Source organism: Lepidothrix coronata, unplaced genomic scaffold (assembly GCF_001604755.1).
Source record: "Lepidothrix coronata isolate B3197 unplaced genomic scaffold, Lepidothrix_coronata-1.0 Scaffold215, whole genome shotgun sequence".
In the NCBI taxonomy this organism is placed as follows: Eukaryota; Metazoa; Chordata; class Aves; order Passeriformes; family Pipridae; genus Lepidothrix; species Lepidothrix coronata.
This window is the reverse complement of record NW_016690395.1, coordinates 832345-976523: the sequence shown is the minus strand read 5'-3', so window position 1 is coordinate 976523 and position 144179 is coordinate 832345. Positions and strand designations below refer to the sequence as shown.

Here is a 144179-nt window from a genome sequence, read left to right as displayed (position 1 = left end):
AAGGCTGTGTTGTATACATGATGACAAGAACAAGATAAGCAAGCTTTCCACTTGCTGCAATGTTGTCGGTTTAATTACCCTCCACTGTCTATCTGTTTTAGCCCCTTGGGAAGTCAGCACTGAGGATACAGGTTTAAGTCAGACTCTGCTAGTTATTAAGTAATTGCCCGTTTTGGCAGAAAAAAATTGGACCTGGCTTAAAAGGGGTAAAAAATATTATAGCAGTAAAACTCAAAAGAAACATCTCTCTTTAAAGCAGTTTCCAAACCTATGATCAGCAAAATTCCCAAACAAAAATACCCCTTTGCAAAGTGAATCAAAGCTACTTAAGCATTAAACAATACTGTGTCATTTGCATAATAGACAACTAACAACTGTGCTTTTTGATACCTCCTTTAATACATATAAACATAGTGAAAGGAATCTATAGTAGGGTTTGAAGATTATAAATTTCTATTAACATAATTTGTTTGATGTCATGTGGATTGAGGCAGGTTCTATAACATTTTGATGATTTTTCTTTTTTCCAATGATGAAGTCATATGAGGAAGTACTATCTATCTGGTAAAGTGGTTATGATTTGCTACTCTTCGACATGAAGAAATTGATCTTGTTATACAAGGAAAAAAAAGTCCAATTGCTCTACTACTAAACTGGAGAGATTTACCCTTGAGGGTGACATTATATCCATGTTAATAATACATAATTGTTTTCTCTCTGCCTTTGAAAAATACTCCTGATATTTCTTTCAGTTTGAATGTCCAAATTTTTCACTATTTGAAAATACCTTTTAATCACACTCTACTTTTAATGTTTTAATTATTATTGATTTTTTGTAATTATCGTATTTGAATTTCTCATTTCATTATATTTTTCTAATAGTGTAACTGTATGAGTGCATTGTTAACAGCTGTGACTTTGTATATAGTTAACAGCAGAGGACGACCTCTTTCGTCCATGATATGATGTAACTTTATGCCATGCTCTTCTGATTTGCTGTCAGAGAAACAAGTCTTTGGGGACTGGACTCAAGCTGTTTATTTTGTTTTGTTTTGTTTTATTTTGTTTTTACATGACTCCTAATACAGTAGGGCCATGTTCTCAGCAGCTCTTCCAGGCAGTGTTGTAATATAAATACATAATGACATTAACTCTCTTTGACAACACATTCTTCTTCCAGTTGACTGGTGGTGTTATCAATTGTTTTTTCTCCACCTCTACTGAGGTAGCTTCCATCCTCCTCCCCCTTCCATATTAATTTTGTCATTTACAACCCTGATAGATGTTTTGTAAATGATTTTTCTGAACTTCATCAAGTTCAGAATATGCCTCAGATCAACATAATATTCCATTTTTGTTGTTGTTTTTGTTAGCAAATAAAAAGCTAAATAGATTACTAAATACTAAATTACGATATAAGATATTCTTAACCGTAGTGATATTTAATGTGGTTGTGTTTTTTATTTTTCTTCTCCTTCCTTGAAAACTTCCAATTCACGAATAGAGACTTGCTTAAAATGTCATTTAGGTTGGTGGTTATTTCCCTGAAAGTAACCCTACTCTTTTAAAATGGAAGAAGCTACATCAAATACAGGTCTGTGAAGTCTGTACCATGTAAGTAATACAGGACAAAATTTTCCTTGGCATAGTCACAGAGCAAACTACTTGCATTAGTCAACAGGGTCAGCGAGTCTTCATTATTTGCTATAAACCATAATGTGACATGAAAATACTGCCTCTGAATTCTCTGAAGCTGAGGAATATTAGCAGCTGAAAGCATCCTGTGGAACAGTGTCCCCAGCTGCTTCCTGGGTTCTTGTACTGTTTCCTTGTCATGTGTCTGACCACTTTTGGAGACAGGGGCTTAATGGACTGTTGATGTGACCCCTTATGGCTGCTCTTACATTCTACCAGTGTCATAAATCTGCCACATCTGCCTATCTGTGTAAAGGAGGGAGAGAAGGAGATTAAGAGATAGTATAGGCAAGTTTCCCAAAAGTATGTTTTTCTTAGTTTGCACAAATGTTCACGAGAAACAAAGGGACAAAAATGAGAATGAAATAAAAATAAGGATATAGAGGCACCCATAATGAAATGGACCTCCATGGGCTGCCAGGGCATGGCTGCCTCACCTTGGTCTGCACCACAGGCTACAGGGGAATCTGTTCCAGCGCCTGGAGCACCACCTTCCCTTTCTTCTGCACTGACTTTGTCTGCAGGGCTGTTGCCCTCATGTATTCTGACTCCTCTCTTCTCTGGCCACAATTACTTCTGTGAAATAACTTTTTTCCCCTTCTTATTAAATACATTATCCCAGAGGTGCTACCACCATCACTGATTGGCTCAGCCTTGGCCAGCAGTGGGGCTGCCTTGGAGCCGGCTGGCATTGGCTCTGTCAGACACCTGAGAAGCTTCTGGCAGCTCTCACAGAAGCCACCCCTGTACTCCTATACCTCTCTATACCCTCCGTTACCAAAACCTTGCCATGCAAACCCAATACAGCATTTCAAAGGAAAGGATAATTTGAAGGTAAGTGGAGTATGGAATTATGTACAAAATGGGTGTACCAAATGTAGGTCACAGCCAACTAACCTGATAGAGTTTTTTCAAAAAATTATAATAGCTGATCTTCCTGAAGTCAAATGCTGAAATTAAGTAGTCATCAGACGGAGTTGAATCAGCTCCAGAGCTTGTTTGGCGGTAATAATGCAATTCTTTCTGTTTGTCATTAACAAAAATAAAGTTGTGAGGACAGTTTGCTCTTTTGCTGCTATTGCTTTCACTAGCTTTTGAGTGTTATGCTAATAAAACCTTTTGTCGGCAGATGCAAATTAGACCTCATTTAGTAACAGCAAACTTTTTGACAACACTTTTTTTTCCATCCAGATTTACATTTTGAGTGCTGAACGGAAACCACATGAAGAAGGCAGACGTAGAGTTCTTAATGCAAATCTACAATGCTGTTTTTTGATGACTTTTTTTCCCCCTCCTGCTTTTATGTCCAGCCAGGTATGTCCTATTAATTTAAGACTACCCTTCCGCAGATTCTTAGAAAACTCAGAAGGTGTCTGAGAAATAAAAACTGACTAAGGTCAGTTGGAAAGAAAACGCAAATGAATCTAAACAGAATATGGGAACTTCCTGCACTAAAGGTCCAAACTTAGTTGCTTAGGTCCTTATCAAATGCTCTGAGACAGGCTTGGAATATTACTTTTTTTTGAATAGTAAGAAAACAAACAAAACTTTCTTCCTTTATATGAGAAATGAAATCTAGTTTATCATGTTCATAAAGGCACAACATTACTGATATTTGAGACTGAAATTCTGTTGAACAGGAGGGAATTATGGCTGGGTTTGGATACAACCATGTAGCTGTCACAGACTGCCTGGGATTCTCCATTAGCTGGAATAATAAAGGCTTGTGCTTTAAGGAAAAAAGTCTTATTACTATTTCATGATGAATTTCTTAGTCATAACTCGTTTATTACAATAAATATGTTTATCAATATGGGTTCAGTATAACATGTAAAAAACTCTCATAAATGGTCTGTTCTGTAAATCTCGGCACGATTTAAAGAATAATTCTCCCTGAATGTCAGAAGCTGAGCTGACAAGAAGAAACATATACAAAATGAAGAGATGGATTCCAGTAATTCTTTCTTTTTGTCCAGGCAGGAATAAAAGACAACCATCATATCTCTCATTTGATTAACTTTGTAATCTGCTGCATGCTGCAAGCACTGAGTGTATTTTTGGGAGACCACCAGAATTATGTAAATGTATTTCTTTTAACTGAGTAAGAACTTAAAAGGTAACAGGCTCAAAAGAGAACATTAGAGAAGCTGAAAAGTTGCAAGCATTCCTGCTAATCCTGTTTGAATGCACTGACATCCTAACACAACTCAGGCCATAGGCTGGAAAAAAAATTATGCCAATGCTTATGATGCAAACCACTAACATTTTCTGTGTCATGTTGGTAAATCTGCCCAGTCTGGAGACTAAAAAAATGATCTAGAAAATAGGAATGTCTTTGTTAAACCCCAGATAAATTATCATTCCTTAATTAGGATGTTCTTTAGTTGGTACATGTTTAATCAGAAATGAGACCTCTATTCTTATTTTCTTTGCTCTCTTGATGTCAGATATCAGGATGTTAAATAAAATTTAAAAGCAAATTCTGCAGTAGGAGAAGCCATTTGTGTCCCTTAAGATTCTTATGTTTTCAGTACCTACAGGGAATGCTTTTCATTAGCTGAAGAATGAAAGAAGCAAATGCTATTCTGCATGCCTATGTTTGTCATTTGTTGATAAGCAGTCAAAAAGTCAATGTGACCCATATGTCCAAACAATATGCTGCTGAATGTGTTTTTCCTAATGCACAGCAAATGAGATCATGCATTGTATCACTGGCATATGCATTAATTCTCTTATGTTTTTCTCTGAAGAAAATTAAAAAATAATATTCTGCAGAGTAATGTAATAGCTTTTTTTCTTTATTAGTCCTTTGCATCAAGGGCAGAGGTAATGTGATTGGTCCTCTTCCTGCCAGCTATTGTCAGAAAGATGGATGAGAAATGATCATTGTGAATTATTATTATCTTGGTTCATGTTCTAGACCACCTGTGAAAATGGAAGCAAATGGTGAATAGCAGAAGAGATGTTCTAAGTGTGGTTGAATCTGTGGTGTCACACAATACATAAGTCCTCAGAACTGGTGAGGCTGCACCTTGAATAAGGTGTCCAGTTTTGAGCCCCTCACTGCAAGAAGGACTTGAAGAGGCTGGAGAATTTCCAGAGACAGACAAAGAAACTGGTGAAGAATCTGGAATCTTATGAGGAGCGGCTGAGGGAGCTGGGGGTGTTTAGCCTGGAGAAAAGGAGGCTCAGGGGAGACCTTATTACTCTCTACAACTGCCCGAAAGGAGGTTGCAGTCACGGAGGGGTCGGTCTGTTCTCCCAGGTAAAAAGCAATAGGACAAGAGGAAATGGCTCCAAGCTGCACCAGAGAAGGTATAGATCGATTATTAGGAATAAATTCTTCACTGACAGGGTGACCAAACATTGGAATAGGCTGTCCAGGAAAGTGGTAGAGTCACCATCTCTGGAGGTTTTTAAAAAACATGTAGGTGTGGCGCTCAGGGAGATGGTTTAGTGGTGGACTTGGCAGTGTTGGGTTTACAGTTGGACTTTATGACCTTAATAGTCTTTTCCAAACTAAATGATTCTATACTCATATATAGGCATCTGATTAAGAGGCTTAATTTTAACTTAATTTAATTTTACTCAGTGGATTTGAAAATTGAACCTTTTAATTAGGTGCCTTAACATGGATTAGAACAAATGCCTCATTTCATTCCTGAACAAAGTTTGATGGCATTGTTGAACTTTGCCTTCTGGCATTTTGTATTATTACACAAATATGTATAAATGTTTGCCTATACATCAATGTATATAAGCTTTCCCCAGTGTAATCACTTACAGTTTTGCAAGAGTTGAACATGAAATTCCCTCATCAGTGGCAGGGATGAGGATGATTGGAGGTCATTCACGTAGTCAGCAGCTTTCAAATTCACACTGAGAAAAGCTTAGAGGAGGATGGAGAGGACAGTGGCTAGAAATACTCTATAATATGCTAAAACTGGCCAGAAGTGTTGATGCATCTCTTAGCTGTGTTCTACATTGGACTAGGAATGAACAAACACTACTTTCAGTTTTACTTCTGTTTTTATGAACAGTTCTGAAAAATTTAGAGAAAACATGGATGCCAAAAGTGGATTAGGTGCTCCCTTGTGCTTTGTTCCATGCAGAGGTGAGATCCTGTCTTGTTTCCCCTTTTCATTCCATTCTTTACACATCTGAAAGGCATGACAATCTCTTATGTTGCAATGTACCTATGAGAAGCTGGTTTTCGTTAATTCCCTTTGCTCCTGATTGTTGGTCCTCATTTTGTAGGTGTGGCCTGCAAGTCATATTCCCAAATGCATAATTTCATATTTCCCATAATTGAAACTAATATCCACTGAAAGGATGCAGGTTACTAGGGAAGTCAGATCTGTCTTGAAAACCTGTCATCCTTGTTATTGCTGTGTTTTACTATATCTACTGTCATCGTCATTAGGCTCTTCTGGAGTGTATAGACTGCTTGTTTCAGTGAGACTTAATACCGTGGAACCCCGCAAGAGTTATGTAATTTGATGCTTTTTGTAATACTGATCACAACATTTTGGTTTTAAGCCTTCTAAGGTTTATTTCCGTTGTTCAGGATTTAAACTGAATGTGATGTGCAATGAAGTCAGAGATCTTGTAGAAGTCTGTATCTGTTTCATCCATCAGTTACTTTTTCTGTAATAACCCTTGAGAAGGAATTCTGGGTCTTTGATAAGAGTATTGCTTTCTAAATCACTGTCAACTAGCATTTGTTACCTTGGCAAGTTCAGCAGATGTCATCTGTACACAAGTTATTAGGACAATCCGTAAAAGGGGACTAAGAAGAAAAAAGCACTTTTTCAGATGTCTTAGATTCACTACAAGGATTCTGAGATTCATTGTAAAAAAATATATGGATATGAAAATTAGAAAAGGCAGAGGATTCTGTATTAAGTTAATCCATATAAGTTTTTCTTTAATGCCCTGGAGTGCTATCAAGCTATCTGGCCTTCTGATATCTTGTCTTCTGTATACTACACAGTGAATGAAGCCTTTGGGGATTTTTTTTGGCACTTATCAAGATTAATTAAAAAAAAAAATATAATTTTAGTATCTGCTAAATGACTCATTAGAAGTCTGGTTTTCTTTTTAATTCTTAAATGTTGCCTCACAGTATCCTCGCTTTCTGAAGTACTGGATGATAAAAAGACAACAGTCTAAACTACTGAAAATTTGATTCCATCCATCTCTTAAACACCTTACTCTTTCATTTTCTTCTTTGCCTGTAGCAACAAAATATCCTTTACAGTTTAAACTCTGCTTCCAAAAAACCCCAGCTGTGATATGTTGATTCAATAGTTTCACGTGCAATACTATTTTGATAGTATATTATCAACTGTATTTGTCTTCTCTTTGTATGCTCTTTGCTTTCAACTCTCAGTTGAAGTTGTTTGGTTTTCCTTTCTTGCTTCTAGTTTCCTGTTTTGATATTTTATAACTTTGTAAGTAGAGCAAAATATTGGGAAATATTAGTAGATACTCTCAAAACATATTATTTTGATTTTCTGCATGTTAAATTGCTTGGTTTGTTCTTTTCTAAATAAATGTCCCAATTTTTTGTTAGGTTAAAATGCCAAAATATGAACACGAGATTTAACTGAGAAGTCAAGAATCTCCATATTTAATTGAACCGAATGATAAGTTTTCAACTATTCAACAGCGTCTGAATAGTCATTAAAAGCATCACCCTTGTCAAATTTGCCCATTATGCCAGTGAAATAAGATCAGGTGTTAGTAGATTTGGTTTGTTTTCTCTTTTTCCCTTGCCAGGTCTTTCTCTCTTTCTTACTGTGTCATTATATTGCTTCCTACCTCTTTATTTTCTGCCCTTACACTATCAGAAAACTATCTTCTCGGATTCACACTCTTGGTTGTGCACTTTCCAATCTCTTTTGTGTTTGTACTCAGCCTTTTAGTTGCTGAGGTTTGGACTGATGGAAGCTGCTGAAAATAGAATGTTCCCGTATTAAGGAAGACATAGCAGATACAATGTGCAGCCCAGGAAGAAGGGATTAACATGGCAAAAATATAACTGTAAGGGAGAGACAGAGGGAGAACAAGAAAGGTGAGAAAGACAAGGCAGCCTTTCTCCAGGTGTGCCTTCATTAGGTCTGGCTAGAACTCTGTTTGGCATAAAACTTGAGGCTTTTGAAACCTGTGGTCATTTAGCATTGGGAAAAAGATAGAAGCATGGATGAAATAACAACTATAAAATGTGACATGTTAGAGAAGAGATACATAGGCCTTCTTCTGCAATGGTGGGCTTTGCTGTCCCATACCTTACACACTTTGGACCTCCCAGAGGTGCTTGGCACTCTTGGTTACAGTGTTGACTATATATTATTGCTTTGTATTTGCCTCAAAAAAATGTGGCTCTAGAAGATGAGATGAACTCCATAATGTAGGTCCTTAATTTAATTCACAAACAAAAAGGGTGCCATGAGCTATTCTTTGAGCTGTGAAACAGCATTCTTACAATGAATGGTAGGGAAAAGAAAAAGCTTCTGTTCTGACATTTTTTCATTGCTTGGTATTTAGTCTGTTTGTAGCAGGTATGTAAATAGTGGTAGCACTATGGTAGTGCTATTTGCTTTAAGTAAATATAGCATTATTTGCTAGAAGTAAATATAAGTCACAGTGGCACTATGACTTTTCTTAGTTCAAATCCCACATGAAGTTATTAAAGAAGCACTGACTTTGTTGCAGTTGTTCTAAACATTGTAGGTTTATTATTGGAATATACTGGTTAAACAGAGTGCAGCATTCTTTGTGGCCATCTGCTTTTTAAATATTCGCTCTGGACATATTAATATAAATAAAAAGTAGTATCCTTGCTAACTAAATATAAAACCCAAATTCAAATGCCAAAAATGGTTTTCATTTACTGTTTTCTTCCTGAGAGTGAGTCTGTTATGTGTCTTATAACACAGAGAGATAGACTTCTTGTTTCTGTATCATTATATTGCAGATAAATACTTGATTATGCAGCCGCAATGCAGTCTTTGACAGGTTGTTACAATCTAGTCATGGAAAAATTCATTGCATCCTACCTCATGAATAATTCCCACTTAGGAATTTGAATGGAAAGGTTGCACCTTAAAAAGAAAAATCACGATATCTCAGATTAGTTGCAGTTGCATTGTCTTCTCTACTAGTTTTACTTCTGGAAGGGCTGAGTGTAAAGGCTTTTGATTTCTCAAAGTGACTAGTAATTTTGAATGCCTTGCTAAGAGTGTGCAAGTTTCCAATGTGAGACACATAGAAGAAACTGAATTTTCTCCTAATTTTCAAACAATCAAGTACACATAATTTCTCTTACAGACTGCAAACACAGTGAAGAAATCAAAACTGAAAAGAGTTTTTCACTGCATTTTGCATATTGTGAAAGGAAAAGGAGTTTCTTAGGATTTTGTTTTTCTTCTTTTTTTTTAACAAAATTACATATTGTGAAAAAACTGTTTGTGCTAATGAGCTTTTCCCAGAAAAGATGGATAGGGAGAAATCTTCGGGTGAATAAGTTCTCGTATGAACTACAATATTCTGAAACAATCACAAATGAATTCCTGCATCTATCTCTGTCAGCAACTTTGACTGTGAATTTTATTTTTTTTTTTTTAAGCTTTCTGCCAGGTGTCTCTTAGAAATCACTAGTAGGCCACTGTTTGTTCCTTCTCAGTTTCTGACTAGTTGAGCAGGACACTGCATTCAACGAAAGGGAAAAGAAGAGCTGAGTTTCAGTGCTAGTGATTTTATGTTTTAAATTAGACACAGACCATATAGAATGCATAACTAATTCAAATGGTGCATATTAATTTGTATCTATAAATAACCTTGAAAAATAGATGTGTTTCCTATTTTATTTGGATATTCTTCCAAAACATTTGGCTTGTGAATATGTGAAAGAACATGTCTTCATTTTGTTATGGAGCCTTAAGTTTCTTAATTATAAAAATACTCTGATGTGTAGAGAATGAGGGAGGTTTTCTGTATGTTATCCATAACAACATTGGAAGGAGATCTATTCTTATTAAAACTGTCTCAGGCAAAACAGTTTATTAAAACCACGAAAGTACTGTTGGTCCACCAGTTGTAAGGAATGAAATTTTAGAGACGTGTCCTGGCTATTTTCACCAGCTACAGAGTTCAAGAAGAGGCTAATGTAATACTTTGATTTATTTTGGAAGAGCAGGAAAAAATGAGGGTAAGATTTATTATTATTGTTATTGTTATGTTTACCATTGACCTTATGAGATATTGAGAAAAAGTTATGCTAAGCCTATAAATTGCTGAATTTTGCTTTCAAGAGGATGAATTGCAACAAGTTGTCATTTTTTAGATGCTGTTAATGGATAGCTCTGTGAGATAATGCAAGCATCTTCAAATATCTGTTTTTATTATTGTATATTTAATATTGCTGAAAAATGAATGCATTTTGAAAGGAAGTGTTTGTGAAATCTGCATGAAGTTAATGTGAGGTAACGATAACTGCATTACATTTCTGTTCACAGTAAGATTCAGTCTTCTATTTGTTTATTTTTTATGGTCCAGTGAATTTTTTGGGGTCTAAACCAGTCTCACTTGCTTTCAGTCCACTTTTACTATACGTGCAACACCTCAAGGTCAAACCAATCACTACCACAAATTTCAGTGAGAGTTAAATGAATTTTTATGTCTGCAGTTATGACATTCTATCCCACAACCTGCTTCCACTTTCTGTAACAATAGCCTCCACGTCTGATCCAACAAGCTAACATATAAAAATATGTCAAATTTAAATTACAAAGGCGTGTCTACCTCACTTTTTATAAGGGCTTTTTAAGACCCATTCAGAGCCTTTTGCATTTACTTACTGTAAAAATATTCTCTTCAGCTATGGTTAATTTTATCATATTAATTGGAAATAGAAAGAGACTAACAAACTCCAGACTGGTAACACTTTAAATGAGCCAGCAGTGAGCAATTAGAACAAGATCACAGGAAAAATGAGTAACTTTGTAGCTCAAGCTATTACAGTCTTAATAAAAACAGATTTATGTAATTCTTGGTCAGTGTAAATTGATGCTTCTACTTTGAAGTCAACAGATCCAAACCATTTAACTTAATACAGGAGTATGAAATCATTGCTTTCTACATATGAAGTGTCATTTTTAAAAAAGTAAACTAACATCAACCCACCAAAGACACAAAAAGCCCTGTCACAAAAGAACTCGCTCCCATCGCTCTTTAAATAGCTGGTTTACTTCTGAAGTGTTCTTCAGGCCCATGTCATGTATTGGCTGTTCTCTACAGGCTGGCACTGTGAGAACAAGCTTATGGGTGGTCTCTGATCTAGACATATGTGCATGGCTCCCAGCCTTGCTGCCCACATCTCTCCAAAAGCTGCCCAATCAGCAGCCAGGAACAGGACAAACAGGACAAAACCACCTCTGCTGGTTCCAGGTGTACCTTGCTCCCACATGCAAGAAAGATGATGATGACGGGACAATTTCAGTGCTTTTGGTGGTGACCAGCCTACCATGCTTTAAGTTCCTAACCGTCTGAAATCCTTTTTATTTCCCTGGGCCTTATTCTCCAAAGCCAAGGTAAAAGGTTTGTCGTTAGTAGGTGAAAGACAAGGTAATTGGCACAGTGAGTTAGTTAATAGCTATACTCCCTTCCAGGATCTTGTTCTGGTTTTGAGAAAAGAGTAACTCGACTGTTCAGTTGTGCTTTCCCTATACCAGATCAGGCTTTCCTGGGATCTGTGTCCTACTTACCGATCACATTTTTCTTTGTGTTTATGTGTGTAACATTCCTTGCTGAACCTGTGTAGTATCATTCCACACATGTCAACCAGAATGTTGTACTCAGTGTGGGGAAATAGTGGGAAATGGAAAGATTGCTGTTGGAATTTTGGAGTTAACGTTTATAGCTGAGAAACCTGAGGTAAATATTATGTTACTACTTGGCTAGGAGGTCACTCCGTTTACATCAAACTGCTGTTTGCAACGTGATATGAGCCATTGTTGGGCTCTTGGGACAGACAGGCAGTTTAAAGATAAGGCTGTCATTCACCTTCTATCCCGTAATGCAGTGTGTGTTGGAGAGAAAAATGCACATAATGGAAAGATTTCTGATCATAAACAAGAGAAAGCATATTTCAGTGTAATTAGAGTTCATCCATTCTGACAAAACTGTGTAGACCCTTGAACTAAAGTGCCATCTGTGTTCTCTGAATTGTACTTTATGTTGTATTTCATGGGTATCCATAACTATAAGTAACAAAGTTTGTTTAATTTATACTGGCAACGCTGAGTCTTTTAGAAATAACACAGTGGTGATGAATGTATCTCAAAATATACAGAGGTTTGTTCTATCTTGGATAGTAGTAAAAAGTACAGATGATGATCTGAACATATTGCATCTCTGAAAACAGACTGGGGACCCCAGTAGAGAAGAATTTTGGCCACTGTGAGAATTAATTTTGAACTGGATCGAGCAGTGCCCAAGGCAGCTGAAACCAAATGGTAGCAATCAGCAGCAAATACAGTGAAAGAGAAATGCAAAAGGTACACAAGTAATGTAGCCAGTTTCATTTCAATTTAACTCTGGCATGTTTTTTCTTATTGGCTCCGAAATCTCTTGGCATGGAGATCAAGATATCCAAGCGGTTTGAGCAGAGATTTACTCTTCATCTCTTTGAAAATGCATTACGCCTGCAGTTAAGGAAGTTCAGCAGAAACCTGTGTCTTCAAACTGAGTCCAGTATCAAATTCTGGTCTGTTCCCATCCATACTAGTTCCACCAGAGCAGGTTGCCTCCAGACATCATGCTCCCTTCAATATCTGAAGGAACCAAAGGAGAGTAATCTGCTGTCTAGTGGAGAACTCAGACCCTGGGGTAGGGAGTTGTCTGTATAACAAAGAGAGTTGACATAAAGTTTGAAACAGAAGAACAGTGAAGTTACAGGATGACAGATAAGGAGCTTAACTACAAATTTCCTGTTTTTTTGATGTGTATTTTAAAGAACAATGTATGCCTAGCGTTAATTCTGTTTTACCAAAGCATTTTTGTTACAAAACGCTTTCGTTTTTACTAAAAGGCCACTTAGGCACTAAAATGGAAAAAAATGAGATGTAGTGAGACCTCAGCTGCATCAGAAGTTCACCTGAGGTTGACAAGCCTCTAAGAAGGCTGTCAAGAGCCTGCAAATTCAGTGAGCATGCCCCATGCCTCATTAGTGAACCTTTTAAATTCTTGGCAAACCTTGGTCTCAAAAAAAAAGACTAAAATAGATTTCCTCTGGGATACCTAAAGCAACCACACATCGAAGAAACTCTTTTTGATTCTATGATACTCAAGGAAATCAGTGTTATTTACATATGGTAGTTTTTCTATAATGAAAATTAGGACCAGAGGTCCTAATCTGATTTGTCAGTATTTATCCTGAATAGCTCCACTGGCAAAATTCTTTGGCCTAAAAATTCTGCTGTTAATCCCTGTGTGAAATAGATTTATTTTTAAGTGTCAAGTAAATTGATCAACCCTTTCTTGTTTTTATTATGGAACTTTAAAAATTGCCAGATGCTGCTGGTGAGTGGTGGTTTATGAGGATGCTTGTCAATAGCCTGACTTAGCATAAGAATGCAAGGTCAGGGAGGTTAGTTATTGAATGTGCAATGTGATATTCTGTGTTTCACATTTATTTTAAGGTAGGCAATGGACTGTGTGGGGGCATTTTAAATGCCCAAGTTTTTCTCCTAATGGTTTTAGGTTGTTCTGTTTAGATGAAAAAATATTTGGTGATTTTTTTATTTTTTTTAAAAAATGAGTGATGATTGTCATTAGTCCTCTTCAGCACTACAGAGCATGTGACACTGGAGGAGGAAAACTGGTCTATAGGGGAGCAGTATTACTTCTGGGTGCCTGTAGTTTAAGAAAATATTCTCTCTATCAGACCTTCCTAGCTGGCAGAGGCATTGAAGTTGTTGGCAGGGTTTGTTGATGCTCACTGGAAAAGAAGAGTTTGTGTCTTTGGGTACAGATCTTTCTGATCACATCCACTGTGAATCAATGAATACTAAACACGTGGTAACTGTCCTGCAAGTCTGAGAAAAAACTACAGAACTTGGCCTAATTTCTTAGACTTCATGCAATAAACTTGGTTTTGGTCTCTTGAACCATCTATGATTCTTGGGGAGAAAAAAATCAGTCACAGGTGTACAAGTTGAGCTGCTCGTTATATGCCATAATTTACTTCCATAATGGAAAGCTAACAGATCACCTGCCTGAAGTTAGGCCCCTAAATAAAAAAGCAAAAGTATTTTTTTCAAAGAAGCTGAATATCCAGATTGTTCCCATGATTTAAGTGATGCAGGAGTTGCCCTGCAGCTCTACTGACAAAATGCACTACTGTTTTTGTATGCAAACATGTTCTTGAATATAAAACACAAGCATGAAGAATTTACACAAGGCAGGGTAAAGACTGTAATTTTTGTCAGTTATGTCAGGGAAACTCTTGAACCCTGTGCTAATCATTGCACCTATATTCAAGTTATTATTTTTGGTGGAAATAGCTCTTTATGCCCATTGAGGACTTGTTTGCTTGGGGGGGGGGAGAAAGAAGAAAGAGAGTGGTTATAGTTTTCAAACATCAGCCCCCAACTCCAAACTTTCAGATTTTTCAGTGTCTCATAATTAAAAATTTGTTTGTCTGATTGTTTTGTGATAAATGTCATCCTCTGGATATAGTCTAGACAGAGACACTTTAAATGGCAAGGTGCCTTTCCTTCTGTCTCTAGTAGGAATCCAGTGTTGGTGTTACGGTTTAAAGGAAACTCTTACCTTTTGACTATGGAATTACTGGCATGGCCTCATTACAATGTGTTGGAAAGGGGTTTTACAGTTGTTACATTCAGGGACTTTTCTGGTCCCTCCACTTCAGGGGAGGAAGCGAGGTTGCTCAGGTGACTTGATGACTGTAGTGGAGAAGCTGGTGGGGAGAGTCCTGACCCAGTTGTTCTGGCACATGCATAAGCAGTGAAGGATGCAAATGAGACATTCCAAGAAGAAGTGATAAATTTGGCAGCACTCATGTGGCTAGGTCTCAGTGAAGGGAAACAGACATCAAGAAGCCAGAACAACTTAGTTTAGTCATGATGAATCTTGAATAAGAATCTTCTCGTTCCATAAATTTAAATGCATTAATATGATGTCTCTCATATATGTACCCTTTTGCAATGTAAAGCCAACACCTACATTTTAGCTACTTAATCAGTTTATATATTTAACTGAGTGGTACTACATATAGAAAAAATCATCTGTGTTACATTAAAAAGGAGAAAATTTTTTCTCACCTCATTCTTTATGGTGTAAACTGGCACAGTTTAATGAGGGCAAAGGAAGTTATCCGAGGAATGAAATTTGGCTCTACATACAAAAACCAGAGAGGCAGAGCTGTAACACGAATTTCAAAGTTATGCTTGAGAACATATACACCTGCATGAAAAAGAATTTTTATTTCCAAGTGGCTGGTTTTATGCCCACTAGCTGTTCATAGTGTTTGTCCACTTGACTGTGTACTCCTGCTGGGAGATGGTATGAAATTTCCTCTGAAGCTGTTGGTTACTTCCAGAAAGCTGATCTATATTTCTGAAAATATGAGACAGACCCTGCCACCCTTGAAGGAACATGATTTTATTACTGCCAGTAAAGTAAAAGATACCATATCTTGCTTAGGAAATAGCACTGGTGGTTTTTTTTTTCTCTTCACAGCTACCTGCACTTATATAATTGTGGTTAATTTGCCTTTATTGCAATGTGGCTGTGCTTTGCCTATATACTGTACATCCAAAGTACATCTTAATTTAAAGCTGAATACTATGCTTTTTTTTTGTCTGAGGTTTGATGTTCTTGATTTTATCTGGGATTTGAAAGGGAGGACAAATGCTAGTTTATGAGAAGGTCTGGTCTCTTGTCTCCCTAGGCTGTAGACTGAGAGCTCATTTCTTTCTCTTTAAGTTCTGGTAACTATGTGACAACTTCAAATTAAACATCGATTCAAATCCAGGTCACTGGAACAAACAGCTACATTTCAGTAAAAATGTAATAACTATTTATGTCTAGATAACCCAGCCACAATTTAAGATCTTTTTTTAAAAAAAAAAAAAATTTAATTTCTCCTGTTCGGTAGCAAGCTTTGAAAATTTTTGTTTAGTGTTTCACACAGCTGTAGTGTGGAACTGCAGCTTTCTGTACTTTCATCACTTTAAACAATCTGGGGTCGCTAGAGTCAGAGAAGGTCTGAACCATAGAGATTTTTACTGTTATATAATCTCTTTTTACTTTATATTTAGGAGAGGAATATGCCCAATGGTAGCTCTTGAAGACAAAACAAAAGGCTGATACTAAAAATTGTGTTTGTCCAGTAAACATGTCTGTGACCAGAAGGGAAAGGTAAGACTAGTTGCAAGTAGCTGTCTTAATTGAATTGTAACAGGCTTTTGGTCAAAATCCCATGTATTCATGTGCAATCGTATTTTGTCTTCTATGAACCTGAGGCCTTAATATACCTGAGTTAAGGGAAATGGGATTTCTGTCCCACCCACATTATTCTTGGCCATTGCCACCCACAGCATGCTGCTGCAAAAATAAGGTCAAAAGAGGAATCCCCCAGCATTTTGGTGAGTCCATTTAATAAATCATGTACAAAAACCCAAAAGTCCCTTAAGCCAAAGGGAAGTGATAGAATGGACTGTGTGGGTTCATCTGGTCAGAGTCATGTAAAGCTGTGTTTACTCTTCATTTTACATACACTCTATGTGTTGATATGACATCATTCCCTATAATGTTAGGAATACTGTACACACATAACCATGAGATTGTATGAGATGCAGCGAACATCCCATGAGAGAGGGAACATGACATAATAAGAAGTTGGAACCTGGAGTGATTTATGGCGATCATTGTCTTACTGATTCAGATACTTTCCATATGTTGTTGTAGAAACTTCATTTTGTATTGTATGTATAAAACATGTGTAGTAAATTAGTTTCAATACAACTTTCTTTCCTTAAAATGTTTTGGTTTTAAAATGTTGATGTGTGTTTTATCTCTAGTCTGTGATATCCCACTATATTTTTATTGAAAGAACGTTTTAAAGAAAAAGATTTTGAGGTGCCTGCTAAAGCTTGGTGTGGTGGATAATAAACCTGGAACTGCTTTTGATGCTAAAACATCCTATTGCACTGGATTTATAGCTTGACTTCTGTATCATGCTTAGCTGATATAGAGTATGCCCTCTATCATGCTTGAAGCCCTGAAGGTACTGTCCTAATTTGGGAGGAATAGAGGAATTTTTCTCTTACCAGCTGTAGCCCATTATAATTCTATCTCATTTTATTTTGGAAATTTTTTGAAGATGGATCTAGTTACAATAAAATTATGTGATGGGAACATGATTTCTAAAAATACATTACTGCTTGAGGCATTAAAAGACTCAGTTTAATTTACTATAATATATAAAATACTTTTATTGAGGGGAGACTTTATTTCAGTGGTTGCTTAGTAAGTGAATGGACATTTATTAATCAAATAAATCAACACCACCCATGACAACTTGCCCCAGAAGTACCTGCTGAGGAGAGAAGGATGAACAAAGCATGAAGAAAAGATTATCTGGTTTGTGCTGTGTCTTTCTGCTTGCAATTTTCTAGAATTTACTCATTATTCAGCATTATTCACTGAACAGTGTCTGCAGAGTAGTTTGCCTTGTAGCTTGTTCAGAAGCAATTTGTAGTGAGTATTCAACATAGACTTCAAACAAAGATTATTTGTCATTAATAGGAGGGTTAAGTTTTGCTCTTTGTGTATGCTCCCTCACTCAAAAAAGTTCATAGATCATAAATGAGGCTCCTAAGTGTTACTGTGATGCAATTTAATAATACCATGAATTATGATAATCCTTTAGCTTGGTTTTAGACCCTTCATAATGATCTCCATAGAATTCAGTAGTATTCAGACCAAACTTTAAAATAAATTTTTCAGTACTGACATTTGGGACTGACACTTTAAAATGCATTAAGTATGCTTTCTGTATTAATTTTTTAGAAATCTTTTGGTGGCTTTGTCTGTCATTAAAGTTTTCACTAAAGTACCCATAGAAAGTAAATTGTAGAGAAGATGCAAATCCACCTGAAACAAACCACTCAAATATCATCAAAAATTGTGAACTTTCTTTTCCTGCAACTGCAAACCAGGGACTATGGTCTTAGACCTCCTCCCACCTATCTATCTTGTAAAGCTCTAAAATGTGAAGTTGCATAAGAGAGCACAAACTGCACTCATCAGTACCAGAAGCTCACTTTGTAACTGTTTAAAAGTCTTTTTCAGAAACATAAAATACCATCAATGCTGAAAAGCAGTAATGGCAATTCAGTTCCTTAATTAAATGAATAAAAAATAAGCATGCAACTGGAACAAAAACTGCATTTCTTTGGTTTGTTTCTTTTCTTGCTGTGCAGCTGCGAAGCTGCTGAGGATGCAGGAGGCTGAGCTGAGCATGCGGGTGAATAGCACAGTAGAAATCATTTGGACATCCTTTATTGTATCCTTTGCACTCTTAATATATCAGTCCCCTGTTATTCTCCAGAATTCCACGCTGTGTGAGCTTGCTGCTGGGAGGGTAGAACAAATGTGGCTGTAAAGCTTTAACATCTGCTGTAGCGATGATGGTTTGCTGGATGAGCCCTCCAGCGCGTAGGACAGCCTATTCCTTGGCTCTGATATCATTAGCCAGAGCCACTTCTGCTCACCCTCGAGGATTGCTAATATATCTTCTGGGGCTAGTCAGACAAATAGGTATTTTCCTCAGAGCCTAAGGGGAAGGACAAACAACTCTTTATTAGGTAATTTGAAGGCAGCTTCTACATACATAGGATATCAGGTAAACTTGCTAGGCAGTATGAAATTTGTCCATGGGCAGGGTACAAGATTGATGGGATTTTTCCACTCTCAGAAGAGGATCTGTGGTGAAAACATGAAGTGAGGGGACAGAATACTGACTCTTTGGGTAGGAATTGTTTTTGCAATTGTCATCTCTTATTGTATTACTCTTGCCTACAGGGAAGCAGTCATGACTCAGTGCTCATGCTCAGCCCTGCTGACCACAGATTAAAGAATTATGAGAACATCCGTTGGCAAATTCAAAATGAGTCTATGGTTGTCTCTTCCAGGTTTATCTTGGTAGTTAAAACAATTTATCATCAACTGCTTTCTTCTGCTTGTAGAACCGCTGGAAATCCCATCCCAGTCTACCTTTTATTCTAGCTAATGTCAATCAGTTTCACTTCTTTTCTCTTCCTGGATGATATGGCTAATTAGAGAAATGGGAACCTGCACATTACAACCCTGGGAGAGCTTCTTCCAAGCAGAGTCCTCCCCAGGCAAGGACTGCTCCTCTTGTTGTCGCTAGTTTGAACTCACCTTCTGCCTAGTGCTTCTCTGTTTCAAAGCTCTGTGTAACTTCTCTCTTTTTCATTGAGTCACATGGGCATCAGTTTTTCTGACTCTGGAATGGATCTTCTTCATTGGATTCGTTCAGGTTCTCAGCTGAAATGCAAGTGGAAGCCAAATGCATCTGCAGCATGGAGTAATTTCAATTGTCTCAGCTGAAAAGATTGGTCATTTATTTTTCTTGAAGGTGCTCTGTTCGTTCATGATATTGGTGGTCATTCTTTGAATAGCTTTGCCTTGACACTCTGTTCCTGGAATGAAAAAATAATTTGAGTTGGACAGGCCCGCAGAAGGTTATCTTTTCCAACTCCATGCCCATATGGACGTTCCTACATCCAGAGAGAGAAAATTCACCTCTGACGAGGGGCGCCGGGGCGCGCGTTGCCCCGCTGCCGCAGCAGGTGGCGCCCGAGTCCCTGGAATTCGCTCTTTTCCCAGCGCTAACGCGGTTTTACTCCACAGGCTCTGCCACTGCCTTCTAATGCAAGTGGTTTAAAGGCGGAGTGATAGTCCACGAAACAGGAGAGGCAAACATGTTTACAAGATTTGATTCGTGTGGTACTTCTGGTCTGTGTCTTCTGCGTTGGAGACACACAACTACATTTTTGTATCTAACTTCGCAGTACTTGCCCCCTGTGTATTCTCTCATGACTCGGAATGGAGGCAGCCTGGTACTATGATATAGGACACTCTACTTGAAGGGATATGATCTCCTGGATCTCAATTTTCTGGCTGCAGTGTTGGCCAAATACATGTTAATGAACTTGCCAGTCCATTAAAAACAAAATATTGCTTATCGTTCTCCTTTTAGAGGAAAAAGAATAACTTCCACTTTTCCTTTTCTGTATTCCAGAGAACAGGCTTAATACCTTTACCTGGCCTTCCTTCATTGGTAAATACCATGCTTGATTCTCCCCTACTTTCCATTCACTTATAGATCTTAGATTTTCCTGAGAAGCTGAATTATATTACCATGTCAGAAACAGTGGTATTTAAGATCTATTTGTCAAAAAAAAAAAAAAGAGATGATTCCTTATCTATTAGCTTTGCTCAAAGCTTGTGCTCAAAAAAGACTTTGCCCAGAGCCATAATATTGAATTAATGGTATAAATATAATTACAAAAGATACAACCCTCAAAACTAGGTTCAAACAAATAAATGACATTGTACATGTTCTATTAATGAAAGGATACAGAGTAAAAAAAAAAAATCCCCAAACGCAAAAATCCGTACCTGTTGTTCATTATCAGTGGACATTGCCTGTCAAGAATGGCTTCAGCATACAGAAGGTTCTAAGAATAAGTGTTAATAAATTTCAACTTAAACATCAAGTCTGTACCAAGGAAAAAATAGTATGCTATGGTGCACAGTTGAAACTTTGAGCTTACCACAAATCCCAGAAGCTCACATTCCCAAAACAAACGCTTTCCAGCAGATACCAAACAAAAATAACTTTTCAACAGAAGTTGTCTCTGGAGTGTAGAAAAATACCATCTCTCTTAGGACAGTCATGCAGGAGAAAGTTAGTAAATAGTCATCATAAACTCCAGCTCCTTCTGTGGACTCAGCCAATAACCATCATGCCTGGGTGGTGGCGAGAACAACAATTTTCATTTTCTCTATGTGACAAATTCCTCTGTTCTCCAGATTAAATGAAATAAAGCCCTCCACTGCATCTGGTGTCATAAAATTATTCTATTACCCCCTTCTAGTCCAGATGAGGCAATCAGAAATGAACACTTTTCCCTTACAGCTGCTGCTGCTGCTTCTTTTGATCAAAATTGCTCTGTGTTCTTAGTGACTGTAAATCTGAAGGAGGAAGTGTTTTTAGGAGACAGAATAGACGTGCATCCTTCTCTTTGGTAAGCATTCAAGGCTTTCTGTACTCTGGGGATTGCAAAAAAGGCCCTTTGCATATTTCTGGGTCTCAGATGTTATTCTTTATTAATGGGGTTTTCCACATCAAAATCTCCAAGTGTATCATGGATATTATTCAGCCCAAATGAATTCATAATTAAGAGTTCAAACAATGCAAACTCCAGGATATTTTTGGAGAATCTTAATAGATCTCACATTACGAAGCTGTTACCAGCCCAATCCAGAAAGGAATGAATAATGCTTAAACCATTAAGCCATTAGGGTTTTTGAGGAAATGGAAAGCATCCATCCTATCTAAGAAATCAATTCCACAGAAATTGTTCCATTGTCAAACACTCTGGGAAAGCAAGTCCATTAGTTTGTTGTGGTTTTTTAAGTTAGCAGAACTTCATCAAGACAGCTTCTTTTTTTAACTGTGCAGTATTATGCACGTTATTTCACAGAAGTTGACCTAGAACATTCAGAGAGGGTGTACGCATGGCAAGCACCGGCACGTAGGCTGCATTCCCAAATTAGTCCGTTCTTATTTCTAAACTATTGGTGGCCATGACTCTTTCTTCTTACCACCTGCTGCAGTAACACCTCAAGCTATTTATCTGGCTCTCTGCCACCTCAGAGTATCCAACAAGGATACTGGGAACATGCTGTGTCTGAATGGAAGTAGGATCACAATTTGGCAGGAACCAGGAAAGATGAAGATAAGGAGAATTATTGCTCAATATACCCTCATAGATTCATAGTGGGTACCTTGGATTTCATGAAGTCCCAGCTTAGAGGGAAATTTTAAATATTTTTGTCATATCTCTGGTTTATTACAGGAGATAAACTTCACCCAAATATCCCTTGATTCTGTACGTTTCAGGTTGAGCTTCTCAGAAAGCAGCCCTTGCTGGTGGAATATTTGAGTTTTCACAGCTGATATTTTTTCTCAAAGTAATTTGAACACATCGTGTACGTTCAGTCTCCTCTCTATTCTCTCTCAGCAAGGAAATTGTCTCTAACTTATTCAGGAGGCAGTTTTGAAATTCCTCCTGTTAAACACAGTCCCACTCTTTGGAGGTGTGAGTGCCATTTTGCAGGCTCTACATTTCTTACTGTGCATGACTGGCCTGCATAACATTCTCTTGCCATGATTTTCCTTTTGCTTCTTTGAAGTGGTTTCACCTAGATGCAATATTATAATCAGACACTTAGATGTTGAAGGCTTTGGGAAGACCAGCACCCAATATTTTTTCTGAAACAGAAAGTGAGACTAGAGATGTACCTAAGAGAATTCCTTGTTCACTCAGGCAACCAGTTTATTTTATCCAGTGTCTTGTCTCTGGCAGTATTCCACATCTGGTGCTTTTGAAGAAGATAAAAAAAGACCCCTATGCTATGGAATATCTGGCCAAATATATGTATGATTGTATCACTGTGTAGCTTAGGATAGGGAAGTTACAAGCTCACTGAAGGTCATAAGAAGAGAACGCTGTGCAGTGCTCCCCAAGGATGGGAATTTAGAGTCAGAAGGTGAGATAGAGGTTCCAGGAGAAATATGAGTTTGAGAAGCCTCAAACTTAAAAGGAAGGTCTAATGCCTCTCAGTGGAATGTTCTGTTTGGACCACTGCAATCTTTGTCATCTGGGAGACAGTGCTTTTCATCTTTTAATAGAACTTTTAAGGAAGTTAGGTAAAATAATTGGAAGTCTCATTAATAGGAGCCTTTCAAGTGTTATCTTCCCAATAGTTTTCTTTGGAACTTCAAGACCTTGAACCTCTGTGTTTCAGATGGGAACAGGCTTTCTAATTTTAAGGTAAAAAATACCAGTCAATTCACTTATGGCTTTCGGAGTTAGAGGTTTTAGGCTTGAGATTCAAACAACTACAAAAAGACAATTTCATTCCAAATTTTACTCCTTTTTTAAATTCTGCCTGATTTCAGTTGTCTTGTGGCTCTGGATGCTTTTGCACTAAGAGATAATATTACAAGAGGAATAAAACAGCAGATTTCATATGAAAGCTATCTTTTTGATCCAATTCTACTGTATCTAACTTGCTGTAACACACTTTAGCTCAGAATAATGGAATAACATGATTATTTTATTTATTAAAAAGATCAAGTCTAAGTAAAGGCACAGTTAGCAACAAATGCACTTAAATATATACACATAAATTCTTCCTTGTGTTCAGTATCACAAGCTTAATTAGATATAAGGAAAGGCTGTACAAGAAGAGGCTAGACTAGAAATAGCACATCAATGTATTTAAGTCACTCACGATACTTTTCTATTTTTTTCATCCCTTTCTCCCAGTCTATGTCCATTTAAAACTATTATATAGAAATCTTTAATGATATAGATGTAGAGTATATAATCCCTTTTACGAGTTTTATATCACAACTCATGTGCCTAAGGTAAAATATATGCACATCAGCTTTGCAGGAACACAGGACTTTATGACCAGCTTTGATCCTTTGAACACTCCAGTAGTTCCTATAGAAATAATGTGTTTACCTGGCAAAGCCAGGTAAAAGACATAGTTTTGTGCATGCAAAATGAGGAAAGCTGACCTAAAATTATAATTGACAATAATTTTCAGGGTTTTCAGGTCATTTAAATACGATAGTCAATTCGTCGTAATATTTTTTCTCCCTGGCCTTGAAAATGAACTTGCTCACAAGAAGGCACAACAAGTAATAATATAATGTTTATGATTTTTGTCACATCACTGCAAAGTTACATCTTACATTTCCAGCTTATTTGTTGAAGGAATAGCTTTAATGCAAAATTATGTCCGTTTCCTCCTGTGACTATCAATAATGTTATCTTCTTTTTTGAATTACATTGATGATATTTGAAGTGCACGTCAGTACTTTCATATTTTTGTATACAAAGCCCCCAGCTAATTATTTGTAATTGGATCTGTTCCAGATTCACTGTCAAAAAATAGCCATATTCCGTAATTGTTGTCTCATATTCTATAACAATCCCCCAGCCCCTCAAGCAATAAAACCCCTTAAGAATTGTTTAGCTATGAATTTTGTTTTAATATGTCATCTATCTCATACTATCAGTCTGAAAATCATCCTGTAGTTTTTTTACCCCTGTGGTTTTACAGTTAACCTCTAGTGATTAGATCTATTTCATAATGAGTCTTATGTCTAAAATGCCAAGAAGTTTCCTCCCTTTTCTATGTCGAGGAGTGATTCATACCTATACTTTCCAGGGAGAAGAGTTAAGGCTGTACCTTCCTTTTCCTGCTGTTTGAGAAACTAGAAAATTTCTACTTGTTTCTACTCCAACATTGTTCAGGGTTAGATATTATTAAAAACAAGTATGATGGAAACGGTTCACAAATTATGGAATAGTTTTATGGATATTGGTACCATAAAAGGGAAATATTTAATCCATACTCACTTTTCACTGTTGTTTGTTAGGGTCTTCTGTAGAGCAGAAGAGGAAAAACCCATGTTGAAAATGACAGTATAATTACAAGAAAGAAAAGCTGATCTGAAGACTTGTAGCAGGTAAACCAGTAACTAAGTTTATCTTGTTCAAAACGTTTACTAGATGTTAGAATTATGGTGTGTATGTGTTAATTGTGACTATAAATATGGTAAACAGAAAGTGAATTGAGGTGTGGATATTTGGGTTGTTGCATCTGATATGAATGTGGCTTATGTGGCATGTGAATGTTTATTTATAGAGATGTGTACTGATTATGGAAAGAAGGAATAATACAGCTGCTGTCCTGTATGAAATGTAAACCTTGGATATTGAAGGAACGAGACAAAAATGATTAAATTGTCTATATGTTACATGGACTGTACTGTAAGACAAAGTCTCTGTATCAAAAAAGCATAGACATCTATAGCTGAGAAAGTTTTACATTTGCTATGTTAGTTGTAAAGAGTGCAAAATAAACGTCTTAAACAATTTAGATTAAATTAATTAAAAAAAAAGTAAAAAAAAACAAGTTTTTTCATTACAACATGATAAAGATTTCAGGAAAAAAAATGTACAACTGGCTGCAATATCAAATTATAAAAGAATAAAATGTCATGCAAAATGCATTATCAAAAGTCTGTTATGAGATGGCATAACGTTATGTGAATGCTACTTAATTTTCCTCCTCCAGATAGAGCAGAGCTAATACAAAATATCCCTTTGTGTGGTTCAGGAAAAATCTCATTGAAAAGATGGAAAGCCCAAAGTCAGCTCAGCTCAGCTCAAATTTTATGCACCTATGGTGTCCTATATTAATATTAATGATCTGAGTTAAATTTGCATCCTGGTAAACTGGGCTAGAAGGACACTTATTATTAACTGTAATGTCTGCACAAAAAATGGTTTTGGGGAAATCATTAAGAATGACAGATGACATTGGAAATATAGAAAGAAGACAACGACTCCTTTCTTTGAGAGCAGTAGCATATCTATGAGAACCTAACTTGTCCTCCCTGCTTAATATGAGAGTATTGCTCAAGTGTTTGTGTGTTTGGAAAAAAATATTATTGTTTTCCAGAAACAACAGTTATGGAAGTATGTGCCCTGTTTTACTGCTACAGTGTTTCAACTGAATGAATTTACAATTTCAGTGTGATCTGGAAGCAAAGTCACCCTCACTGTTAAGTGAGATTCAACAAATGGAATTTTTTTGTTAGAAGGCCCTTCAGGGATGTTTGTTGCTTGCAAATAGTCATAGAAAACTGAATATATAGGCTGATGCAAGAAAGTTTAGTCTGTGACAAGAGAGAGTAACTTTCCCACTGCACTGCAGGTGATGTTTCAGTGGTCTAATCTAAGCATCATTACTGCATGAGGAGAAAAACTTGACCTCATAGAATCATAGAATCAGCCAGGTTGGAAGGGGCCTCTGAGATCAAGTCCAACCCTTGATCCAGCACCACTGTGGTTACCAGACCATGGCACTAAGTGCCACATCTGGTCTCATCTTAAAAACCTCCAGGAACAGAGAATCCGCCATTTCCCCGGGCAGCCCATTCCAATGGCTGATTACCCTCTCTGTAAAAAATTTCTTCCTAGTATCTAACCTAAACCTCCCCTGGCAGAGCTTAAGACCATGCCCTCTTGTCTTACTGATAGCTGCCTGGGAGAAGAGATCAACCCCCACTTGGCTACAACCTCCTTTCAGGGAGTTGTAGAGAGTGATGAGGTCTCCCCAGAGCCTCCTCTTCTCCAGGCTAAACAACCCCAGCTCCCTCAGCCTCTCCTCATAGGACTTGTGCTCGAGTCCCTTCACCAGCCTTGTTGCTCTTCTCTGGACCTGCTCCAGCACTTCAATATCCTTCCTGAACTGAGGGGCCCAGAACTGGACACAGTACTCGAGGTGTGGCCTCACCAGCGCTGAGTACAGGGGGGGGAAAAAAAAAAGATAAATTTACACAGGGCAGAATCAAACTTCAAATGTATTTTAACTTCAGCAGACAAGCCCTTTCCAATGCCTCGGTTAGTCCTGTTTACTGGCACATCTGCCCTCTAACATCTTTCAAGCATCTTTAGTTTTAATTTCTTCCTTTCTTTTTGCATTGCTTTGTATTTATGCAAACTTGTTAATAATCTCTTCCTTTACTCTAGAACATCTGGTTGAGTCTGAAGATGCTCCTACAGTGACAGGTAGTCAGAGACATACATCAGGGAGAAGTTTTCCCCTTTAATTTTGTGATGCAGCAAATAATGAAGGAGGCAGTGGTTTATGTGAGGACAATACTGCCAAAGGCAGCAGGTGGAAGCAAAGTGCAATAAAAATCCTGTTGTACTTTAGTCTCCAGCCCAGAGGCACCCCTGACCTGTTTGCTGCAGGCATATTTCTGAATGCTTTGTACAAGAAAATTGCAGCTTGTCCCAGTGGCCTAGGCAAATCAGAAGACTAGAATTGAAGCTTTTTTCTTGGCTAAAGACAAAGGATGGCCTCAGGATTGGCATGAGGTACCTGCTGTCTACACATGCCTGTCAGAAGTACATACAGTGACTATGCTGACAGCAAGAGATGGCTGGGGTAGTAAAAAGTTCATGTCACATCTATCTTCCTTCCTGTGACTTGACTGTGGAAGGACAAGCTGGCTGCTGGACATGTGGAAGAATTTCAGGGGCATTGGCAGTTACTGGGAACATTACTGGAACACACAATCCTGAACATGAAAACTAGGAAAGTGTAGGCTAATCTGTGCAATACTTGTATTTAGAAGATGTTATCTTCTATCAAAACATGTATCTGAAAATGCCTTGAAAATGCCTTTAGATTTTGCCCATATATTGCAGGTGAAAGAAAATAGCTTTGGAGCAATTCAAGGATACTTTTTTTTATTATTATTTTGGTCAGAACATCTGAAAAGCAAAGGAAATAGAGGGTTTCTCGGACTAGCCAGAGAAAGAGTTGTCATCATTCTCCTTTTGCCAAATAGCTCACAGGGTAAGGAATGCTTTGAAGATACTGTCTCCTGAAAATGTAATGTAACCAGCAAGCTGAAGGAGTCTGACCAGATTACAAACAAACATCTCTGAGAAACTGTCAAGGTTTCTAGAGTGTAGAAGTGGTGTGATACCTCCTAGCAGGTAGTACTGGAGAAATTACACTCTTGCACCAACCTACTTAACCACTCTGCACAATCTTCTGCCTCTGTTGGGAACAAATAACTCCCAAAACTTGTAGGTTTGGGTTAGGAAGATGGGGAAAACTGGGAAATGCTCTAGTCTGAACATACAAAGAATGTCTAAAATGTTTACAGGACAGCAACTGATGCCTTGAGAGGCACCTTTTGGGTCAGGCTGGATAGGTTTCAGCTGGGCATGGGTATTTCCCATCTTCTGTCAAGACTTTCAGCCACTGTAGCAGTACAGTGTGAGAGGCTGAGCTGTGAGGAGAAACTTTACGTGTATGTCAGGAGAGGTCTGTTGGTTTTTACTTTTGCTTTCATTTACTTCCCCTGTGGTTTCTGTGGGGTGATAGAAAGGTGTTTGTTTCTCTTTGTACCATGGAACTGAACTAAGAAGCTGTCCTTAAGACTTGCTGCAGCAGGACAATACAAAAAGAGGCTCAAGTTTGGCCTAAAGCTGGGTTTTGCTATATATTTCTGAAGTTCATGTTTTGTCCTCTTATATCTGTGTAAGTTTTTTGGGCATTTTCAGTGTTTGGATATAACAGAGGGGAAGTTAGCCAGACATTACACTTTATTTCCTTTCTCACCCCATCTTTTGACATTTTTAAAGTGATTGACTGGAAGGAGTTTAAAGAGGATGCATTAATATTTAACTGTGCTGCAACAAATAATTGATGTTTTTAAAGGTTTCCTTCATTCAGACTGGTTTGGAGCTCTCTAGCCTAGTTTATTTTTGATTGTAGAAATTCATTTCAGTTAAATCATTTTTTTATCAGCAGGATCTGCCCACATTTGGTTAGACTAAATAGCTCTAGAAACCAGAGTGTTTTTTCCAATTGCTTTGAATCAACGTTGCATTAACAAAAAAACTTTTGCTGGGATTGGGCTGGATCTTATTAATGAAGAAAAATTGTATTATGGAGTCTTTAATACGTAGCTGTGATGCTGTGCTGAAGTCACAGCTTCATCTCAGTTTTGAGAAAAGACTTCTGATTCTCTAGTTTTCCCCCTTACAGTCTTGTTCATGCTCATTAACTGGAAACTTCTACCTGTCCTTTCCTTTTGTTACTCTCTTGATCAGCAGTGCCCATTAGTTTTTTTTGGTGTTTTACAAAGCCAGATCTTTCGGCAGGTAAAACTAACAGGTCAGAAATTAGAAAAATCTGTCTTATTTTTCAAACAGCTGTATTTATGTTGTTGATACATCTGCTTTTACTGAATAGCTTCATACTGCTACACAAGACATGTTACATTCATTTTATGAATCTTTCATGGGACTTGTCTGATCTTGTAATTGTATATGCCATCAAACACTGAGAGGGACATGAGGAGAAGGGGGATATTGCAGACTTGTAAAATTGGGGTGGCCTTTGGGTTTTTTGATGCTGTGATATTTTGCAAATTACTCCAACGGTAGAAAGGGAGGTGTAAGTTGATTTCAAGGTCGTTTTCTGCGCAGCTTTTCAAGAGAGAACTGGTAAAAGATCTCAGAGCCAGTGAGAAGGACCTCTAGTGACACTAAAAAGGCTTTTAAATGTATCCATAACACTGCAGTCCAGTATATAATTCTGATATGCAAAAAGGTGATAAAAGCATGGTGTGGATTTACAAGGCTATTTTTCAATGCCAGGTCATATTTTGAATCCCTTTGCTCTTGCCAGCAGTTGCATTCAAGTATTGTGATGGATTTACAGGACTGCATCTCTTCTTTTGAGAACAACAGCCTGTTATCATGTCAGAGCATCCCCATGATCGTGTATTTATTAGTTTATTTTCTTCTAAAGTGTTTTTTTGGTTCTTGGTAAAGAAGTGTATTGTCTATGTTCTGATCTTCACAAAACTCACCTTTTTATTTGTGTATCTGATTAGTTCTTGTGTAAGAATGTATTCCTAACTTGTATTCCATGTGTTCCTCCTGCTGGAGGCCCTAATTTTGGAAATGTAGAAATTTTTACTGTTTTGTGTTACTGCCAATCATATACTGTATCTATTGAAATGATTCCTCCCCCTTATTTTGTGACACTGGTTCCTGCTTTAATTGACTGAAGTACTCAATTAATATACTGTACCAATTTAAAAAATTTATTCCAGGTGAAAAACAAATTACATTTAATCTCTTTGAGGCAGTATCTTTAGTGTATTAGTGTATCAGTAGATTGAATTCAGGATCTTGTAATTAAAAAATTATTTATAAAGTATTTCAAGTTGTCTTATCTTCATGGACTTCTGCTTCAGCATAAATAATCCTTGTCTGAAGTTGATGAGAGAGAGACATATCAGATGGAAAGTATTTAAAATCACTTGCTTTTAAAATATGTATTATATTCTATATTGCTAAGTACAGTCCTCTGGTTTCTGGTTACTCCTTTTAATGTAGGTTTCAGGTTGGGAAAAGGAATAAGAATCATCATGCTCTACACTTCATGCTGACATGTTATGTTCTGCAGGCACTGGCTCTGTCTTAGGTTAGGAGTGTAATGTGGCCCATTACTCTGGAGATTAATTCTGTCCTCTTCCAAAACAGTCCTATATCATGTTGGCAAATGTATTATTGCCTAAGAAATACATCAAGTGAAGTTTCTCTGTAACAGTCATAGCATTTCTAAGAGGTGATCCATTTGGATGCAGGAAGCAGAAATCCCTGTGTTCAAGGAAATTGACTGGGGTATGGGAATGTTTCTTGTGTCCCCATCACATAAAGCATGTGTTGTGATTTTACTGGGAGTTGATTGAAACAGCAGCTTTTCACAGGTGAGCTGGATCTGAGTCATTACGGGAAGACACATGGCAGGTGTAGAGCATTGCTCTTGAGTTTTCTCCTTTTTAAAAACGATCCAAATGAATATTCCTTAGTTTTAATGTAAATATACCTCTGTTTTCTTTGCTTTTTCTCACAAGTTCATGTTAATTTCAGAAACTCTATCCATGTTGCTGCACACCAGGACTCTGAATTCACCTTTCCTGCATCCACTTCCCCATATGAAGCATCTGCATCCAAATTTGTATCTGAAACTCCATAGATCAGAGTAATGAATTCAAACCCTAAATCCATATGTATGCGTATATAAAAATATATGTCTCTATATAAACACATGTGTGTTTGTGTTCATATGAGTGTATGGAATTCTATACAGGTGCATGCAGTACTTAGAACTCTTGGAGGAAAAAACTCAAACTACATCTTCAGCTAGAGCTGAGTATGCCCTGCTGTCAGCAGAGAAACTATTACAGCTCATGACACGCCTGAACTGTCCAGTTCATACATGCAGAGCAGCAGGTCTGCAGCAGAGCAAACTTTAGCTACTGAGTATATGCTGGGGCTTTGTCAGCCTGCTGTACTACTGGGCTTTGCCATGCTAGCGAGGACAGAGCTAGCTGCTTCAGGTACATCTAAAACACATCTATCAGAGCACAGTATTGACATGTTGCTTTGAAGTTTCTGTGTTATAAACCCTTAATGTTGTATTAATCCTTACAACACTGAAGACTAGACTTAGCTTTGAAACTGAGTATTTTAAACGTGGACTCAGCATTTAGATTGAGTGTTTTGAACATGTCAGCCCATTGTCTGTGTATGTGTGTCCCCAAATAATTTCATCTGCCTTCCAGATGTTTGTTCCTTCTCTGTCTCATGAATATCTGTTACTATGTGATCCACCTTTGAGATACAAGCTCTCACCCCTGAGGTACTGACCCTCTCCTTCAGCTCTCTCCATCACCCAGTCCTTTAGTGCCAGCCCATATGTCATCAGTTTCCTATGCATCCACCATATGGAAATCACCTGAAGTTGTTAGGACTAAGTGCTTCAAACAAAAAGGATAAATTTCTTTGTTTGATATTGTTTGTTGATCCTCATAACCAATGATCTCTTATCTATGAAAATATTCTTATAAGATAGTTTTGAATGTGTTCTAATTATGGAGTTAGCTGGGAAAAAACTGATGATCTATTAGAACATCTTTCTTCCTTACATTTTTTTATCTCGATTCCCAAATATAACTCATCAAGATTTAAACATGCTCAAAGGGGTAGAAGAACATTAATAAGGAAAGATAAAAGGACCTAACATGGGAACGTTGGTCAAACAATATCCAAGGCAAGCGATTATGGCTTTGTATTTGTTACATGGAAATTCTAGGGAGGGTGAAGAAGTTAACCATAAAAGGGAACAATAAACGGGAAAAGTGAAACTGAAATATTGTAACCAAAACATTTTTTGGGGAAAAAAAAAAAGAGTCCTAGTGATGAGGAAAAAAGAGTCCTAGTGGTGACATATATTATACTGTGGAATAGTTTCTCCTGATAAAATCCTGTAATTTGAGGTTTTACTTTTTAAATAACAGTTTTAAAAAACATAACATGTATGGAAGAAATCTTGTATGATTGGGGATATATTGACCTGAGTTCCAACCTTGTTCTGAAATTTTATGTTTCAAAAATCATCAATTAATTTGACTGTTATTTTGTAGATTTTTGGGGGCTCCAGATTTCAAGTCTGCTTACTGCTTAACCTCAGCCAACCTCTTCCGCAAGAGATGTGACTTATGCAGAGATGCCTGAATTGCGTCTGAAAAAAGTGCTTTATATCTGAAATGCTGTATCTGCACACACACTGCTGCCAGGCTCACACAGCCTGCCTCCCAGGGTGTCCCAGTTAACTTTATCAGTCCTGGGCTTCTGTAGGTATACTGATGGGGATTCATTTGAGTGAATTGGTGGCCACAGATGATGCTCTGAGTTATGCCCACTGGTCATGAGTGCATGTTAACATGATCTGGTTTGATAAACTGAATTAAACAAGTAGAAAGAAAATGTCTCAGGTCTGATACAAAAGAGTGCCACTCCCCCCACCACCCTCGACTATAAACAGGTATTTGTTCCCCAAAAGTGACCACCTGAAATACTTTAACATCCTTTTCCTTATGCCACATACTGTTTTTTTTCAAGTACCTGAAGGTGTAGTTTGACATTCGAATATGAATTTTTCCTCCTTTATTTTAGTCTGTCAAGGTTTAAAAACTAAAAAACAACCCCATATATTATTTTGAGTCTCAAAGAGAATGCTTAAAATAATAAGAAGCAGTTTTATTTTCCTGACATTTGTTGGATACTATTCTCTTTTTTTTGTCACGCGATGAGATGTATAGATGTTATTTGTCATGGAAAGAAGCTTGGTCCAATTTGCTTGCCATCATTCTCACAGTGAGTATGCAGTTATTTATACATATAAGACCTTTGTAAATCTAATTCATGAGAGTTCACTGATTGTGTGTGTTCAGTGGTTAAAACAGGCTATGTTAATTTTCTCAACATTAGCACCAATGCTAGGAACAATTTTTCAATACCTGCTTTAATGTTATTGGGAAAGGTGAGCCTAACTCATGGTAAGCAGTAATACTCTAATGTAGTCTCTACAAAGGACTTCTGTTCTTACTATCTGACTTGCCTTTTCTGAGGAGCTCTGCACCTCAGAGGGATTATCTAGATGCTGAAGTGAGTAGTAGTTTCTGCATTTTAACAAGAAAACTTTATTTTCATTTAAAAAAAAATAGAAGTTTCCCGCAGTTAAAACAGCAGTAGTATAATCTTTCTGAAGACTTGGTTCAGGAAAACAAAAGAAAAAATAATAGCTGTCATGGCAATAATATGATTGACTTTTATAGTAAGGAAAAAACAGTTTCTGTGTCCACATTCTGTGGGCTATATTTTTCTTTTTCCACTCACACTCATGACTCTCATGCTACATACTGTAAGCAGTCCAAACTCACCAATAAACCGCATTTTGGGATTGATCTAGAGTTTCTCCTTCAATGTCATGTACAACAGGGGCAGAGGAATAAAGCACACCAGTATCCAGCTGAATTTGGCATCTCTTCCTCAAAAATCCTTTTATTTTCCTTTGGACCCCCATGAAAGTCAAGTTTATATAATAATTAACTCCAGAAAGGAGCTGGAGCTCATTTACTATTTGAATAGTAGAAAACCTTTCATAATAAGTTTACATTATTCAGTGTGCAGAGAAACAGAACTGGTGTAAAACTGCTTTTTGTTTTGTTTTGTTTTTTATAAACACTTCAGTTATTTGTTACCACAAGAAGAAGAGATTAATTTACAAATTGTTCATCTTTCCTATTCTCAATTCCAGAACTTTTTGTCCACTTGTCTCTTGCTACTGTGTGCAATTACTCTGTAGGCTGCCAGGAAGAGAGACATAATGAAATAGTGTGTCCTTCAATTAACAATGGCAGGTTGAATGGAAAGTATTACTAAGAGAACATTTCCCAACCATTCTTCTGCAGAACACACAAGTGTGATTAGGGACAAAAACAGAGACATCCATTCTGCTGCCTGTTTAGGGCATAGTTCCTTGAAACAACCTGCTTAGGGTAAGAAATAATCCCTACAAAATATAGGCCACTTACGAAATGCAGAGCAGCCAGCCTGGCACTCTTGAATTCACCATGCTTTAATAATTAACACACAGTGTTTAATGTATGTCTTGCCTTTAGTGTGTTAGCCTTCAGAGCGTGTCTAGAGATAATAAGGTGCTATTTTTGATACTTAACCCAATTAAGAAGGGAAGAGGCGCAGAGAGGTCACGAGTGACTTGGATAGCAGGGAGTGGGACCAAAGCAATTCCAAGGGTAATAGCTCCGAAACATGCCAGTTTCACTCCTTGGCTGTCTTCTCTTTCTCCCTGTAGAAGAAAGTGATGGCACATGTGACATGGGGACTTGGGGTACCCTAAGCTTAGCAAAAATTACAGATTTGTGTGATCCATAACTAACTAGAAAAATGAACCTGCAGCATATGGAATACTGGGCTTTTTTATTCTGGGATGGCATAACCTTGTGAAAGGGTAGGAGTGTTGGGCAGAGAATAGATAGAGGGCAGTCCTGAGGAGATGGACTTGTGTGTGTTGGTTGATGAGAAGATCAGCATGACCCCGGAAATGTGCACTTGCAGCCCAAAAAGCCAACCACATCCTGGGCTGCATCGAAAGAAGCGTGGCCAGCAGGTCAAGGGAGGTGATTCTTGGGGCAGTTCTATATGCCTACAAACAAATCCTGTGGGCAGAAAAGGTAATTGAGAATATTTGGGTAGATAAAAATTTATATCTAAATACCCATGTGCAACATAAAATGGTATGGAAAATGAAATAAGAACAGTATCTGTGTGAGGTTTTATAATAAGATCTTACCAGAGTGTTGTCTCCTATGGTTTGATTAAATCACTGTTTAAAAAAGATGAAATAGTATTACATCACTTCATGAAACAAGAAGAATCAATTTGCTTTCTTAAGAAACCATTTTAATCTGTAGTACAGGTCATTAGGTTTACATCCTTTTAGTTAAAAAAAGTGATCTGTTCATAATTTTCTTGTTCTAAGACTTCCTGTATTAAATGACCTAAATTACTCAAGTGCTTAGATCCACAACTACCTCTAATTATTTATTTTATTCCTTTGGCTAATTTGTGTTATGTTGGATTAACTGATGTTCCTGTTTGATTGAATAACACCCCAAATGTGTGGAAATGGCAACATTCCAGTTTTTTTGGAAACAATCTCTTAGCATCACCTTTATTCCTTGAATGATTTTATTACTTTATGGCAAACAGCTTACACAAGGAGTATACCTTGGGTATGTCTTAAAATGTCCGGTCCCTGATGTACAATTATAGATCCACTTTGCTGTTCAAACTACACAATTGCCAGTCACAGTGATAAAAATTAAACTAGCAATGATTCAGCAAAATTTTTTTAGCAAAATAAAGACAGTGCAATGGCTTACCTCCAAAAATTTTCACTGTTTTTGCAGCTGTTGTTTTACTCTATTTCCTTTTTTTCAAAGAATATCGTATCTGCAAATATGACACTTGAAGATTCGGTAAGAAGTAACACCTCACTTATTAAGAATGTCTGTGCTTTTCCATTAATAAGTGGTATATTATCTTCAGAACAAAATCTGCTTGGATAAGTCCACATCAGAGGATATAAGTTACAAAAATCAAGAAGAAATGTGGATGCTTCCCTGAGTGAAGGGAATGAGTCTCACACCCTTATCTGATGTTTTCTTTTTCTTTATCTCCTGGGGCCTGAATATTATTGTTCTCAAATCTGTGTTCTTATCTTTGGTTATTGCTACAGTAATTGTTCAGCAATTGAACTGGGGATTGCTTGTCTTGTGCGTGGCTGAGTTGTTTATGATTACTTCAGGGAGACTTGATGAAAATGTTGTGGGTTTTTTATTCTTGTCGTGATTCTGGGACTACTCCTGTGAATGGGCTCAAGATGCCAAGGACTTCATCTAGACCTCTTCAGTGGAGCAGGATTGCTCCTTGGGTGCCAGGCTCTTCACAGAAGAGCCTTACTGGGTAGGAAGGCTTGACCGCTGATAGTAGTACCACTTCCTTCTAGTAGTCTTGCAGGTATTGAAGTATGACATGTTTGGGGAAAACACGAAGTGGTGGTGACAGAGAATTACCAAGTTCAGGCAAGATTTTAGGAGCCTCTTCCACCAGATTGACATTCATTATGTTTAAGAAACATGCATAAGTTCTATGATCTTTGGTGTCTTCAAGTGGGTAGCGCACTGTTTTGGTAAATTGCACAGTTAAAGAGCAGTTCATGCTGTGTTAAGTATAAAATGGGTGACCAGCTGAAAGATCCATAAGGACTTGATCAGGCTTAAAAATTGTAGAAGGAGGAAGAATGTGTCTTAAGTGTACAAAGTGTTCAGGACAGCTTTCCCAACTATGTGAAGTGCATATTAAATATCACAAGGCAGCAGTGGATTTTGCTCCTCCTGTCAGGTGCTGTCACCACTCCTCCTGAAAGCACTCGAGTGATGGTGTTGGACACCAATTCTGATGTGCTGGAGATTTTTCTTTTTATTCTGACAGAGAAAGACCCCTTAAAGGCTTTCAGAAATAATTCGGGCTGTTACTTCACTTTTGGAGATCCTTGGTGGTTTGATGGTAGTTTGAGGGAAATGTGTGTATGTTCTGGTGTGGTTTGTTTTTCTTGCTTGATTTTTCATGCATGCTTTAAGTATGTCAGAGTAAACACTTTTCAATAATTTGTCATCTTTGAAAATTTTGTCTTAAAATAGTATTTTTAATGGATTGATTCTGTTGTTACACTAAAATATAGGGTTATGTTTACACTAGCCAAGCAATGTAAGTAGAATAGTTTTGAACCCTGAGTAATGTTCATTAAAAAAAAATGTAGCTCAGTAATATCACAGGGCTGTTATTTCTTAAAAGAAGTATAATATCTATTTAGAGCTAAAACACCAGAGACAAATTAATTAGATGAGCTCTCTTTGCTAGCATCTGGGTTCCTTGAGAATTTGTTCACAAAGGTCTGTATTGCAGCATCTTTCTTAGAGGAGATTCTCCCTCTTATTCAGGCAAATCTGGCCCTGAAGTCAGTGGGAATTTTACCTCAGGGAGAAAATAAAGAGTTACATACGTATATGCATGGCATTTGGAAATTTTCAAGCCTTGGTTTCTCCTCGATAGCTCATGCTGTCACATTCTTTGTATTGCATTAAAAAGCATGTCTCTTAGGGAATATTTTTTTATGTTCTAATAAAGCTCCACGACTTCTTTCTGTTATTTTTAGTGTGTGAAGTTACTACTATGTTTTATAATAGGAAAAATAGTGACAGTATGATGTGCTTTATGGATTGCTAATTTCTGTTGAAACATCCATATTTTAGAGAAGTTTTCTAAGGGTAAAAACCCCTGAGTTTCTCTACAAGAGAAGTCTTGACAGTCATTTAATTTCAGGATGTCTGAACATTTTGCAACAAATAATTTTTTAGAGATGGATCTGAAAATAAAAATCTTGTGCATATTCCTAAGTGTTAGGGAAACTATAAACTGATATCTGGCTTTTGCTGCTTAGGCACACATCTGGTCAAATATATTGGAAAAAATTCTTATAAAACTAAACTTTATGATTCATTCAGATTTATGTTTTGAAATAAATGGCCTTATTTTGGAAAGTTCCAGTCCTGTACCAGTAACATTTCCTTGAAAATAAAGCAGCTTAGTCTCCATTCATAGGGAACAACAGGAGGAGAAACAAGGAAGCAACCAGTTGGGGTGGTGGAGAAGAAATAAGACATGGCACAAGAAGCAGGAGTCACAGGACGTTGCAAGTCTGGTTGGGTGAGCTCCAGGAAAGAGGAGAAAATTGAGACTTTACTGATATTTCGATATTTATGGTAGATTAATAAAATGGAACATAGGACCAAAGTATCAGCATTCTAACTAGTAAACCTAAACCTGTTGTCTTGTCTAATTATGGTTTTAGACTAGTCTAAATTGTAATTGAGTAGCTCAGGTAAAATAGAGCGTGGTCTTGCACCCTGTTTAAGCATTAATATAACTGAGTGCATTCTCTTCAACTTATCTTCTTGGGCACCTTACCCTTGTTTTTCTTACATTTACATTTTCCAGTAGTTTCATTTATTAATTTGTGTTCTACGTATCTGTATGTCAGATGACTGACTACTTCACATGGAAAACAACCCAAGCAGAATGTGGTTTTAGCAATCCACCCAAATAATGTGTTTCTAAAAGTTTTCATTGTTAGTCTTATTCTGTATCATTGACTTTTTTAGAATCCAAAACAGCACCTGTACTGTTCTGAAGGGTAGCTGCTTGACGATTTCATTTTACTAATCTCAATGACATGTATGGATCTGTAAATTCCACCAGCTGACTATATACTTTTCTTTTACGCATCATTTCCATAAATTTTCAGAGAGCTACAATTCCAACAAGTCAGAAATGCATTAGGCACTTCATCCTTCACAAAGAGCTTAGAAAATTCTCATGTATGAGACCTGTTCTAAATATATAGAATTAGGGGGCACTGTCTTGACTGTGGTATAGTTGCAAATAAAAAGTGTATTTCTGGTTTTGAGATAATGTTAAATTAGTATGCATGGTTATAGAAGTGATCTCTAAAGGTTGCTCTATAAAGTTTTTGTTCCAGCCAGAATTGGTACATCTTCTGATAAAGTTCTGGCTCCTGCCAATGGGGATTTTGTGAGAGCTGGTGTTAGCAGCCAAAGTGAGACATAAAGATCCCTCACTTTCTTCTAAGCTTTTCCTCAAACATTTTTAAAACTAGCTGTTGCAATAATGCACACACAGTTATTTCACAGTTATCAAATTCAGCCTAGAACTCTCATTGTTCACCACCTATGAACAGAAGAGGGAATACACTTTAGGCATCATATTGATATTGGTAAAAGGCATTTATTGCATGGTGCTCCATTACTCTGAAGGGTAGACTTGGCACTAGTTACTTCTGATTTGTTTTTTGTGAACTACAGGAATATTTTACAAATCCTAGATAACAGATCTGAACCTCTTTTCCAAAGAGTTTTGTCAGGTAATAGCAGCTGAAGAACAAGTGGTCTTCCCTGTTTGTACTGGATTTCACATCATTCATCATTTTCCATTGCACGTGTGAGTGTGTTTTTCCCGTATCTTTGAACATGCAAGTTCAGCTGAATGTGCTTTACACAATTTATTAGCCTGATTCTTTGTTTAGTTGCCCTGTGGAAGAGGGTCAGCAAACACAATGGTAATGGCTCCCGAGGAATTTCTTTGACAACTGAATAGCTCCCTAGTGGCACAAACCATTCTTTCATCCCTCGAGTGCTCCTGGTTTGTGTGTTTCCAGTGCACAAGGAACACAGTTCTATTACTTCTGTGATTCAACTATTCTGTTTTCTGGAGCAACTTTATTCCATAGCAGATTTCTGCTTTTAATTAGACATTTGTAGCCTACACATAGAAGAGGATTATTTGACTGCCCTTCTCTTTCCATTTACACTTCCTAATGAATTTATATTCAGTATAATAACCTGATAGTATGTTTTTCCAATTGAATTTGATGACAGACACCAACAGGCAGAGTGTAGTGATACCATATAGAGAGGAAAAAATTAATTTCTGAAGAGATGAAGAAAAATAAAACATGCAAGAAATTTAGACATGAATGGATTATTTAATGAATCTGAGCAAATACTGTTTCCTGTTCTCCAGAGAATTATAACATGGTGTAGCTGCATTCAATACATGTATTGATAGCTTGTGCTGGTTAGTCTAGGGACATCAAGATGTCACTATAGGCAGTTTAGTATGCAACTCTGTTTTAAAATGTAAGCTGTCTGCTAGAATGTATAAGGGCAAAATATCATATGGAAAATATTAAAGGCCTTTATAGAAACCTACTATGCTCTATCATTTAGAATAATTCTTTGTGCTAGTTATCTTGTGGAAAAAATTACTCATTCAAGTAAATGAAATTAAAATGGAAAGGCTACAATTGTTTCCTTAGACAAGAGGGGAAACATTGCCATAAAACAGTAAAAAAGGTTTCAGAGAGAGTAGTGCAACAAGGGCACATTCATGAAAATTCAAGGAAGAAAATTCAAAACTGATGAAAAGAAATAGTGACAGAAAGCGTGGTTAGACTGGGAATTCCACCACAATAGGTCAAGAAAAGGAGGAATTGAGTGAGAGTCAAAAAAGGAATGGAATGTCTTATATAGATGAAAAATGAATTTTCTGAACTGGTTTTAGTAACTGTAAAAGTTCTGTTCCCTGTTGAAGAGATAATTTGCAATTTTGTATGAAGGAGTAAATGGACAAAAAAATCCAGGAAGCATGAACCTGGCCTGGGACACAGCACTGCTATCTATATACACAGCTATTGTGTTTATTGAGGTTGTTTGATTTTGTTGTGTTCTGGTGTTGCTGTTGTTGGTTTGGTTTGGTTTTGTATGCCAACCTTCTGGATGTGTTCTTTACTAGACAGAGGTCCAGGTTAAAAGGGTGGCCAGATGGCACTTTTTCTCCCATTGGCTTCCAACTTAGACCTTAATGACACTTCGCTGGGGGGTGGGAAGTATAAGTCTGAATCCTGGCAGTCTAATGAGTGGATTTAAGAAAGGTTTTCCTGCTCATTTGCTATTTTCTTTAACTTTTTTTCTTTTACAGTAGGCAGAAAGCCCTCCTCTTCTCTAGAAAATATATTAAATCTTTTAAATTCTCTGAAACAATATCTTTTGCAGTAGGAGTGGACTTCAGGTTTTATGCATTAAAGGCCTCTCTAATCTTGGTTCAGATAACTGAGTGCAAGACAGGAAGAAAAAAATTTCAGGTGTAAACAGCTCCTAAGTTTAGATTCTGTCTTAGGGATGAGCCAAAGGAGCAGATGCTGGAGTACACTGCCTGCGGGTGTTCAGACCTGTTATCTGAGCTGGTCCATCTCATGGGCAGACAGTTATCCCATATATACTTTGCTCAGGATTTTGGGCTAATCTGCTCTATCAGGTGCTGGTGACTGTAAATATTAGGACACTGATCTGCTGGATTTTGGGACCAATCCTCCATTTCGAAGTCACCTGCTAAGTATATACTGCAATAAAACTGAATTAAGAATTTTGCTGTTCATATAATATGACAATAAACCATATATGAAACAGTCACAAAACAGTTGTTTACTCTTAATCAAAATCAAAATAAGGTGAAGTCCTTGATATGGGATCTGATCCAACTTTCAACATACTTACTGGCAGTCTTTCATTGATTTCAGAGACTCTTGTAGGACCTAAAGATATAAGAGGAAATAACAGGAATAAGAGAAAATAAAATCATATTTTCCAAAATAAAAATAAAATCAAATGCGTATTTTAACATTTAACAATTGCTTGTTAAGCTTCCTGAAGCACAGACAAGGCAGTAGAGAAAAGAACAGAATCTCAATTCACTTTATCTTATTTTCCTAGAACATTTTTTTTAAAGTTAGCTTTAAACTATGAAAATTATAGCTACTAGCTATAAAATGCTTTCAATCAAACACTTCAGTTTACAACAGTGATGTCTTTTATGTAATCACCTTCTTCCCTGAGCTAATTGTTTTCTCATATTACAATGTTCCTTAGTGGCCAGGGTTGTACTTTATGCACAAATACTAGAGAGAGAGAACAAAAGGAACCAAATATCAAATTAATCAAACAGCAATGTGATTAAAATAAAAGCTCCATTTGGGAGTTTGCACATTTCTTCAGCCTCAGAGTTGCCGTTTACGTTTTTGTCAACACTATTTATGTGAAAATAGCACTGACATAGTGTAACTGCTATAGCATTGTAGGAGTCACACAGTTGGGCACGATTACATAATGTTAGGGCCCTATTCCTGTGAAAAAATGAAATAGAAATCTTAAGATATTTTATTTGGATGATCCTGTTACACGTTATACACCAATTTTTTTCATGTAGACTTGGGTGTTTATCTGTGATCACCCAAGATTGCCCATTATGTTTTGAGCCTCTGCCTGGTAAAGAGCACATTGTAGGTTCATCAAGAGCAGTGTGGGTGAGCAGATGTCCGAGATTTGTAGTCAGATTTCAGAGTTTCTAATTGTTCATCAGCTCAGCAGGAAATCAAGTAGGGAAAAAAAAGCCTATGCCAAAATTTTACTCTTTGGTATGGAATATTCAGAAAGTAATGTTTTCTTTATGGTGAACTTATTGTCCAGTTGATTTTGGCTTTGTTTTGCAAATTTAAATATTAGTGAAGAAAGTGTCATGTCAGATTTGGTTTTTTTCTCTATATTGTAGTAGGTGTTTTTTGTCTGGTTAGTTTTGGGGGCTTTGTTTGTTTGTGGTTTTTTCGCGGGTTGGCTTGTTTTCTTTTAAATTGCAGTTTATATCAGTAAGCAGGTAGCAAAGCAGAAAAAAAAAAGTCAGAAATTTCAATGATATAAAATGGTAGAAAACTTGGCACATAAAAATAATGTTGACAATCAGAAAGTCATCTCTTTTCAGAAGAGTTATTAATCAATTTATTTTTATTGTTTTTACTTTTTTAAAGGAACCAGTAGCAGCTGGTTTCTAGACAACACGACTTGGAGCTTACAAAATTGTAGGTGCAAATATTGCATCTTAACTGGTGCTCAACTCTTGCTCTTCTCATTTATTTTTAATCATATTTCATGATGAGGATTATGAGGTGTAGTTTACTACTCCAATTATATGATTCCCAGTCTTTCCTTCTTCAAATATTCTCTGAACACCAAAAGAACTGGTGGTGAACTGTATGGTCTTTATTATTCAAAGCATATTACTTTGTCTGCCTTATGTTCCTTATAAAACATTTAATCCGTTTTACACTTCATTCTCCACTCTTTCATTAATCTTTACAAAAGTGGACTCTGCCCCAAATAGTTTTCCCACTATAACAGAAAACTGGTGGTATTTTTTTTTAACTGGTGTAGTCTTCCCCCCCCAAGAGTGAAAAATAAGAATATCACATTTCTACAATTTCCTATTTTTAAGGGAATTTTTTAAAAGCACGGAAATTTTTGTTTCAGAGTCTCCTTTTACTAAAATTTATCCACTGTCAATACTGAAGCACTCTAGGGAGAGTGAGAATATACGTATGTAGTCATACATTTTGACCATTAAATTAATATTACGGTGTGCCCATGTAAATCTTAATTGCCAAAAAGGGGCGGTTTTGCTGCTCTGTTTTTTTTCATGGTATCACCTTCGTATACCTACCTACCATTACCTAAATACTGCTATTTTTGGCCCAATCCTGTTCCACTAGTTTCAGTCATTACCTGACTGGGTACTGAGAGACTAGGGAGATATTTAAGACTGTTTGTATTTTTGTCTATAGGAAGCATATGTGTCATCGAGCGTAGTACATATATTATTTGTATTATTTAAAAGTGGCAGGTTCATTATATTTACAAAATATTGTGAATGCTGGAAATATGTTTTTAATATGCAACAATAATATATTGCATTATAAATTCATATTTCTTCCACATGAATACTTGAGGAGCTGAATGGAACTCTATACGTCAGGATTCATCACTATCCACATTCCAGTGTCCCAACCAGGCACATGTGCCTGATTTGGCTGTTTCCTATAGCTGTACTATGAGGTGCATATATATCTAGTTGGATGTCACACTGCCATTAACACATGTGTGTACCTACACGGATCTGTCAGTCTCTGCTTAGCTGGCTATCGGGCAGTTCACCTTAAAAACATTCTCTGTCTGCATAGAGACAAAATAAATATACAGTCTAATTTGCCAGTGCTCCTTTTGGAATCTTGTCTTTAGTTTTCTTTGCTTGAAGCATATACAAATGTCCCCTTGTTCTGTAAGGAAGAAGCTGAAAAGGCACTAAGCCTTTCAATAGTTTCCTCAGGAGAAGGGTGGTCCATTTGTAGCAAGTAATATGCAAATGTTGCCCTTTTTCATTTTGCACTCTGTTGAAGTGCAAGGCATGGATTTTTATGCATTTGTTCCTTGGTTTGAAATTACTGAGAGAACATTTCAAGCAAAAGCTTTTGGATTGTAAGTAATTTCCATATAATTTATTTAAATTGTCTTTCACTATTGATTATTTATGAATTGGTGTTAATTCATGCCCACATGAATAAAGCTTTCAAAAACTTTGGCAGGGAAATCAATGGCATTTCTCAAGGGTGTGCAAGCATTTCTGGGCTGAACTTTCCCACATATGAGTATTTATTATTTTGATAACTTTGCAGAATCTGTGTGTATCTGGTTGACTTCATGGAGTTATAAGACTTCAATTTTTAAAAAATCTCATTCAAATGTGTTTCTGATGCTGCTGACCAGGGCTTAACCACATTCCTTGCAGACCAGGAATACCTTGTGGAAGTTAGTTGTTGAGACGGAAATAACTTGTGACAATGGGCTCAGAAAGCCAGGGGTTTTTGCTTCCTATCTGCAGGCAGGAGTTTTGAAGTAGTGGAAAATTAATAAAGGCAGAACAAAGAAGCCAGATGTTGTAAGAACTAGAGGAGATTCAAAAAATACTCTCAACAGAGGAAGAGGAGACACAGGCTTGCTTATATGATGGGAGATGATTTTGTTGACCAAGGGAAAAGACAGTGAACTAAACTGGAGTGAAACAACTCTCTCTTTCTGAGAACAAACCCCAAAGTATTTGAGATGATTTCACATCCTGTAAGGACTTTCTCAAACTCACTAGAGCATAGTAAGTAAAGACAAATGGTGTTTGAATCCTGTGTGGAGCCAGTCTGGATGTCTGAGTGGTTAAGCATGCAGTGCCCTCCAAAGATGGAAGTGGCCCAGATTCTCCTACAGGCACAGAGTTCTAGAAAAATGCTAGTTTAAACTATGGAGTTATCTCAAGGACCTTCCTCAGGCAAGATCTCAAAAGAGAATCCTTGCCCCAGAAATGTTTATAATTTCATAAGGACTAGAGTTTTGGTGAAACAAGAAATCTGGTGATCTGCCTAACGACATATGGGATGTAACATTGTCAGTTCTACACTACTTTTTGTCCAAAAATGTTTACATTCAGAGACAGGCAAGAGATCCACACAGTATGCTTAGATCTTCCACTTCTAGACCAAGCTGTCAACAGGTCTAGAAATGCGGAAGAGACTGTTTTTAAACTACTGTCTGCTTAAGCCAATTTAGACTGTTTCATCACTGAATAGAGTATAAATTTTAGATAATTCTTTAGGGAAGACAATGCAGTTTTGGAACTGAAAGCTGATAACATCTACTATATACTTGTCATGGACCTTGCAAGACATTTTACTTTGACATATTAAACTAATACTATGAAAATAATTCATGTCTATTGGCCAAACTTTTTCATTATGTGAATAACATTTGCTTGTATAATTAACTTTTGACTGAGTACTTTGTTTTTCTAGAAATTTCCAAAATAAGATAGCTTCAGAAACTTCTGAGATTAAGCCAGTAAAAGTTCTTAAATTAATAAGAACTGTGAGAATGCTTAATGAAGACAAAAAGACCAATGAAATGGCATGACTTTACCATCTCTAAGATATAATTGCTAGTATATTTAGCAAGTAAATAAATCTAGGCTAAATCTGTTCAAGCTGTAATATACGTGGAACTTCTGTGTATTTATACAGAGTAACATGAAAACAGTTTTTGCCCACTGACACTAGTGTATTGGATTGTGGGAATTAATTAGTGTATTGAACTGTGTGAATGTTTACTTTTTACATATGAGGCAACTGATTTAATAAATGAATGATTGTCTCATGCACCCTGCAGAAGATGCAAATGTTTCTTTCAGACATTTATTTGGAGTTTGATATGAAAAAGAAAAAAAGATTTTAAGGAATCATTCATCTTTTTATGTAATTGGGTATATTTACTTTGTGATACTTTTCATTAGTGTCAGGATGTATTGTTTATTATAATCTTATATGTTGAACTATTTAATACTCTAACCACTTAAAACAGCTCTCTGTCACTTAGGAGAAAATTGCAAAAAGAATTCAGTTTGGCAATAACATTTTGAAATCTTTCTCTTAAAAAAGTCATATTTTGATGTAGATAAGAACTCTAGCTTAACTGCTTCTGTTCTGTTGCTTTATTACTTACTAAACAGTAGTGTGTTTCTGTTTTTGATGAGGAAAGAGTATCTTGTAAGGAACACAAGATACCTTAAGGCCAAATGCACAGCAGAAGCTGACAATTCAAACAGCTGAGAAAGCCAGATTTCTTAGGATAGGAGTCAGGTTTTTTTCCTCTCTTTTAAGCAAATCTTGAGGAGTTGGGGTGTTTTTAAAACAGCAAGGGAACATGCACTCTTGAGAAGAGCTCTAAATCTATATAGCTTGTACATTTTTATTGTGCTTGCTAGTGTATTTATCAGCCTTCCTGTGATCAGCTTCTCACTTTTTTGGTCTTGTGTCACTTCCAGGTTCCTGGTAACATACTGCCTACTGTACATTGTATTATAGGGTGGGTTGCAGAATATTTCTAGAGAATGTTATAAAAATGTGATTTGTTTAAACTACTAATTGCTAATAATCTCTGGGGAAAGGGGTGAGGAGAAACCCCAAGGTTAGTATTTTAGTGCTTTTCCAAAATAATTACAAGCAATAGGGATGTAGTTCAAAAGGCATTCAGCAGACGTAGAATGTAACCCTGAGAAGTTTCAATGCAAAACTGGTATTTATTCGTACATGCAGATAAAAGTATTCAGCAAAATTGGTTTTGCAAACATACAGTTATTATCTTGTTTTCTTTTTCTGGTGAGCTATGAAAGTAGAGAATTGAGTCTGTGATACAGTAATTTTTTTTTAGAAATTACTGTGGCACCAGTGAGAGAGAGTCCTAGAGTCTTCTCTGTAACACCTAGCATTTGACAAGCACCACCTCTTCCAGCTTGCTCTGGAAACTTGATCTGTGAGAGGCATAGAAATCATTTAGGCTCCAGCCCTTTTCAAATGCTTGTTTTCTGACTGTGGAGTTCCTCTTATAGCAAAGTTGAAAAAATAATCTGTGAAAGTTGTAAGTGAAGGATAGGGACTCCATATTCTTAAAACAGTAAAAAGAAAAGCATGAAAAAATTATCCACTTAATAGGAACAGCAGCAATTGTATTAAAGAGAATAAAATATGTAAGGAATTTTATAGTTTTGCTTTGTGACAAGGGATAAGGGCAACAAGAACAACAACCTGTGAGCTCAGCATTTATCAGTGTAGCAGTTGGAGACATAGCTCTAGACTTGCCCGGCTTGTTGGTTGGGACTTGCATGCATCCTGCTCCTAACTATGCAGCTGTAAGGATGTGTATTAGTTAGATGATCTGTGTATGGAAGGTAGCCTGATCTTGAATGTAGTATGAATTTGCTCTCAGCCCATTTTGTGTCAGTTCTTTGAGTCATCCAACTATGCCACCAGGAAGTTCACCTTCAGATAATTATTACTCTGAGCGACAAGGTAGGGTTGTTCTGAATTGAAAGGGCTATACACTGAGCTCTACCCAACCTCCTAAGCCTTTCAATCGCTAATATCATTAATGAAAGAAGCTTTGAAATTATTGCTGACTTTTGAAAGTGAGTAGGCTATGGAGGTGCTAACATGTGATTGTATAAGACAAAGAATATTAGAGGACTTTTCTGTTAACTCCATGTTGCCTGCTACATGACTGCTTATAAACTTGTGGACTCCTACCTTAGCATTAAAAAATCACATCCACAATTCCTGGCAGGCCAATGACAGATATACCAGTCTGTGCTTATTAAAGAATCCACTACTGTGATGTATGTTGTGTTATCAATATTATTTTAATATCTATTTATTAACCAGCTATAGAAGACTTAAACTAACAGTAAAATGGTTAACCGTGTTTTACTGAGGATAACATGGACCTACATAGTGAGATTTAAGTCAATGATTTTATAATTATTTTGGTTATATTAAAACTGCTGTATGTGGAACACAGAAAATCTCTTTCCTTCTATTCCATGACAAAGAATTATTATTACAAGGAAATCTGTGGCTTGGGGCTTGTAATAACTAAATTTAATTTTCTATCTTTCTTGATAATTCTTATAAAAATGAAATTACAGTGAAACTCTTTTCCTAGTTGGAAAGAAACAATAATTTGGGCAAAATGTTCCCTAAAAAGTGTCAACCTAGTTTTTAAAATGCATTCATATGAAATACTGGTCTTTAGGTTTGGGGCCTGTAGTTGATAGGTTCTATATTAAACTGATGGTTTCAACTGCTCCTTACCTAGAAATCTGTGGATAGAAACTGACTTAAGTAGTGCCCTCAACTAGCCCAAGTGGTATGAATTCAGATACACTCTCTGTATTTTTGTATATATTCACCTTTAAATCATATTTGAATATGTGATAAAAGAAAGGAAATGAGAGGAGAAGATGGAAACAAACCATCACTTCTCTAATTCTCAGGGCTCATGAGTCTTATGTAGAAGTGAAAAGGAAAGATATTCATAATAGAGAATCTGATTAAAAGGTCTGGTTTAGATTGCAGTGTAAGCAGGAAACGATGAATCTTGGCAGAGTTTCAGCTGTGAAACAAAGCAGTGAAGAAAGCTGATGCTTTGGGTAGAGAGAAGAAAAAGAGGACTCAGAAAATAGGAAATTACAGACATATTTCATTTTGGCAGAGCTTGAGAAATTGCTTATTATAACCACCATTGAATGAACAGTTACTTATTATCTGTTCTGCAGAAAAGTAGGGGAGGGTTAATTATCTAACCTATGGGCTGAAAATAAAACCAGTGTCTTGGGGATTGACTGCTAGCATAAAATATATCTAGACTGCTTGTTCTCTTTCTGGAGAAACATCATTTTAGTGGGAAAAATCATACTTGTAATTAGAAGGAAGAGGCTCAGCATGTGCATTAGGGTTACAATGGACAAATTTATCACTTGATATGCTCAATCCTAGCTAATCATCATCCTTAACACCAAAGGGACATTCCATGTAATATATGTTCTTAAATTTATTAATGTTTAATCATTTCTCTTGTTCTCTCTGTTTTTAAGAAAAAATGAGGTAGTATGCAGATGATTCTTTTGATTATTACATAGTGTTGTGTTTCTGCAGAGTAAGGAAATTCTAGACTTTCTCAAAATAAAGGATAATTGGTGACTCCCCATAACTTCAAACTAGCTCCATCACTTGCTGAAACCAAAGCAAGAGCTGCAAATAGTGAGAGATAACAGATTTATAATACTCTAGGACATTTATGTTCTTCTATTTTCACGTGTGAAGATTTAAACTGTTGATATGCAAAATCACCTGGTGAGACATGTTGTGAACCTGGTTTTAGAACAAGCTCTTTGCCTAATTACGTGATGCAAAATGTGGCACACTTGAAATGTACCTGAAAATATAGCTGTAAAATATTTCTTCATCTTGATGATGTTTCCTACTGATAAAAGCTCTCTTTGTTTCTGAATGTGATCTTGTTTGAAGTGCTTCTTTTAATCTTTACTGGATGAATGTGACTTGACTTTATTGGTCACTTCACACCTCTTGTGCATAAGTGATACAATCATAGTGCTTGTTTGACATATTTGAACTAAAATCTCCTTTCTTTATGTAGGAGAGAGTATTTTCAGTGGAATATTTTATGTCCAGGAGCTATGATTTCCTTCCTGCTTGCCAGAGATGACGTTTGTTGACATCCACAATTTGTGGAAACCACAATCTTTCATCTTTTTAGGAAAAACAAGGATGAATGGGTCTACTGCATTATGCAGGAGTGCTGGTTTGGGATAAATATTTGAAATGTATGGAACTTCCCTTCTTGTTTTCTTGAGGAATTGTATTTGTAGCTTTAGATTAGCACTATACTAAATAGTTCCTTCATTCTTGGAAACAAGTACAGTAAGCAAGGCTTTAAAAGAATTATTAATACAAAAAGAGTGGTATTCTTGCTGAATGCCATGTTGGAATTCTCCTAGTAAACCAAAAATGTGTGTGGGGGTGTACACTGGAAAAAAATTTAAAATAGATGCTGGGAATTTTAAAGCAGAGGAATTGGAATTTTTTGATGCACGTGAGGTGAACATTGAATGAATGTTGGTAAAGTCCCATCTTCATAAGTATTCTATCAAATGTTAAACACTAATCCCTTACCCTAGATGCAAGTGCTCTATAGATCTGCAGAACAGACCTGAACAAACTCATAACAGTCTTTCTGCTTTCCTGTGCGGCAGTGGAAACGAAATGTGGGAAGGAGAAATCAAGAGAAGTTGTGTGAATGTTTGGTGTGAATCAAAGTGTCCAAAGCATCTTCATCTTTCTGAGTGTGAGTCTACAGTGTGCTTGGAGCCTGGTCAGATAACACCCCCAAGTGCCTACCCCCCAAGCCAAATCAACCCCTGCAATCCTACTGCTGCCTTCCAACCCAGGCCTTGTTTGTGAAAGTGTTTTGGTCAATTAATCTTTTTTTCTAGAAAACCTCTGCCTTTCAAAATCGCTGAGGACAAATAGGTACAGCTTTCTACCTAAAGGACATGAGTTTGTGGTTTGTCCAGTCAAACCCCAGCTTTCATAGGAAACTGTCACATTGCTATACTCCCTGGAGCAGTCTTTGCTTGTGTCGGCATCACAGATGACCAAAACATTTTCAGCAATGGAGTATCAGTTTTTCATTTCTTCTCATTTATATTTGATGGAGAATTTCCTGCTGAAAATTGAGAAACTTTCTGCTTGTGTATTAGCCTTTTCTTCAATCTCTGTGCTGGCCAATATGACACCCCTAAAGGGAAAAGTTACCTCTGTCTAAGTGCAAAGCACTCTTTGTGACTGACCTCCAGCCTTTGTATCTCTCTCCATCCCCATCCAAAGTTCACACACAAGAAGAATGTTTCTTGTAGTCACAACACTAGTCTGGTAAGATTTAATGAGGCATTTAACTTTTTCCTTCTGAGTTGTTTCTGGCTGTTTATGTAGTTACTGTACAGAAAACTGATTTGCTAAAACTTAGGGAGGCTATCATCCTTGGGAAGGTTTATCTGCTTGTTAGTTGAAATCTTTGGATTAGTGTAATTTTAACAGGAGTTTTAGAGGGCCTAGCCTTGAACATGGTGATACTTTGAAGCAATTGATCACTATGTTATCACATGGTGTTAATGGTGTTGCCTCGAGCTTTGTTACAACAGTATCCAACTGCCTCTTTAAAAAAAAAAATTCTTAAACTTATATGAAACCATGCCAACTCTTTATGAGTCTCTCAAGGAGTTTATGGCTTTATGAAGAACCCTTAAACTATGTCTTTGAGAAGCAGCTGCATTTGCCACACTTAGAAATCATTCCTATAATTTCCCTACTCATGCCAAGCTAAAATAAAACACCTCTGGTGCTCCCCCTGAAACTTTCCACTCCGGATAATGTCAGTAAGTATTTTTGGAAATGTTTCTTAGTAAGGTTGGTATAATTAGGCTAGTTCTTTTTACCCCTGCTCTGTTTATTTATTTGGCAAAAGACACTTTTTCCACATTGATCTGAAAGGGCAATAGTCCATCTGGCCTCAGACTCAGCATTCACCTCTTTCACCAGTCTGGGCTTGAGAAACTGTCCTGTACTGAATGAGAAAAATTAACCTAATTCATCTCTCTGCTTATAAATAGCTACTTTTAGAATACTGTTTTGTAGTGCATGTACTTGTATAGGAGGTATTTTCTTGAGAAACAGATTTTATTACCAACGCTTTATTTATAAACTCTTGTTGTTGCCCTTGTTTGCTGGTTGTGCTTAACATTAGGGTAGCTGAGTCTTCTACGTGATGGTATGAGCAAGGGCCTTGATGCAATTTCAGCTGATGTCAAATGGGAGTCTTTTTAGTGCTGCTTCTGCTGTGGTTGAAGTAAAAGTGGAGAGTGAACATGATCCAGCCAATACAAGGGGGCTTATATTACATCAAGGTTTCCCATCAAGAGATTCAGAGCTGAAGTCTTCAGAAGACATTGTCTTTGGCTAATGGCAATAAATCCTTGTGTTGTGTGACAGGAAATACTGTGACTCAAGATTTGACTTCAAACCCTGTCTTCTGGAATGTTCTTTCTCTGTGATTGCTGTAACCTTGCCCAGAGGTTGTGCAAGCCAGGCTATGCTTCAAGAAGTGCTACCCCTTATGCGTCAGAAGATACATTGTGTCATGGTTCTGGCTGCGTTTCCCTAAGGTGTTGTGATAGTGTTGCATATTATTAGTATAAATGGCTGATAGCAGATCTTTCTTTCCCCAAAAATTGGAGAAAAAAATAGACAATTAGACAATTAGACTTTATTTACCTCTATTGTCTTTGGTCTTCTGCATGCCTGAGAGTATTCTGCACTCTTCACATTTCTACTGAGGATTTGTACTTTGTACTGTTCTATAGAACTCCTTCATTTTCTTCTATGACCCTTGGAATAACTTTTTAGTAGAAAGGACTAAGTGATTGGGATAGTGGAGAATGTAGTGTCACAGCAGTGTTGATGAAATGGTAGATTGGAGCTTGATAGCAGAAGTCATGTAGCTTTGATTGCTCTGCTCTAAAGTTGCTTCTATTACCTATATTTTTGGGAATGTGACTGGCTAATCAATTGTTTTCTCCACATCTAGCCTAAGAAAGGAAAAGCTAGTGAGAAAAGCAGGGACTGAACAGTAGAGGAAATACTAATTAAATAGTAAAGGGCTCTGCACCAAACTTGAAAGTTGCCTAAACTCAAGATTCAAGGCAAAAGGTTCTCGTGAAATGGCATTTTGGATAGTAAATGAAAAATGCTTGCCTTATTTCTGTCTTCCTGGAAAAATGTATGGAAATAGGTGATCAGTCATATTTTGGATCCAAGTAACTTCTTGCCCATATATGTTTAATTCCAGCAATTTGAAATAATTGAACTTGGTAGAAGATGCAAAGGAAATTCAGACCTTTGATTTGTTGCCTTCATGTGGACAGAGGTGTCCAATGTTTCCCAAGTCTGAGTAGTTTGGATAATGGATCTGATCTGTGAAATCTGAGATTGAATCCCATTTCTTTGGCAGATGTTAGAAAATTCTCAAATTAAAAAACCTAAGTGTATTTTGCTTGATCCAAGCAATGCAAACCCACATCAGACTAATTTTTCTGTCCCTCTCTGCAACTATAAGAATTCGTCACTGTCATTTTCTCCTCCTTGTTGTCTGCAGTTTCCTTCTCTCTTCCCTTTCTCCTGCTTCTCATTCACACGCTGCTCAGGCTCACCAGAATGCGTTGCAATGTATGCAGTGAGCAGGAGATGTGAGTTTGACCTGTCAAGCAACACTGGAGAGTAGAAACAGCTGGGATGACTTGACAGGTTTGGCTCTCTTTGCAGAACTAAGTGTTACTATAATGAATAGTATTTGGGCTTGTTTTACTGAAATCTTGCTGCCACTAATGAGCAGTAAGTTCTTACAAAGCCGAATTCCACCTCTATTTTTCCAGGTCTGTATTAGCTTATCCTGTATGGTGACATATCCTTCTTACGCATTAGCCTTATCTGGTTTATACTGAGAGAGAATTAATGATACCGTGACTTACCTGTAGTCTTTGAAGTGACATAATTAAAAAAAAACAACAATCAAGAATTAAACAACCAGTGACTGATTTCTGTTAGTATTCAATGACTGAAGTCATGCTCAAGATCCTGTAAATCTTACTGAACTAAGTCTCTTTGACTTATTTACCTTTGTAGTTGTGGCTTTGTTCTTTTCTTTGGGGAGCTATTTTCCACACTGTGCACTCCCTAGTCTTGGCACATGCATCCTTTCGAAGAAGATACACTCTGTTATGACTACAGCAGCTGCTCTGCAGATACCTAATTGTCCTGGCCAATGTGAAAGCACCAGTCATGGGTGAGTAGCATCAAGTCTGGTTTTTTTATGGACAACATGAAGCTCTTTCACATTCATTGGTCATACAAATGATTGATAGACCTCATTATTTTAAAAGAACTATTGCACTGTAACGTTTCCAGATGTTTTCCAATAGAAGCTGTGTTATTACTATAGGGAAGTATCAATCAGTAAATAAGCCATGTCACTCGTTGCCCTTCTACGCAATCGCAGTGTTCTGATCTTGTGGTTTGGCTTCATTTACAAAGGAATCATCAATTCAAATAGATTATTGTTCTGTATGTTACACTGCAGAGGGACAGCTTGAGTGCATGATATGATCAACCTCCTATGAACTAAGTGGAATCAACTGTGCTCAGTACTCAGATGAAAAGTCAACAAGGAAAACTGAAATGCTGCAAAGAAATTGTTTCTAATGAAGTGGTAGGGGACGTCAGACCATCAGTTACTCAACCTTTGTTCCGCTGTTGTGCTTCAAGGCTCTCTGCTCTCCCTTTCATGAAGAAACTGTGATGCTTGTAATTAGAGAATGCAAGTTTGTTTGCAGCAGTCTCTCTTATTTACTAATGCTGCCTTCAAAACTATGATGATAATTGTAATGTGATAGCCAGAGACCCTTGATGTAAGCCAGGAAAAAGCATAGCTGCATTGAGACTCAGAGGGGTTTTACTGTTTGCAAATTTACTTCCAAATGAATATAGGCTTGTAGGCTGCAATTAACTGAAATGAAATCAACTAAAACTGTTGCTTCGGAATCTTTTGTTTAAGAGCATCTAAAAGCCTGTAACACCAAACCTGTCAACACTGTAACACCAAACCTAAATGACGTTGTCTGAATCCATTCAAAACAATTTTTATGTAAAATTCTGTGACATTTATTGATACTGTTTTTTAAATCTCAGTCCTCAAAGCTGTTTTTTAAAAGCACATTTCAAGATACGTTGAAGAAAAAAATTGACATTTGCATTTTCCAGTTATCTTGAGGTTGAAAATGTAAGAATAAAAGAAACTAAATGTGCCTTAGTGAAAACATCAGATTCATTTTAGCAGTTGCACAGTTCAGAGGGACCTGGCCCATGAATTTGCAGCCCTTGGAACGTTCTGCCCACAGAAATTGTTTGCAGGAGGAGGATCTGCACGGCCTCACAAAGATTACTTGTGGAGCTGTTTCCAGGCTTCCTCTGTTCTGATAGTTCAGTGCCAGTTCCAATAGTTACCATTCTCTACAAGCTGCAATGAGGCATGAGTAACCATTGCTAGTAATATCTGTATTATCTGTGACGGGATGCTTTGCAGTCTTGTTTGCCACTTGTCTGTGATTTGCTCAGACTTCATTTACTCTCTCTTAGCAGGATAAAGGGTAAAATAAATATGTCTATTCAGTATCTTTTGAGTCATCATACGAGAAGCAAATATTAATATGTCATGAGAAGCAAGTATTTATTTGCTTGATTTGTCATGAGGCGAAGAACTTGACAGAAATTTTGGTTGTGTTCTGAATCTGAATTGTGAGTTGTGCTGCTGTACCATCAGTGCATCACTATTAGAGAAGGACATCCCCCCAAAAAACAGTATTTGGCAACTAGTGAGACTCGTTATAAAAGAGATGTTTTGAGTGTATAGATTTTTGTGTTACTACTGAGAGTCTCTAACCCAAGGAATCTGTAGCTGCAATTGCTAAATTAGATGAAATTAATGGAAAATATCACATAAAACAACACTGAAACTTTTTAAAAACAAACGTATGTGTGTGTGTGTGTGTGTGATTTAAGCTGCATATTTTTATTTTCATACTTAATAATGTAGGCTTAGCAACTTGTCTAGTATGTTGATCTTGTACATATTTATTGAACTTTGCTAGCATAACTTTACTTGCTAGCATAATTTCTGACTAGAAACGACCTTTCTGATAATTTTCTTTTATAATAGAATTTTGTCAAATTTCCAAGTGTCTGAAATTAATACAGTGATTGTATTTACCCAGTTTTTTTGGAAAGCCCATTTTCAATAATAATCTGTCTTCCTTCGTAATATGAAACATATATATAGTTTGGAGGATGTTGACAAGCAGAACAATGACAAACTTCATCCAGTATCCAGGTGCAACAGATACACATCACATCAATACTGAATAAACTTGGTTGAGTTTGGGTACAAGGGCCAAGGAAGCCTGTAGCTGGAGTACGACATACCCTAAATTGGTTTAAGGACTACACTCGAGTAGCAATGGGGAAAGCAGAATACTTGGTCTTCCAGAATTGTAGTCTCTACCCTGTTGATTCTGGGTCACTGATTGTACCAGTTGCAGGTTTCTGCATGTGCTAAGCCATCCTTAGATGTTATCTTCATTCACTCATTCATTTGACAAAATTACTCTCCTGTCTTGCCTGTTCTTTACCAGTTTTTGTCAGCCTTTCGTTGCACTTGGCTATCAAATTCAGCATTTGTTACATGCAGTTTTCACAGAGGTGTAAGAATTTTCATTGCACATGCTGGGGATGGTTAGTTAATGTGTGAGTGCTTGGATATTTGAATATTAAAGTATTAATGTGTGAAATTTCTGTTCTTCTTCGTTGCTTTTTACTATGTACCTGAAAGGAGCTCAGCTTCCTGTATATGGGGAAATGAATGGGACAAGAACAATGTGACTCACAGTATACACAACTGAAATGTATGAGGTGACCTTACCTATAAGATGCCTGTCTGCATCATAAAAACAACATCTGGAATGCTCGTTTTGCTGGATTTGACTAACTTTAGGAAAATTGAAAGATGTTACAAAGGCTGAACTCAATAAGAAGAATTTTCATTAACAATAATCCCTGAACAAATATTTGTATATGGACACAAACTACTTGAAACTCCATATAAACATTCCTTTTCATTAGACCCTTTCCTTTCCATATTTCCTTTGAACTTTCTTAATAACTTTAGAACTTTGTTTCCTCTGAGCCAACTGGGGTAAATGCTGATTTCATTTACACTGGTTTATTAATATTACTTTGAACAAAACTGATGCATTATGCTTCTTTTGCAAGGAGCATTTTCCTATGGTACCTCACTACTTCCAGTATGGCTCAAAGCCAGAAATTAAGGATGTTTGTGTGTATGTCTATGCATATGCACAAACAACCCAATCAACTATTCAAATATGTCAGAACCTGATGTTTTAGCTCACCAAAAATGGAGTGGGCTGTTTCTCAGAAATAATATTGGTTTACAAAGTGGCTTCATTTTACCTAAGCTGATTCATGTTTCTGTAAGGAATCTCTTTGTTGTAGCCTTGCAATGAGTTATCAGCCTTCACTTACCTCTTGTGAAGGCTTTTTCTGTTTGTCGAATATGCTCTGTGGTTCCTTTTCAGAAAGCAAAGAATTTAACTTTCCTACCACTAGAACCTCAGTGGTTGTATCCCTGGTTTTCTATATTAACTTCTGTATTTCCATCTTGTCACAATCTCTTTGGTCCTTGGCAGTGGTGATATCTTTTCTTTCAGGCATGCTGACCTCTCCCATTCTCTTTGAAGCACTTAAGATCCATATCCAAGAGCTGCATTCCAGCTGTGGCGCCTTCTGAGGTACTGAATATATTAAGATAAAAAGAAATAAGCTCAGCTATATTAATAAGAAGCTTAAATGTTTATGCAGGCATGAGCTTTGAGAAATTAGATACCCCAAAATAAGACTTTAATAGGAATGATGAAGTAACTAAAATGAAAATACAAAAAGTGATGCTCTTTTTTTAGCATGTTATGGTCCAGTCAGTGGTCATATAACATTTATTACTACTTTAAATATTTTGATATCTAAGTGAAAAATACTTTTCTTAGAGAACCTAACACTTAAAAATTGTAAATTCTTTAACAGTGCTTTGACTTATATTTTAATTTCAGTGAAGTAGTTTTAACTTACATCTATTCTCATACCTCATGTCTTTTATGCTTCAATATAAAAACCTGTGGGGGGGTAACTTTCTGAATAATCATGAAATAAATGCAAGGGGCTTTTCCCCCCCCCCCCCCCAATTTGAGCATTACAAAGGCTGTTCCCTGCTCAGAATCATATCTGATATAGATAGGAGACCAAGAAGGAGTGAAAATGAGGAGTGGTTAAATAAGATGGCAAATCCAATTTTAGGGTCCCCAGTATAGGCTCAAGTATGTAATTGATAGACATTATAATGGATCAAAGTTGGCCCAGAATAATTTTGCTAGTTGAAATGTGTTTGGAGAAGATATCTTTGCCCTCATGGGTTTCATTTCCTGGCAGAATAGGTGAGATAACAGAGATCACAGGTTCTTTGGGCCTGTTATTGCTGACTTGTGTGTTCAAAGAGAGCTCGAGACTGAAAACTGCCCGTGGCCCCATTTTTTTCTGTGACATCCTGGATGGCTGACAGGAGGCTCACATACTTCCTCCAGAAGACGGTAGCACTCAGAACTGTTTCTCAAAGCTGCATACAAACAGTTGTTTCTTTCTACAGCATAGATAAACAGCTTAAACAATGAGGAATGGTTCTGTGCCACGACTAGCTATCCTCCTTGGCCAACTGAGAGGGTACTACCCTTAAGCACATATTTCTTGTACCTTATTAAATTGAAGTCAAAGATGTGTTTTTCTGACTTACATCAGAGGAAAGCTATATGTACCTAAAACTCCAGTTTAGGGATAATTTTGTTTTAAACCAATTCAATCAACTGCTATCTTTAAAATTATGCACATCTAAGTGCTTCAGTGAACTGAAAACTTTCAGTGTTTCTCAAGACATTTAGTTGGAACAGTTTTTAAATTGCTGGTGTTTAGTTTCTGTTCTTAAAATTGGAACAGTTGTATTTTCATCATGGTAGGAGTGAACAGAAACCAGAAATAAAGACTCCTCTGAAAATCGTTCAGGGGTGATATAAGAGCAGTAGGACTTGCCAAAGTCATATTCCATCTCTATTTTACTTGAGGGGAAGACGGTTTTCACTGTTAATACTCAGGAAAAGAAAAACACATCTGTTTATAGATGACTAATTAGATTTTATTTTTACCCAAACAGTTTTTCTGGGAGGTCGAGGAGTTAGAGAGTTGTTACGAAGAATTCCTTCTATAGAAGGACAATAAATATATAAGCAACATGTGAAAGTCCTGTTGTGTATAGGTCAGTATGTACCTATGTGTCATGTTAGCTTCAGGTAAACCCTGTTCTGGGGATATGAGCAATGCAAATGGCCTGAACGTTTATGTGAATTTTCCCATAAATGGAGCATTAGCAAACATATGAGGAAAGCAAGTAGAGAACATCAAACTTAATGAGAAATAGGTTTGCATATCACAAAATAAGTTGATAAAGTTTTTGTCTGAGAGATGTATAAGTAACTTCTTTTTTTAATTCTTTTTTGGCCATGAAGGACTTTTTTTTTTTATTTTTTATGTGCTATGCAAGAATGAAGACCTTAGACTTCAGATGTTGCCTTCTTTATTTCATTAATGTTAATACAGGAAATCAAGAAAGATCACAAAAACACTATGTCTCATTATCAGGATGTTTCTTTTGATTCTGAACATGCCAGCAAAGAATGCTTGATCCAGCAACATCAAAAGATGAAGCCATTTGTGCTTAGTTGGTTTGCCTTAGATATTGTTTTCTTCAAGGCAGAAGGTTTAGCTTTTTTTCTTAAACTCCAAAGCATGAGACTGCAAGTGTACATCTCTAATGGCATCTGTGTTTTATGGGAATATCTTACTTGAAGCACAGCAGATGGACTCATTTTAGCCAAGACTCAGACTCTTCAAATGTTATAGTATTAATATGTGGATACACAGGCCTATAGTTTATTACTGAGAGGCAGAGGCTGTTGATTTTAGTGCTTCTATACCACAGAAAACCAGCCAACAACAGAAGGCTTGCAGCATTATTTTTATTTTTTTAATAACAAAAATGGCTACATGAGGAATAGTTGCTGAATCAATTATTCACTATTTTTATATAGTTACTGTATTACAAATTTTATCCCACTGACCATATAGATAACTTTAAGTTGTTTTGGTAATTTGGTAATTTTTAAGTTTTCAAAAATTCTCTGTTGGGTTTCAGACAACGCACACTCCAGTGCATTAAACCAAACAATAATATTATAACTAACACATATTAAACTTAGAAACATACTATAACTAACACATTTTAAATTACAGCAATACCTAGGTTTTACGTCAGACTGTAAGCCAATGGCTGTGTTTCAAGTATTCAGAGAGCAGTTTTGGTAGTATTGCAGATGAAATAAATTAGGTTTTTGCATAAGTGGCATAACAGATCTGAGAACTTTCATTGATGGCTTGCAGTGAATTTGTATCTTAGAAATGAGCTGGTGCAGTTTGCTAACTGTAACTGTCCACACTGCTTTAAAAGATGCACTGAGGACTAGATGTATGGCATATACACAGGCAGTGGAGTCTCACTGCTACAATACATATTTTATCATGATGTGTTAAAATATATCAACTGTATCGACTATCAACTGTAATAATACCAAAATTATTGGATTTTTTGTTTGAATGGCTTTAGCCCTTGATAAAGCTTAAAACCCACCTGACAGGATGATTGTAGCTCACTGCAAGTTAATATAAATGGTGTAGGGAGACACCTGTGAGTCACTTAAACATGATGAAGTGTTGTTTTGCTTATTTTGCCAGTTCAGAAGGTATGTATTTCAACTCTTGAAAGTTTTTTGATAATATTCCTTTTTTGATGACAAATCCAAGGTGACAGTTGGAAGGTTCTTTCTATTGTTTCATGCTTACCAGTATGCTTGAAGTAGATCAAGGTTATAATGAATTCCAGAAAACCAAGAGAGTTTCCATCATACATGATATCAAAATGTTGATCTATACTCAACAAGAAATGCAATAACAGAAAAGTCCGTGGAAAAGAAGAGAATGGGGGATTCACAATAGGAAATGTACCCTCTTGTTCACCTTTTAAAATTTAGACCAGGTGAACAGCAGCTAATAGATTTTTCTGTTAGTCAGCTCCTGGGTGGCCTTTGTGAGAAGAGAGTCACAGCAAGGAAACATGGAGGTTGAAGGATGGAGGATCCAGGTGATCTCAGACACATGCTGTGTACTCTTCTGTAGGTGGACCAGGGGGACCACAAGTGGTTTTGTAGGAACCGGTACTACTGTTCTACACCCATCTTTACCAGAAGTGGATGTGTGAGGAAGCAGCCAGCTTCTCTCATACAGCTTGTGCAAGGCTGGTGTCCAGGTGCAGGCAAAGCAAGCAGAGGATGACTCCCAGCAACTCCAGTGTTATATGCCAATGCTGTCTCATGGAAATCCTGAGCGTGTTGCTAGAGCATGCAGGAGGCCACTAGAAACAGGAGTATGGAGGAAGCAGCACTTCTTTGACCTGCCATCTGAGCTCTCTGAATTGTCTTTCTCCCAAATTCCCCCTTTGTCTCCACTACTCCTTCCTTTTTTTTTGCTTTTCTCATGAGTGCTTCTCGTACTGATCATTTGTTTTACTTTTAAGTAAATACCACTTCATCCAAGTAAGGTGCCTCTCAGGCTCTGAAATGTTTATCCTCTCTAAGGGTTGTTTAAATTACCAGCTGAGAAGTGAGTGGACCGACATTTAAATGCAGCTGTACTACAGAGTAAAATTCAAAATGTTCATTAATTCAATTTGCTAGTAATTTTAAAAATTTGTGCAATAATTTTTACATATCACACATATTGTGTTAGTTTTCCCAATTCCTTTGAGAAGTAGCTGAAGATTTCCGCCTCAGTACATAGTTTATGTTCCTCATGATGTGCATTTACAGCCTTTCTTTTCAGGGAGTGTCAAAAGAATGACTTTCAGGCCATTTTTTCTTCCTCTAATTACAACTGTTTACAGAAACTGTGTGAATTACTCAAAACTAAGTCTGAAGTGCTAATGCTTTACCATGTACTGCAGTTTGAAAATGGGTAAATTTGTCTACCCTGTCAATTTGAAGCATGAAGCTGACTCCAGGAGGATCAGTATAGGCAAATGCTACCAACTAAATATCTTACTGGGGACTTGGGACCTTAAATCAACCTGGTCTTGTTATGATGCTGTGCTGATATGTTTTAGTTGTTAATAGAACTTCTTTTTTTCAATTACTGTCCTGCTCTGATCTAAAGGTACTTTTCTGAACCCAACTCTGTTACAAGGAGCTTGGGAACATTTGCACAGTGCTTTTATGGGGTCACTCTAAACTAAAAAAGACCCTAAATATTTTAGTTCATGCTTTTTTGAGTGATCTTGGATAACTGTTTGATTGTACATGAAATTGTAATAAGTTTACGTGGTTAGGTGGCTTGGACATTCAACTACACAAGATCTGATGTCTTGGCATTTTGAATTTATCAGGTTTAAACTGCGAATTGAAACTTTTCAAGGGGTCCTGAGGAAGGTTTGTATGTGTGGGAAGAAATAAAATCATTTTGCAAAGAAATGACCAGAGCAAATATTTGCCTAAGTCCATAGACCGTGTTGCACAGTTGTGATTGCTAAAAGTTGAACAGATCTCATGATAATTTTATGATACAAACTTACCAATTAAATTTTCCTGTTTATACACTGTACTTTTTCTACATTTTTTTTCATCTGAAATGTCTTGATAAGAAGCAGTAAATGTAAGTTGGGGTCACAAACTTGTAATATTTTGGCAGTAGATAGCAGTGTGAGAGCAAATTTGAAAGAAAGTGTTAAGCTTTAAAGGTCTGCAGTTTGACAGGCTGTTATCTTTTATCCTTCCAGCACAAATCTTTAGGCTGACTTCTCTTGTATCCCTTCATTCCCCGAGGGAACTTGAGTTCGTTCGCATATTGCTGGACAAGAGACAAAGAAGATCTGTTCAACACGTGTAGAACAGATGCTCAGGGGAGGAGGGGGAATTTTCCAGAGCAGTTACTGTAATATCCATTGCTGCTGTCTTTCTCCCTGTATAAGCACTTCTGGCCTCTCCAGAGCTGGTCTTGGGGATTTTCCCATCTTGGAGACGGCCCACCCAAGTGAGCTGCCCCTGCAGACATTTGCACATCAAAAATACTCTTGTAGAGTGTCACCTGCTTCCATACTTCCTTTTTAAGAAGGAAGAATAAAATCATTTGAACGACTGAATGACCTTTCTCTCAAAGACATGGCTTAAAGTATGCAAGATATAGGGTAAGGAGAGAATACGTGCTGCTTCTGGTCACCCATAGCAATGGTGATCAACTTTTGCATCACTTTTTATGTTCTGTGATTTAACGAGATGCGGACAGCAGAAGGTGAGGAGGTGTTATGACTCATGTACTCATCCGAGGCATGTGGGTATATAATGTAGGCAGATGGACCTAAAACTATAGCTATTTAAGAAGTACAGTAACTTCTTAGAGAAGTGCTTGATCCTGGGGAGCATGAAAGACACTGAGATTGATGCTACAAGAAAGGAAAGGCAAGTAGTCTTTGCCGTTTTTCTAGCACCTTTTGCAAAGATCTTTAAAGGAGTTTTCTGCCAGTGTGGTCAAACAGGTTGAATTGGTTGTGGTGACTTCAGTCCTTGGAACAACAGCACTGAAAACACAAGGCATAGATAAATTACTCTGAGGCATAAACCCTCGGTCAGTTATGTTTTATTTTTTATGCTGTTGTTACCAACAGCACATGGAAGCAGAAGAAAAATGGATACAGGACAGAATTTGCTCTTCCTATTCAATATCTCTAATGCTGGATACCAGCCCAGCCTAGCTAAAACAGTGAGTACACATTCTGGTGGAGCTCACCAGAGGATCAAAAATGAATTAAAAATAAAAATACAGTCTACTGCTTCACATCACTGTTCCCCAGGCACTGCAATTGCATCTGACCAACAGAACAAGCAATCACACTTAAAACCAACCATATACTAGGCTGCTACAGAGTTGTATGACTACTGAATGGCTTTATCACAGTGCAATAAGGCTCAGTTACTGCTTGCATAAATCAAGTTTTGGAACCCCTGATTAGAACAGGGATTTAGGGACTTGCAAAGTGCCTTTTCAGACACGACAAATATTTCAGATAGGGAAATATTTGCAGAAAAAGTTCCCAGGAAAGAGAGTTTTGTTTCCCCAAACACAAAAAATATAGGGAAAAAAACCAAAGACATCAGACATCTGGCCTTGACAGAAAACAGAAATGTCATTGTAACATGTTGTAGCCTGGCAAAACTGGGGAGTGTGAAAACTTACCACCCAGCCTGGAAAATGGTCCAGGCTGCTTCCCCTCTCTCTGAGGAAAGCTGTACACAGCTGTATTTTTGTGTGTGTACCAACAGATACAATAGGTCAATGAGTCTATTTTGTTCTCAAAGAGTGATGGAATGTGTTCTGCCCCCACTAGATCATTCGAGTTCATGAATGTACTGGGACGACTGAGATGTAAACTGAGGCAGATTAGGCATTGCTTTGAATTTATTAGTTGCAACACATGACTGTGTTCAGGTATTTAAGACTGGAAAAGAAAAGCATTGAGTACTTTCCAGGTAGGCAATGTCTTCCTACTTGGAGAATATCTAATCTGGCCCAAAAGAATCACTTATTTTTTCTCTCTCAGTAGTCCTACCCTTTTATAGTAGTTTGCTATACAATGTTGACTAAGAGGAATAAATGACATATAGTCAGTAGCTGTATTAATTTATCTCTGAGATATCCCAGAAGACAATGCTGGACTCTTGCTCCTCTTACTTCTAATTTACTATCTGTTTCTGTCTTGTTACAAGCAGACTTACTACAGTAGGTGATGAGTTATGCAAGTTAGGTGCCATCTGGCCATCTTTGGCTAGGGTATGCTTTGAGGTGGAATATTATCCCCTTGTGTTGGATTAATTATTGCAGCTTCCTAACTGATGTACAGGAGCACAAAAGGGCTCTCAGTTCAGAATGAAAATTAGAGTGGTATCCTGTCAGATCTCAGGTTAAAATCGCAGCTGTGGTATGCACATTTTTACTTTGTTTTCTGGAAATAAACATAACACAACCTGTAGCCAGTAAGGCCAATTTCTGTGAAAAGTTTCAAGAAATGCAGTATATTTGGTGGTTTTTTATTTATTTCTTATTGTTCAGGTGTCCAAGAGCATTAAACTTGTGATGCTGAATGGGACATCAGACTATTTACATATTTCATATGAAATGTTTTAAAACTGGTTGGCTTAGGACAGCTGAGTTGTAGTTTAAAATACTGTGATGAAACTTATAAATGTGAACTCCCTTTACACACATACATTGACTAAACCACAAACCAGGATCTGCTTTGGGTGATGAGCTGCTTTAATGATCATCAAAATTTTCACTCACTTTAGGAGAAATCATTTGCGTTCTCTATTACCAAACCATCTAGTAGTTAAATCAGGGAGTCTGTGACCTTTCCTAGATAGTTTACAAAAATGTGATTGTAAATGGAGCTGATAGCAAGCAAAAAACCTCAACAACTTACATCAGGAAAATGTAATGTAACAATCACCTCAAAGTTTAGTAAAATAAAATGGTGGGAAACTAAAATTTTGTAGAATATAAAGGATCTCTATGGCATGGAAATGTGTACATGTCTCAGTTGTAGGTTTTCTGGAATATATTTCCATAAAATTAATAACATGGTCAAGTGGCTTTACTCTTATGGCTTCCTGGGGCTATTGCTATTTTATAGGGATTAGTCCACTGAATATCCAAAGTTTCCTGTTTTTATTATTCACACTTTACATTGTGGTTTAGACTAAACAACCCCTTTCCAGTTTTGGAAGACCTTCTCTTTACTATTTTGCTGCTTCCTAATGTTATTACTCTATTAGGAATCATGGTAATTTCAATTTTTGAGAAAAATAACCTGCAAATACAGGGTTTTCTTTTTGTTAGTCTAGCCTCCTGCACATTCAGTTGCTGCTCTTTTTTTTTTTTTTTAAACACGGTAGAATCACAGTGCATATTAGTTGTGCAGTCTACTTTCATAATAAAAGTTACTTTAGATGCAGAGGCTACCTTAGAATCCTTGAACTGGCAAGCAAAGTACTTGCCCAGTTTTAATCACATCAGCTGGATTTCAGTCAAATCTCTTGGTGCTTAAAGTTCCTGTGTTTAAGTATCTCAGTTGTGATTCCAGGATCAACTTAATATGGTCCAGAATGGTCTTGCATTTAAGTACCATCTAGTTCTGGTTAAAAGGGATCATTTGGACCTTCTGTTACTTCAGCTGGTTTTCTGAGGTATGAGGCTCCCACCTCTAATAATGTAATGAAAATAGGCAAGTCACACAGCTGTGGTTCATATAGAAGGATGCCGCATTGCCAATACTTTTACAGGATGTTTTTTGAACTTCTTGTTAGTCTAAGCTCCTCTCTCTTTTCCTGTGCTCCTGCAGTTAGATATTAATATATATATATTAAAATTTAGTATTACTTTAAAAGTTATTTTTGAGTGCAATGTGAATACATATTGCTTGGAGAAGAGTTGGTATTCTCATGCCTTTGGTATTACTACTTTATCTATCTAAAAAAAAAAAAAAATAGGGAAGGAAAAAGGGTTCCTCTGACCCTGAAATTCCAGATGCCTGACATTAAAAGAAAGGACTGGGTTATCCCATAATCTATACTGGCACTATAGCTGCTAAGTAATTTAAAGTGAATGCTGTGGAGATGATGATGTATGCTATCAATGGCTGTGAACACAGCTGTGTTTCATCAATCTCTATTTCCCATGAGACAGAGAACTATCAATGACTTTTACACATTTGATGTCAGCATTTGGGTAGGTCTAATTATTTTATGGAGTTTTGCTTCAGTCATTCTTATGGTTTTTATTCAGTAGAAAGTGAGGCACCGTTATTGTAATAGTTAACAAAGAGAAATCTCAAAAAAAAATCTGCTTTGTTCATAGGAATTGAGATATAAAGTGACAACATTCCACTTTTTGACTGACTGTGCTATTCTGTCATTCATCAGATGACAGCTAAATCAGTTCTGTTCCTGACTGACAAGATATCCAACATCTGGGATGCTCAGCCATTGCACCATTCCAGACCAACTTCTGCTTGGCTGTGAATTGCCACTTCTCTAATTTTTTTTCCCTCTTTCTGCTTCTTCTTTTGTTCTAAGAGGTGTTTCTTTATTCACATCTCTTTTTGCCTTGACACCATATTAAATTGATTTCCAGTAATAACTCTCTTTTTCCAAATGAAAATTCTCTTAATCCTCACCTCAAGCTTCAGGAAGAAGTTACTTCAAGCTGCAGCTCACTGACAGCTAATAGTCCCCGTGACAAGGTTCTCATGGTGCTGCACTAAATGGACAGAAAAATCTGAAATTATTTGATTCTAAGGTTGCTGTATGGTGTCTTTCAAAGTTACAGACCCAAAAAGGAGCTTTGATTTATTGCGACTTAATTCAGTTGTAACGTGGGGCAAAAGGCTTGAGTGCAGTCATTGTAAGGCACTGGATGCAATATTACCCTGTTCCCACGTTACTGGTTTTCTCTAGGAGCTGCTGCCAGACTGTAGTACACACACAGCATACTATGAAATGTTCTAGTGGAACTCTTGTTTTCTAGATCAGGCGGTGATTTATCCCTGCTGGATGATTTAAAGCATTTCATATACTTGTATATATTACTTTATTATAGACCAGTTCTGTTTATCAGCTTCTCATACACAAAAAAATAAAACTCTCATACACTTCTCATAACACCTTTGCAATGCATATCACAAGTATAACATCATTTCAGCTCAAGCTCNCATCTACCTGTCAGACCCGAAGTAGGAATGCTCACTTACACTTGATCATATTTTGACTTCATGTTAGACTGCAGAAACAATATGAGATCTCCACAGGAAAGAGAAAAGGGGAAAACTGTATACTTGAGGTTTTTTTCCTCAGTTTTAGTATTAAAGATCCCTATCTGGAGCTGTTTATTTAGGGGAAAAAAATTAATATTTCTGCTATATTTAGACATATCAGTGCAAGTAGGAAAAACGTCTCACTTCTGCTACCTTGGTGATCATTTTTAATACCAATTCTGCTGTTTACAGAATTAGTAAATTCTGCCTCTGTTTTTTGGATCACTTCTACCTTAATCTCTCTCCTTCTTAGTCCAGAAGTCCCTAGTTTTGTCTACTATTTAAGTGAAGAGTGCTTTTCATCTGTAAGCACATTAGGCTGGATATTGGGCTGTATTGTTTAGTATGTCTTGGTGCAAACCTAATATACAGTATGGGTGGGATGATGCAAACTGATGGGTTGATGTGCACAAACATAGTTCAATTCTGAATCTAGTAATGAATTATCTAAGTAAGTGTTATGGTGTGGGTGGCTCCACAAAGCACAACTTACTTGAAAGTTGTGCTGTTTTGGCACATCAGTGAAATTTATGAAACCAGAGGTGGATTTTTCAGTAACTGCATCACATTTTGTAGCATAAATTATAGATCTGAAAAAAGGCAGAAAAGGCAATAAGCAGTATTTGGGGTTTTTTTTGTTTTTTTTTTAAGCATTACTGGGCTTTGGTCCAAATACTAGGTATAATTTTATCAAGCTCTTTGTAAATGTCTTTCAAAAATAATTACTTCTGCTTGTCTTTTGCAAGTGCATAGATATATGTCTCCCCAAGTAAGCCCAGAAAGAGACATAGAAATCTCTATAATATACTAGGATTTGACTTGCAAGGAGAAGTGAGTTATTAAAAGAAATAGTAGAAAAATGAAAGAAAACCTATGCCTTTAATGAATGGAATAAAGGAGAAAAGAGAACATTGATTTAATCTATTGATTTGCTGTGAAGTAAAAGAACAGATGTTTTCTGTTAGGTCCCTGGATAAAATTCAGTAGGCGCCACTAATACTTACGGACTGGTGACTTCTGATAAGATTGAAAATTGATGTCTGTTCTATTGTTACCAAATGGATATGGCAGGTTATTCTGCTGTAGGTGACTCATTTCAGAGTACTTTAATACAGAAACAATATCTCATTTTCCTAGACCGAGACAAAAACAAGAAATGTTTTGCCAACAGTTTTCAGCTCCAAAGACATATCAACCATAGAGAATTTAATATTTTAGGTAGGTAGTGGAACATGTAAAGCTCCTCTGTTGTAGGTTTGAATCCCTTTGGATGCCTAGAGAAAGGGTAGATTATCTTTATTTGCTTGATTTCTGTTTGTCTATCACCTCTTTGAATGTCTAATTCAATCATCTACAGAGGTACTCAGGGAGATGTGATTACACTTGTAGAGGTGTTGGAAGAAAGTTCATTTCAGCATTGGCCCAGTTTATCTGACTGCCTCTCCTTCGACAGATCCAAACATTAAACAGATCACATTTAATGGAAGTTCAAAGGCTTTCCCAAAAGGTTCTGAATTCTCTGTGATCAGGGGAAAAAAAAGTTTCTTGTTTGCCTTCTTGGAAACCACTCAAAGCAACATAATTTTGGAATTCAGATTGTCCCATAGTGCTTTTTGAGAAACCTGTGCAAAGTTTGCTGAGGTCAACGTAGAAGTTCCCAGATGTCTGATCAGCTTTCAGGCAAGGAGAGCAGAAAATCCGTGCAGAACACCACGTGAATGCAAACAAAGCACAAGTGTGATGTGTGTGTTATACACATCCACATGCCTCTATATATACACATATACATATATAGATAAGGCAAAGGATTTGAGTTCTTGCTTTCAATGTGAAATCCACTTCAGATACTGCACTACTGGTCAGGATCTTTCTGCAAAGTGACTGGAACCTTTCCTTCATACTTCTCTTACAAGGAAGACTGGAAGCCCTTCCTTCTCAGCTTTCCTGAGATTTTTGGTGTGGGGCTTTTGTGTATAGAACTACATGTACTCATCCACTGTATTTATTGTCTTGCCTTCCTGCTGTTTCTGTGCCTCCTGAAAGGTGCTGTAAGCTGCATAGGAAAAGTATTTAAAATAACAGTTTGAAAACTGAGTTTTCTTGATGAAGTGACCTCTAAGTGTGTTCTCGGACTTTTTAGTTTTGCAGTTTAGTTTTTTTGCAGTAGCAGATGCCCTAAAAGGACAGGCAATTCAGATTTTGGTATCATAAACAGAAACTTGTCACGGCAACTGTGGGACTCATCTGCAAGATGTGGGGTATAAAACATGGTACTTGGACTCCAGCCTGGGACAGATTAGTTCCTACTTATGGGTGAAATTTGTGGAGAAGACAGAAAACCTATAAAGGACTCTAAGGCTCTTAATCAGAGACTTACGTAGCATAAAATGATATACTCTTCTAAAGACTTGAAGAAATCAAGAAAGAATTTGAGAAAGCATGGCATAGTTTTGATGTGATGTCTTAGGTATGAGCTAGTCAATATTGTTTATAAATTTCCCCTTTCTACTTCATCAGGTCAAAAATTATGTTGACCTCCAGAACACTGCTAACCAGTTAAAATGATTATAAAATATAACCCAGCTGATGTGTAATAGGCATTACAGACTTGGAATGAAGTCAGATGAATGGAAACATAATTTAATTTTCCAAGTTTCTTTTATTTTTTAAGTATTTTAAATGTCTCATTATAACAGATACTATACAGTGTTTGACTCTCAGCTGTTAGGCAGATTCAACTCTCTGAAGAGGTTTTCCTAAGAGGAAAAAGAGCCTCGTTGAGAAATGGGTAATGTTCCTTATTCTTATTGAGATTGCTATAGGATTTTTAGTTGCTGTATGATCAACTTTACTCAGAGAGACATTTGTAACCTCCTACAGATGCTAATTGTGGTCTTGTGTCGGTATTATACATCACTCTATGCTCAAATTTAAGCCATTCACTTGTCCAGTCGAACTCACCAAAATTAGTAAACAGAGGTGAAATTATTCACATACTCAGTTTAATGCTAAGTATTCTTAAATTTTGAAGGACAAAAAATTTAAAATCATCTAGTCAGGCTCTTTGCACAATTCAGGCTGTACATGATCAATATATGTTTTCTACAGTACTTCAGGAGTTGTCTGGAATCATAGAATAAGGATTTTTTAAGGATTTCTACTCTCGAATTGAAGGTTTCCAGTGGTGGACAGTCCATGATGGTGTGTATTGACTACTTGAATGGTTAAGCTTCGCTCAGAAAAGATACACTTCTGATTTTAATCTGAATTTTTACAGATTCAGCCACTGGATCTTTTATTTTATCTGCTTGGTTCCAATGGCCTTTATCCTTTTCTTCTCAAATAGGCATGCAAGAACATCAACCTACTCCTCTCTAACCTTCCTTGTGAAGAAAGCTATCAACTGTATTGCGAGACCTTGAATAATTCTTTTACTTGCCTTGTTAGCCTGTTCCAATTTTGTTATGTTTCAAATGCGTTTGCTCACTCTTCTAAATTGGGAGCAATGTGCCTTGTCTGGACAGATAACTTCCTGATGAGCAACAGTGTGTTGACGCTCAGAAGCGTGAGCAGTTTGGTTCAGATAAGGACATAAAACTCCAGACTGGTAAACACACTGTATTCCAAGTTCCTCGTGCTATTTCAAATATGTGCTGTCCGTCCAGACTCTGCACGAAAAAAGCTCCCTGATGTTGTAGCAGAGATGCAGTAGAAGATATGGAAACAAGCAACGAAAATACATGGTAATGACAACAGCTGCGCTCACAAATTTTGTACTTCTATTTAACGAGGAGAGCAAGGCCTATTGTGCAAGGCCTGAGTTCTTTTGACCCCCGGATTCGCTAACAGCATTTGAGACCACATCACGTCTTGCAAGGCTGGGTGCTATGCTGACAGAAAGCTGAAACAGAAACAAAGAGTTTTAAGCGCTAGCAAGGAATTCATTGGAAAGGCACGCACTAATCTTTGAGCACTCATTTACAGCCTAAATCTGTGTCAACAAAATAATTTCATACTGACAATATGAAGTCAGTCAAATGACTTGGCTTTGTCTGTGACTAATCTAGGAGAAATTACAGAATTATCCAAGTTCTGGCATCCAGTTTTCCGCATGCAGAAACCCTGTCCACCTGTTCTATCTTTAGAGTTTGTCCCCTGGAGTTCAGGCCAACCATCCATATCAGATTTGCAGTAGAAACTTGCTGAACTGACTCAAGTTTCCTGCCAGGAATATAAATACATTATCACGAGTGTCTTGGAAGGGTATTGATACTTCTAGCTTATGCTTATAATGAGGGATTCGATTATATATTCCACTGGGTATCAATTCAGGCCACTGCTACGGTCTTTAAAGGAGCAATCGTATCAGTGTTCCCTGACGTGCCGCTGAAGTCGGGGCTGCCATTCTCCCAGATGCCACCAGATGGCAGCGCTTGCTGTGAACGAGCACCGGCGCACGCGGGGCGGTGAAAGACCCTCCCGGCCTTAAAGAGTTGCTTCCTCTTGTTTTGGCTGAGGATTTGGACCTGCTCGGGTGATCAAGATGAGATCTGATAATACACGGAATAAGAATAGTGCTCTTTTTATGTGTTAAAAGCAGGCAGCATCCCTCTTCGGAGTGGAAAAATTGAAGAGCTACATTCTTGTCAAATGAAGTCGATGAGAGCCATCGGTAATGTCAGGATCCTGGCTGTTTCCCAGGTGCAGGAAAAAGGTTTGGGGAGAATCAGGGAAGGTGTCTGGCATGCTTATTCATGGAGCAGGTCTGGAGGCAGACCAAAGCAAGGTAACATCTTCTCTCTGGTGACCAGTGATAGGACCTGAGGGAAATTTTGTCAGAAGAGGTTCGGGTTAGAGATTAGAAAAAGGTTCTTCACCCAGAGGGTAGTTGGGCACTGGAACAGGCTCTCCAGAGAAGTGGTCACAGCACCAAACCTGACAGCTTTCAAGAAGCATTGGGAAAATGCTCTTCGGCACATGGTGTGACTCTAGGGGATGGTTCTGTGCAGGGCTAAGATTTGGATTCAATGACTCTTGTGGGTCCCTTCCAACAGAGGTTATTCTTGATTCTATGAAAGCAGAAACTATTGGAGAAATTAGAGGCCAATTCATCATTAGATTGAGGTGTTTGCTTTCTTTGAATGATGTAAAATTGTAAATTTAGTGTTCAAATAAGTATTTATGGGGAACAAATGTAGAAGTGTAGCAAGTGTTAATTACTTTTAGGCTGTTCACTTGAAAGGTGTTATGTCTGTACACTCCACAACGAGTGTATGTGTCTGGCTTTGCATGGCTTTGCTCCCTCAAGTCAGTTTGGGAACACATACATAGTATTTCAACATATGATATGGAGTTAGGTGAAGTTTAGACTTTCACATTTCCTTTATGATTAAAAAATTATTTGCATATGCTGTTCAAAAATTTTTAGTCTTGTTTCAGCAAAATCCTTGTTCTTGCAATCTTTTTATCAAAAAAATGTAATTTATGATGACTGGTACTTCTAATCAAGAAAGAATAAACTCCAGAACTTAACCTGGAGGTGGTTAACTTACTATTTGTTTTAGAAAAATACATTATTATCTATTTTTCATTGGGATGTAGCAAAAATCTGTTTCTATTGAGAAGAAATAGGTTTTTCCTTTGAATTATAGTAACTTGTGGGCACTCGTCTTCCCCAAAGATTTACATCCCTTGTTTTAAACCTTCATCCATTCCCTACTTTTTGGGAGGCATATTCCGTGCAAAGCTAGATGCAAAACTGTACAGCTTCATTGCAAACAAGCCTTGGGGCTATAAAAAAACCCCCAAACCAACAAATAAACAATAACAACAAAACAACAAAAAACAACCAACCAAACAAAAAACCAACAAAAAAATCCCCAAACAAAAACCAGTGTCTTTTTGGCTAATATTATTACTGAAGTGACATAAATTAAAAAATTAATATATAACGCAGTGGTTATGAAAACAGACTGGCCATTTGTCAAAGAGTCAGTTTTATTCAGTTCCTTTCCTATAAGTACCTAAGGTGGTATAAAATATTATGTGTTGTTTCATGTTTCAATTCTTCAAAGCTGATCATGTAGGAATGGTATAGGATGGCAACCACAGCTTCGAGCAGAAGCTGCAGCCACGTGGGAGCATTATCAAGCAGGAATTTTACACAGACAATCTCCTCACACCCATTGTCCTTCAGAACAAACATCCACAGGGCCAAGCATTCAAAACCAGCTCAAAATTCCTATTCAGTGATTTATAGGTCTGGCTTAAGGGCATATTGAGTATTTGTCTTACAGTCTTTCTGAAAGCAAAATAGACATAATTTCAAAACCCAAAGATGCTTCCCAAATATGTTATCAAATCAATTGTAACTAGATATAAAATCTTATACAGAGAACATCCTTAGATATGCTTTGAGTTTTCTAATATGAACAAAGACAATATTTTTTTTAAGCTGCTTAATCCACTTAATGAAAAGTAATGAGTAAAAGGGAGAGCTGACTATTCTGATACATTTTTTTGTCATTGATTATGACAGATTAAAACTGGGAATTACTGACTGTCCCTGAATATCACCCCCTCAGGAGCCATTTATTTGCACTGGTCTTTGAGCTCTTAGTAACCAAGATGATACACTTCTTTCAAACATACACTTCTAAATTAGTTACAATTTGCACTTGGAAGAGGGATATTTGTGACTGACCTTTTTTGTTTTCTTATTTCTTTTGCTAATTTGTGAGGCTTTGATTGAAGGCTTGCATATTTTGGGGTTATTTTACTTTAGCAATGGTAATTAACATTCGTATATGATTAATGCAGTGGTCAGTCCACAGGAGGGTGTTAAGTAGAATACTTAGTGTCTTTTCACAGAGACTAGGTAACCTGCAGAGAAAAGCACCATTAGAAAAAGAATTAGAAACAATATTCCTCCTGGTGGAAACTTCTAAAGGATATGTTCTGCAGGCACACTGGACACTGGAAAGCGGCTTTTTGTGCAACTGTGAAGGCAGTTATTAGGTTCAGTCCCTGTTGATGCATGTTGCTACTGACTAGCTTTGTCATCCTGAGCTGAAGCTGCTGATCCAAGTTTACGTTTTTTTATGCTCTTTGGTTGCTACTGCACAGAGCTTTGAAGTATCACAAGTTGAAATACCACAAAGCTATTCTATGCCAGTCCAGATTACTTATGGGAAAGAGATCAAATAAAACCAATATAGATACTGCAGTTAGCAACACTGACATCATCACCAGTCCCCTTTCAATTCCTCTGACAACTTCGAATCTCCTTTGCTTGATCATTTGGAAATGGTATTAAATGCTGATGAGGCAGGATATAATTCAAGTCACCAAAGCCCTGTCAGTCATTCTTAGGGAATCAAACCTTTCTTTAGGGTATAGTTACCTGACATTAACTGCTCATGATATGGTGCCTGATCACAACCAGGAACCTGTATCAATACTCTGCATTCCTGCTCTGTGGAGTTGGGCAAACTGCAACATCTTTCATTTCTCTCCCATAACTGGGTCATGAACTGAATTTTTAGAGCTGTAAGAGACTGTATGTCTGAACAGAATCTTAACGTTGGTGTGTTCTTCTTCAAAGTGAAGGGTGTCATGGCTTTAAGATTCCAAATTTAAATCTCGTGGAAGCTGAGGTCATAGAGGTTCGATGATTTGGATACTCTTTCAGATTCTCACTTGCAGTTCATTTTTAGTCAAAGCTGCATTTCTTGCACAGGAAAGAAATAGCTAATGATTACAGAAAGTCTAAGAAAAAACATTATGGAAGGAGACAAATGCATTTCTTGTCCCCTTATCCATAATAAGGGTGCAGATATCTGTTAGTGCATATTGTTTGCTAAATCCATTTCCATCTGCACAAATTTGGTAGTGTTAGTGTGTAGCAACTCTGATAATATCTGCTGGAAATATTTATTACAATACCTCTCACAGATGAAAAAAACATTAGCATGAAACAGATTCTTTAGCCCTTTTGCCAAATTTTTATCAAGTATCAGCTACTAAGTTATAAAATTATAGGGCTTTAAATGTAAAATTATCTTATTGGATTATTGCTGCCTGACTTTCTGAACCAGTAGCACAATTTCTTGGAAATAAACAGTAGGATACAGGATAGCTATATTTCTTATATCATACCACCTCTGATTTGCTGATCTGTACACATCACTGGAAGACTAGAGGAGAATAAGTTCAGTCCAGGTACATTCACATTATGTCTTCTATTCGGTTTAAGACTTCAAGGTTTTGTTTAGCTTTTCTCTACTCACCTAGCCATATTTTTGATTGTGAAGCACGTTCTTCTCTACATCTGTAAAACTAGTTTTAGTCAGTAATTTCTCTAATGATTGTTACACTACCTCCTATATCAAACTCTTAGTAGAAAGTAAGAGAATTTCAATAAAAATATGCTATATAAACCCCTTTTTAAAGATAAGACACTTCTATTAAAAAATATCTGTCCCAAGGGAAATTTAAATCAAGATAACTAAAAGCACGAAAAATGGATTGTTTAAACTAAGTGCAAATTTTATCAGCCACTAGTTTTGAATACTTTGGGAATATGTTGCTTCAGAAATCACCTCGTTTCTTCAGTATAGCAACTGTGTTTGTTAGGTATGATCTGAAAAGACTAAAAGTCATTTTGGATGTGGAGTGCAGAAGTGCAGAGATCATCACACCCATCAGCATCAGATTCTTGTTGTTTTATGTTTCAGCTATGTAATGTTTAAATAAAAATAAATTAAGTGTTAAGTAGAAAGTCTTCCTGCCTTAGTGCAAATAACAACATACTCCTGGCATGACAATATAGCAGTTGTTAGCTCTGTGCTGGAGATGATCTCATAGTTGGTTTAATCAAAAAGGGACATGCGCTGTTAGAGGGCCATAGCAATGGAAATTGGATCTTCTAGTGTTCTGCCAAGAACTTTCTTTGTTGTCCTGAGGGTCACATTGCAAGGCTCATTTTGTTGTGCTGGGGTTTTCTGAGTGAGAAATCACACAGAGTTTTGATTGTGAAGCCTCAGAAGGCTTTTCTTAGATGGGCTGGGATGTGTTAAGGAAATGAGTGAACTAGTGTCATATCATATGTGTCTATTTTGTTCATTGGCTGTCTGTACCTTTTTTACCCTGTCTTCATTGTCTTCTTAATATTTAACCAAAATTCTTATTGCAAGAAGCAGATGTGCCTTCATACAATGTATCATGGTGTACATGCTAGGGTATATTTAGACATGGAATATATCTGGAGTATGTTTTGATAGATAAGATGAAAATTGTATTTATTTGGTTTGAATTCTATTACTTTTCTTTAAAGAGTAAACAAATGCTCAGTAGATATTATTGTTTTGTTTGCCCTTATTTTTTTTTTTTTTAGCATTGGGAAACCTCTTAGGAATCCACAAAGTCAAAAGTCTGCTTGTAAAAATATCTAGTGCCTTTACTCAAGTGCTTGTAAAAAATGCTGTTGTTTTTAGAACAACTGCTGTTGTTTTTAGAACAACAGGCTTTTCCAATCAGTAATGAATAGAATATTGAAACATGTATTTACATCAGTTTTATTAATTCTTATAATTTTTTATTACTATGCTTTTCAAGTAATTTTCTTTTTCCTGTGTTTTCTAAGAAATAGGTCACATTCTATTAAGAAGAGGCTGTTATTGCAATCTAGAAGAAATCTCTTTTAGATGAAAAGGGAAAGATGCCTGGGGTGTCTAATGTAGGAATCTCTGTCATACTGTATTATCTGGAAATAAGAATGAAAAGGCAGTGAGATCCAGCAGTTATTACCAAAGAAACTAGAGAGACAGGAATGGAAGAATCCTTCTGACCACTGCCAGATGCACTCTTGGGGATCTAACATGTATTGCAGGAATTAAAAACATCCACAGGTGCTGTAGAAAATCCCCTAATTTGAGTCCAAATCCTGTTTGTGTTTTGTTCAATAGCAGAACTCCAACAGATTTTGAAGGGCCCTTATCAGAACCTTATTTCATAGCTCATGATGATGACTCTTTTCCCTTAAACCGTTTTTTATCCATTTCTGTGTGACCTCAAACCTTCTTGTACAACTTCATGAAACAGCAAAATATATTTATTGTGCAAACGGCAAAGTGAGGCAACACACTGTAAAAGTAACTCTATATTAAATGTTTTATTTTGCTGTTATGCAGTTCACTTCAGTTTGGTGTTATAAGAGTCACACAGCAATTCAGCAGATTTATGGCTTTACTGAAAACTGTGATGACATATCCTTAAACTACTTCACTCTCATTCCAACAGCTTGGCCTTTGTCCAATGCTTGAAAACCAAGTTATCCACAAAGTGATACAAAATCCATTTTGATTTAATGCAAGAGGACATTCTTCTGTCAATTAGTATAAGTTCAAGGTCCATGGGTGCTTGATCCAGCCAGACACTTAGGCCTGCTTTTATCTCTGAACTTGCAGCCTGGGCAAGCCTCGTGCTCGCTTGCAATCCCATTGGCATCCATGGGGTTCAGCACTAATGCATATCTCCAAAGCTTATTGGTGCTTTCAGCAGGTGTAAATTAAAAACAGTCATTCAAACAAACTGCTCAATTGTAGTTTCATGAGCCACACCTCGTCTTTATTTCCTGTGAATATGTTTCTTCCAATGTGTTGTCTGTATCTCCTGATAGCGATGAACCGTAGCTCACTTTGAGAGAGTTGGGAGTATAATTTCATCTCTTGGGCATACTTTTCTCCTGAATGCCATGCTAGGAATGTATTAATATCTCTTTTATAGGCCAGAGGAATGTGGAATATGCGTACTGACAGGGTGTTTGGAGCCCAAGGGAGGACAACTGAGGAAAGAGGCCGGACTGATGGAAATGCTCTTCCCTACAGGAGGTAGGAGTGGTGGAATTTGCTGTGCCACACTTTCATACTGAGCTTCTTCTCTGTTTTGCTAGTGGCATCCCTACACAATGTTACATCAGCTGTTCCCAACCCTTCACCAACACCATCCTCTTTCATGTGACCTTGCAACAACCCTGGGTGAAATAAAACGAACTGGATAGTACAGTTTCTTCCTGAACTTGCAAGACATAATAACAAGCTTGAAAACAAGGAGGCAAGAAAGAGAACAGATATTTATTTCATGCCTCTCTATTTTTTTAATTTTAGCTGTCATTTATGCTTTCTCATTTGTGTTTCTCTGGTATTGCCTGAAGCCCCATGGGTTGTTACAAGTTCTCGCTAATTAAGAAGATGATATATTTTTCTGGCAATTCTTTTTAGGCTCCTTGCTTTGTGTGGTCTAACTGTGGGTAGACTTTATCAGCTGTATGCTCTTTCATGTGCTTTCTATTTCCGCTAAATGGAAAAGTAAAAGCATATTAATATGCATTTTGCACTCTTTAGTCACAACCCTGTGGCTGTTGGTTGTTTTTCTTTTAAACATGGATTATTTCTCAACATTGCCAGTATTGTTATGAAAACTAGTTGTTGTCTTCATTGCCCTTGTAGCCCTTTTCCACTCAGAGTGTTTATTTAATTCCCTGAATATAGTTATAATTCAGGTTGCTATTTAAAATACTGGAAACACCCAACTGAGGACAAGCTCCTTGGTTACACCTATATATACATATATATATATGTATATGTATATTTCTATATCTATCTAGATATATAGATATCTAAATATCCATATGTGTGCATATTTCCAGTTAGTGAGCCATTAATAAGAACTCCTTGAACACAGTGTTTTCTCTAGTCTGTCTCCTCTGGTGGCTTATGAAAATGTCAAGGGAGACTGTTAAAAAACTTGCTCTGCTTCAACTGTGACATCTACTGCATCTCTTTTAGGCATGTGCCCTGTTACGAGAGAGCAAATTGGCTTATGTAACTAACTGCTGCTTATGTTTTAGTCTAACTTAATCTATTTTGGTAAAATACTAACATTTACATTTGCAGCATTGCATCCCTCCTTTCTCGAGTTCATGTTAAGCCTTCTGCTTTAAGCTTCCTGTCCCTCAGTAGTTATTTTAGCTCTTAGTGCTTGCTTTTCATTCCTGTTCAACTGTTGCGATGTGGTGATATTTTACCCATTGTATTTCTGGGTTGTGAGGTTTTTTGTTTGATTGGGTTTTTTGGTAGGAATTGACTTTGTCAATTGGAAATATTTATTACTTGTAGTGTTGTACTTGAATATGAGTGTCAGCTCTTTTTGAGGTCACCTCAATCTGATATGTCTTCTTCTTTGTTATAGACCCTAAAAAAGATAAAACTCTCAAAATTTAAAGCTATATATATGATATTTGATCTTGCTGGAGAGTATCCTTGTTATTTTTTAATGCCTTTCTCAGTCATGATCAGTAATAACTCAGAGCCTGAAGCCCTTGTTAACATAGGCAGAATCCCACTGGTGTCCCTGGGAATTTTGCCCTCAAAAATGAACAAACAATTAGTGTAAGGATTTCTGTCTTCAGACAGTAGCTGAATGGGCGTTTGGGCAGTATGCTATTCAGGTTGCCAACCCCAAATTTCTTTCCCTGCCCAAGTCAGAGAGCTGTCTGTAATTACTGCAACTTAAAGGGCTCAGCCCACTGTGGGATGTTGCACGCTCAAAAATCCCATCCATTTGAGAGGGAGTTGCTGATCTTGACTTTTCTCTGGACTAGGCTGTATATGTTTCTAGCTGGATTGCTCCAGAGACCCAGGAGTGAGTCTGGAGGGCATTTTCCTAGGCTGTTACTCAACATTCTGCTTACAAATATGCAAAATATTCCCAAAGGACAAAATGTTGTTGGTAACTTGAAACACCCTCCCACCCATCCCAAAGAATAATGTCTATTAAACCCTTTTTGATTAGTTATGGTATTATAGATCCTGAATAGTGCATATTCACAAAACCATTGTGAAGCCACTGTCCTATCCCATTTCTCCCTAAGAGGCCTTTGATGCTCTTGGTCCTATTCCGTGGCTCGCCAGTGCTATTCAAGTCATTATTTAGGCTTTGCAAAACCTGCCCTCAGGCTCACAACTTCTTTGAACATGCCTCAGCTTTTCCAGTCTCTGAGTCCTTTCTTCATACTGTGTACCATTGAAGACTGTTGTGAAACACATTTTCTGCATTCTTAGCCCTTCGAGGGCTTCCATATTGAAATGTTCCCCAAACCGCTTTATTTGAGTATAAAGCTCAAAAGTTCTGAAAGCTCTGATTTTATAGACTTGAGGAGAAAACCGAGTTAGACCTTAAGGGCATCATCCTCTGCAGAGTTTTTTAGACAACTGGCTTTTGGGATGGTTTAGTAAAAAAATAGATTTTCAGTTAAATCAGTTGTTTCAAATGAAGTGTATGCCTTTTGCAACAATTCCAGTAACTCATTGAAAAGTAGTCTGTTTCTATTGACATCTTATTTTGGACTTTTAGAAAAACACATTGAAGATATTTTTTCTGAAAAATTGATATTCTGACCAGCTTCCATTTATTCGATCAGCCCTCATATTGAGGTCTTGGCAAGAGTTAGAAGAGGAAAGTTGCATTTTACAGAGGAAAATGAGGTTGGGTAGGTGAAACTTTTTTTAAATTGTAATGGGAAAGGAGGTGAAGCAATTGATGGTTAAGAAGAAGAGTTGGCAGTTTGACTTGTTTCAGCCACAGAAGGCTGAAACATGAGGGAGTTGTCTTCAGCTCAGATGCTTGTTAGAAAGACTAGGATTTAGCTTAATTGAAACAAAGAGTTGACTTTTCAGTAGTAAAATTGAAGTACATTTCATGTTTATAATTTGTGTTTATTTTCTTCTTCACATTTCCCTCCCTTCACAAAACAAAATTAAATACAGTGGATGAAAGCAGACTTTTACCTTAAAATCTGGTTTGATGGATCTTCTGAATGAAAAGGATTTAGGTTGTTGGTCCCTTTCTCTCTACATATTTAGAGGTACAGGATGCATGAGTATAAATGCTGGGCAGCTGGGAACTGTTTGTTTTTGGAGAACTGGAAGTTCTTTGAAAACTGCAGGAGTAGATATGTTTCTGAAGTTTTATTTCATTGTTTAGCTTTCTGTCATCCAGAAGTGCAGTGTTTACTTAAACGTTATACAAGCTCAGTGTTGTAAATTAACAAGTACTGTTGTAAATTAGGAGTCTTGGCTTTAAACTGCTGGGCTTAATGCTATAATTGAAAACATAACTACAAACATTCAGCTGTTGAGTCCTAACTTCATAGAAATACCTTGGTTTCAGAATGTAACATTCCCAGGCAGTTCTGAAAGTATGCTGAAGTAAACTTGAGGTGTACATTTTAATTTTTTGATCAAACGAAACCTGCCACACAAATCTGAGAAATCCACGCAGTCCAGGGGTTGATGCTAGCAATACATGGCTACATGTATACATGAAGCATGGCTCCTGTGTAGCTTCTGTGTAAAGGTCTTGATATTATGTGTGTTCACAGTCCCAAGAATTAAATATTAATCTATAAGGTTTAATGGAGACTGTAATTTCTTTCTGAAGGAAAATTTCTCACACTGATATTCGTGTTTCAGGTCATATTTCTCCATTGTGCTACATGTAAGCACAGTCACACTAAGAGATGGAAGCTCAGAGCAAGATAGGGGAAAATGATGGAGATAAGGTAGCTCTATGAGTTCCCCAAATGAGAGTTAAGCTATCCCAGAGAGATGTGTTTTGCAGTGGAAACATGATGGAATAGAAGAAACACAAACAAGTAAGGACATCAACACTATTTCAAAGAGTACAACTGCAAGAAGAATGAAACAGGTAAGAAAAGACAAAGCAAAGCTGGGAATGTCTTAATAGGTAGGAAAGACTTCAATGTTCACTCCTCATACCATAATCTCTGTTCTGACTTCCCTTTAAAAAATAATGTATACATTCTATCCATATATGAGGGAGGTATTTATTTTAGAGGGTAGCAGAATCTAAACAATGGGAGTGGAAATGATTGAGCAGTAACAGGACAGACATTTACTATACAGACATCCTTACTTACAAATAGGTTGTGTGTTTTCTTTAAAAAAAATTAGATTTCACAGAATTGTTAGAGTTGGAAGGGACCTCTGGAGATCATCCAGTCCAACCCCCGGCCAAGGCAGAGTCACCTAGAACGGGTTATGTAAGAACCTGTCCAAATGGGGTTTGAATGTCTCAGAGAGGGAGAATCCATGACCTCCCTGGGCAGCCTGTTCCAGTGCTCTGCCACCCTCAACATACAGAAGTTCTTCCTCATGATGAGGTAGAACTTCTTGTGTTTCAGTTTATGACCATTGCTCCTCATCCTGTCTCTGGGCACCACTGAGAAGAGTCTGGCACCAGCTTTTGACACCTGCCTTTGAGATATTTATATGCATTAGTGAGATCCCCTCTCAGTTTTGCCTTCTTCAGACTAAACAGGCCCAGCTGCCTCAGTCTCGCCTTGTAAGAGATATGCTCCAGACTCCTAATCATCTTTGTGGCCTCCACTGGACCCTCTCCAGTAGCTCCTTGTCTTTCTTGTACTGAGGAGTCCAGAACCAGATGTACCTCACTAGGGCCAAGTAGAGGGGCAGAATCACCTCTGTCCACCTGCTGGCCACACTCTTCTTGATGCACTCCAGGATTCTATTGGCCTTCCTGGCCACAAGGGCACACTGCCTGCTTACTTCAAGCAAGAGATGTAAGAAGTTTGCTTTAAATGATGTTGCCTCAGTGATGGTTTTCCTCATCTCAGGTATTAAACACAAGGAACGACTTGAAACATAGGATGTTTCAGAGAGTAAAAAACAGTGTTTCTTATTCTTCTCTCTATTATGCTGGAGTGTGGGATTTTGAGGATACTGAGTTTGGTGAGGGATTGGTTAAAGAGATGGCTCATGCATTTTATCTCTGATTCCTGAAGGGATGAGCTCCCACATCCCTACATAAGGAGGGGTAAGCTCTGGGCAAAATTGCTGGTATTGCAAGTGTTGCAATTTCATAAATCATGACACAAATATTCAGTTTTGTTACTTTTCTGATATTTTAAATTACAGAGGGAGTTGATGTGCTGTTTTGCTGTTTGCACATTAAAACCCCACCAGTTTACCTACATGCAGGCTAGAACATGCCATGTGGTGTCACTTCTGGTTTTTTTCCTCCCTGTTAGGAAAGATGGTATGTTCCCCAGCTGCCTCCTCCTCCCCTCACTAGAAGAGCACTCAGCTACTCTCCTATACCTTGGAGCAGGATGTGACTGAGGCCAAAACCACCAAGGGTGATTTTGCAGCTTGGAATTTCCCCATGGCTGTTGTGTCCATCTCCTAAGTATAGCAGCAGAAAAACGTTTAACTCAGCAATTGCTTTTGTTAAGGGCTGACTTTAAATGGTGAACACTTCTGCTGTGAACTCAGCTTTATGACTTTGAAACGATGCACCGTGATTTGACTGCTGAGCACCAAGCCTGCCAGAGTTCAAGAAGGATTTGGACAAGGCTCTCAGAAACACGTTGTGATTTTTGGGGCTGTCCTGTGCAAAGCCAGGAGCTGGACTCTATGATCCTTGTGAGTCCCCTCCAATTTAGGGTATTCCATGGTTCTATGATAACTGCTTGCTTTGTTGGCTTTTGCTGAGAACTTTTTGTGTCACATTTATCTTCAGGAGTCTAAAATACTCTGTGTGAACTGCCATACACTATCCTTCAATTTTCCATGGCGAATAAAATGCCCCTTAAACTATAAGTGCCTCTGTTAGGATGAATTTACACGTGGAGTTATAAGACAGTATTTACATGACTTCTTCATGTGAATTCCAACAATGAATAAAGTCAAGACCTCTCAAGTGCTAGTCTTCACATAGAAATAGACTTTTTTTACATTAAGTTGTAGAGGCTTCAGTGTTAAATTCTTGAAAGTCAGAAGGAAAAAGCATTTTAAAGAATATTAGAAGAAAACTGCATCTTTTTTTCAAGCTTCTGTTTAAATATGCTTCTTACTAAGAGATTATATAATTCTTGGTTTCATTAGAAGGAAGTCTAGTCAAGCAATTTTAATTTAGTAGCCTGCACTACAGCAGGCTCCAAAATTGTTTGTGATGTCAGCCTAGCAAATGATAGCACTCAGGTATGGTCAGCTCTGGCAATTCTGCTGCAAGCCTAACACACCTTAAGAAACGCATTTAAACCATTTTTCCTGCCTCTTTTTTTTTTCCTGTAATATATTCAATATAGCATTGGTCTGTACATGCAACAATGACTGTGAGTGATATAGCAAACTACGTAGTCAGGTGTAGTCAGAGTTGCTACCAAGGTGCGAAACCGTCACTGGCCATCACCTCCTTTAAGCCAGAGCTATGAATTTTCATCTTTTAAGGTACCTTGAGTTTTTCCTAAGCAGTGTTAAACATCAGACTTTCACAGCACTCCCAGATCTGCTTTCAGTGGTATTCATGGGACTTAATTTATCAATGGGAAACAAGCATTAATCTGGCTGAGAGCCTGTGACTGCAGGCAGCCTTCCTTGTACCATCCATTGCTTGGCCTTCTGATTCCAGCAGTTTCTTCTGCTCCCATGCTGGCCCACAGTACTGCTGATGCTGCTGTCATGTGGCATGGCAAACGAGATCATCGGAGAGCTCTGTGTTAAAATAACTCCTTTTTGCTTTCATTTGTGTAAGATTATTTTTGTAAACATCCATAATTGTTTGCGTTTCTCTATGACTAATTTCTTCTGGTTTTCCACATGGACAACTGAACTACCTCAGTTGAGAGAAGGCATGGAAAGGAGGGAGTATTAGGAAGGAGTTGCCTAAGCTGGCCCTGATGCTAACACTTGAAAGGCTGGAACTGGAGCTTCAGTGTATAGGTCTATAGCATGTTGGATTAGCTGGCAAAGCCAATTGCCTTGTTCCTGCTTTGCTCCACCAGCATTCAATGGCTTGCCCTATCTCGTGCAATCTGAGCTAATTTCCTAGTGTTAGTAATGTCCTTGCTATTGTGCTTGTAGACTTTAAAATAGAGCATATAAAACACATGATATTGGTCTGCATTATGAGTTTTTGTATGTGAGTTCTTTAAGGAAACTCTTCTAAGTTTTGAAATTCAAAGGGAAAAATACTAGAGCTTCCTCAATGTTACGTGTCTAACAATCATCTTTCTAGCTCTATTTATTTTACATATCAAAGATTTTACCTAGGAAATTAGAAAAGAAAATGTATGCTTTGTCTGCACTAAGAAAAGCAGCAGACTCCACCTGAGCTATAAGAAGTGGTCTAACCATTGCTGCCTGGAGCCCTCTGGGAACTCATTTACCATGCAATGCCCCAAGAAATTTGCACTCTGTTGCCTACAACCTGTGCTTTGCTTGTACCACAGGACTAAATATTGACCTTCTCCATTCCCGCTCTTTGTCAGGCTCACAAGCAGCACAAGGAGGGTGGAGAAGCTTACATTTTTTCTTGCTTGTATTAGCCATTGGCTCTAGATCAAGAAATACATGATCAATGTTTATTAAATATGATCAATTGCAGACATGTAAGTTCACGTCACTTCCACTAACATTTTTCCATTTAAACTCTTAATTCTCCCTCTTGTTGCCCCAAAATGGGAATTTATCCCAATCTCCTAGCATTTGGACATTTCTGATGTTATAGACAGAGATTTATGCATGTCCAGGGCCTAGGTGATCTTAAGCCAGGCCAGCAGATTCCAGATCCTTTAATGTGAACTTTAGGGACTATTTATACAAAAGGGAACATTCAGTTCAGTGAAAGCTGACTCTGTTTTCAGGATTAGAAGCTGAAATTTGTGCCTTTATTGAGCTGCATAGCAAGTAGAACATATGGAAACTCCCACTGAATAAGCCAGAGTGAAGGATGAGGGAGACCTCTGCTTCAGTGCCTATTTTATATGACTATTTTATAATAACCTGAACCATATTATGCCTGGTGATTTGTTAAATTTATGTTCAAATTTGAGTTTAAAGCTGAAACTCTGGTCAGGCACAAGTCACCTGGAGTTTTGCCTTTGACTTCAAAGGGCCACACTTTTTATCCACTTTTTGTATGAGTGATATGAAGGAGCACTTTTTCAACTCCTCTGCAGAGACAGGTCTATTTGATGTACAGCTCTCTGCCATGGCAGCAGAATGTTTTCCCTATGAGGTTTCTGTGCTCCTCTCACTTATTTATTCTCCTGAAGTCATAAATCTCTCTTTAGGGCACCAAAACCTTTCTCTGCAGCAGCTGGTACTGACTCCAAAGATGCTCCAGGTAAAGAGAAAACATCAACAGAGCAAAATAACTCCTGTTGGCTTGCATTTTCCCCTAGATATTAAAAAGAGAGAAATGGATCTTTTCTCTCTATCATGCTTGTTTGTTAGAAGAAAAAACATGCAAGAAATCTCACCCCTATTCCCAAAGCAGTGATCAGAGACACTTGCCAACACCACTTCATCCTGTCCCTCTAGGGAATGTAGGAGAGGTAGGAAAACTGCAGAAAATGGTAGCGGGAGAGGGATGCAGGATTTCCCTGAGGAGTGATAGGGTAGATCCCTTTTTATGTGAATTTTAGAAGTCACTTACAATGACTCTTAGAACAATGTCATTCCCACTGCAATCTTTGTGACTGAAATACCTAACTGTGCAAATAGACAGGATATTTACCAACTTTCCTTCTTCCCTCCTCCACTCTCTAAAATTTTTATGGAGGCCCTGGTTGTTCTCTTAGCTCAAATAATGTTTGACAGTTCAGTAATAAGTCAGAAGACAGCCTTCCTTTTTTTTTTTTTTGGTCTTTTTAAAATCCAGATAATTTAATACAATAAAGAACCAAAGACATCAAAGTAAAGAAACCATATACATTGTACAAAGCATTGGGAATCTGTTCTCTTTTCAGAATTTTGACATGTGCTACATAGTGTGGTTACAGCTATTAAGAAAATACAGACATCTTTCCATTCAGTCCTCTTGCTATTTGAAACAATAATGTGAAATCTGTTTTGATGCTGCACAGAGACACATACAGCTTTATTACTGACTTTCGGTGAAGGTGGGTAGAATATGTTGGCCTTGTACTTCATTAGAGCAAGAGCATGGCAGTTAAGTCTGAATGAGAGACATAGATTAGATTTATGACACAATTCAAATTTTGTGTATGTAGACTCCTTTCTTGTTCCGTCTTCAGAGCTCTGCTTAACTTCTTTTGAAGCACAGTTGATTATCCTTTATTGCCTGTGAGGGTGTTTTCAGAGATTTTCCTGTCCTACACCACCAGACTTAGGCAGGAATGCTATTGAGACCTGACACAGAAATGGCATGGGATCTGCTCTTATGATCCCTGTTATCTAGAGGGCAGCAGGTAAGCCTGTGCCAGCATCATCTCTAATCAGCTCAACAGTTCCTGAAAGAGTTTATGGAGGAGGCAAATGCTTCAACCTTGTTCATAACTTTTCAGAAAATATCTCTTTTATGGATCAGGTGATGTTTTGTAAAACCCCCAAACCCCTCTCTACCTTCAAGCAGTTAAAATATATAAAGACTTGAACACAGCAGGTAACATAATTTAGTCATCTTGAGAGGAGAGGGTGAGCTGTTATGTCTTCTACTGGGACTCCAAATGCATACCTCAGGTTAACTACTATTACTGCTCTCCTCCAATGTCTTTATGTCAGAGCCATGGAAAGACCTTCGTGAAGGCAGGGTGAGCTGCAGGATCTCAGCAGCTCTGAAACCTATATGCACAGTTCTTTAAGTTAGGGCATGAACAAAAAGAGAATTAAAACAATACCACAGTCATTCAGAGAAAACTGCCTAGCTTGGGTTTTTAGAAGTTGAATTATCTTAGTTACCGAGATGATTATGCTTGATGGGCTCAAGTTATTTTGTTAATTATCATCCCTGTAAATGTTTTAAAGCAGTAGGGAGATGGTTCTAGACCATTACAAAACACTGAATTAGTGAGAAGGGCTGGGATAAAAGGTTTCAGATGAGAAGAGATGAATGGTAATTGCTGTGCTGTTTTATTTAGCAGTTTATAAATGAATTATTTTGGCATATTATGTTGCCTGTCTGCAGGTTTAGGTGAAATTTTAATAATGTGAAAATAACATTTAAGAATGTGACAATAACATTTTCACACAGAGTTAATCAACAGGGACTGGCAAATTGCAAAACGCTGCTTCTTCTTAGGTGGAAAGGTGAGGCAGCAGGACTGATACTAAAAATCAATAAGTATTTGTGAAAATGATGTGTGCATACACCAGGTCAAGGCTGTCTCGTGAAGATTTCCAAATCCCTGAGTTACCTCAGGATCATGAACTTTCCAGTTTGGTAGGGATATAAGGTAGGTAGGAAAATTCAGCAAACCATTTTTAATACAGGAGAGAAGTTCTTCTTTCCTCTCAAGTAAAACGTAGTTATACTTTACCCTGAACACGTTCTGATCCCTACTTATGTGTGAAAGCTTTGGAAATAAACATTCATCTGTTATGAAGCCTTCTAATGTGAATAGTAAAACTTTGTGGTTTTTTTCCCTTTGCTTATGAACCATGATGGGCTACACAAAGAAAGGAGACCATATTTGGTAAGGATCAGATTTTGTTGCTAGCAAATTTTATTCATATAAATAATGTGTTTTATTGCTATAAAGTATTGGCTAAAGAGACAGGCTAGACGTTGACTAAAGAGATAGGCATCCATCAACAACAAAACTGTGAACCAGACCAATGGAATATAAGCAAAAGAATGGGGTTGTTTTCATCTTGAATCTTTAGATGGATTCCTGAGATTATTTAGTGCTCTTTTAGCCACTTAAGTTCCCATTGGATTTGTCTTGATCTAGTCCATTCCAGACATTGTTACTTAATCTTTTACATATTCCAAGATGTCACTTGGATTACTAACCAGATTTTTTATGCTATCAGCCATAATTTCCCCCAGAATAACTGCCTTGCTGTATCCAGATAACCATCTTCATATGAATAATATTTATGGTTGCCCAATGTGGAGAAATTCCAACTCCTGCTCTAGTTGGGTTGACAAGATTTTCAGACGGCAGTAGTAACTTCTATGTAAATTCCTACATAGAGGATATAGACTTATATCTTATTTAAAATCATATTTATAATCTTCAGCTATTCCCTATGGAAAAAGGATTTTAGAACTGATGCATCTCTTTAGACAGGTGAGACCATAGTTTCAAGCTGAAATGCATTCAAGCCACCAGCTAAGTGCACAGCTGAATCTAACATAGCTGAAGGAGGACTTCATGAAAGTGTATGGTCACAAGTTAATGGCTGGAAAATATGACAAAGTCTAACAATTGAAAAATAAATTTGCTGTGCTGCTTTTTGGTATGAAGCTGGTAACATGGCAAAGTAGGGAGTGACAGTTACTTGTGTTGCGTAACTGGATACAATAGTTCCTCATTTGTCACAAAAAAATTTAATTAACATTTCAAAAAGGCATTTTATACTTTTCAGATGAGACTGGCATTCCAAATGTACTATATAATCTGTAAGTCAGAAGTTAATTTTCCTGATGTATTATGCCATTTTCTGAGCGTATCTAGGGAAACAACATTAAGACTAAATTTTTCTCTGTTTCCTTATTTGTTACTGCTTTTGGAATATTTGTACCACAGTTTTTATTAATTATGGAGAATGATAAAAATTATCATAAAATAGGAATCCTATGTTCCGAGCATCTGTAACTTGTATCATGTGAATGGGATACTTTATTATTACCATTGGCAATAGCAACATCAATTCTTATTCTTTTCATGTGAATCAGGCTTTATTACCATCAGGCCAAATATTATGGATTATGACAGAGTAAGACTCTTTAAGGATGTGGGTAATAATGCATTGCAGGGGCATAAATGAGCAAAAAGGAACTGTGGTAAAATTTGGGTAACCCTGTGTTTTAATTCAATCCTGTAAACTTTGAAGTACATCTTAAATTTTACTCATGTGAACGGTGAAGGTGCTGATTGAGACCTGAATTATCTAACTAGAACGAGAGCATTGCTTTAAAGCAGGAGCTGCCAGTCTGTGGCATAGAAGGTACATGTAACCTGTGAAATATCTCCACGTATTTAATGAGAGCCCATTGGAGAGGAAGACTGAGTCCTCCAGTCAAGTGTTAGCATTGTACAAAGCTACTTGCCGCAAGCACTATTTCCTAAGCACTAGCAGGCCTCCATTTCCAAATAGGTACTGCCTAACAGGGGACAGATGATCCCATCTAAAAAGACATGATACTGAAGGTCCTAGCTGGGTGATTCAGAAGGCTTGAGTTTAAAACATGCTCAATACCTTTGAGAGGAAAATAGCACATGGTAGTGTAAACAAGCATCTCTTCAATGAGCTGACAATTCTCCACCTATCGAGATGCTGTTGTTGTGTAGCTCACTAGAGGGCATGTGACCATACTTTATAATCCAGAAGGTAAAGAAATTCGTATTAAATGGGTAGGGGAGAGGGGGGGAAGGTGAAATGAACCAGATATAGTTGCATTGCAAACAGAAAATGTTAGAATTACACCCACTTGTTTCAATTGCTCATTCAAGTACATTGTTTGGAAAACAAGTTTAGATTAGTCTTGCAGTATGCGTATAGTGTCTTGTCTTTACCAGGGAACGGAAACAGAGGTATGCTCTGCAATTTACTCTGAATTCATTTTATCCTGTTCTTTTTTCTTACTCTTTTTTTTCTTTCTGTATCTCTGGGATACAGAGGATCCTACTGATCCCTTCTTATACAAGCTGCCAGAATAAGCAACTCAGATATTCACCATAAATATTTCAGAATATCTAATATTTCTATTTGTAACCACTTAATCTTGTACACATGTTAAAGGAAATAAATTTTAGAAAACAATTATTTTAGGTTTAAGTTTTCTGTAGGCAATAGAACCTAGAGGACCTGGTTATTTTTAATATGCTCCTACCTTGGAGCTTTAAAATATAGAGGCATTTGGGTCAGTTGTTTTCATCTGCTGTAAAAACAACCCCTAAATCTCTTGAATTTCCTAAGTATTTCCAGTTGCTTTCAATTTTGGGGGTAGAAAAAGGCATAACCCAAATAAGCCTAGCAAAGGCAGTTTCCTCCTCATTTTTCTGTCCTCTCTTGTATTATGCCTGAGCCCAAAGCTCTTTGTCCTTTACAACTATAGCAACTTTGCATTTGCTGAAGTAAGAGGACACAGCTATAGTACCTATTAGTTAAGAATGGATGCAGAATGAAATATGGCAGAGGACATTACACACTTAGGTTTTGTTATAGGTCAAACTCTTACTGGTACAAACAGAACTTCGTTGAGCAGTAGCCTGTGTTTTTCCAAAGCATTGTTCCTCATCATCTCCTAACTCCAAGAGCTAGATCTAAGAAGGAGCAAACAAAGAAAAAAGAGTCCAGCAATTCTCTTAGACTTGGCACTGAAGAGCACTGCGGAGGGACTCTATTGTTTGCTGAGGTTATTTATTGCATCTCCCATCCATATCTAAAGAGGCAAGAGGTGAAATGTTTGTGTGGTCCATGAGTGGCCACTGGAACCTGTCACCTCCACTGTGGCATGCAGTTCAGGTGAAACATATCTGTTATTTTTTTCTCCCTGCCCCATGTTACCTATCATAGCATTGCTCTCTGTTTTTCATTTGTGTGCTCCAGGTACCAGTGTCTGGTCAGCATCCAACCCCACCTTAGCTTCCAAAGCTCTTTAATTTGCCTTCCACCTCTAATGTGTGCACTGTTATTTCTCTGAACTCACTCCTCTGCTCAGCCACTTAGTCACCCTGGATCTGCCTTTGCACAACTCACATGGCTTTTCTCTCCTGCACTGTTAGTATTGGCTTTGTGAAGTTATAACTATATGTTTCATGGGGGAAAAACCATAGTGCATCCAAACAGAGAATATTAAAAACAGAAGGGAAATAAAAAACTGCATTTTCCACATGTAATAGCTAAAAATTAGAATTTGTTACCCTCTTTAATAATTGCTCAAAGTTCTCTTTTGCAACAGTGCCTACAGAAAACCTCTGAGAGATTATATGGTTGAGGCAGAGGAGAGTAGATAATACTATGGCTTTATTTCTAGTGTAAAGAGATGTAAAGCATAAGTATATGAAAACTAAATAGCAATGGCTATATTCCTCCCATACCCTTCATATGCTATTTTAAATGGCTTACTGTTTGGGCCAGAACCTGTGGCCACACCTGGACTGCAGGCTGCAGCACAGTGTGCAGAGGTGGCTTTGGAACAGCAGGCATGAACTTCAGGCTGGTGCTGGTAGCAATCAAGGTGAGGCAGCTTTTAGCCCAGGGCAAACCACAAAACCTCTTGACTAGCAGGGCAAGTTGACCTGCTTTCTGCAGCCAGCATCTACCCAACCTGCTTACAAATAGCTCTTGTAACTCAAAAAGATACTGCCATGTGTTCACATAGACACATCCATCATCCAGAGAAGGGATGTGAAGCTGGATGGCTTGGCAACAGCGATATTAAATAAAAATCTACTCTGGAATATGGGGACAGTTGTTGCAGAGCCTCTACAAAGCTTATTTGTCATGTAACAAAAGTTCCCTGGGTGCATTCTCCATCTCATCTGCATTAAAACAGAAAACAGCTGGGATTAAGCTGACACACTTCAAAATTGTATTTGAAATCAGCTTGTTACCAACCTAGCTGATACCAACCATCTCCCTACATTACCTTACATGCTGATTCTGTAAACATAGCAAACTTGATTCTATCCAGCCATAATTAAGGAAAAAAAAAAAAGTAAAAAACCCCAGCAGTTTCTTTGCTGAAGGAAACAAACTTTGCTGATTCCTTTGCTGAAGGAATCAAACTAGCAAGAAACTTTTTTTTCTATATTGTTTCCCTTATTAAAGAAGAACCCCATTCTGCATCTGCCATGAAGATTTGAATGGTGGGTTGAGATCACACTGAAAGTCAGGGTGGCCTAGATCAGAAAAGTTGCATTTCACAGAACATTTGCTATTGATATGTTGGGAAAGTGTCAGACTTGCGGGAGGACTGCAGAGTATTTGCATGATACATTAATAAGAAACAGTTTAATATACTAGATTACTAAAACATGGTTAATTTTGAAGCCAAAGCCCACACATTCTTAACTTTGTTTCCCAGCTGAAGAGCCAGCAGACTCTTATGTATTGTATGGGAACCAGAGTGTTATTCTTTGAAAGCAAACCCGGTGTTTAGAAAATCCCAAACTGAGCTAACAGCGCAGCACATAGGCATCACACAGGATGTTTCTTTAAGCTGTAATGGAGAAATGTCAGTACACATGATATCTCTATTTGCAACATGTGTGTTTTTTAAAAAGCAGGTTACATACGTTCTTGCTTTACAAGTCCTGCAAAACTGAGATAGTTTCATTTGTCTTGGGAAGCTTGGCATCTGACAGACTGATGGGAGGTTTACTCAACAATTCCAAGAGGCTTTAAAAGATGTAGGGAGATATACTCCTCTCCTTCAGTTTTGACTGGGAGCTGCTTTTTGAAACTGTTTTCCTCATTCCAGGAGCATTTGGAAAAAAAAAATTTCTGAACTGCAGAGTTTGACTGAATTTAACCACATTTGCTGTATAACATCCCTAGCTACTGTACTTGCGTTGCTCATCTTTCCCACCTTGACAGAAACAATGGACCAATAGGAATGTATGTACTCTAGAGTTAATTTCAAATATAGTATTGACAAAGCAGTCCTGTTTCCTAAAATCATATGAAGAATTAGGACTAGAATATACGTATATTTTCAGTTTAACCAATGCAATCAAGAAATAATATGACCTCCAAGTCAAAACCAGAATTGGTATTGTTGCTGGATAATGAAAAAGCTATCGAAAGCTGATGTGATTAGCTGGTCACCTGTAAATTCAATGTTTAGGAACTGAGAGGTAATTTTTATAATATTGAAGTCAGAGCGAAAAAGAGTTTGCGTATAAGTAAGCTTTTAATCATCTTGGTTTGGGTTTTTTGGTGGTTTTTTTTGTCTGTTTTTGTTTTGGGTTTTTGTTTTGGGTTTTTTTTGTTTGGTTGGTTTTGTATTGGGGTTTTTTTGTGGTTTTTTTTTGTTTGTTTGTTTTTGAGGGAACTTTCTCTCTTTGATAGTCACTGCATGGTAACAGGTAGTAGCTTTCACTGAAGCAGCAGAGCTCCACTGCCCAGACACTTTGTGCTGAGCTGTTGTCTCACAGTTAATGTCATTGTTGCTCTTGAGTTGTATATGGTGTCCTCTGAAAAGTGCCCTAGATTCTTGCTCCTTTTTTTTTTGTTTGTGCTTTTTAAATCCCTTTTAAAAAACTACCCTCTTTCATAGTAACCACCTGGATTGCTTTGATGATTTGTTACTGCCCATTAATTGGGTCGCAAAATACTATCATGCAATTCGGAAGGGGGTTATACTCCCTGTTCCTGCCCCAGAGATACTAAGTTTGTGATCATCTGTAAAGCAGTAGGGACAGAGATAACAAAAAAGACATTTAGTAAAACCATCTGAATTTTAAAAAAAAATTAATAAAACAGATATGTCAGTAAACCCATATTATTTTTGTTTTGATTACTTACAGAATCCTTGTGAAGAACCTTCTCATGTTCAGTTTTAGATAAAATAATATTGTTTTATCACAATAGTATGCTTGTTATGTATGGAGACATAGATATGAAAGATTTTTTCAATAAATTTATACAGAATTAAAAAATTCATGTTAAAATTGATGCTTTACTTTAGTAAGAACTATATGCACAGGTTAGCACTCTATTTTTCTTTCTTCATAATTTTCTCCATTTCAATACTGTGGGCTTTTTACTGTTGTTTTGTAAAAAATTCCTGACCAAAAAAGACTAAGACTTAGCATGTATCAGTACCATATTATTTTCATTTTGGATATAAATTTGGGAAGATTGCATAGCCTAGACACAAAGTTTGGGGTGGAAATTAGGTATTCTTTGTACACTATCAATCAGCCAAGTCTAGGCAGATACATAGAAGTAAAAAATTCAAGATTTTGAAAATATAAATGAAATATCCATAATTGATCATAGTGAATGAAAAGAGTCAATGTACTAAGTTGTGGGTCTGAGACCTTGGGGAACCTACCTGCAGTGCTGTGTCCATCTCTGGGGTCCCCAGAACAGGAAGGACATGGACCTATTGGAGCGAATCCAGAGGAGAGCCACCAAGATGATTAGAGGGCTGGATCACCCCTCCTATGAGGAAAGGCTGAGAGAATTGGGTTTGTTCAACCTGGAGACGAGAAGGTTTCAAGGTGACCTAATTGTGACCTTCCTGTCTGTACATGAAGGAAGCCTGCAAGAAAGGTGGAGAGAGGCTATTTACAAGGGCATATACTCATATTTACAAGGGGGAATGGCTTCAAACTAAAAGAGGGTAGGTTTAGATTAGCTATTAGGAAGAAATTCTTTACTGTGAGGATGGTGAGGCACTGGAACAGGTTGCTCAGAGAAGTTGTGGATGCCCCATCCCTGGAAGTGCTCAAGGCCAGATTGGATGATGCTTTTAGCAACCTGGTCTTGTGGAAGTTCCTGTCCATGGCAGGGCAGTTAGAAGAAGATGGTTTTTAAGGTCCCTTCAAACCCAAGCCATTCTGTAATTCTGTGATTCTTTTTAAACTCCTCTCCCCCACCATAAACCATGCCTAGATTATTATCTGATTTACTTTTTCTTGTTGACTCTCGTAGTACTTATTCCCTTTCCCTATTAGTTTTTGCTCTGTTCCTAATAATTTGAATTCCACTGTTTTCATAATTTAATAATTAATTTTCTCACTACTTATACTTCATACAAATTTGAGGTGGCTAGTAGTAGCACCCTTCATTGCAGTCAAGTACTTCCGTGGGGATTCCAAAGCTATCATTATTGAAGAGGCAATATGAGTGATTTTAGTACCTACTATGTCAGGACACAATATTTTAGACTATGAACTAATGCTTCAAGCCTCTAGGGAAGCATAAAGAATCTGGCCTGGGCTGAAAGAATCAGAACCATGAAATGGGAATAATTTTAAAACCAAATGTTTCCATGTTTCCATTAATTCATTATGTTTTGCCTTGAAAAAAAAAATGGAAAATCAGGTTCAAAGATCAAAGCCCACATAGCTTTCTACACAAACTAGCATTTCATCTAGATTATACATGTAAATAAAATTGCAGCTTGCTCCTAAGACATAAAAAGCAAAGGTCAGATGATGGAAATAAAGGGAAAAACATGTAAATCTGTTTTTTCTGCATTTCTTGGCAGCCATTGTATTCAATATTCTGGTACTTGTTATGCAGAAAAATAGAGCTGCCTATTGTGGATAACAGCAAAAAAGGCAAAGGACCAATTCTGTTCCTCTTATAACTCAATCAGTGTCAATGTACTTAAAGTAGGAATTCATCTAACAGAGGTCTTCAAGTAACCACTTGAGGTTCAAGTGCTAACTTCTAATAAGACTCAGAAAAGTTATGTCGAATAAGGCTGACAAGAAAGGTTCAATTAACTCTTTCAGCTGGAAAACTCTGGGACAGGGCAGGCTCTGGAGCACAGTGCTAGGAAGAGCCAAGCTTTGGGAGGAAGCTAAGGCTGAGGTTTACATAGTCATTGTCTTTGAATTACCAAGGGCCAGAGTGGGGCTGGGTTACCAAATGCCGAAATGGGAGTAAATTTAGATGTTCCCAGCAGTATTTGTGTTTTGGGCAGTGAAGCAAGCTCCCTTCTCTCCATCGAACTGGGCTGCACACCAAAGAGGAGAGGCTCCCCTTCCTTCCCCTTCTCATCCTTTTTTGTCATTTTCCTACACTGAGAGAAAAACAGGGAAACAACTGCAACCAGGGAACTAAGTGTAAATATATACTGGTAAGAGTAAAATTGCAACATGTTGTTCTGACTTGTGACTATTGAACTTCACAGTTGCTCTCCATCACCAGTACAATTGTCCAGGAATGTAACCTGCATAGTTTATTGAATGGCTATCCTAATTTTACCCTCTTCATGGATTTTCGGGGGGAAAATAGTCCTATACTTCCAGATTTTGCTCCTATTTTATTTAGCAGATATATAGACAGCGTCTTTAAAAACAATATGGACTGAACTCCTAATTTTTTTCTGCCCACACTTAGAGCAAAGAAATGGGGCATCTTTAGTGCTACCTTGAGCTTCTTTTGTCTCTGCTATGCAAGATTGGGATAATAATTTGTTCTTTTTTCCATTTTTGTGAAAATTGTATGTGGAACTTCATTTTTTTTTCCACAATAAATATCATGTCCCCTGAAAAGTACATCTATGTGGTAAGAAAGATATCATTAAGTTGGCATTGCAGTGAAAAAACTGTTTCAATAGAAACAAATCAGAATTTTTTAAAAAAACACAACCCCCTAGAAATTAAATCCATTAGCAAAACAAGATGTTCTCATTTCTCTTCAAAATTACTTTTTATTTCAATATCTACTATATTTAAATATTGCCAGTTACTGCAAGTATTTTGGAACAAAAGGAATAAAAGTTGATCAGGAATGACATTTAAAACAGTATTTCATTAAGAAATGAGATGCCCTTTTTTTGACAATTACTTATAAAGTCTACTCTTCTTTAGAACACAACCCAACTAGAGAGGCAGATCGTAAGTGATCAATACCAGTTTCTTATTTTATCAAATACAGTTGTAGTAACCTGTTAGGAGGACAGATTTTGAGTAAATTTAATGAACTAACCATTCATCATAAATTCTTATATTGCAGAGAGGAAATTTTTGCCCTGTCATATTATCTTGTGATTCTCAAGAAATATACTTGTGCTACCAGGAAGGGGGGGGGGAAAGAGGAACTTATGTTCTGGAATATTTGTCTCTTTATCTTCTAGTTATTTTCTTAGCTAAGGATAGGGAGTAAAATTGAACAATCATACAGGGAAGGAAGAAACCTCATTTTTTTGCAAAGCAAAAAAAGTCTTACTCAGAGAGTGGGATATTTATTACAGCCTCTAGATAATATCATCCTAGGTCCAAACCTATTTCTTAGGGTACTTAATTTATTTAATGAAAATATTTATACATTTTACTCTTTTATACAGTCTTCTACTGTGACTGCATTTATCAGAAAGCATGAGATAAATGCAATAAACAATAATCAACTTTGTCAGTCCTTATTATAACTAAGGTTGCACAATGGTTTCCATTCTAACCGTTTTCGACCTCATAGTTTTCTGCTGCTTTCATTCCTGAGAAGGGAATTTTCCTTACGGTTATTTTTCTTTGGAAAGTTTGAGTAACTTGGCTCCGATATTGCCAAAGATATTGCAAAGAAAATGGGTGTATGTAGACTTGCTAATTATAGATATTTTTCTTGTTTTAATAACTCTTCAACATATGCAGCTGCAGGAGGGAGGGAGGCTGAAATTTCAGCTATTTCCATACCAAGTCAGCTGTCTTTCTGGGCTACTGTGAATCCATGTTTTGGTTTGTGCGTTGTGATCCTCTGGAAAACCATGTGCTGAGCATTCCCAGCATAGCTCACATACATCTTCCTCACAGCACTACGTGCTGGGGAGCGCTCTGGTGGGACCAGCATTAATCTTGCATGCAGATATGGGAGGAGGATGAGAAAATACTGCTTGGCCATTGCTGCTCCTCTTGCTCTGCATGTGTGGCTGGCTCCTGTCAGGGAGACTGGAGGGTTTAACTTGTGGCCTCCCAGGCGCGGGACCTGCACCTTCACTGTGTTTTGCTGAAACTTTTCCTTTTGGAAAGTACTTTTTCTAATTAGTGTTAAAATACATATGTCTTTGGGAGCATGGTCAAGCAGCAATTAGTTCAATGACATGGTGAAGATGTTTTGGGGAAAATAATGAAATGGCTTAAAATAATTTAAATTGACTGATTATTGCATTGGTTTTTGAAGCAATGTTTATCAATGGTTATTAATTTTGCTGGCTGGAAGTGTTTCCCTTTGCTTTGTCATCCTCCCAAGAAGTTGGTTATTCCCACTCCAAAGGGGTATTTTTTGTCAGTGAGGCTGATTGAAATCCTGGACTGTGAGCAACCAAGCTAGTCACAATGTTCTGTGTTGTGAATTAACTCTGGCAGTGGCCTGGACTGTTTTAATCAGGAAAAGGAGTTATTTATGAGAAATAACAGTAACATCCAGTACTCATCTTAAAAAAAAAAATATCATCAGGAAAAAAATTATAAATAAGGGTTTCAAAACAGTTTTATTGCATCATTTGCCTTCCTGCTCATGAGGAGCATGGCATTAGGAATTAGACCCAAAAATACAGAAATCAAAGGATGTGATATTTCTTCTCCTGTTTCCGTGCCCAGGATTGCACACTGTGAGCCTGCCTCTCTCCGGGCTGCGGTTGTGCCTCTTGTTCCGACTGCAGCTGGGGCCACCCGTTGTGGCTCAGCTGGGCCAGGCAGCAATTACACCAGTGGCTGTGCTTGCTGACAGTTTTGGGGAGAGGGTATGCTTTGGAGAGGAAGAGGTGAGCTGGGACCTCTTGATGTGGCTGGGCTAGGCAGGCACGACGTCAGTGGGGGGATGCTCTGCAGCCGGCATCAAACGCCTGCCAGGGGTTGTTTGTGGCGGCAGTCCAGCGAGCGCTGGCTGGCTGGCTCTCCTCCCTAGGCATGCTGGCAGAGCCAAGGAGCAAAATCCTGCCACTGCTGCCGGCACCTCCCTATGCCATCCCTGCACTGTGCTGCAGCACATCCCATAGCACAGACTGGTAAGGGATGAAGGCTAAGGAGGAGGAAGAGTTTTACTCAGCTGGCAGTCTGTCCTAGCACCTGCAGGAGGGTCTCCACGACACTTTTGATTCACAGTGTTGTGGCTGTGCCTTTCAAGTATCATCTGTCAAGAGATAAAGAGGAGGAGGAGTGGGATGGTTCTTGGAGTGTGGGTCCACTATGGACTTCAACGCTGGAAGAAACATGGCATAAGATCTAATAAGTGGTTCCCCTGATATTAATACAGAGATATTATCTCTGGAGGAGAGTTTTGTGGTGGCCACAAGGATGCATTAGTGTGGATTTCTGGAGCTGACACCTGCCTGTCATACCTTCAGGCCCCAACTTGTCCTCTAGGTGCTTTGCTGGGGTCAAAGTCCCAGGACCTGAGGCATTTGGTGCAAATGCTGGAGTGAGGGTATCCGCTTGTCCTTGGTCCCCATCCTGCCAACAGTGTCTGCATGCTCTTGCCATTCTACTGCCATGCAAAGCCTTTTCTGTTGAGAGAGTTTGGTTGTGAGCTGAACATAAAAATGGTAAAAAAGGAAATAAATGAATCTAAAACTCATCTCCATGGAGAGCTGGAGGACAAAAGGGAAGAAGGAACTCCTAAAATGTGCTTTTCTTTAAAAAAAAAATTTATTGTTAGTTGTAGCCTTAGCAAAACTTAGTTATTGTTTGATGGTCCTGATTGAATTTTTTAGTCAGAAATTAAATAAAAGACAGAGTAGGCCCCAGAAGGAATGCTAAGAGAGATTTGGCCATATCCAAATTGTGAGAGTTGCTATAAGGGGCAATGGAAATTCAGTGCAGCTGGTCAACCTAAAAAATAATAACAAAAAACAATACACCTCTGTGTAATAGAATGTATTTCATATGACAAGTATTCCTAAATGCTTTATATAGAATTAAAAACAGATTTAATTTGAAAACCAGGTAATTTTGTTTGTTTAAGGGAAAGAAAACATAGGACATTAGACTGAACTAAAGCTGGTGTAAATCAAAAATGGTTCAACTAAAGTCATGTAGCTTAAAATATAGATGCTATAAAGTAAGCAGAATTTTATTCTGACCCATAATATTTTACATTTATAATGTGTAATTTTGACCCTTTGGAGGAGGTTAGGTAAAGGATCTCCTCATTATCATTTCCTTTTCATTCCTAAATTGAGTATATTAATTTCTTGTGTTTCTTCATTTCTTACTCTTGTCTTGACTTCTGTTAGATTCTGCCTTTTCCAAATATTTTCTCTTTTAAAACTTTCAGAGTCAAAGGGGGGAAAGGAAGAGGAAGAAAGGTTACTTTTCTTTTACTTTTCTTCTTCTTTCCTACCCCCTCCCCAAATCTTCAAGTTTAAAAAGGCCTACAATTAACCTCATGGAACTCCCTGGCAAAGTGAAATAAAGAGATAGTAGAAAAGCAATTAATATTTTGGTATTTTTCAATGAAAATGCCACAAAGTTAAATAAATTTTATGCCATTTTCTTTTTTGTCAAGAATAACTTGTGAAACTGGAAAAATTCTACAAAACATTGACTACTTTAAGGCAAATCAATTTTCTCATTAACTTTATAAACAAGTATAATTAAAAGAAACACCAAAGCATTCGTAAAACAGAAATACGTGTTTGTAACATTTAAAGCTCCAACATTCATTCAGAGTATGAGTACCTCATTTAGAAATAAAGACAATCTTTACTGTGTGGTGTGTCTTCTCTTCATGGGTGCAAATAAGACAAAATAAAAGCCTGCTTTTCTTACAGAAAGCATGCTTATTTAGCCCAAAACAGATACAAATGCAAATTTCTCTATTGTAATAAATATGGGTTTTATTGTTAAAGGAGAACTGACTGCTTGTGTCCCGCTGATGTAGTTCGCAGTGTTTGCACTGGAGGTCTCACTAGCGTTTAATGAGCATGGCCCTCTTGACTGTCGGGCTTCCATGCATGGGTTGTAACCAGCATAGTCTCTCCTTCTGCCTGCTCGAGACCTTCCGGAAGAATTACCATTAATGGTGAACATGGAGGTCTTCGAACAACCTGCTTCCTGAGTTAGGGCATAAGTCCAGCCTCTGGAGCATCCCAGGAAGATTTGTTGTTATGTGTGCAGTGATCAGGAGCAGGCTCAGCCTCTACAATATGGTACTTGATGAGATTCCTTGTGACCATTCCCCGTGTCATGCAGCATTTGCCATTGATTGTGGTTTTTTGGAGTAATGCTGCTTCCATTGTTCTTTATGGTTACCTCCAAAAACTCCTTTTGGGTGCAAAAAATAGTGTGGGTCTGAAATGTTTGACTAACCACACACAAAGTATGTGGGTCTTAGCTTCTCCAGAATAGGCATCCAAACTTGGTAGACTGTCTTCCTGGGTGATCTGTAGTGTGACAGCTTTTGCTTAGTGCACTCTATGCTCTTGACCACTGCTTTTTGTAGCTGGTTCCTCTGGTAGATCCCCCATAGCACTTAAATGTTTTAGAAGTTCTTGGTGCCTCTCAAAATCTATTTTGTAATGTCACAGTCATAAATCTGAAAAGCAGAGATGCTTCTTGGTATTTTTTTCTCCATAATTTCTTATTTGAGTAGATATTGTGAAATAAGTCTGTTTCCTTGAAGGACATCAGAGTTGCAGCAACAAGGAGCATAGGAAATCTATTCCACCTTAGTGTGAAAGTCTGTATTTGACCAGTTTGAAGTAGACACGACATGGGTTGAATGTTAGTTAAAAGTGGGGGAAAAAACCCAAAACAAAATTCCCATCACCAAACTACTAAGTAGCTTGTTTCTCTAGAAATGTACTTATGTATCATGCTTTTGTTAAGGAGGGGCTGGAGGAGGCAGAGAGGAAGCTCCTCCCCAGTACATATATAGTGTCCTGCCCATTCACTTGTGATTTTTGTGGTCTTGTGCAGCATGTTGGTCTGGCAGCAACTGCCCTGCAGTGAAGTGGGTTGTTGCTTCCTCTGGAGGGAAATGTCTGTCATGCTAATAAAGAAAAACCTGTTTCCATTTCCTCAGAGATGCTGGAAACTATCTTCCCTTCAGAGCAGTGAGTTACAAGATAGGTCTTGCCCTGTTGGAAAAATACCCATTTTCATTCCCACTAAATTTAAATTAGTGCCTGGCAACTTAGTTGAATGCAACTGACTGATGAACTTCATACTTAGAAGAATCCGGACTGATTGAAAAAATGAGTTTGGGGCACTTGTTCTTAAATATCTGAAAAGCTTTGATCATTCCTCCCAAGTTTTCTTCAACTTTCTGGAACTTATGAATACACAGGGACTTTGTTATTTGCATCTAGGGACTTGTAATGTGGCTTGCATTTTTCATTTATTAATTTAAGTAATAACTTTAATAAGATATTAAGAGATATATATTTAATTAATTTAGACAGAGTTTACTTACTGTCTGATCCCATAGGTGCCGTGTGCCTCTTTTAATACCACAGATGTCCATTTATTTCAAGAAGACCTGAATGATATTTGCATGAGGTCATCACATTGCATATTTGTTGTCATGAATTCTCTTTGTATGTCTCATTGATTTTTTTATTCACTTTGTAATCTTCCATTACTCCAAGAAATTCTGGTGAAGAATACTCCACCACTGACTTAAAAATTTGCGTTCCTTCCTGGGTAAAAGAAACACGGGTGAGATAATATCCAAAAAATTATAATTTGAGGGAGGTTGCTACTGCTGTCACCAAAGTTAACAAACTTGTCAGTCAATAGACTCAGAGCCCAAGTTAGACATGCCACAAATTCTGAATTTTATAAAGCATTTTGGAAAAGTGGGCTGTTTGAAGTGTGAATTAACACACCATCCCATATATTTATCAATATTGCAAACCCACCTATAACTTTATCAAACGTTTAGGACATTTTGCTTGTCCACTTTCTGTAGCAATCTTGCAAAACCTGCCGACTTGATATTTTTGCAGATTTGGTACCATCCATGAAGGGGAACAGATCAGGGCTTAGGCTCTATTGGTGGCATATATAGAGAACACTAGGAAGAGAGATGTGAATTGTACCTTCAGTGATCTCTGCAGTGTATTTATCCCCAGCAAGAAAACAAAATGTGACTAGGGCAGTCCACGGTAATAGAAAGAGGAAATTCAGGATTGATTTGTTGTTAGAAACCAGGGAACTGTTATTGGTTCGTGTTTCTCCACCTCAGCTTGATCCTATGTGAATGGGTGGGTTCATGTCAGCCCTCCTGGAGGTGCATAATGCTGCCTATGCACATGTGTCTATATACACCACGTATGGATGTTTGAGCAGTGTTTCTTTTTAACTGTGATTTAACCAATTTTTTGCGTGAGGGTGGTGTTTATATGGCTCTCTGCCGACTTTCCATGAAATTACCTGTTAGAGCTTTTCCTCATAGCTGTTTGATTTGGGGTTTGGGAGGGCTGAAACACCATGAGGGCTGGGTGTCAAAAGCCAAGTAAAAAAATGATCAAAAAAGACTTGCTTATGTCACTTTTCTGTGAAATTGCAAACTTCTTTCTGATCTTTTAGTAACATTTCCTTACAAATGTCTTCAGGAATTATTGAGGGTGAAGTCAGAAAGGTAATTTTAATTTATTTAAGGCTACACAAAGAAAAAAAAGAAAATGTTGTGAAGAAGGAAAAAACTTACCCAAGGTGGTGTGCTTTCTGAAGCATTCCCTGCAGAGAGCTCCTAAGCCCCCAGAAGGGCTTCTACTCACTGAGAGGGAGCAGCAACACTGGAGGCTGAAACAATGCCTGACTCCTTCCTGGTTTTTCTTGCCTTAGCAACTGCCTTTTGCACAGCAGTTAATTGAGAATAAATGAAATTTCAGATGCACATTTCTTCTTCCGTCCCTTCTGCTGTGTGAAACTGTAGAGTAACTGGAAAGGACTGATAGATTAGAGGGGGACCCTTCAGAGGAGGGGGAAAACCTGAAAATTCTCCGTGTTGTTCCCAGACAAGGTAATGTTAGTACACGAACATGTAGGATAGCAAGAATGTTGCTTCCTTCACCGTTTTTTGTTCTCTCCACACCCCTTTCACATGTCCAGGGGAAAGACGAGGGCTTGTAGCTGCTCCACTGCAGTAACCAAGTGCCTCACGGTGATGTTCTCTGCTCTGCACTAGATCTTTTGCAGGTAACAGGGAAAAGTTAGGATCTGGGTTTCCCACAGTTCTGCTAATTTTATGCTCTGTGTCGCTGTTTACCTTCCTTTTCTGAAATACACCATTTTGATGCTGTAGCAAGGAGATGCCCTGAACCATGTGGGTGTAGTTCTTAGCACTTGGGAGTTTTACAGCAATCGGTTATGTGCTCATGCCAAGGAAATTGAGAAGATGAATACAATGTGTCTCGGATTGATGGTGGCACTGTGGCACTGGGAAAGGTCAGTGCAGCGCAGCATTCGTGGCTGGGCATGCCCTTTACATGGGCAGCAGGCTCTGCTGGCTCAGGCACCAGAGTTGGGGGGGATTTGCCCGACAGCCCCATGCCTTCACACCTCTGTGGGAAAAACGGGCTTTGCACTTTCCAGCGTGTCGGGGAGCTGGAGCATCTCGACAGACGTGTCAGTCTGGCAGCCCGACGCCGGGGAGGGAACCCGTGGGGACTGGCACGGCTGAGCTGAGCCCTCGCCCTGGAGCTGGGCACCGCAGCGGAGCGGAGCGAGCTGCGGCCGGGAGAGAGACCTCCGCCTCGGGGAGACCCCACCGGGGAGAGGGGGAGCCTGCCAGGCTGCGGGGAGAAGGGAGCACGGAGGAGACGAAAGTCGCTGTGCGGCGTGTCCCTCCTCGGGGCTGGGGAGGGGCACTCGCTGCTGGCGGCTGTAATAATAATAAGGGGACCAAGGAGAGACTGCGGAGACCACCGAGTGCTAGGGGGAGCAGCGCAGGAAGCCCAACGGGGGGTCTGCCTCTCGGACCGGGTTCCGCCGCGAGTGGGGGCCAGTCTCGGGGCTTCCCCACGCCGTCGGATGCTCAGAACCCCTCACGTCGCACCGACCGGGTTGGAGGAGGAGGAGGAGACCGGGTGCTTTCACTCCTGCTGACTGCAGAGGCTGAGGCAAAAGAAAAAGGAGGAGGGGAATAAAAAGTAAAGAGGGGGGAGAGAGTGAAAGAAAACTAAGCCCAGCTTTTGCCGGTGCTGCTTGGATTGGATCTGGTTTGAGTTTCCTCTCTGCTGGCTTGTGCAGCAAGAAAGGAGGAGTGGGGGGAAGTAACTCCTCAGTCTTCCTCTGAAGCTTAAGCAAATGTGCTGCTGCCTGCGCTGGCGGGGAGCTGCCCTGGGTGCAGTTGCCTCGCAGCCTATTGCTCTCAATTACTAAAGAATTGCCTGGACTTCTCGAGGACCTGGAGGAAAAAGACATCACTTCACAGACCTGATAGTTGCTCAGTGCCTGTAGACTTGACACATTTTGGTTTTTTCCTAGGGGATCCTTTTTTAAAATTATTTTTCTCCTCTATTTTTTAGAACAGCATTTGCTTGAGTGTGTGGCATTGAAATCCATTGCTTTGTTAACAACTTTGGGAGATATTTTTAAAAACTTTTTTCCCCCTCTTCTGTTTTCTTTGCAAAAAAAAAAAAAAAAAAAAAAAAAAGGCAAAAAAAGAAAGGATAATCATTTTGGGGGAGGGGAGATGATCGTGCTGATGTGGAATAAGTGCTCCTGCTGTCTCCTCTTACTAGCCGCGGTCCTGATCGTGGAGAGCTCCCAGCTAGACAGCTCCAGCTCCAAGGTGAACTCCATCAAGTCCACCCTGATGGGGGAGGCTCCAACTCAGGCAACCAACAGATCTGCAGGCATCCACCAGGGACTGATGCTTGCTAGCAGTAAGAAGGGCAAAATGCTAGAGCAGATGGGAAAACCTCCCAAGCACTATCACCGGCAAGGAGAGGTAGGACATCGCTTCATTGCTCAAGTGTCTGTCCATCTGTGTGCTATATGCGAATAATTGCTGGTCTTCCCCTCACATTGTTTTCAGAGCTTTAAAGTGTTAAATTAATTAATTTACTTCATCAGGGTTGTCTGGGATGATATCATCTCATAATTGGTGTTAAGAACTGTGGGACCATATAATCTCATAGTTGGTGTTAAGAACTCTGCAAGTGGGAGGTGGGAGGTTTTAAACCATTCGTCTTTCTCTGCAGGGTTAATAACTGATGGAAGAAAGAGCAATCTAAAAATTATTATCTTCAGCATTTCTTTGTTTGACTCCTTTAAAGGGCTGCTAGAAGTAAAAAAAGAAATTTCTTGTTAACTCTCAGACAGTAAATGAGTTGAATTTGAATAGGTGAGGAAAATTTGAGCATGAAGTAAAAAACTGTTCACAGCAACAAAACAAACCTGGTTTTAAAAATCACACCCAGCAAATTGATCTGGTAAAAAAACATGATGCCCCAGTGGTATAGTTTAAGGTACAGTTATTTGCTTAATATGACAGGAAACAAATTCTAGGTTTTTTTCCAGAATATTCTCCATTGTTTGTGGGAATTTTCTTTGGTTATGAGAGTTTGAATGTAAAGAAGAGGGAAAAGATTAGAGAAACTTTATGGAAAAAAAAAAGACCCTGACTTGCTTGTGCAGTCTTCTTTTGTCTCTACCCTGCCTGCAAACTTGGAAGTCTGATAAAAAATAGTCTTCCTTCAGCTATCTTTGTGGTAAACTATAAGGCAGCATTTTAAGCTATCAGTCCTCTTCTTCCCTCTCAAATCTTGACTTGGATGATATGCATGCTGTACATTGTGATGGTTGAAGGAGGTAGACTTCTTCAGAAAATACAGATTTTATACTATTGGGTATTATTAGGATCTCTAAATACAGCTGCTTTTCATAAGCAACAGTGTAGCAGCAAGGGAGCTGCCAACATTCAGCACTAAAAAGGCAAAATACTCAATGCCTGAAGGGTCTGTATCTTGCTTACATTTTCCTTAAAGCAGAAGAGAAACTGAAAATTCAAGTAAGTCACTGAATTTGCTGAAGTGTTTCACATCAGTTTCCTAATAATTGAATGTTATCATTTGGTTTTATGTGCAGGCGTAATAACAGTAGTGGTAGTTTTGGTTTCTGTGTGTGAGAAATTTGCTTTTAAAATCCTCCAAGCTTTCTTTCCCTAGCCACTCAATTGTTTTATTATTTACCCAGAATTTGGTTGCCTCTCCTTACCTCTCAGCAAAGTTTAGTAACAGATGCTGTAATGAAGTTTCATATTACTAAAGTGCTCTTTTCTACTTTGCATTGTAACAATTGCTATGTTGAATCACCTTCAGGAAATAGAGGAGCCCAATACACCTTCTTATATGTTCTCCTTGGATTTTCTTTCGTTTTCTATGTATTCACAAAATGTCAATGTACAAGTCCTAGTTTTCCGCTGAGTGCTATCAGTCTCATGAGTTTTGTGAGGCTGTGCTGTACAGCCTTTTGCCTTTTCGGGAGGTCTTGCCACCCTCCCCTATGTACATCATCCTCAGCACTTCAAGGTGTATTCAGTGCAATGTAATCAGTAATCGATTATGATTCACCCAGTTCCTGAAAAACAAGTTGTACTGCCCACCAGTGGCATTTGCAAGATTTGCCCCTAACTGGCCAACCTGGACTGGGATTTGCTGGGGACTTCTGATTACTGGCTAGAACTCACAAGGCACACTTCAAGTGAGAGACAGCACTGTAAGTATCTGTAGTGTTAGAAGAGATGTCATGCATGTTAACATGTCGTGTTTGTAGCACAACCAAAGACCCCCAGAGAACTGGTGGCTTTGACTCCCAGGGAGTGAGGATTGACCTCCCATCAAGGGCTGTCAGCACTCATTTCACTCTCTCTCTGATACTCCATGCCCGGATCCTGCATGGCCTCACACAGACGTATGTGAAAATGACACAGATTTGATCCCAATAATTGTAGATGCTACTTTCGGCCATCCATCTGAAGCAACACAGTTAAAACAGAATTGCAATAAAAAGAAGAAAAGACAAGTAAAGACAAGAAACCAAAGAGAAAGAGAAAAGAAGAGAAGAGAAAAGAAAAGGAAAAAAAGAAAAGCAAAAAGAAAAGAAAAGAAAAAAAAAGAAAAAAAGGAAAAGAGGAGAAAAGAGAAGAGAAGAGAAAAGAGAAAAGAGTATCTTTTGTGATAATGTTTTCTCTTTGGTGATACTTCCAGTTGCAGGGTTGGTAAGCCCCTGCATTTTTTAACAGCGGTGTCATGTATATCAACCGATTGAGACATGACATTTTCATAATCTTTTTTAAAGTACTCTCTTATTAAGTTAGTGCTTGATTTGTTTAGATTATGGGACTTTGCACTGAAGTTTACCATGCCACTTGCAAAAGAACAGGCATATGCTTTTCTTTCTAAAATGATCTGTTGAATTAGTGAAATTTATAATTTCTCAAAAGTAAGAGTATCTTTTATAACTTGGCAACACTAAGTGGTGAGTTGAGTGTCTTGCTTACAAACTAGGAAATAGTTTTAGTAAGGACCAAGGATATACAAGTTAAAGGAAAATTAATACAATTTTGCTGTTTTGACAGCTCCGATCTGTGCTTTCAAATCTGCACATACACATACTGAAAATCAGAGTGCTCTCACCAAAACTGGTGAAAGGACCATCAGCCTGTAACCTATTTGCTTTTCAGTTACGTTAATTCTCAGGACTGGGACTAAGTTGGGAGTTTTAATCAACAATAAATCAATGGATACAATAGTTCATGGCTTATCTACAGTGCTGATGTATTTCAGCTGGTAGTTACAGTGCTTCTGCCCAGAAAGGGAAGATCCAGCACTCCTTTGTCGGGCAAAGTTCCAGTTCAAATTCATGAAAATACATGAGCAAAGCAAGCTGATCCGGCTTGCAGAGAGACTAGCAGGGCAAATGTGGATTTTAGTAAGACACTTTTATGTCTTTCTAAGGAATATTATTTATTTTCTCTTCTTATTCCCTTTACTGCCTTGGATCAGCAGTGAATGAGAAGCACTGATGTGCTAAATCGGTGAGATTTCGCTCTCTTCACTGTTCTTCATTGTCTCTCCTGTTTTCCCCTTTCTGCAAACTGTTAATGTTTTCCCATTTCACAGAGAATCAGAAAGTATCTACAGCATTTGCACAAGGGAAAAATATGCTCAGAAATAGACTAACAGTGCACGTTAGTCTAGGTTACTTTGGGGGGGGGTCAGTATTTTATACTGTCTGCCATGAATTTCCTTTCAAAACTTGATTTAGAGAAATGGCTTCTAGGGACATCTAACACAGTAGTGTAGCCTCTCTGGGAAATTGTTCTGGATATATCATCTCTCTAGATAATTATGATACAGTGAATAGGTTCATAATTGGCAATGAAGTTGAATTAATTTTTCTGCGTGTTAGCTGTAGCTTCCACTGTGTTTGGGTAACCTCTCCCATGTGAGTGCTCTAGCTCAACGACAGAGATGTAACTTGAAAGGAAAAATCCCACATATTGTAGCTGTGACTGAAAAGAATAGCCATTCCATAGATTCCTAGTTAATGGCTCTGTAGCCTCTTTAACTCACTTCACCATCTTTTTGACTTCTTGCCTCTGGATTATAGTCCTCTCTCTCCTCTGAGGCTTGTTCCCTCTGTCAGTGCTGGGGTTTGGACTCCTTCACACTCACCCACCTTTAATGATCTAGTATGCTGTGACCTACCAAACTTTATTTTTAACTGATCTCTTTCTTCAGTCCATAGGTGCTATTACCTTTTGCCCTTTCCATGTCCTGGCCACAAACCATTGCTTCAGTTCTTTCCCCAGCAGGATGTGTCTATTATTCCCTTTGCTGCTGCATAGCTGTTTGGGTTTGTGCTTTTCATTGGAACCGTCCCTCCCCCTGTGCACATGATGGGAGCAGCAGCAATAAAGGGAAGAACTGGGACAGCCAGGAGAAGGGACCCGCACAATTGTGGGGTTGACTAAGAGATAATGTGGTCTGGAAAAGGGAGAGAGGAGTGAAAAGCTGGGTCAAGTTTTAACATGGCAGAGGTTCAATAGATGGCTATCAGATAAGCCTTAGTATTCCAAAAACACTTGATTTAATGTTAAAATGTATTTATTCTTTTTAAACTCCATTGCAGCTTGAGCTAAGAGGTTTGAGACCAGAGAAGCCAAACCAAAGAGGCATTAATTCAAATCACTAATTTGATACTGATCTCATACCTATTAATGTATGGACATACGTGTGTTTCTTGGACAGGATGTAGTTACTCACAAAGACTTGCTAGAAAATGTTTGGATGATGCTTTTAACAAGTAAAACAGCATGAGATGCAGTAATTGAATGCAGTGCCCTGACAATGTTACAATAAAATGTACCAAAGACACAAAAAATGTAACCACAATATCTTAAATAACTAGTAACCAAGACAGTATAAATTATTTCTCCATGGCATTAAAAATAAATTAATTGCAATACCTAGAAATTACATCCAGCAATAGCTGCCTTTTTTTTTTTTAATTAAAAAAATAAATACAGAATTGCTAAATCTGCAGAGGTCACCAGAGAATCTATTCTTTGCTCTTGCTGTTTGTTGTTAGGAATCTGGGAGACATACTAGTTTAGTGGCAGCAGTCTTGCTAAATAACCGAGTGGCTGGTCTCTTAATTGCAAAAATGAGATGCAGAGTATTATTTCCTTCCTGGGTCATGTTTGGTGTCCCCTTCAAAGTGTTATTATTAATTGACTTCTTAATATAGAGCAAAGGCTCCCTTTAAAGTAGTTTTGCTACAACTATTTCCTATTAACTTTGCAACAATGTTTAGAAATTTTCTACAACTCTCTTGTGCTGCTGGGTGTGCAAGTACTTAGGAAGAGTTAGTTTCTGTCTGGAAAGTCTGTCAGAGTTTAAGGGTGACACAAAAGATGATGAAGCATGATTACATTTTGCCCTCAGAAAAGTGAGTCTGATTAACTCATTATGTTTGATTAACTGATGCTTTGCAGATGCAAATATAGCACAAGTTTAATTTTTATTTTAATTATCTCAACACCGGATGCATCTTGCAAGCACTTCATATCTCATGGTTTGTCAGCTGAGCCTTTGGTCCTTTTACAGTTGTACTTACAAATGCATCATCCTGGAAATGTCATTTAGGAGGAATTTAACTTTGCAAAGGAGGAGTCCCAAGAAGCTTCTGCTTCTGTTTGCTTTTTGAGCACTGCTTTCCTCTCCAGGTTTTGTATATCTGTTAATTTTTTTGATTATATCCAAATATGTCTTATATAGATGTAAAAATGTTAATTTGGAGAACACCTTCAAAGCAGAGAGCTCCCTTTCCACAGTCCCTATCAAGATCTGCTACCCCCCCAACGCACACACTGGTCATGGCTGGCAAGAGTCAGGGGGTGGTACACTAGACTTGGATCCAGCAGCTCCTGCGTGGCCCACTATTGCCACATGGCTTGTCACCATGTCCCGATGCTGTGGAGCTTCATGTCGGTTTCAGCACTCCAGTCATGAAACTTTTATGATAGATTTGAAGATGTTAATTTTATATGACACTACAGAAATGGTGAAGAAAGCTAGACGCCACCATTCTGCTATTCCTGCATTTGTAAAACTCCAGGTGTATTAAGAATTTTAGGTTTTGGGTTTTATTTTAGTGACTGAGGATAATTCTTTTAAAATCTTCATCTTTCGTTGCTATGTTCTAGGCTGTGTTTCTAGCACCTTTAGGCTGAAACCAGCTTTTATGAGCTCCATATCCATGGGTATGAGAGATCAACACAAAAGCCAAAAGATCAGAAGGTTTGTTTCTTTTTCTTTTAAAATTAATTTTGCCTTCAAAAGTCTTAATTTTCATTCAAGAACATGAACCTTCATCTCTTCTTTTTTTCATCAAGTATAGGATATGTAACGACAGTGTGTGCCCCAAACCATCACTTCAGTGAAATTTTTCCCTTTTGGATTGAAGGGCATATTTATTTTAATAGAAAATTTCATGAACACTAGCAATTTTCAAATTGCAATGAAATGTGAAAATAGGTGAATTTATTATACTTCCAAGCTAATTGCAGAATCCTTTGCTCTAGAACGAGCTACATAAAGTAGTGTCGGGGGAGAGTGAGATGGCTTAAAAGTATACACATGTTCATACTAAATGACTAAAGCACAGCAATCTTCATAAAATAGTGAGGTTTTGCTCATTTTATTTACAGTTTTCTTGGGATCGCCCTTGAATCCATCTATGATTTATACACTTGTGTTCACAGAAACAAAACTTGAATTATGAAAATAAATAGATATAAACAGACAGTGGGAACATGGAGTCCACTCATTCAGCAGCTATTTTGTTCTTACTAACAGAAAGAGCAGGGTAGTGCTACAAAAAGAAAAAAAAAAAGCTTAAAAGTTGTTGGGTTTTCCCCCTCAAAGCACATAAGCACACAGTTCAGCCCCTTGGGACTTTCTCAAAGCTTAGCTTTGATATGATTGAATTTTCATATGCATGGTAATGAATCTTTGAGACATGCATGTTGCACATGTGTAGTGCAAATGGCACTGGTTTACCATTTTTAGCAGTAAGCAAAGACAGACTGTTCTGCACATGCTCGGGAATGAGGTGTTGCTTCACTCTGCAAGCCCTCTGCTTCATTCTCTGTGCATCATGTAAGTGTGAACCAGGCTGTGCATGCTTTTAAAAGCATATTTATCGGTCCACTGAATGAAAGGACAGGGTTCAGTTCTACGTGTTTTGGCAGCTTGCCTTGAGTAAAGCAGTGACTTACTGTCAGCATGATTTCTTCTCTGCAAGTCTGAAGTGCCTATAGTGGAGATCTCCTAAAGAAATTGGGAAGAAAATACATTTATGTTGCAGCAGGAAACTTTTATTCTTGGAATCTCGTTCTTAACTAGAACAGCATCAGAGGAAGCAATGAATCTGATGGGGAAAGAACTCCTTTACTTTTCCTTTTGCACAAAGCAAGGCAGCTTCCAGAATTGAGTTGTGGGGGGCTTTTTTGGTTGTTTGTTTTTTTTTTTTTCTGTATATTCCTACAGAAAATGGTGCATCTCTTCTTGACAGTCTGAAAAGATACTAAACTGGACATTTTACTGTAAAACAAGGTCTATGGAAGGAGGGGAGAGAACTGTATGTAAAGCACTAGCAGAAATGCAAAATGCTAAGCCTAAATAATGTAGTTTGCATTAACTTAGTTCAACTCATTTTCAGAAGTATCAGAAAGATTTAGTCTGTGTCAAAAATTTAAAAAAAAAAGGGGCATTGACAGATGTGTTACCATCTTGTATTTGACCCTTTTGCTTTCATTTGACTTGATTTTGTTTTGGTTGTTGCTTTTGGTTTGTTGTTGGTTGTTTTTTGTTTGGTTGGTTTTTGTTTTTTTTTTTTACTGCAAAACTCTAGTGTTTCATGAAGTACAGCCACAGTACTCTGGATGGTCAGCATCAAGAGCCATGGGCTGGCATACCATTTGTCTTTGCAGAGTGTCTCTTCAGTAACAGTTGAGTGAAAAATGGCCAAATGAAGCTTCTGTTGGCCTGTCCTGTCCTCTCAGGGCTGGTACATACTGCAGAGCTTGCCATATTTCTTTGATTCTTTTCTTTCGGCTTGAAAATGAGAAAGCAGAGCCTACCTCCTATCCAGTTCATTGTGAATTTCCTGGGAGACTCAGGATGCTGTTTTCTATCCTAAAAAACAAAAGTTTGTGTTTCTCTCTATCCTTTGGGGCTCCAGGTTGCCCAGGACACAGAGACTGAGCTGTGTCTTTTCCTGTGTGTACTGGCTGCTGGATACTTTCTTTTCAAACATCATCTCCCCTGTCATTCTTCAGGAAGGAGGGAAGGAGAGAGGACATGTCAAATGGTCATGTTTTACCAGACCTATTATTCTTAAATTTCAGTTTCTCATCCACTCAGGTAGCAATAATGATACCATCTGAGTCACATAACCAATCATTATGTGTGAGCTGAACACTATGGGGTTGCCCAGCAAGACTGAATGTTGTGCTTCCAGACCCTCTCAGTTCCCGTTACTCCCCAAAGACTAAATTTACAATGTATATTATTCATAACCAAATCCTGTAGTGGGGAGAGAGAGTGAGTGTAGATCAGAACTGAAAAATGGAAATTTTGGGAACCAAGGAAGGACTGGGAAACCAGGAGGTTGGCATCCTCCCTCCACACTTTCTCCAGGGTGGAGCTAAATGTTGTTGCCTCATGTGTCATCTTACAGGTAAAGGGGAAAACTGCCTAGGCTTAAAAGTCTATTTTATATTTTGGTGGTAGTACTAAACTACTTAGCTGCATAAAATGTTTTTGTAATTGTTTAAATAAATACAGAGTTTTAAAAATGCTCTTTAGGAATGCTTGTAAACGCCTGTGCTTGGTTTTGTCCCCATTGTTATCTTCCAGACATCCCACCCCTCGCCAAGAAAATAGTTTTTTAACAAGAAGAATCCTCTGGAAATTACTTTCTGAGGGGGTCCTGGCCACAGCAGCTGCAACAAATTGCAACTGAATTTCAGTCCCAATTGTTTTTTATTGCTAAAAGGATAAGTGACCAAGTGAATACTTGTATTATAGCTTCATGACAATTTATTAAGTATCAAATTGTAGTGTGTGATGTTGTCTAACCAGAAGATTAAGGTTTTCTCTGTGGAGGGAAATTTCTCTCAGACTTTGTACCACTGCTTAAACTGAAAGAGGCTGGGAAATTTTTGCCAATCCCAAACTGTTCTGTGGTTAGGCTGACTTAGGGTTTTCCTTCTGCTGAGGCCTTCGTGCTGGGGCCTGGTCAGCGATGCCAGCGCAAGCAGAGTTATAACCAGCACGAGGCAGACGAGAAGAGAAGTCACGGCACTGCAATCTAATGCGTGCTGATCCGCTCCCCCGCTGTGTAAACAAGACTACAGGGGGCATTTTCTGAGCAAGATGTTTTTTAGTAGCAGCATAGCTTCAGCATAGCTCAGATTATGCTAACTGGGAAGCATTTTGGGGATGATTTTCCAAAAAAAGCAACACAGAGTCCAGGAGGGACAATAAAAGATGCAGCAAAATCTTGGGATGGTACAGGCTGCTTCCTTGTGCCTTTCAGCAGGATATGCCAGCTGGAAAGGGGTTGTGGGTCTGCTTGCCTTCCCCTCAACCTCTCTGCTCTAACTTTGAGGCCATTAGGGAGGTTGCCTCGTTCTCTAGGCATGCTGGCCTCACTGTCACTGCTGTATGTATGGGATTTGGGTTTGGTTTTGTCCATTACAGTTGCAAGGATGATGCCTTCTCTTAAACACTGTCCTCTTAAGTTATCAGTGAAGGATAGATATGAGAATATTTATTACAGGAACACATATGCACTGCAGGTGTGAAGGGAACTCTTAAACTGTTTATGAGTGCACAAAGCCCCACGAACAAAGAAGGCAGAAAAAAATGTTGTCATTTTAAGGAAAAATATGTTTTAAGACCCTGTTAAAAAATAAAGCCAAAAAGCACTAATAGCAAATGGGCTACAGATTGTCTGTGTAACAGGGATTAGCACTCCGAAAATCTTCCATTTTTCTGAACAGACAGTCCCAGTTAGCCGAGATACCACTCAACAACAGAGAGGGTATCTGCTTTCAGGCTCTTGTCGCAGAGAGTTACCCACAACATCCTCCTCCAATAAGGACAAACAGATGAGTAGGATAGCACTGTCTTAACTCTGTTTTAAAGGTTTGAGATGACTAGAAGTCAAGGCGTCTATTGTATGAATAGGTATGATAATGGGGTGTGAGTCCTAGGTTTGGAGTGCAGCTGTCACTCTTGAGTTTGGTGAGACTGAAGTCTATTTTAGAGCTAAAGGATCAGAACAGAAGGATCAAGGATGGCTAAAATGAGAGAAAACATATTATCTTCTGTAACAGCCATGTAATGATGTCTTGCTTGGAACAGCTTTCAAGTACATCGAGGGTAACATCCTTAAGGGTCATGATAATTCAGTACCCCCCAAAAAGTGATGTAAATCACTCCCCTCCAGCACTGTTTTCCAGCAGATGCACCAAAAGAATTTGGCCACAGACACAAGTTCAAGCTGTGAAATTCTACACTTCAGCTCCTTACTTTTTAAAATGTGCTGTTTCTTTGCCCTTCTTATCCAAGAAGGGCCACACACTTCTGCACAGAAAGGTTTGGCCCTGTTTATAGATAGGATGAATTTGAAGTGTATTTATGTACCTAAGTCCTTGAATGTTTTCAGTGGGAATTAGGTTCTGCATGCATTTAGGGAGTGGGATCATGGCCTTTTCCACACAGGAGAGAAATTCAGCTCAGAGGAAATTGTCTGTCTGAGACTCCTGCAGTGCGATGCATGCTCAGGGACAAGGACTTCTCTTTCAACACCTAGATGAGATAGTCTGAGTTTGGTTGTCAGAATAATTTGTTATAATTATTGTTACAGAAAACTTAAATCAGAAGAATTTATGCTGTTCCATCAACGATGAAATAATTATATGAAAGGTCAGGGATGCATCTCTATCTAATGTACTGAACACAGTTACTCTGGCCTTTCTGTATGGATTTCAATCTTCATGAAGAGTAACTCTTTTCTTAAACCAGCATCTTTTTTTTTTTTTTGGTGTAAAACTGGACAAGGATGCAGAGATGTTGCAAGCAGAGCTGTAGTGCTTGTCTTTAATGAGCCTCTTCCTGACCCACCCTATGTAAAGCAGTTGACACATCATGTGTTGTGCAGCTGGGACAGCTACTCTGGCACATGTATCTGATAAATGAACATTTTGACTTTGGCCTTTTGGAAGCACCGGTCCCATGCTGTTCTCTGGAGCTGTGTTTAAGTAATTTCCCAGATACTGTGGATATAGTGGCGGTAGGAGCAAAAGCTGAAGTGGAATTCACCAGTTCAGATTTAGCTGATTCTGTGAAAACAGATTGCACAACAGAGACTGACACTCAGTTTCTGAATTTGATTCTTTCTTTCCTTGGTTTGACCTCCAAGTGCTCCTTCTGTCTGTTGGTCAGTATTTGGTTCTCAACTGGTAGAGTGAGTGTGTGTATGTGTGTGTGGGGGGGTTATTTGGGATTTTTGGGGGGTTCTTGTTTTACTTTTATGATCTAGCCCTTTAAATTCCAGTTTTACCCCTTGGCTGAAGGGCAAACCAGTTTCTGTGAGATAGCATCTGTAGAGCTTGAAGGGCTGCTTGGGTTGTGCAGGGCTGAAATTCAGCCAGGGTGATCCACACTGCTGAAACAGTAGGAGCAGACAAGGCCAGCCATGAACACAGTTCATGTGCTGTCAGTGGTACAACGCTTGTGTGTGTTACTGCAGTACCAGGAGCTTGACTGCTCCCAATACTGTTGACTTAACTTTGTACTTGTATACTTTAACCATTTGTTAGTAAAATATCACACTGCTTTTACTTTTGATCCCCTTCTGTCCTAAATGCCCCTAATGACAGACAATTAGTTGAAAAATCAGCTACTAGAAGACATTTGGTGAACATTTGCTTCTTCTGAAGTTCATTTTAAGAGTATCTTTCACCTGAGTATTTTTCAGAACAAAAAAAATCTCTAACACTTTTCTGTCTCGATAAAATGTGTGAGGCTGAGGCTTCCCTCTTCCTCCCAGCCTACCTCAAAAAATACCCTCTCAATACTCAGCCTTAATCATATATGGAAGTACAATATTAAAGTTAAGGTTTCAAAACAACACACTCCTACCATGCTAATCACCGATCAAAATCAAATTACACCATTTCTGCTCTTCAAATACTTGTTCCAGTGGAGCTGCAGCTCAAATACAAAAACTTTAGGGAAACTGAATTGCCAAGAGATAACCCATTTCATAACTGATTAGAATAACTAGTAACTGATCAAAAATACTGCCAGGTTTCACAGTGCAGGGAGGCTGTCAGCAAAGTTTCACATAAATCTTTCAGGACTAATGCTGTTAAATTTATTCTCAAATGTTCTGGAAAATGGGAGACTAGTGAGGCACAGAAGTTTCTACCAAAATGTATTCAGAACTTAAGTAAGAACTTAAATGGTCCATAAAGAGTTGCAGTAAATGCCAGGATACTGAGCATCTGAGAAATAAATCCCATGGGTAAAATTCCATTTCTAGAAGTATAAAGCAATGTACCCGGCATAATATGACGGCAGTTAAGCACATACAGCGATAACCTGTAAATTAGTGTCAATTTAGCCATCTTTAATTGTGAAGCGGCAACAGGGAGACAAAAATTAAAATTATATTAAGAAAATAAAATTCAAGTGGAATATCAGGAACTGAAAACAAAACAGAGGGCGTTTTTAAACTGTTTCTAATTTCATGGTGCTGAATAACTATGAAAAGATACAAAGGCAGTCAAGATTAAATGAAGAAGGACAGCATGGATGATCAGAATAGCAGAACTACTTTAACACAGGAGAAAGTAAATAGGGTGCAAAGACTCATCTTGGAAAAGGGATGCCCAGTGGGAGAACAGGACAGAGAGATATAAAGCAACTAAGAGTCAGGAAAAGGTGAATGGGGAGCATTCACTCAGTATTTGCTGTAGAAGAAGAACCAAGAGCAGACGGTGTGAAATTATCAGCCAGCCAGGAACTACTTTTTCATGTTGTATAGCTCATTGCCACATGATGCTGTGGAAGCCATATGGAACTCCTCAAACAGAGATGAGACAGACGCAGAGATGAGAGATTGCACTGGTAGGTACTAAACTTCCAACTTCAGATGCATCTAAACTAAACACAGTGGTAAACCAGCCAACTTCAGATGTGCCTGAACTGCTGTTGACTGAAGCTGGGAGAATGCATCTGGGAGAAATCCTTCTGTACTTGCCTATGATCTTACTCCTTTGAGTATTTGCAACTAACAGGATGCTGTCATATTCACTTTGCTCTCATACATTATAGTGACTTTTATGTACTTATTTAGTTTATAATTTTTATCAACATAGAAATCGTTAACAATTTATATTTTATCAGTATCATAAATAGCCCAGCTTGTTAACTCAGTTGATCAGGAAACTTAAGCATATCTGGTTCAATGTAAGCATTTGTGTTGTCTTGTTTGCCTCAGTTGTGATGTGCATATACAAATATTAGTCAGGCAAAAATTTAACTACTTAGCTGAACTCAACTCTTGGGTTGAGCACTGATTTTTGTATTCTCTCCAATACCCATGGACATCAACGTTAATATCCCACGAACTCCAGTAAGGCTTTGTTATCCAGTAAGACTTTTAGTCAAAATGTTAAATAGTCCAAAGAGATTGCTGCAGCAAATGGAAAACATGACTATATTGAAAAGGAAATGGAAAAATGAAGATATAGACAAAGAGGCTTAGAATAGATTACAAAGTATGTAGGATGCACAAGTCAGGGAGACTTTTCAAAGATTTTTACTACCATTTAGTCAGTTACAGAAGTAAATACCTTAAATTTTCAAAAAAGGGTCAGATTTTCAAGTCATTTATCATTCAGAATGAAGGTTTTGGGGTTTGGGAGGTCTTTTTGCTTTCTTTTGTTATTTCCCTGAGTGTTTTCTTTGCTCATGAGTAAATTCTTCCCTCACAAATTATCATTACACACAAGGCTGAGTATTTTTAAATGTTCGAAAATTCCAGTGTTTCCAAAGTTGTTACAATTTTGATGGAAACTACTCTCATGTCAGGGAAGTATAGGGTCAGTGGGCTCTTTCTACAAATTGATACAGAAAACTGAGGACAAAGAGCAACTCAGGATTACAGTCAAACAACCCAAGAACCTCTGATTTTATCTTTCAAGTCTATTTGTCCAAAGATTTTAGAAGCCTAAATAAAAGTCACAATGTTATAAGTGTTGGAATGTGCGTGTGTGTGTGTTGTCTTTCCCTATGTGTGTGTGTGCGTGTGTGTGTCTTTCCCTGCTTTCACCAGATCCTCCTCTGCATCAGGCAAAAGAGGGAGTTTGCTGAGTGTAAAAAATATTGTGTTTCCTCTACTGCTTTCCCCTAGCAGCAGTCTCTGGTTACCATCTCTCACTAAATGAACATTGATAGTATTAAAAAAAAAAAGTTTAAACCTCTCCTTTGATCTCATCTTCCACCTGCAAACTCCAAACCAGTTAAAAGACATGGTTAGCACACATGTTTAAAATACCTTGGCATTCAGATCTGGATTCCAACCACCCAGGTTCAGTAAAAAACTTGGCAGAGCCACTGCCTCTCTACTGGGCTCGAGAGGAAGATGTGATGTCTTGTTACTTGAGTCACAAGTGAAGAGACTTGTCACATTTATCACTAATGCAGTACAAGATTTTTGACAGATGTGACCAAGTCCAGTCTGCTCCTTCCTTTAAAGAAGATGTAGAAAGGAACTTGCTATCCTAAACTTGTCTGCTTGTTGAAATCTCTGATTTTGGCACCATTTTTGCTAGGAAAAAAACCCAAACCAACGCAACTAGTGATGTGTATTTTTTCATTCTGCTGTTTTTGTGCATACAGCATATCGGCTCTCTGAGCACACTGCTTTTAATGGCAGGGGATACAGTATTTACAAGGGTGACAAATGCATTGTTGGTTGGTTGGTGGTTTTTTGTTTGGTTTTTTTCAGGCTAATGTGAGGTTGTCAGGTCCCTTTCACAGTTTTAGGTACATAGTCTCATATTTTTAAACTGAGTGTCCAGCAATACTCATAGTTTGCAGCTGGAAGGCACTGGGTGCTTAGTCACTTCTGAAAGTCAAGCCACTCCTCTAGATGTCTAGAGAAAGCCTGGGCCATAGCTCCACTCCATTGTCTGTGTCAGTTCTCATTTCAGCGTTTTCACAAATTAATCAAAAACTTCCAATAAAAAAATAGTGTATCCTTTCTATACTGATGGGGTCATGAATGGAGACATTCCTAAGGCTTTTTCAGCCTGTGCACTGTCAGCTGCCCAAGCCAATTCTGTTCTGCATTACCTGGCAATAAAAACATTGTTTTGCAACTTTCATCTTGATACCACAGCATTGCTGTTGCTGTTAGAAATGCACTGGTGAGACCAACATGGATTTGGGTTGTGAAGGTTGGTTTTGATTTTGCAATGCTATTTTTCTTGATTAAAAAAAAAGATCATTTAGAAAGTGTTTCTGTGAGACCTAATTAGAAATAAGAAGTAGACACTAAAATTTGCTTGATTTGGAGCAGAATTCCACCTCTTCTTTCATGAAAGGCATCTAGCCAGGTCTATGTGATTCAGAAAGGCTTTCTACATAGGCAAAAAAAGTATTTTAAATTCAGTGTCATATTACCCTCATGTATTATTAGTATTAAAGGATGCAGAATCACAAGTTAAACTGAAATAGAAAGCTGAGTCTTTCAAACAGTCGTAAGGGCACAAAGTATCGGAGAAAGAGTGGAATTGCCTTCCCAGGATGGTTCACTGTTTCGTGAGCATAAATTTACCTGAATATAATGAAACTTGCTTCAAGAGCTGTATTTAATGGATGACTATCTCATTCAGAAGCATGAAGGGACCACTTAATTCACCCATGAGTGGAACCTATGACTTTAAGCATAATGTTTGGTTGGCTCAGTCATCAGTTATACTAAACTTCTGTGGCATTGATTTCAAAAACTTGTCGTCTTATGCTATCTGAATTTCCTCATTACGTAAAATGCTCTTCTCTGAAACAAATATATGATATTTTAAGGAATTCAAAACATTTGGAAAATGACAACATAGACCACCAATTCAAATATTTACACAATGGAGAGTATTTTCAGAGAAGACAAACACAGAAGAAGTTAAATGTCATGAAGCTTAATAGGAAGTACACAGGTTGAAAATGATACTGTTTAAATCGATGTTTCTTTAAACAGTCGTTTTTGTAAACTTGACTTGGGAATATTTGTTTTTAAAAGATGCATACTTGACATATTTTCTACTTTTGGCGCTCTTTTTTGACAAAAATATTCTGCCTCCAGGATTCCTGGAAATGTCAGAACTTAGGGAGTGTTTTTAGTGCTTAAAAGGAAACAGAAAAAAATGTAATGGAAACTGTAGTGTTTCATTGAGACTGCTCCATTTTCACATAAAAATTCTTGGAATAAAAAGCCGCTTTTTTCTTTCTAACTGCCTTATGGGGAAAAAAAAGTGGTATTTTCACAATTTGTACAGATTCTAAGCAGGAGAATATCACAATTTATTGCAGATGGGAAGAGTATTGGTTTTAGGAACCTTCATTTGCTCTTGAACCAGCAGGTTACTGCTGCATTCATTTTCTATTCTTTTCAGCTTTCATGCTCTCTCATCCATCTCTTTTAGATATTATAATAAGCTTTTAAGTATATAGAAATTTAAGTTCCCAGAACTCTGAATTAGACTGAAACTCAATTCATCTGACAGATTTTTGAAACTGGGACTGTAATTACCAGTTCATTTAGATACTTAGTGGTCATTTAATCTTCCATCTGTATTTCTACTTGCTCACTCACTTTTTAGGCAGTAGAAGTCAGTCAATCCTCAGATCAGAAGCAAATGGAACCCCTCAAGCAGACAAACATTTTCCACCAATATTTTGAAGAAAACAAAAATCTAAATAAATAACCCCCAAGGCTGAAAACAGCCTATTCACCAAACAGTAATTCCACAGGAAAAATAAATGTTCAGCAAAGTGATCTTTCATTTGAAAATTGGATCCAGATTCTACAAACTGAGAAGGGTGAACAACTCTGTCATATGCAGTGCAATGCAGTTTGTCTGCAAAGTATGCTGCCACAAGGTACTAATGTTCTGCTTATGGAGAAGTGCAATCTGAGCAAGAATTCAACAGTTAATCAACAAACTGTTGAAATTATGGTACCATGAATGTTACCCCTCATGAATTACATACAATTAATGTATATCTACCATCTACCAACTAGTTCAGAAAGATACAATTCAGCACAGATTCGTCTTTCAACACTTCATTTAGAAAATTAAGATTTCTATTCTTTGAAGAAAGGTAGTAAGACCATTGTGTCTGGAAGGCAACAAAAATGAGTCTTATGATCAAACTACTGATCAAAGAAGATCAGACACTCAGGTCCGCGTTTATCTTTTGTTCCAAAAAGACTGTTTGTTCCTTGGTTAAATTCATGATTACTGCTTTTATTTTCTCTTTTCATGAGGAAAAGAATTAACTTCTACTATGATGCTAACTTTGGTAGTAATAGTATCTTATCGAGGATGGAGGAAAGTGTGTAGGAGTGTAGGGACTTAATGGCCAGTTATCCTATTAAAATGCAGTGTTATAACTGCTGTCTCTTCAAACAGCAATGTCAATTTGAAATCCAAGGTTCCTTTTCTGGAAAGAAAAATCACTGTAAGCTATTATAATTTGGAAAACCTCATTTTTCCTAAGTTGCACTGATTTTTTTCCACCTATGCAAGTTCTCTGAATTTGAAGGAAATTTCAGCAATACAATACTTTTAAGTTTGTAGTATTTATAAAAGCTAAATCCAGTATCTTTGTGCTCCAGGCTAAGATGAATTTATGCTTAAATGGACTTAGCAAGTAATCAGTCAGGCTGTGGAAAAAGATTTTAAAAAGGTAAAATACTTTCAGAATTTTAGCCAAGGATATAATTTTAGAGATGGTATAGTAAGGAGAATGTCTCTGGTTTTCCTACTGTAAGAGCATATCCTAATTTGATATATTTTTTTACATTAAATCTGACATATATCTGTATATATATGCATGTATATACTAAGACCATTTATGGTACGTGGATTAAGCAGGAAGGTTTTAATTTATTTTCTGTTGTTTTTACTAATATTCTGCTGTTATTAGAACTTCTTTTGCAAACTTTAGTATCAGGAAAAGGGAAAACATAAAAAAGTTCAAGAAGTTTTGATAAAGACACAAAACCTTCAGTTCTTGCTTGGGAAAAAAACCTTCAAGAAATTAGATCTCTTGAAAACTAAATTATTGATAGTTTAAGTTTCATTTTTCAGTCTTATTTACTGCTCAAAGCACAGCAACTTCCTTTTTCTAAATAGTTTTTGAAGATAAGTTTGGAGTTTGGAATTAAAGTAAAATTATTAAAAAACAGTTTCCTTTAAAAAGGGCATTATGTGCTTTCTTGTGTATTGTTTTCCAAAGTTTAACTTTAGTCAGTTCACAAACAGGATGAGAATTATTTTATCTTTTGGAGATAAAATCTTTCCTGGGATCTGGCCGTACACTTTTTCTTGTTCACTCATTAACAATAATAATTTTTTTGTGATTGTCTTTTGCTCAAGAATTTTGCTTTTGATGTACATGTTAGAGGAGATTTCAGTCATTTAGCTGGATTCAGGTTAATAGGAGTGACAAATGAGTCAAAATATTTACTGTATTAAGGAAATTGAGAAAACAGGTGATTTTAGATGGATCTGATGGCACAATGTAACACAATCCCTTACTTCAGTGAGCTTATTTCAGGTGGATTTAGCACAATGCTGAGGAAAAACAATAGTATTTGCCATCCTCTTTCCCCTAATACTGTTGCCTTTTGCTCTCTCTCCCAGTCACTCCATTAAGACTTTGAGGAAAACCAGAAGCAGTGAAAGAATTTCCTGAGCACTTTTGAATCAGAATATGATTCCTATAGAGTTGCAGCTCATCACACTGCCTTCTGTTTTAGGGGAAAGCTAACACAGATGGCACTAAAGGTGGCTAAGATATATATATTTTGCCCCAAAGGGCTGTTGAAGATAGCCTAGCATAAACTAATTTCAACTTGCAGGGACCACTTTGACTTTGACTAGGGTCCCCCAAAAGAAATAATCTTAGTAATAATAAATGCAATATTGATCTTGTATAGCTGTGCAAGAAATCTGTATTGTTAAGTACAATCTAACTATTTTGTACTACTTGACATACACCTGTGGAAATTGGTGGGAAATTGCCAATTTCCACCAGCAGAAAATCTAGCCCTGCAAGTAACTTTATATTCTTTTAACTCCTCTCATTCTCAAACTAAACCGGCACAAAACAAACCTGCATTAATTATTTACTTGTATAAGTGTGTATCTTGGTATATCTAATATATAGCAGTAGCTAGGGATGCCAGCCAGCCTTCCACATCTCTTTTTGTAAAACTGTGTGTCAGTTGAAACTGCCTTATAAGTATGTGTTGTCTTTGTCCTATTCCTCAGCTTTGCAGCCAAATTTTAAAACAGGGATATAATGCTTGCTTCCCTGTCTAGACAGATCTCTTAATTGGTGTTTCTGTCTCGTGTTTATCATGAGAACTCATTGGGAAATACAGTTGGTTATATAGAATTATTTCTAAACCACTTCCTACTTGGTAAGGTAAGGATAGGATTGCTGAAATAAAGAAATGTCCATTTGACATGTGGCTTTGTGACTCACTGGGTAAAACTATTCGTGCCGTGTGACATCAGTAGGTTTTCAAACTACATCGAGATATTTATTGGCACTGCTGTTTTTGTGACACGGAGTAAAGGATAAATAGTGTAAAGGAAGAGCTGCTTGACGTTCTTTTAGGAGAATTTAAATCCTGTATTTTCCAACAATGTGAATGAGCATGCATTTGAATGCTAAACCAGAAAGGTTTATAGTGCATCTGGTACCTATTTGAATTTTTTAAATGTCTAATTTCTGCTGTGGAAATGGAGGCCAGCTTGAGTTATTTATTGTGGGATGCAGAAGGAAATCATGACCCTTTGCAGGGACATGTTAGAATCCCTGCACCATTCAGCCAGTTTTCTCCTGTCACACCTACTTAAATTTTCAAAAAGAAGCTTTAATGTATTGAGTGTGCTCTGGATCATACTAGTTCCGAGCACTTACGACAGCTTTCAGAGATTGCTGGTGGCTCCCAGAAGATTGTAATTCTAGAAACAGGAGCCTGATGCTAAGCATCACCACCTGTTCTCCATTATTTTCCTTCAGAAGAAAACAATGCAAGTGTAAGATTACATACTAATGGAACCCGTTTTCACTAAATAGGTACATTTGGTCACATGTAATTTGGTGGCCCATTAAAGGAAAAAAGGAAAATAGTATGCTGTTTTCAAAAGGGAGAAGCAAATAAAACTTAAATTAAGAGTTTCCTAACTAGGTTAACTAAACTAAATTCTTACATGGCAGGTATACCAATAGGCAATATGTAAGTATATACAACATTGCTTGTTGGAATAGCTCTGTTTTTAATTTGATTTGTTGACATATCCTAAAAGACTTTAGAACCTCATTCAGCTCTTTTTAAATCCACTACAGAGCTGCGTTTGAACCTTTCTGACGTTTGCACTAGATTTCTATTTCGCTTAGAACAATACAGGTCTTGTCTCTAACCAAGGTTTCTCTGTTGCCTCTCGGTAGAAAAAATTATAAGCAGATATAACATGGTTATAATGATACTGGCAAATTATGTACTTGCTGTCATATTCTGTTATCATTTGCCATACACCAGAATTGTCCCATGTTATATCTCTCCTATATATTCATATATATTCAGCTAGATAGGTGAATGTTATTTAAAATGAACTCATCAATGCTTTTTTTATATTTTTCAAGCATGGAAGTATATGTATGTCTCCCTCTCTTGAAATCCTGATCATGTCAGCATTCATATAGAACCTGTGACAGCTTGGCTGGCTCGCAGTGCTCACCAGTCCTGGTTTTGGATGCAGACCAGTCTCTAAATTGTACCCCTATATCTGCTTCTTAGCACTTTTTGTTGCTGTTTCTCCTTTTGTTAGTATCTTATTCCCAAGACCATTCTAAAAAAGCAAACTTTTTTTTTTTTAAGAATTTTTTTCCTGCTTGTGATGCTTGGAGATTCTTCGAGAATCTGTGTTAGACTGCTGGTATCATTTCAATAGTCCTCAAACTCTTCAGCAAAAAGTGGTGGGGTTTTTGAGATAACATGTTTTCTGAAGCATGTTAGTTCCTGTGTTATTCATGGGAAGGCATCCAGCAGGGACCTGTAGAGGAGCAACGTTCTGCACTGAAGTTGGGTCTGACAGTAGGTGAGAGCTCTGGCGCTATAAACCTGTGGGTGTTTTCTATTTCAGCACAAGCAGCCTTATATTCAAAATACAAAGCTCCTTCCTTTAGGACAAAACCTTCAATCAATAATCCTATCAGGATAAAAAGGGCCATGTGTGAAGGACACTCTGTAGCTACATAAGGTCATTTTCTGGAGTAAGTTTCATGGCTATATGGAGCAGCCTAAAGCTAAGCACTGTCTCAGCCATAACTACCAATGGAGAAAGGCTTAGGATCAAAAAGTAGTCTGGTTTATTCTCTCAGATGTGTTTGTTCTGCAGTATTGAACTGGAGTCTTAACTCTGAAATTGGAACAGGTTTTGCTCAGAGGAAGCAGAATTAGATTTATGGAGTGCTCTACAGCTGCTTTTTCTGAATGCAGTAATGGTCTAATGACATATTCATAGACTTGGTTTGTCTGCAAAAGTAGATTATTTAAACTTTGAAAGTGTTTCATTTCAGTCATACAAAATGAATTTTTGAGAACATTGTCAAACAATGACATTACTCGGTATACAGATGAGTGGAGTGGATGTGGTACTTCAGAAAAATTGACAGACATGGTCTTAGCTTTTCCATTAATAAATCTGACCGTTTTCATGCCTCTTTTCAAAAGTTTGTCCAAGTTGCTCTAAAATAACTGAAAGTGAATGCTTCCAACTAACACAAAATTTACATTTCAATAGTTTTATGCTGTCAGGTATTGATGACCTGCTCTTGAAATCTTGACTCATGTTCTAAGTTTGTAATGCGTAAATCTATTTTGAAGCCCAGTGAAACCATGGGATCACTGTGAGGACTACTCACATTAGGGAGAGATTACAAGGTCATGGCTTTTTAGCCTTTTGATTTACCAAGTAACTTTAAATCTTCATTCTGTTTTGTCTGGGAAAGCCCCTTTGTTGACCAGACACAAAATTTCCATTCATTTGCATCAGGTTTTTTTCTCACAGAGCAGATAACAGCAGTGCTGGATTGAACATCTAAAAGAGCTCTCTGGTAGGGTAGGAGTCTGCACCCAACCCGATGAGTGCTGTACAAATAGCTTTGCTGTTATTCATGTAGCTTGCTAATAAAAACAATGATCTGGGAGAGTCATGAACAGAGTTCTGCCTAATGGAGTCTCATTTAAACAGCAGTTTGCTGCTTCTTTTGAACTTTTCAAGTCTTTCTTGAGTTACACTTGATAGGAATGATAAGGGTACTGCTGCACGTTCCTTAGCAAATCTGTAACGCACAGGGTTGTTTTTCCATTTAGATGTGTGTGTATTTATGTGAAAGATGGGCCTAGGACAGAATCTCAGTTCCAGACCAGATGTGCTTAGACTTGAAGACTCTAAGATCATTAGCTTGGATTTTTGGTGTATTGTAAACAACTGTGGCTTAGCCATGAGTAAAAAGCAGCTGACACTGAAAAGAAACAAGGAAAGAAGGTCAGCAAAGTTTTGTATAAATAGCTGGAAGAGGTGCTGGGGAGGATTCAGGCGTTTGTATTTTGCTCCTAGCATATAGTCCCTACTGGCCATCACTCTACAAACAGCTGGGTTTAAGTGGTGTGACAGATGGTTGCTCTGCTGCTAATGCTGATATTTGTCAGTGCCTTCAATCTCCCTTTGCTGAGTTTTATAGTGAGGACTTAAAAATACAGGAGAGAAATAGGTCAGTGATTGTAAGGTATGTGTAGACCAACTTTGTCATCTGTTTAACAAAAAATGGACTAAGTGTACTAGCATGTGCTTCTTCCTCTATTTTTCCAGGGCTCATGATCAAGCATGTAAATCTTGTTAATACAAGATGAAATAAAATAAGAAAAGATTTGAAAAGGGGTATTTTAGAGTGGAATTATTATGTTCTCTCAGAATGTGCTAGAAAAATGTTGAAATAGCAATGCAGTTGGATTTCATGTTCAAGAAATATTCTGAAGTATACGTAGGCCTAACTGATGGGCAGTACACTTGTATGACAGTCTACTGAGGGAGTTATCAGTATCCCTGCTCATACCCTTTCACACAGTCAGGCTGTAGGCTTCAGCATGATTATATTGGTTTAACTGAGAAAAAAAATCTCTTCTATTGAATAAACCTGGATAAATATATTAGATTAAATCTTTGTAAATACACTATGTGTTATCTAAAACTTGAGCGAAGTATTAAGCAATTCATATACCTTATTGTTGCAGCTCAAGATAGCCTGACACCCTCAAACCAAGAATTTTGACTGATCATTTTAATTATACTGATGTAAATATATGTTTTTCCTTTATGACAAATCTTACCTCTCTGCAATATACATATCTCCTAGCTGTTAACCCTTTAAGGTAGAGCACTGTCTTGCCTTCAGTCCATGTCCTGAAGTGTTATGTTTAAATGAGGTTTTACTGATTACAGTGAGAAGAGTTCACCCAAACGATCGATTATGGCTTTTCAGGAATAAAACCAGTGTTTGCTATGCACCATACCTATGTATGTCCAAAGTAGATTAATTTGTAACAGCGTAACTCTAGTGTGGCCTCAGAGAGTCCAGGCTTTCAAGCGGCCTTCATGGGAGTGTTCAGAGCAGCAGTTTCCACAGTGGGAAATGCCTTCTCCCGCAGGCATTGAGAGTGGAGGGACTCATTCCTCCTTCCTTTAGGCTTTGCCACACTCAGCGTGTGGAGCGCTAACGCCTGTAAAGCAGGCTGCAGTAGAAGCTGATAGCCTCTGTGCCACTGATACCAGGGAAAATTAATACCAATGAAAATGGCATTTCAGCATTTCAAGGGAGGGGCAGTTCTACCCTGGACAGGGGTCAGAATGTGAAGTTGTAGCAGCAAAGCACTAGAAAGGTCATGTAGTCTCTCCTCTCTTCCCTCCCTATGCATGTAGGAAGGCCAGCAAGAGACTGGCCTCAGAAATTATGGAAAAGCTGATGTTTCACCCCTCTCCACTGTATTCTGGTGGTCATTTTCCATGACTCACAGGAAGTTAATTCCTGAATTAATGAGGCAGCAAGTAGCAACAAGGCTGTACCTCAGTGCTTCAGTTTAGAGAGCTTCTCTTAGTAGGCAGTGTGCTGTTTGCTCCTATCCCACATGATGCTTTGAATTAGCTTCAAGGAAAACGCATCAAATTTAGGAAACACTAACACTTAAACAGTGTTACTTAGTTACTTTATGGGCTGATTTTCCTACATGGGAGAAAGTTCTGAAGACAACGCGAATTGTGCCTTTTTTGAGACTGAGTGGTCTGTGGGAAAGGGATTATTTTTTGGTCTGGTTTGGTTTGGTTTGGTTTGGTTTGGTTTGGTTTGTCACAGGTTTTTCTCTGTGTGTTTTCACAAAACATGCAAACACTCAGGTGAATTTAGACACTTGGATATGCAAAGAGCTGTCTGGTGGGTTTTGCAGTTCTTTCAGCAGAGCAGGTGTGTAACCACCACAGACATAACTATTGTTTCAGTGCAGGTGGAGAGAAATCTTCAAGCCAAAGTGCTCTTCAGAGCCCAGTGCTAAAGACATGGCACAAAGGGCACCTTGCCAGGGAAATGTGCTGTCTCGCTGTTTCTACTGCGAAGTATTCTGAATAGTCTTGTCTCCTGGAGAATTAGAAGAGCAGGAAACTGAAAGGGAATTGGTTGACTTGGGAAATACCCTTTTCATCACTGAGGAAAACCATCTAGTGTTACTTCATTAGTTTTCTGTGATGAAGTACTTTTAATTCATATCATTCTAGTCTGCTTTTCTGCCTACTTGCCCTGTGACTAGGAAAATAATCCATTGCCTGAGATGAATCATGCTTTGTGAACAGTAAACTATCATCATCATCACCATGGCTAGTCTTCGTGAACGAAGATTTGGGAAAGGCTCTACCCACGTTTGTTACAAGCATGCTGGTGGCTAAAAAGGCCAATACGAGATAGACGTGTCCAGTTGCAAAAGGCACAGCAGAAAGACTCCCTAGGTGGTATATTCTGCAAGACACGTTTCTTTCTGCGTTGTCTTTTCTCCTCGATGGTGATCTGCGTGCGTTCTCAAAGGCATCAGCAGCGTTATAGATGGTGTGTCTCCAGACCTCCCGATTGGAGGCCAGAGTAGACCAGTTATGTTGATCAATATGGCCAAGGCTGAGATGTTGTTTCAGGGAGTCCTTGTATCTTTTCTTCAGGGCTCCTCTCATGTGGCAGCCGGTGGCAAGTTCACCATAAAGCAAGATCTTAGGGAGGCGGTGGTCCTTCATCCTGGAGACGTGCCCTGCCCAACACAGCTGTGTTCTCAGTAACATGGCCTCAATACTTGTGACTGCTGCTTGTTCTAGAACAGATGTATTAGTCACATAATCTGACCAGTGGATGTTTAGGATTGTACAGAGGCAGTAAACTATAGTAAACTATAAAAGATGTGATTATGTTATCAGAAGCATAAACACATGAATATCACAAATCATCTGAATAACTCCACTGCTGCTAGTTGAACTATCCAAGACTTAGTTCTAAATGATTTTATCTGTCTAATTCAAATTTCCTTTATTTTCTTTTTTTTTTCCTTTTTTTTTTCTTCCCCGGAGTGTCATGTGAAGTATAGAGAAAACAATAAATCTCATCTCCTTCACATCTTCCAACAAACACTGTACCGAAAAGCTAAGGAAGGAAATCTTCCTTTGCCATAATCACTTAGCCATGGTCAATGTATGGTTTCAGCATTAAGTCTAAGGAGTGCTCTGCACATACCTGTGCTCTAAGAATTTTTGGCAGTAGTTGAATAGACTAAGTTTGTAAAATATGCTTTAGGAAATCAAGTTATTTATATAAAATATGCTTTCACAGGTATCTCTTGAAAGTAGGACTACATTTTTTCCTACTTTGCTGGTAAATATGGCCACCTTGATTTGTGTTTGTATCCCTGTGTAGAGGAGATTATTGTAACAGACACAGTCAATTACAATTAGCACATCTGAAAGGAAGGGTAAAAATTCAGAAAAAAAAAAGAAAAATATCATATAGATAAATGGATGAGGGCTCAAGAAAATTACCTGTGTACTGTGTACTTCTTATGTAGCCTTGTCATAGCCAAGCCATTTAAACTCCACTGCCTTTTGTTTAAAGGAAGGAATAAAGAAAAAAGAAAAGGCAGACAAAACCAATTAAACAAAATCCTTAAAATCTTTTCTGCCCTTGTCGGTCTTGCTTAGGTAGGCTATCAAGCAATTAAAGAACTGATCATGTAGAATTTTAAGAAAGTATAACACCTAACCTAACCTCTGGGCAAGGTTATAGTGCAAGTAACACTGACAAGAGTAGTTCAGATACAGGTTGACTCTATGCTTGCACTCTGAGGCATCAAAACGCAAAAAATGCTTGCTAATGAAGCATGAAGTCTCATGCTAATTCTGCATGAGACTCCAACTCATGCAGAATGAAAGTTGTCAAGAAGGTGGTGCAATATTACCATGGTTCCTGTTTCTTTGGCTTTCCTAACAAGTATCAGATATACACGGAAGTTTTCATTACAATAAAGTTGCGTGAACTGAAAAGTAGTATCAGGTTGCTGCATCTGGCTTAGCTTTAGAAGTGGAAATACAGTAATGGGATAAATGAAAGGGCCACCCACTATAAAGTGTGGGTAACCAGTATAAGGAAAAAACCCGCATTTAGTGGATATTTATTCTGAAGGCTGTTACAAAGAAATTGCTCTCAGTCTGATGTAGTGCCAAACATAGAGGATTAAACTTCTTAATGGCTTTTTGTTGACCAACATCCAAGATGTCTAGGAACAAAGAAGAGATTCCATAACTCCACATAAAGAATATTATTTTCGGACAAGAAAAGAGTGCTTGAAAACATAAGTTGAAAAGATATCAGTGAAGAGGATAAATACAGATCTTAGCTGAAGAATAGCTTATTTTGAGGGTGGACAACAGATTTACAGTTAATTCATTGTTAAATGCCGGAATTCTAGGTAATTGCATGCTGACAATGACTAGAATAGGACAAGGTCCATTTTGGCTTAATTCAGAAATTGCATAAGATTATTCCGCTTTGAAGTTTTTGGGGTTTTTTTGGGTGCCTTTATCAAGAAGTGACTGTCCTCTACAGTGAGTCTGAAATTTTTTCCCCCTCTTTTTTTTTTTTCCTTTTTAATGACATTATGTGGCTTTTTCTACATTTTTTTTTCCTGAAATCCTACCATTCTGTTTCTTCTGTGTTATGGTCACTACCACTAAAGTAAGTCTTGCTTAAAAATGGAAAGGGCCCCATAAGATGGAGAAGAGGGTGTAGTTGGAGTATGTCTGGAATGAAAGATGGTCCCTCAGTGACTATTGCAGACTGAAACTAAGAGCAGTCTCTACTAACTCAGGGGCTGCAGACATAAATGCAGTCTGAAGCCACCCTGTTCTTGCCTCCTGGATTGCATGTGCTCAGCTCTCTCTTCTGAGAATTGGGATCTGGGTTTGTTTGAATTAATAGTGAAGTCATTACACTATGTAAATATGTTAGTGTTCATCTGGTTTTACTCACAAGTTATTCTTGCCTTGCTGTGCTGCTCCTCTTTTCTTGTTTGTGCAAAATTAACCAGAAGCATTTTAAAAGAAAAGGGAAAAAAGGGTAAATAGTGTTGAAACCTTGATTGCTACGTTATTTACCACAGGCTGAAGTTTGGTAGGCAGCTCTAACTTAATCATTTAATAAGAGTACAATGACATTTTTAATGAAGCTCTTAGTGGTCCTTTCCCTTTCTGTCATCTTTGGCCTTCTTTGAGTAAACTGTGATAATTTGCCTTAATAGCCGAGTATTAAAATTTTTTATTTTACTCTTATTGAGGAGTCAACTGAGCAGCAATATGAGTCTAAGCACTTTGTGGAGGTTGCCTGTGCCTCAGGGGGTTGTGAACAAGTGGGTTTCCAGGACAGCTGTGTTTTTGCAGGTAGTCCCACTGCATAAGTTCCTCATACAAGCATAACTGGTCCTAGAACAAGTCAGGATGAGGAGCCATGCTCTCATATTGTAGTTCTTCCTGTTGCCACAAAAAGGAAAGCCCCAAGTTACATTATTGACTCGTCCTGTTTCTCAGTCTCACTCATGCAGATCAATTGTAAAAACTGAAGAACTATTAACATTTTTTTTTGCTCTTTTTCCTTAAAACCTGTAGACTTCTGCTGCCATGTCTCTGAATGCTCTGAGGTGCATGAGACTGGAGAGTGGGAGCTGGTGCAGATGTCCCAAAGTCATTTGTTTGTTCTGATGTTAAATCTGGAGTGACTGATTTTTGATATCTGAGGTACTTGGGAGTTCAAAGGACTTGGGCCCTCTCAGTTCCCTTCGCAATGGAGCAGTCATAGCCATCACGTTGCAGAGGAGATCATGCAGAGCAGGAAAACAGGGAAGATGTTCGGAATATCAGATGACAATGGTGGTTTCTGACGCATAGAGAAAGAACTGGGACTGAAAGAGGCATACGAGCCAGGTGTTCTCACATAAATGACCATCAGGAAGGATACAATAATGCTGACATTTGGTAACAATGTTAGATTGCAGTCGGCAGTCTGCTGAGGTGGAGACTGCAGTTCATCCTTCTCAGACATACGGCATCTGCCTGTCTCTCTGGCTGACACGAGCTCGTGTTTTCAAGGCTGTCCTTTTAAATATGAGGACCAGAGAAAGTGCATTTTGAAAAATGGTGTCTTGAATGCTTTGTATTCTGCAGTACAAACTATATTTTACAAGGAATACATAAGAGGCATTTCCAGGGTGAGGATTGCAGATGCTGCACAAATGTTTATAATCTGAGAGCATTCTCTCCCCGTGCACTGTAGAAGACAAAGGAGAGTTTTTGCACTGAATTCAGTAAGACAGATTTTCTCCCTCAGTTTTATATATTTTGTGAATGTTTAAAAGCAAAGGCAGTTTACTTGCTTAGTAGGTATACTAAAGAAGGTAAAGCTGTCATCTCATTTTTCTGGCTGTGAATACATGCTTGGAGAGATGGCTCTGAATAAAAGCTTCACCTTGAAAGTATGTCATCATTTGGGGATGTTCAGACCCAGGTGTTAAACAATAACTTGTTGTCAGTTCCCAGCAACGTTATTCTACACCCAACCACAATATCTGAGTATCTACCTCTAGTTTAATGCCTGGCACTTTAGGAGCCATAGGATCTGCTAGCTGTTTTCATCTGGATAGTATTCCTATATTAATAAAAAACTCCACACTTCTAGAGCTAATAAATCCATAAAGAAAACTCTTTTTGGCAACCCACTGTTCATCCCTTGCAGCAAACATGTTGATCAAAAAGCCAGAAGAATTTCTCTCTGGAAAAGATAATAAATAGCCAATTAGAGACAAAACTAAAAGGCAAAACCATCAGAAAAGGGGTGGGGAAAAGGCAAACATAAAAGGACAAGAACAGTCTGCTGAAAAGGCTGGACATAGAACAAAGTGCATGTTAGCAAGTCTTTATTCTTTGAGCAGCCTTTGGTGATGCATTTGAAAATGACGTAAAATCAAGATCTAGAGGCTTCCTGTCACATTGATCTAGTACTACATTGTGGATTTCAAAGATGACCTAACATCATTTTGACGGTCTGTTGTAATGCTGCTGCTGGTAGTTCACCAGACAATATAAATCATACACATTGAGACAAAGTCTGCCAAATTTGGGGTCAAACTGACTGTTCCCCAAATTTTTGTACCTTCTTTAATTATGTCTTCTGTAAGGCACCAATTCTGTGGAACAGGAAGCTGCCTTCAAAATCAAGTGGTGTAGGTGGCTCATGGTCTCTCCAAATGTTGAGAAGAAAACATTGCTATGTATTCTCATGGCCATGACATGAGGTAGAGAGGTAAAAAGCACCTGTGTATGTACACTGTGCATGGGACAGGAAACATAATATGCTTCCTTTGAGATGGCAGGATTCAGGATCTAAAGTTGATAATTTTCCTTAAAGATGGGGTAGAACAGGAAGATTCATAGCTGTGCTGCCTTGGGGACAACAGTGTATATGCTGTGTTCTGGAGACTGTTTGATGCAGTTCTGTGATATAAAAAACATACATCTGTGTCTATTTTGGGCATAGTGTGCTGGCCTTTAAATTATTTGGAAATATAACTCCTTTCAGGTTTTACATAGATGAGGAATTGAAGGTGAATTGAAGGTGAATGAAGTTGAATAAACTAGTAAGGTGAATTACTTAAAATTTTATACTTTCATATCACATGTAAAATGCACTAAATTAAGACAAATTTAATCAAGATAATAGTATCTACCCAGGAATTTAATTGATCCACTTGCAGTCTTTCACATTACCTTCCTCCATATGTCCTTCTGAAGCCAAGGCCAGTTTTAAACAGATACTCCTGTTTGTTACACAAAGGATACTTTGTGTCCTCCTCCCAGTAGGACACAAAATGTAGGTAGTTCTGAAAGAAAAGGTGTGAAATTGTAAGCTGCTGAATAAGAGGTTCTGCTCTAGACCTAAAATGTTTGTTGAAATCCATCATGTGGGCTAGGAGATCACATAGGGTAGGAGTAAAATTTAATTCAGGAAAAGTCTTTGAAGGGTTTTTTTCTGTTGCACTGGAAGAATTGCCACTCACACTAACACTACATGAAATAGGTCAATAGACCTCCCCTGTTTATTTGAAAGTGTTTGACTCTCCTTCTACCAGATGCAGCTACACACTCCCCCTGAGCACAGTTCCCTGCACCACTGCCTAGCTGGATGTTGTTTTTCCATGCCATTATTGTTGAGACAAGAAAACCTGAGACAGGACCCAAGGGAGCCCTGCAGCCTATTGGTTCAGAAGGACCTCAGTGAAGTTTGTTTTCTGGTTGTTAAGATCAGAGTTTTCTTTGGCTCTAGCAAATCATGAGAGCTGGACTACTGCATGTTTTAGAAATGTTCTTCCCCTGGTGGTCTAGCAGTGGATTGAGAATTATTTTGAAACATGCATATTTATTGTTTAATAATGCAGGCTTCTGGGGCCATTATCCACACAGTTTAAGTAATGATCTTTGGAAGCTGTGGTATATGTATCCATGATGTAGCACTCTGGGAATCAGACCTCATGGAACAGCAGTGTTGTTTTAAGTTGAAGAGTTAAAAATAAATTATCTGTAGAAGAAAGTGCCTGTGCTTAATCCAGAGGCTGAAGATGATGCTTTTCTCTCTGGATCTGGCAGAGAAGTGGGCCATGGGTGTATTATTTTAACAAGAAGAAGGTTTGGTGAGAAAAATTGAATCCTTAAACTTGTTATGAAAGAAGTAAATCTGTTTCATTGCAACTACTGTAAGTTTTGCTTTCAGGAATGGTCTGTGCCACAGCAGTCACTGAGAGTTGAGAGTTTTTGGTTTCTCAGTCTGAGACAGGATCCATGTCTGGAGCTGTCTGAGAGCACAGCATGATTTCCTCTGTGGGATAAATTAACCATGGCTTTCTGCTTGCGCACAGTAAGATCCCTCACTATCATCTATGCCTATGTTGAGCTAAGAATAGAAAAAAGCAACATCAGCAGTGCTGTGGGAAAAATACATTGCTCCAGATGGCTGCCGATAAACTCTTTTCTCATTTGGGATTAATAATAAAATAGTAGTAAATAACAGTCATTTCTCATCCCCATTTTAACCTACATGTTTGCTAAGTAGCTAGGAAAAAGTTAGGCTGAAGTTTGTCAGTTATATGTGAATTTGTCTGGATACGTCTAAGAAGCTATTAGTAAGTAGCTTAATTGCCTTGCAGGGAAGGAAAAAAACCCACAACCCATGAAGAGCTGGGAGTTTGTTTGTTTCATCTGCTCTTTTATTAAAAAGATTTGAATTCCCCTCTTATCCCCTCCATTTTGCTTTATCACATTCATGTGGTTCTGAATGAAGAGTTCTTATTTCCATTTTTACAAGGGTTTGTGTCATGTGAGATCACATTAGGTTTTCTCTTTGACTTTCATAGGCAGGACCTTCATTCTGTCTCCGAAGAGGCAGGTGGGACAAATCTTACATGTGATGTATTAATTTAGCTCTATAGGAAACATGTTGCATGCAACTGTCCTACCAATGCTGATTTGTTAAAAGCCAAAACAAATCTGAGATCCCAACTCAGAATCAGGCCCAGCTGGGGAGCCAAACAATTACTTGCATTCTTTGTAGTTAGTTTTGACAGCAGGCTATTTAGTTATAGCATGTGTTTGCATTTCCTAATTTATTGGCATGCTTTTATTTTGGATTACTAATTCTTTAGAGAAAGAGAAAAGCAAAAGAAAACATGGCACCCCTGTGGTTATTTCATATGTTTGCTCTATGGGGACCAAGTCCTTTCTCAGAAAAATAATTCTGTCCAAAGCAGGACAGGAAGGAGAGACTCTCACCATGACTGAGCTGGCTGGTTGCTTCATTGTATCTGATGGCTGTGGAATATTAAGCAATATGCCCAGGACTAAAGGACAAACAAGATCTATGGTTCATCTCTTAAGTGGAGGTTGGAAACTCTATCCTCTTGCCTATAGTTCAGGACAGTTTTGATCATCTAGCTAGCATATTGGCTGTAGAGAGGTCAGCTTCAACCGCCTTTACAGTCATTAATTTAAAATTTACAGAAGTATAATTAATTGAAATGTTTTTTATGAGTAATAGACTGAGTTGCAGTTGCATTTGTGGTAAGCTGTCTCACAGGCATGGTATGAATATAAAAGATTTTGTAGATGTAATATGAAAAATTTTAACAGCAGAAAAAGGCGTTTTTGTTGTATGTGGTAGCATAACCTAGTGACACAGGTATTTACACAGGATGTTAATAACCAGGGATAGTATGTACAAGACTGAGTAGTAGCCTAAATTAGATTTCTAACTCACTGGTACAAGTGAGTAGGTAGGAAGCAAGACCATTCCTGGGCTAATATATGTGTCCATTTTCTTGAGTCACTTGTCCCACCTTTGCATTATAGCTACTGCCTCTTTGCCAAGCAAGAGAGGATGATGGATTGACCTGGTAGCTCTGTAGAGCTCTTACTTTCTGGCTGTACAACTAGTTGTGGCTTTTCTCCTGTTCTTCAGCTCAGTCCCCAGTATCATCACAGGATGATTGTATGGACCAAAGCTGGTGGAGTGTCCAATAGAGTAAGTGCAGTGATACTGTCATTTTGTGGTACATAAGACTTCAACTCTCTTACTGAGTGCTGCTCTGCATCCACAGTAAAAGGCTAACACACAAACTCCACGCTGTGTCTTCTGCTGGGAGTGGTAGCAGCCATGATCTCCTACCAGGACGGACTCTGCACTTAGACTGTATGACGTGTTTAAAAAAAAGCAAGTTAAATGCTTCTGGGGGAGTCACTTCTGGTGTCTGTTCCACCAAAACACTTATTTAGGCACAGCTCCTTCCTCTCAACGTTCAAGGTGGTTCTGAAGCCAGCAGTGTCTAGGACTGCATGTGCTAGGTAAGTGATAACACAGCCTAGGTAAAAATGCCAGTGGCTCTTGCTGCCTTTCACTGACATAGTTTGCTACTACAGCATGGAGTAGCTTCAGCGTAAAAGTGAGAATTCATAATATGAACAAATGAGATCCTGGTGACTAAGACACTGGCCAGGAATACTGTCTTCAAATATTTGCTGAAGGCTATGCTGAAATTCAAGGTCTTATCTCCCAAAGCTCAGTAAAGTACGTCTACCATCAGTCTTCTCACCCTTCAGCACATTACGTCTGTCTTACTCTCCCCCCTCAAGTGCTTCTTCATTATATTTTATAGTGCCAGACAGAGAGACTCAAACTGTTTGACTTAACACAATAATCTCACCACTTAGTATTGCTACAGCTTTCAGTGAAACTCTGTGGTTCATATGTGTGATAGCAAATGACTCTAGCAAAAATATGAAGAAAACCTCATTGCACTGAAAAAAGGTGCTAAATGAGATCACCTCTATCAAAAGGGGAAGACAAACATAGACATAAACCTCACTGCTGCACGCTTCTCAAATCGTGGGAATGACATTACCCACTTAGTCACAAAATCAGTACAGTCAGTTCCTTATTCAGCCTTCCTGCAAAGTTAAAAAGAAGATCTTCAGTAGCCTGGAAGGACTTGTTCAACTGTAAAAATCCTCAACTTTTCTCTCCTCTGTCAGCTACATCATTTTCCTTGAGTATTTCTGTCATGCAGTCTTGGAATTTTGAATATAGATTCAGGAAGGGAAGGAAGGGAGATTTATGTTCTCTCTCTCAAAAAGAGAAGTTTAACTTTTCCATTTTGCTGTGACGTGACTGACAAAGGTTAGTCTTGGTGGACTGATATAGGCAACATCTTGGCACAGCATGAGCAGCACCCATTTCAATATCTAGTCTGAATCCTCCAATATTGAAAAAAACACAGTACATCTTTGCTGTACATTTTTTGGACAAGCATTCTGTATCTCTTATACAAGGATACAGAAGTAATTGGAATGCCCGAGGAAAAAACATGTCAGTAAACAACGCTCTTGATCAGACAACACATTCTGAAAATGTGACTCATTATCACAGGCAAATCTAATTTATGTCATGCTATGGGTGACTTGATTGCCTGTAATCTGGGATAAGAAAATTAATTAAGACTGTTTAAATGCAGCTTCAGGGAGTGCTACATATTTTATCTCAGTTTCATCTGGTTTCCCATGATATCAAAGCTGTGTTTAGTGGATAGAGATTTACAACCAAAAAATGATATGTATAGCTGAAGTATGTGAAGGAATGATGTGCCTTATAAAATTAGTTATCATTGCTGGTGAAATAGAGCTGGTTTACAGTTTGCTTTTTCCCTCTCCATCTGGGACTGATCTGTGTCTTTGTGTTCTATATAGGAAATGTTCTCTGCAATTCTCTAAATGTAAAGACTATGTTCCAAGCACTGTGTAGGAGATTTTGAAGACCTTGACTTATGCATAGACAATTGTTGACATGTACATTTTTACAAGTATGTTGTCTTTATCTTTATATTTAAAAAACAAGTATACCTAGATTGGCTCAGCAACTGCCAAGAATAAGAAAATTATGGGTGCATTTTCCCTTCTGTTAGTCAAGCCAATGGACACACTATATTATTTTATTTTTCTGTTTTAATAATGAATGCTACCCAGCAATAGAATTTACTTTGCTGGGAGCAGAAATTATTCCAATGAATGTTGGAATGCAGGAAAGAGACACAAGGCTATGTAGATATTTTTGTTTCAAGCTCCCTGTGATTGATAGGTAGGCTAGCAATGGATGGTGGTTTTGGTAGATCAAGGCAGCTGATGGCATCAGGCATTTGCAAGAGGGTTTTTCAGGTAGCTGGCTGGCACCTGATCTTTTGGGGTTTTGAATGGACTTACTAGTTGTCTGAGCTACATGCAAAAGAATTTTTTTTTTATGTGACACTGTAATTTGCCTTAGGTAGGTCAGTATTTTGATTTATTTTTTAATTTAAAAGGTATCATCTTTATTTAGGAATGGCCTCTAGATTTGGAATAAAGGTTGGGTTGTGTTGCTTTTCTTAGAAATTTTTAATATCAAGTTGTCTTTTGTTACTTTTACCATTCTTAAAGCCAGAGCTTAGAGCTGACAATTAGATGCATATCTTAAAATATCTTTTGCACGTCACTCAGCTTAAAAGCCAAAAGTAAAACAATTGCTAGATATGGTATGTGAGAGTATTCATTAGCACCACTAAGGATCAGGGAACTCTTTTTTTAAAAAGCTATTTGAGGAACCAAAATAAAACTGCAAGTAGGCTTCTTGCTGACAAGTTGCAGGTGTATACCACATGACCATATTGGAAAAAAGATGTGGTTATGAAGGTCTTGATGACAGACAAGGGTCTAAAATGCCTTCATCTCCAGGTTTTAGCTAGTCCATCTGTTTTTTATTTGCATTTTCCCCAGTTAGCAGAGTTAGTATTTTCCAAGCTCAATATAACCATGCACAAGTCTACATAAAATCCTTTTTTTTTTGCATTGTAGGATACTTAGGTTAGTAAGGTATCTTTTGAATAAGGGAAGTCTTACTTTTATGGTAACTGTATTATAAATTGTGAGTCAGTTTTATTTATTTCTTTCTGGAAAAATTAGGGAAAGGAATGGTGAGATTGAGGGAAGAGTGCTCTAGTTCTGCTTTGCTAGAATAGGTAGAATCTGCTTATGCCTTAGGAGTACCAAAAAGGTGAGACCTTGTCTTTTATTGATACTCCTAGCTTACGAGATCTGTCCTTCTTTGATGTTCATCCTCTTGAGGATGTTTGTTCTTAAGGGAGAAAGATTTACACATACTTCAGATCACTCCAAACAGCTGCACCCTGGAATAATTCTCAAAGACACATATTCAGAGGGCAGAAGTAATGAGGCAACAGCACTTCGGAAATATCCAGCCAGGACTTTTGGTACTGTAAAGTAAATTTTGGCAAAGAAAGCAACTCATAAAGTCACATGGGAAATGGCTTGGTTTGTCCTTCCACTACTGACACTAGAGAAACTTGTTTGGTTTTCTTATCAAACCTCTTGTTTCTTCTGTGATTCTCAACTGAATGGCATGAAGATAGAGAAACAAGAGTTTCTCCATCTGAAAGAACAATTTTCAAAACAAATTCTCAATGGCCTCAAAATTTTTTATTTTCTGAGAACAATAAAATCAAACCTTGATTTAAGATATTATTGTTAGAAAAGTAATCACCCCACACTGAAAATTAGTGAGTTGAGCTTTTTGTTTGGGGTGAACAATTAATTGCAAGAATCATTTTGGAAACAGTAAAAGCAATAGTTTGATTTATTTAAAATACTGGATAAAATTAGTTGAAAAAGCGTAAACATAA

General features: G+C 37.9%; 3 long non-coding RNA genes across 3 annotated transcripts in view; 2 read left to right on the top strand and 1 right to left on the bottom strand.

Annotated features, from left to right (window-relative positions):
* The first annotated feature begins 50179 nt into the window (after positions 1-50179).
* Positions 50180-107313, top strand: LOC108506463. The gene is made up of 5 exons (XR_001877771.1): positions 50180-50347; positions 78536-78639; positions 81231-81299; positions 82282-82516; positions 107135-107313. It is a non-coding gene; the product is annotated as an uncharacterized LOC108506463 (long non-coding RNA).
* On the bottom strand, positions 71689-75340 carry LOC108506462. Its single transcript, XR_001877770.1, has 3 exons — positions 75153-75340; positions 74454-74632; positions 71689-72570 (listed from the first exon to the last, which is right to left on the bottom strand). It is a non-coding gene; the product is annotated as an uncharacterized LOC108506462 (long non-coding RNA).
* A 28188-nt stretch (positions 107314-135501) lies between the features above and the next one.
* The window catches only part of LOC108506467, a 17927-nt gene continuing 9249 nt past the window's right edge, over positions 135502-144179 (top strand). Inside the window, exons 1-2 of the long non-coding RNA XR_001877773.1 lie at positions 135502-135571; positions 135909-135914. This is a non-coding gene — a long non-coding RNA (uncharacterized LOC108506467). The remainder of the gene's footprint in view (positions 135572-135908; positions 135915-144179) is intronic.